General features: G+C 42.9%; 3 protein-coding genes across 5 annotated transcripts; all 3 read right to left on the bottom strand.

Moving 5' to 3' along the window:
* Nucleotides 1–43,370: 43,370 nt before the first annotated feature.
* On the bottom strand, nt 43,371–73,638 carry LOC139413867 (proto-oncogene tyrosine-protein kinase Src-like). Its single transcript, XM_071161695.1, has 12 exons — nt 73,246–73,638; nt 63,689–63,964; nt 55,788–55,887; nt 52,655–52,753; nt 51,788–51,891; nt 51,178–51,327; nt 48,350–48,505; nt 47,938–48,117; nt 47,608–47,684; nt 47,094–47,247; nt 46,142–46,273; nt 43,371–43,579 (listed from the first exon to the last, which is right to left on the bottom strand). The coding sequence occupies exons 2-12, from the start codon at nt 63,954–63,956 to the stop codon at nt 43,371–43,373; spliced, it is 1,629 nt and encodes a 542-aa protein (XP_071017796.1). The 5' UTR covers nt 63,957–63,964; nt 73,246–73,638.
* A 5,485-nt stretch (nt 73,639–79,123) lies between these two features.
* Nucleotides 79,124–86,440, bottom strand: LOC139414463 (mannosidase beta like). The gene is given in 2 exon segments (XM_071162377.1): nt 79,124–79,234; nt 86,279–86,440. Coding segments are annotated over 2 exon segments (273 nt in total).
* Nucleotides 86,441–94,909: 8,469 nt separating this feature from the next.
* On the bottom strand, nt 94,910–131,832 carry LOC139414462 (nuclear factor of activated T-cells, cytoplasmic 2). Of its 3 annotated transcripts, none has more exons than XM_071162376.1 (10): nt 131,565–131,832; nt 123,583–124,558; nt 122,929–123,100; nt 120,658–120,860; nt 120,325–120,497; nt 112,075–112,215; nt 107,582–107,637; nt 105,098–105,230; nt 104,164–104,853; nt 94,910–95,707 (listed from the first exon to the last, which is right to left on the bottom strand). In XM_071162376.1, exons 1-10 carry the CDS (start codon nt 131,701–131,703, stop codon nt 95,676–95,678), a joined length of 2,715 nt encoding a protein of 904 aa, XP_071018477.1. In that variant the 5' UTR covers nt 131,704–131,832; the 3' UTR covers nt 94,910–95,675. The 3 variants fall into 3 exon arrangements, with proteins under 3 accessions (XP_071018477.1, XP_071018476.1, XP_071018475.1); XM_071162375.1 differs by having other exon boundaries at nt 95,047–97,483; nt 131,565–131,788; XM_071162374.1 differs by lacking the exon at nt 94,910–95,707 and having other exon boundaries at nt 104,090–104,853; nt 131,565–131,788.
* Between the last annotated feature and the right edge of the window lie 12,347 nt (nt 131,833–144,179).

Here is a 144,179-nt window from a genome sequence, read left to right as displayed (position 1 = left end):
TTAAACCCAATACTTTTAGTCAAGTTGTATTTTATTGGGTGACTTTCAGTTTTACTTGAGTCATTTTCTATTAAGGTATCTTTACTTTTACTCAAGTATGACAATTGTGTACTTTTTCCACCACTGAGTATATTCACAGTGGCTGTACAGTATTCATAACCGAGTGTGGCTGTACAGTATTCACAACCGGGCGTGGCTGTACAGTATTCACAGCCAGGGGTGGTTTTACAGTATTCTCAGTGGCTTTGTACACGGCAGCTGTGATGTGCTCATCCATCTTAGGGACCATCACATTCAGCTTGACCTCTGCCCCCTGGATCCCACCCATCCCCCTCTGACACACACGCACACGCACACACACACACCCCTCAGCAGTAACATCTAATTTAGTTTAACCAGTACAGGCTTGCCAAGACAGAGTGGAAGATTAAAGAGAGGAAGATTAAAGAGAGGAAGATTAAAGAGAGGGGCGTAAAGAGGGGGTGACGGCATGACGAGAGAGGGAAAGAGGGAGGTCAGAGATTAGGGTGAGGGAGGAGAGGGGAAATATGAGGGGAGGGGAGGGGTAGAATGAAAAGGCCAGACACAATATTAACAACAGAGTAAAGTAAGCCTGGCCGACATATTTAGCCCATTATCAAAAACTCAAGGCAATTGTTCTCGCTCTCTGACAGACCGACAGACTCATTCAGAAACACACGCAATGTCTGACAATGTAATAATACAAAAGTCATATGCTTGTGTTTCTGATGCCAAGTGCCTTGTCCAAGAGTCTCATCAAACTCAATAGATAGTTATGTCAGACATTTATAAGGCTTGGTGCAGACGAGACGACCCGAGCCAAACTTCCTAATCACACTTAATGATTCCCATTCGTTGGCTTCAGACAGAATCACTTTATCTGTAATGCTACAAATCCTGGATGTACATTGTCTATATTAGGACAGCTTCAGTCTATTCTTTCAATTCCTGCTGGGACTAAGGCGATCCTAATATGGACCTCCTAGGGAAGAACACTTGCTTGACAGGAGTCCTCATGACTTCCATCTGTTTTCATCAATAAGGTGACACTGAGTCCAAAGTGTCAGAGATAGGAAATGGTATATCATGCACTGCAGTTGAGGAATCTGCTTTGAAACCCCCTCTTTTTGAGAAAATAGCCCTTGAATGTTTTGGTACACCTACTGGAGAGCTCTTCTTTGTCTCCATCCATTCAGCACCGTTCACACCCTCATAAGCCTTAGCCTCATTCATCTCTTTATGGATTCATATCACACCCTCATAAGCCTTAGCCTCATTCATCTCTTTAAGGATTCATATGTGCGGCCATGTGGTAAACACACGCTATATCAAATCATGTTTATTTGTCACATGCACAGGATACAGAAGGTGTAAACAGTATAGTTATAGTACTTGTGTACTTGCATAGTAAGTAACATTAGGCTATAACTAGCATTTTTTTTATTTCTGATTCAAATAATATTACTTCACAGATCAAAAACGTAACGTTAGCCATCGAGACAGCAAGCTAACGTTTGCTAGCTATCTAACAGTACGCTTTAACTTGCAATAAAAAACAACTTTCTGACAAAATAAGAAACGTATATCTGAAAATGTAGCTAGACTTTTACCCGTATACATCGATTAACGCTTCACGGCAGACTGGAACCATTTGCTCCGTTTTGTTTGTAGCTACATCTTGTTTGGCCAGCATTGTGTCAAGTCACTCCAGTTCACACTGACCAGTAAGTAGCCCATCACTTTTTTCAACTGATCTGTCAATCGCAGATGCTAAACTCAGTAGCAAAACTTTTGTAGTTTCTCGATGGCTAACATTATATCTTTCAAAAACGGCGCAGTAGAAATGACTGTCAACACATACTGAACAGCTCACGTTATAGACGGAAGCATGTTACATGGCAGACTAATCCAGACTCATCTCCCGACATGTCTAGCCCGCCCATTATCTCAGCCAATCATGGCTAGCGGGAAGGTTCCTGCCTTTTTCCGTGGCTAAACCAACTAGGCTCGTAATTTAACATTTTTTTTTTAACAAAAGACCCCTGCTTGTTTTACATTTGTATACACGGGACATGATGATGTCTGCTCTGTAACAATAAAAATGCAATATCTTTAGGCCAAATGATGTAATCTTAATTTGTATGGAGTACAGCATGTTGAGCCATTGGCTCAACTTACCTCTGGCCAAATGACACAATTTACCATACAATACATTCATTTGACTTTCTGAAAATCTGTATTATAGGCCAAACTTGCTTACCACTTTTTCCATGTGGTTAATTCTTTCAACTACTCCATGAAATGATGACCTCTTCCTAAACATCTGGTCACATGATTCATTTTGTATATGGTTTCCTAGAAATGGGGTTGCTCGACTAACCATTTGGCACGACTTACCCCACTCTTCCCTACATCACTCCCCAAAAGATAAGTATCCACCTTATGGCCCCGTGCACACTCAGCTTGTACAACTGATGTACAACCCATTTGACACAACAGTTGTTATACAACAGATATTTTGCGATGTAATGGAGAGTTTGTCTACAAAAGAAGGATTACACAACCACCTGTGGTGTCTCGACAACCGTTGTTTACATTTTTGTGCATACAAATTCTCTGTTGTTTCAAAACAGTTGTGTCAAATGTGTTGTACATCAATCAATCAATCAATCAATCAATCAAATGTATTTATAAATCCCTTCTTACATCAGCTGATGTCACAAAGGGCTGTACAGAAACCCCAGCCTAAAATCCCAAACAGCAAGCAATGCAGGTGTAGAAGCACGTACATCCGTTGTGCAAGTTGAGTGTGTACTGGATTCCCTTGTACTGTCTGCATTGTCAGATAACCGTCGATTTAAAGAGCAATGGGGTTGTGGGAGTTTTTAATTTCCTGCATTGTAGGAACGTTCTCCTGCAACAGGGTGATCAAGATCCTTTATCTGTAGTGCACTACTCTTGACCAGAGCACTATGTGCACAATAAAGGGAATAGGATGGCAGTTGGGACTTAGCCAAAGAGAGGGGACTTAGCCAAAGAGAGGGGACTTGGCCAAAGAGAGGGGACTTGGCCAAAGAGAGGGGAGTATAGAAGTAGGCCTTGTGAAAGATCACTGAGTTGAAAAGCTGATAAGACTCTGGTCAACAAACAATCTTAGGGAGATGATTTAATGCTTTTTTTGGCAAAGGATTGTCTGGCTCAATGTAAATTCTCTCATATGTACGTTAATAATAGGGCTTTCACGTCCAACTAATGTTTTAATGAAATGTTTTCAATGTTGTTGAAAAAAAGAAAGTTTAATCCTAAACTGTATGAGACGGATTCGCAGACACAGGTTAAATCTAGTCTTTTGGACTAAGAACCACTTTCAATGGTGAATTTCCATTGAACATGATTCTTATTTAAATTCCCTGTTTATACATGGTTCTAACATGCATCCTTTGTCCTGATCTTGTCCGTTTACACTTGCAATATCCAATCACTATCAGATCATAATGTATATTTTAATAGTCTACACATGTCTGAAAATGTGGGCATAATCAGAATATGGACAAGATCAGGACAAAGGATACATGCTAGAACCAGGTATAAACAGGGTTTATGACTAGGTTCAGGGCCAGATTCAATAGTTTTTGTGTTGTGAACTGGCCAAGTCCAGTGTGTCTGCCTGCACAGTATTCAAGCCTTTTGTTCTGCTGCAGGGATGGATGATGAGTTCTGCTGCATTGATGGATGATGAGTTCTGCTGCAGGGATGGATGATGAGTTCTGCTGCATTGATGGATGATGAGTTCTGCTGCAGGGATGGATGATGAGTTCTGCTGCAGGGATGGATGATGAGTTCTCCTGCAGGGATGGATGATAAGTTCTGCTGCAGGGATGGATGATGAGTTCTGCTGCAGGGATGGATGATGAGTTCTGCTGCAGGGATGGATGATGAGTTCTCCTGCAGGGATGGATGATGAGTTCTGCTGCATTGATGGATGATGAGTTCTGCTGCAGGGATGGATGATGAATTCTCCTGCATTGATGGATGATGAGTTCTGTTGCATTGATGGATGATGAGTTCTGCTGCATTGATGGATGATGAGTTCTGCTGCATTGATGGATGATGAGTTCTGCTGCAGGGATGGATGATGAGTTCTGCTGCATTGATGGATGATGAGTTCTGCTGCATTGATGGATGATGAGTTCTGCTGCATTGATGGATGATGAGTTCTGCTGCATTGATGGATGATGAGTTCTGCTGCATTGATGGATGATGAATTCTGCTGCATTGATGGATGATGAGTTCTGCTGCAGGGATGGATGATGAGAATACTCCATTATTTATCACCCTCATCCTCACCCTCAGTCTCTGTCTGTGTCCCAAATGGCACCCTATTCTCTATATAGTGCATTACCTTTGACCAGAGCCCAATGTAGAAAGTAGGGTGCCATTTGGCCCTGGTCAAAAGGAGTGCACTATGTAGGGAGTAGGGTGCCATTTGGAATTAGCTATGGAAATTGGCCACTTACCTTCCCTTGCTCAGTGTGTGTCTCACATACTGTACACATACTCTCACACACCCAAGCCTGTACTAATAAACAAACAGAGACAGGCAGACAGGCAGACAGGAAGGCAGACAGGCAGACAGGCAGACAGGAAGGCAGACAGGCAGACAGGCAGGCAGACAGGCAGGCAGACAGATGCAAGCATGCATGCACAGCACACGCACACACACTGCAAAACAACTATCTAGCTAGGTTGAACTACACCTTACACTGTCATTGACTCGTCCTCTGTGGTGGTGTCTTTCACTGTGTATTAGCTGTGGAGATTCCGGCCTGTCTCTAGCACCTTGCTAATCAGGCTTCGCTTGCTCTTTGTCAGTGGCATTTGAGGCCAGGCCAGGTAGCTGAGCGATGTGGAATTTCACATAGCTTCCCTGGCATGTTATGTAACCCCTCTATGGTAAGTGTCACTAGACGGGTATACGGTGCGTGTCAGGGACAGGCTTTCCAAGCCCACAACGCTCCGTGGGATTGATTTTCCACAGCCATGAATATGTTTTTATAAAGGATAATATCGCACCACTGTGGATAGCTTTATGGGTTGTTTGAAAGGTTGCTCAAGGGGCTGAGGGGAGCAAAAAACTGCATGTATCCATAATGCAATATTCACAGATGTCCTTGGTTTTTGACACAACGTTGGGTCTGTCAATGACTTCAAATGAACAAACCTAACATTTTGTTAGAGCAATCCATTGAGGATAATGTATAGTAATAGTAATGAAAACCCTACAGGGCTTACTACCATGTACGATTATCACAAAGTACCACACAGGTGGGAAACCAGAAATCTTACTGATATGGCAAATCTCCTAAGTAAGTCACACGTAAAGAATGCTTTACATCTCACCAGATAACATATGCCCAAATAAACAAATGAAGGGAAAACTGCAATGTTAGACTAACCGTCCATCCATCTGTGTGTGTGTGTGTGTGTGTGTGTGTGTCCACCGTCCCCCTCTAAGGACCCCAGCTGACTGGAAGGAATGTGGGACTGTGATGGGGGGGTTGTGTGATTTATGAGTGTGGTGGAAGGAATGTGGGACTGTGATGGGGGGGTTGTGTGATTTATGAGTGTGGTGGAAGGAATATGGGACTGTGATGGGGGGGTTGTGTGGGGTGGAAGGAATGTGGGACTGTGATGGGGGGGTTGTGTGGGGTGGAAGGAATGTGGGACTGTGATGGGGGGTTGTGTGGGGTGGAAGGAATGTGGGACTGTGATGGGGGGGTTGTGTGATTTATGATTGTGGTGGAAGGAATGTGGGAGCACCACATGTCTGAGGGGTTACTTGTTTACACACACACACACACACACACACACACACACACACACACACACACACACACACACACACACACACACACACACACACACACACACACACACACACACACACACACACAACTGTTGGGGTACTGCGGGTGGTTGGCACCCCCTCATTAGCATGGGCATCACCTTTCAGCTGTGCCACTCTGCCCCCCTCGTACCACCAGTGGAAGTGTGGTCGCGTGTGGTATGGCTGGGCATACAGGAATGGACATTCCATCGCAATCACCCAATCTGAGCTATTGAAGGAGAACAGTGATGCTCGTTATTCTGCAACTGCCCAGTATTGACACGACAGGGTAGCCTAGTGGTTAGAGTGTTGGACTAGTAACCAAAAGGTTGCAAGTTCAAGTCCCTGACCTGACAAGGTGCAAATCTCTTGTTCTGCCTCTGAACAGGCAGTTAACCCACAGTTTCTAGGCCGTCATTGAAAATAAGAATTTGTTCTTAACTGACTTGCATAGTTAAATTTTTAAAAAAAGACAATTTACTGTATATACCTGACTGTATAGTCATTATTGTGTCTGACCTGGAAAAGCCCAATCTAATGTTTGTTTTTTAATCTATGATCAAATGTCAGGTATTTTATGGCTTCTCTGGTTAGACTTTGTTACTCTTTGACAACTTCTATGAGACCAAAACCTCCTACTAATGGAGGTATGTGAGGAAGAAGTTAAAAATATTTGCATTGTCACCAAGAGACGAATATCCATTAGAGAGCTAAAGTACTTTTGTTGTGCTAAACAGTCAATAAGAGACTAGAATAGCAAAATAACATGAATACTAAATTGAATATCCATTAGAGAGCTAAAGTACTTTTGTTGTGCTAAACAGTCAATAAGAGACTAGAATAGCAAAATAACATGAATACTAAATTGCCATCTTATTAGACCAAATTACAATTATACAGTTAGACGATTGCATATTTGAAATATTCGCAAAACTTAAGTGTAGTGTATTCGGACTGAGGTCGGGGATGGCGTGGGGCTTCCATGGTTAGCTTGGGATGTGGGGTGGGAGAGGCCGGGAGAGTAAAGATTAGTGCAATTTCAAATAAAAACATTTGTTCTCAAAAAAGTAAACGTCAATTCAATGCAATAAAATTACACAGGCACTTACAATTAGAATCCACTGAAGTGAGCATTGCATAGCGATGTCAGAGCGGAAAGGACTAAGATACAGTAGAATAGTATAGATAAAACAGTATATACTGTACATATGAGAGGAGTAATGAAAGACATGTAAGCATCATTAAGTGAATGAGATACCGTATAATAGTATAGAATACAGTATATACATGTACACATGAGATGAGTAATGGCAGATATGTAAACATTATGTGACTGTGATACTGTAGAATAGTATAGAATAGAGTATATACACATGAGAGGAGTAATGCCAGATATGTAAACATTAAAGTGACTAGTGTTCCATTCCTTAAAGTGGCCAGTGATTCCTAGTCTATGCCAATAGGCAGCAGCCTCTAATGTGCTATTGATGGCTGTTTAACAGCCTGATGGCCTTGAGATAGAAACTGTTTTTCAGTCTCTCGGTTCTGGCTAGGCCCCTTAGTTCCAGTGAAGGGAAATCTTAACGCTACAGCATACAATGATGATTCTAGACGATTCTGTGCTTCCAACTTTGTGGCAACAGTTTGGTGAAGGTCCTTTCCAGTTTCATCATGACAATGCCCCCGTGCACAAAGCGAGGTCCATACAGAAATGGTTTGTTGATATTGGTGTGGAAGAACTTGACTGGCCTGCACAGAGCCTTGACCTCAACCCCATCGAACACCTTTGGGATGAATCGGAACGCTGACTGCGAGCCAGGCCTAATCGCCTAACATGAGCTCACTAATGCTCGAGGCTGAATGGACACAATTCAATGTTCAAAAATCTAGTGGAAAGCCTTCACCGAAGAGTGGAGGCTGTTACAGCAGCAAAGTGGGGACCAATTCCATATTAAATCCCATGATTTTGGAATTAGATTTTCAACGAGCAGGTGTTCACATGCTTTTGGTCATGTAGTGTAACTTCTTACTTGTAAATAAATCTAAAACTGACAATTCTGGAGATACTTTTTTTGATAGATTCTCAAATGTATTTATCCCCTGGTGATACCTAGTCAGTCCTCTTTCATCCCATAATTGAAATGTATCACCAATCATACTTGGTTTAAAGTCACCATCCATTACAATTGCTTGCAGGTAGATCAGGTTTGTTTGGATGCTTTTTGTTATCTTTGTCCAGACCTTCATGGTGCTATTTATACAAGTATTTTCTATTTTCCTAGAGTGTGTACTGATTGTCTTCATAAATATAGTTGTACCTATTGGTGTTTCCATTTGTTGGATTTACATCTTTCTCCATTTACTTGTTGATACAAAAATGTATTTTATTTGGGTGGCTATATAACAATTCATTATGTTTTTGGTAATGCTAGTCCCCCTGTTGTTTACGTTGTTTGATTGTTTTAAGTTTGACTAGCCTTTTTCCTCCCCAGATAAATGTACTTCGGAGCTTGTCCCACTGTTTAAAAGTATTTGGCGTAATAGTTATTGGTAGATTCTGAAACAGAAATTCAAGTCTTTGGAGGACATTCATTTTTATAGCTTTAAATGTTTCTGTTATTGTTAAAGGAACTCTTGTCCATCTTTGTAGGTCCTGTTTAAGCTGGTTTTCCAGCAATATTGGCATGCCAGGCACATAGCCATTATGCTGTGATCATGTATTAGGCCTACTGCACAAACCTCATTCCTACATAACTGTTTTTATTAGATTAATGTTACATTTTTTCAGTAGATCTCAGCTTGCTTTTGACTGCGAAAGTGATCTTGACTCACTTTTGCGTTGTTTTCTCAGTCTAAATGCAAGTAATTTCTGGGCCAAAGGCCCACTAACGTAATATTGCTGTTTCAACGCTTTTCTATATTTTCCCGAGTTATTTTATTTATTTTGTTTAATATTGGTTTTTATTTAGACTTTGTAACCTGTTCAAGGTATTTTGTAGATCAAATGTTGCTTTCTCTTTAACAAAAAAAAGAAGCATATATATATATTATCTCTCCTCGAAGCACTGCTTTGTCCCATTCCCATACCATTATGGGGGAGACCTCTCCATCATCATTTATTTACAGCTATTATTTCAGTGTTGCCCTGATTCTACTCTTAAATTCATTGTCATGTAGAAGTGAATTATTAAATCTCCAAACTGTCAAGCATTTCTCTAGTCTTATATTTACTTTCATATTAGCAACTATTGACCAATGAACATTCATGTGGGTGTGGCCTCACACATAAATGCCTACAAATCAGACAAGGATCTTGATATTGATATCAAGACTCAAAATATCTAAGTCAATTTAGATTGACCACATGGTGGCGCTATAACAGGCAGGTGTTTTTCTCTTGATCTGTTTGACTCAGATTGATGAAAGTTGTTGCACATGCTCAGGGATAAGAGTCTAGCTAAGTTGTAAAGTATGGTTTAGTTCGGTACATGGTGGTGTTATTTACAGGAAAAGCATTTCACCCAAGCTCATTGGCTTGTAGCGGCCATGTTTGAGATAGAGTCTTGTAAATTCCTGTGTTTAAAGACAACTGTGGATAGATGCTATATACCAAATGGAGTATAGTTCAGTCCAGCGATTCTTGAGAAGACGACTTTTAAAATAATTGAAATCATTGGAAAATGTCCAAAACAGGCATTTGGTATGATCTGTTCGATTTGGCAAACACGGTATAAATTACAAAGTATTTCATCCTGCGGGAATGGGTGCAATTTGTCATGATGGTGGTGCTATGGAACCAACAATGCACCAACAGCTTCACCACACAGTCACAATCATGAAACATGGGACCAACACTTTACATGTTCAGGCTATATTTTTGTTCAGTATAGCTAGCTAAGTAAAGGTTTTGTACAACTATACTCAGCGATGTGAGCAGCACAACAGATATTGCGATAAGAGCGATGCAAGACTTAGCGCTCACACAGTCACACACAGTATCTGCGCATGTGCACACATCCCTTCACACAGTTACAACGTGAGAGATACAGGACCACTACAATGGAGAAGTTGAGCCTGATGCTTCTAAACCAGGCTTGGGCAACTCCAGTCCTCGGGGGCCTGATTGATGTCAGACTTATCCCCCATCCCTAGCAAACACACCTGATTTAAACTAATTGCATTTTCAACTGAAGATCATGATTAGTTGATTCTTGGAGTCAGGTGTGTTAGCTGGGGCTGGGACAAAAGTGTGACACTAATCAGGCCCCCGAGGACTGGAGAAGCCCAGGCCTGCTCTAAACTCTGAGTTGCGGAAATTGACCCATTTGGCAGTTTACATACTGCATCATCGTCACATCACTGAGTCTACAACAAGTTAGCTAAATTGATTGCCGTTTTTGCAAGTGGTTTTATCTAAGTTATTTGTTTGCTACTAGTGTTTGAGACTTTGACAGTGCCACAAGTTGAGCTCAATTGGTTAGGTGGTAGCTAGCTAACTTAATCTTAGCTGGCTAGCTAGCTACGCTTAGACATGTGTAGTAACGTTAGCTGCGTTATGCTATTTCACGTTGCTTAGGCCTAGTCTGTTTTTAAGTGTATTTGCAACAGACCACTAAACTTCATCTAGCCATAGGGCACTAATCTAATTAAAGTTAGGTTTAGAAACTAGTGTACAGTTTCACGCATAACATTTACAGTGGGTTAAAAGAGACTGCTGTCAGCATGCTGTAATACTAAGAACTGACCTATGTAAAGTTAGCCACAATAGTTGATTTTACGGATTACTTTCAAAATAAAAGTCCCTCACAGAAACTGATGCAAACGGACTCGTGCCATATTTCAACCAAATAATCCTAAACAAGATTGGAATTCTGTCAAATAATTGTGTATTTGTGCTTGACTATGTGCATTTACGTATGTGAAATGTTTCACTGTGAAACGCTATCAATACTCCTAACGCACCTCTTCAGGTAGCACGAACACTTTTGTCATCTTATAACAACTGCTCAACTCAATTTAACATTTCCCAACAATGAAAAACAATACCTGCATCCTGGCAACACTGCATGCAGCTACAATTGTACTTTTATTTGTTCCGTTGGTCGTGTTGTTTTTCAACACAGTCTTTATATATTGTTTTGTTCATACTGTACTTTAAAGACATTACCAAGCCCAAGCGAAAGGCTATTCAAAATAAACTAAATTACCTCCCAATGGTGCTACCACTTCCCTTGGGTAGCATTTTTTGATCTTCACATGGATCCTATAAGATATTGGAACCCTTCCCTTGAAAAGAGCTCAAAATGCCACATACAGCACAAACACCGGTTAGCACCGGTAAGCACCGTTTAGGCATTTGTAAAATTATTTTAGAAAATAAATTCCATGAATGCATTAATTCCTTTCAAATGAGATAATACACGTAACAATATAGATCCTTGGATAATTCAGGGTTGTTTTTGGATTTCAATCATGCCCACTAACATGGGATGGTAAGGTCTAGTTAGAATGACCACACTCTGTAACTCTCCGGGACCAGGTTTGATGGCCACACCCTGTAACTCTCCAGGGCCAGGTTTGATGGCCACACCCTGTAACTCTCCAGGACCAGGTTTGATGGCCACACCCTGTAACTCTCCAGGACCAGGTTTGATGGCCACACCCTGTAACTCTCCAGGACCAGGTTTGATGGCCACACCCTGTAACTCTCCGGGACCAGGTTTGATGGTCACCACCCTGTAACTCTCCAGGGCCAGGTTTGATGGCCACACTCTGTAACTCTCCGGGACCAGGTTTGATGGTCACCACCCTGTAACTCTCCAGTACCAGGTTTGATGGCCACACTCTGTAACTCTCCGGGACCAGGTTTGATGGTCACCACCCTGTAACTCTCCAGGACCAGGTTTGATGGTCACCACCCTGTAACTCTCCAGGACCAGGTTTGATGGCCACACCCTGTAACTCTCCAGGACCAGGTTTGATGGCCACACCCTGTAACTCTCAGGGACCATGTTTGATGGCCACACCCTGTAACTCTCCAGGACCAGGTTTGATGGCCACACCCTGTAACTCTCCAGGACCATGTTTGATGGCCACACCCTGTAACTCTCCAGGACCAGGTTTGATGGCCACACCCTGTAACTCTCCAGGACCAGGTTTGATGGCCACACCCTGTAACTCTCCAGGACCAGGTTTGATGGCCACACCCTGTAACTCTCCAGGACCAGGTTTGATGGTCACCACCCTGTAACTCTCCAGGGCCAGGTTTGATGGCCACACCCTGTAACTCTCCGGGACCAGGTTTGATGGTCACCACCCTGTAACTCTCCAGGACCAGGTTTGATGGTCACCACCCTGTAACTCTCCAGGACCAGGTTTGATGGTCACCACCCTGTAACTCTCCAGGACCAGGTTTGATGGTCACCACCCTGTAACTCTCCGGGACCAGGTTTGATGGTCACCACCCTGTAACTCTCCGGGACCAGGTTTGATGGTCACCACCCTGAAAACTCCAGGGCCAGGTTTGATGGTCACCACCCTGTAACTCTCCAGGACCAGGTTTGATGGTCACCACCCTGTAACTCTCCAGGACCAGGTTTGATGGTCACCACCCTGTAACTCTCCAGGACCAGGTTTGATGGTCACCACCCTGTAACTCTCCGGGACCAGGTTTGATGGTCACCACCCTGTAACTCTCCGGGACCAGGTTTGATGGTCACCACCCTGTAACTCTCCGGGACCAGGTTTGATGGTCACCACCCTGTAACTCTCCGGGACCAGGTTGGATGGTCACCACCCTGTAACTCTCAGGGACCAGGTTTGATGGTCACCACCCTGTAACTCTCCGGGACCAGGTTTGATGGCCACACCCTGTAACTCTCCAGGACCAGGTTTGATGGTCACCACCCTGTAACTCTCTGGGACCAGGTTTGATGGCCACACCCTGTAACTCTCCGGGACCAGTTTTGATGGCCACTGTACAGACATAGATATAGAACCATAACACAGCGTTGTACTGCCTCTACACGGGGGCCTGGACTTTTGTTGTACCGTCTGTTAGGCTTTCACCTCTGCACTGTAGGAGCTACTGCTCAAGTCCAGCTTTATTTTCTCTCGAGACACAACCACAACCATGAGAGGAGATTGGTATTCACTAACTACTAGCATGCAGAACAAGTTCTGACTAATCGTTTATATCACACAATCACCCAGTGTGTATGTTTGTAATCATTAACCACTAGCAAATATTTGGGGGGTGTGTCTGTTATCATTTATCTTTTGTCTGCAGTATCTGTCATAGTCAGTCGGCTCCTAAGTCCAAGACTTTTCTCCTTTTCTCCGCCTACAATGTCAGTGGACAGTTATTTTAAAACTCAACCTCTTGTTGACCCCAAATGAAATACATTTTTCTGTGCAAACAAAATATCCCTTCTTCCTCCAATAGAATCGTAACAACATGGTAGGATATCAAAATGCCTGAAGCTGGTCAACATTGAAACCCAATCAAAATCAACTGAAACTTCCATTGCTTGCATTTCTGTTGAGCATGAGGTGGCCATTTTGTAAATGACTCCTTCTCAGTGGAAGAACTATCAGGTTTTCATCACATTGTGCTCCATCATACTTCAGGGCGTCTTCTTCCCCCTTAGAAACATACTGTACACTGCTGCAAAGCATTAGGAATCTGACTCCAACACTAAATTCCTGGGGATGTTTGCTAGCCCCTGTAGCCTTGTCTACAGAGCCCTTTCTTGCTCCATGATTAATGGGCCAATAGAATGCCACGGGTGGGATTTGTGGAAGTGGAGGTCAAGGTGAGGCCCGAAAAGTGAATGTAGCGCAAAGTTGTGAAAAGAGCGCGAGAGAGTGGGAGATGGTGTGTTGAGAGAGAGCAAGTGAAGGGAGGAGAGAGGACAAAGAGCAGGGAGGAGAGAGGACAAAGACCATAGAGGAGGATGGGGTTGAGCAGGGTTGTAATCACAGTAGGGTGTGGAGAGACTTTAGAATCTGTGTGGGTGTGTTGTGTGCATGCATGCATGCATGTGTGTGATGTAAAATGTTTATATTCATATGAATATTTTTCGGAACTGTAAATGCTAGAAATGTACATGTCTTTCCCACTGAGTACAGAGATTCCGCTGAATAGAATGGTATACGGCTGGTCGAGTTCCGGGTATCACAGCCTACGTACAGTAAGGCGACAACAAATGTACAGTTAATCTGAATTACCCTCGAGACATCATGGGATGGTATTACATCTTATCTAAACTTTGTTAGCCAATCAAAGACTTTATTGTCCTCTTGTCCTAGGTGGTCAGACAGACAATAGGAAGTCAATCAGTGGTTCTCAGTTGTATGTAATCCGTTACTGTTACTAGTTACCTGTCCAAAATTAAACAAACCCAGTAACGTAATCTGATTACTTTCCCCTTAAAGGGGAATTTCACTCTGGGGGAATCCGGGCTTGTTTTCATCATGTATTTAGCAGATGCAGAATGCAGTAATAACCAACAAGTAATCTAACCTAACAATTCCACAACTACTACCTTATACACACAAGTGTAAAGGGATAAAGAATATGTACATAAAGATATATGAATGAGTGATGGTACAGAACGGCATAGGCAAGATGCAGTAGATGGTATCGAGTACAGTATATACATATGAGATGAGTAATGTAGGGTATGTAAACATTATATTATATTAAGTAGCATTGTTTAAAGTGGCTAGTGATACATTTTTACATCAATTTCCATTATTAAAGTGGCTAGAGTTGAGTATGTTGGCAGCAGCCACTCAATGTTGGTGGTGGCTGTTTAACAGTCTGATGGCCTTGAGATAGAAGCTGTTTTTCAGTCTCTCGGTCCCTGCTTTGATGCACCTATACTGACCTCGCCTTCTGGATGATAGTGGGGTGAACAGGCAGTGGCTCGGGTGGTTGTTGTCCTTGATGATCTTTATGGCCTTCCTGTGACGTCGGGCGGTGTAGGTGTCTTGGAGGGCAGGTGATGCGTTGTGCAGACCTCACTACCCTCTGGAGAGCCTTACAGTTGTGGGTGGAGCAGTTGCCGTACCAGGCGGTGATACAGCCCGACAGGATGCTCTCGATTGTGCATCTGTAGAAGTTTGTGAGTGCTTTTGGTGACAAGCCAAATTTCTTCAGCCTCCTGAGGTTGAAGAGGCGCTGCTGCGTCTTCTTCACCACGCTGTCCATGTGTGTGTGGACCAATTCAGTTTGTCCATGATGTGTACGCCGAGGAACTTAAAACTTACTACCCTCTCCACTACTGTCCCCTCGATGTGGATAGGGAGGTGCTCCCTCTGCTGTTTCCTGAAGTCCACAATCATCTCCTTTGTTTTGTTGACATTGAGTGTGAGGTTATTTTCCTGACACCACACTCCTCCCTGTCGGCCGTCTCGTCGTTGTTGGTTATCAAGCCTACCACTGTAGTGTCGTCCGCAAACTTGATGATTGAGTTGGATGCGTGCATGGCCACGCAGTCATGGGTGAACAGGGAGCACAGGCGAGGACTGAGAAAGCACCCTTGTGGAGACCCAGTGTTGAGGATCAGCGGGGTGGAGATGTTGTTACCTACCCTCACCACCTGGGGGCGGCCCTTCAGGAATTCCAGTACCCAGTTGCACAGGGCGGGGTCGAGACCCAGGGTCTCGAGATTGATGACGAGTTTGGAGGGCACTATGGTGTTAAATGCTGAGCTGTAGTCGATGAACAGCATTCTTACATAGGTATTCCTCTTGTCCAGATGGGTTAGGGCAGTGTGGTTGCGATTGCGTCGTCTGTGGACCTATTGGGGCGGTAAGCAAATTGGAGTGGGTCTAGGGTGTCAGGTAGGGTGGAGGTGATATGGTCCTTGACTAGTCCCTCAAAGCACATCATGATGACGGTAGTCGTTTAGCTCAGTTATCTTAGCTTTCTTGGGAACAGGAACAATGGTGGCCATCTTGAAGCATGTGGGGACAGCATGTGTATGTACATGGGTAACGGACATCATGGCCGTAATGTGGGTGCTTTAACTTGTAATTATGCAACAGTTTGGACCTACTTGACACCAATTCTGAACACCCCTTACATGTCCACAATACTGAAAAAAGAACAGAAGCATCATAAGACCTAAAGACTGACATTTGGAGCGATTTTTGGGGGGGTTATTAAAACAACCTCTGATAACAGTACTCACGAACACTATATAACATTTGAATTGGTAGACAAAGCAGCACAAATGTAGTAGGCAAATATCATGGACTTGTAAATATACATTTTATTCATGAAATATATATTTTTGTCATTATGAAATGTTTGATTGATTTATGCATGCATCCACTCATATGCACATATGTTGAATTGTTTGTATTTTTGTCAAATAATTTTAAATGTATTGATAAATGGACACCCATAATATAAAGTAACACTGTTCAACTACAAAAATGAACTCCACATCCCATTTCAATAAGTCTGTATGTCACCTTTGCACCATGGAGGCAGACAGTTTTACAACATGAAGGTAGCCATGGGCAAACTGTTAAATTGCATTAAAGCACCAATCTCATAGGAGTAGGTGCATAATCGTTTGATCTTAAATATGTAATGAAAAACAATTTAAATTTAAAAAAAATGTAAATACATGAACTTTTATCATTTTTAACTGTTACCTCAAACAAACAAAAAAAATATTGCTGCACTAAATGCTTCTGCAAAGTGATTGCAGATGATGTTGTGTACAAGCACCAAAGCATTAGTTATCGAGCAAGTTAGCTAGCATATTAGTTAGCTCAAGCGGTGTGCACTCCTCAGAAAACCTTAATTAGTTCTTGGCTTGGTAAATTCTAAGTTCTTGAAAAATAGGTACGTATCATGGTGTTTTGCCAACTAACTTTACCTTGTTGCAAAATGTTAATCTTGACCTAGTCCTGTGTTACTGTTCATAGAAGCTAGCTAGCAACATTGTCTTTTACCTTTAGCTGCCATGCCAATATGTTTCAGACTCAAGAGCACAAAATGAGGATATGGAGCAATCACTAATAACATTACTACTTTTACAAACCTGACTACAACCACACAGACAAACGTTGAATAGAATCCATCACCATGCTTACCTTGACCAAGATTCTAGGTAGTGTCTTCTCTGCTAACATGCCAGCGTTCTTTCTGGAAGATTCTTCTCTTGCGCGGCTTGAATGGTTCCTGATTACTCGTCATGAATTAACTTTATTGGTTCACACTCCCCCTACATGTTCCAAACTAGTAGATCCCATTTTGCTTCGTGTTGCATTAATTGCAAGCAATGAAATCACGTTGAGAAACAAAACATGTTTGAGTAAATCACACATAATATGTTTTCGTAAATCTGACAGTCCACGTTGTCCCGTTTTTTCAGTGTACAGGAGGGTAGCTCTCCAGGAACAGGGTTGGAGACCCCTGTTCTACATGGTCTTATGCTAAGCCACAGTGTCTGTGTTTGCTCAGGCGGCCCAATTCTGATATTTTTTCCACTAATTGGTCTTAATCACATCAGATCTTTTTCAGAACTGATCTGATTGGTCAAAAGACCAATTAGTGAAAAAATATCAGAATTGGGCTACCTCTGTAAATGCAGCCATAGTCCTTTATCCGGGAATGGTACAATGGCAATGGTGTTTGGCATAGTGGGGTGCGGAAGCTGAGACTATTTGTGCTTATAGCGAATGGTCTTGTCCTGTCTGCAGTGAATGGCCAGCTGGATAAGACTCTGCTGATAGTGGTGTAGGGCTTCTTAACCATCAGCTGTTTGGTCCTGTTGCAGAACATTTGCTGGTACTGCACGTCTCTTGGAAAGACATGGTTATAGTGTTAGCATTTGACACTTTTTGTGGAAGGGACGTAGGGCAACACACCTTTGTTGGTAAAGGTTTCAACAGAACTGGACTGGCTATTGTTTAGGGACAATGAGGGGACATTGGGAGCTGCTTTTGAGAGGAATGATCAGTCAACAAAGGGAATGGACCGGGGGGCCAAAGAAGCTGTGAAAAGTCTTAAAATGGCAGTTCTTGCACAGTATGAACTGTTGTGTGTGTGGGAGATTGAAGACAAATGGCACCTCAATCGCTCTCATACAAAACAATACATTTACTGTTTAAGCACAACCCTGCACAACCAAAAACACCTTCCTCATCTCAAAGTACGGTATGTAAACCTACCCCACCCCATTGACTTTGACAGATCATTCTTGTCAATAGTAGCCCTTTTGCAGGGGAATTTTGTAGAGGTGTCTTTGTATTGTGTTTTGAGAATCTGCAGAGAGAATAATGAGGTGGTTGTGTCATTACCGTTGTAGTCTTGATTTATACCTTTCAGAGTCCCTTGCCGGTTTCTATCCCACAATGTTGTTGTGCTCCATAACCACAAGGTGTGGCCGCTCCCTCATGCTTGTGTACCCAGAATGCCCCGCTTTGGGGTATTTTTCAGCAGGGCGCTGTGGAATGACTCCAGATAACCAGAGATTTACAAAAATAAAAGACAAAAAGAGAAATGGAGTAGACTAAATTGATTACATGGTCTGGAAGGTATTCTGTGTTCCTCAGGCTACCACTAACCACCTGTAACCCCATAACACCAAACCATACCAACACTACCCAATTCATGTTTATACCATGCTTACTGTAAATTAAGCTATCTTAGCCATCAGATTTTGGCCAATTTACCTTCACCTTGTGCAGAGCTAGGGGTTGGAAACGCATGTTGGTGGAATCAGATTCTGTACCACCTACAACAAAATATACAAAAATTACACAATTTAACCACCACACTAATTGTATTGATCTCTATTAGACTGGCTAACTAAGCATCGCTTACATGGACATGTTAATATTGTCAGCTTGCTGTTAGCTAACTAGCGTCACTAAATTAGCAGCAAGATTGCTAGCCAGCAGAGACTGGCTGAGAAAGAACCATAGAAAATGTATACACATTCACCATTGCTGCCAACACACAAACAGAGATTTAGGTAGTTATACCGCCAATGATATTTTTAGTAACCTAGTGTTTTCCAGTCAAGGATGGAATAGATGGCTAGCAAATTGAGATACTCTTATTTGGTAACATTAGCTAGCTTACGTTAGACAACGTCAGTCAAAGATAGAGAGAAAGAACAAACAAACAAACAGGTTTACTCTGCTGAAAGTCTAGCATTGAGTACCATGGCATAGACAAAATTGATTGACCAAAAGATAGCTAGCTATATGATTTAGCTGACGGCTTTCAGAGTTCAATAAAGGACTGTAACGTAACTTACCCACTTAGGCAAGCAAGATAGCTAACATTGTTACCTCTAATTGAGACTCTTCAGTTTTGTTGTGAAGGAAAAAGGTTAATGGTATCGCATCACTTCTCAGCTGTCCTTGAAATGGATTCCCCATCAGTTCAGCCTGAAAATCCCTCTGATAATCTTTGGTCACCGCATCCTTCTTGACAGCCGCAAGCCACTGGCAGAATCGGGGTGAATCTCTAGTAAGTAGAACGGTGAAAGATAACACATTTTTGCACTTGTTTGCAATTAGCACAGCCAGGCACAGAACACCACACGGTATGATAATGTCATGACATTGGCCTGGGGGTAGGTTTATGACAGTCATAAATATCTCTTTCCCCCTTTTTCGTCTCTCTACCCTACTGATGTGACCTTTCCAAACCCCTTGGTTAACATAGAGATTCTGGGAACATCAGAAGGTGGGGGGAAATTAACTATATTCTGGTAATCCGAACAATTGAACATATGCGGTGGTACTTAATGAATATGATGTCAGTTCGGTTGTGATCTGAGACATTCTCATCAATGATAAGATGACATAAACTCTACAGTGGAAAGTCTACACATCAGAGTTATCAGATTCCCATGGAATTGTTGTTCAATTTAAATGTTTGAATATGAATTTATTCATGATGGGATGAAATGTGATTTTAGCTTCTAAAATGTGAGATTTGGGTTTTCATAAGGGCTCTGCTCAATCAGTGGCCCGCCCCTGTGAAGGGATATGGGCTATAAAACTTTTCAAACACGCCTCTTCTCCCTTCCTATATAAAGCCTTGACGACAATGTAACCTCCTGTTCCGAGGATGTGAGGACGACGGTCCAATGTCAGAATGGTTTAGATAATAACTACAGAACGAGGCCAACACCAGCGTGAGCTTTGGTTGCGAATGGTATGAACTTTGAACTCTTATTCACTACAGAAGTGATACCTCCTAGCCATTGAGATAGCAACAGCAAATGCAAACGAGGCTTAGGAAGGAACAGACAGAGTATCCCATCTATCACACAACGACGTTACTACAACGTTTCCAATTGACCACCAGATACATTCTTCAAAGGACAAAGGACTCGGTTTGGCAACACAGCCTTCCATCTACCACCAACCTACCGAAGCGCAGCTCAGAGTAAATATTTATTGCATTTTCCTTTTCCAAATGGGCGGTAATTTAGAATGCATAAGATACTGTATTTACGATAGCACAGCTTCGCCCTTTGTTCCTCAGTCTTCCCGCTCTTTCACTCAAACCCAGCCCCTTTTCTTTTGTGTAACCAGCTGTCATGTCTGTTCCGCCCGCTAGGGACGTTTTCCTTTATGACGTAATTTGTAATCAAGTTGATTAATTATGTGTATGTGTAATTCTGTGTGATTAGTTAGGTATTTAGTAAATAAATAATTAAACACAATTTTGTATTGTGATTCAACTTGTTAGCCAGGGTTCGTGCAAATAACCAAGAATTTAGAACTTTCAGATGAGACTGAATTAAGATGACGATTAATATTGACTGCTATTGATGTAAAATATTACTAGGTCTTTAAGAGTTTATTCGGAAGATAACAGCTCTATAAATATTATTTTGTGGTGCCCCGACTCTCTAGTTAATTACATTTACATGATTAGCTCAATCAGGTAATATTAATTACAGAGGAATTATTTTATAGAATAGCATGTCATATCACTTAATCCGGCATAGCCAAAGACACAACAATAACAAACAGTGATAAACAAACGTAAAAAAAAAAAAATTGCATTCGTTATGAATACCAGACTTTGTGGTTCACTATGAGCAGACAAATACATAGGGAGTCCAAACTTCACGATTTCTACCAGTGAAATGAAAATGTGCGAGTTCTAGCTTGTGGAATGGATAATTGTGATGTTTATGATGAAAGCGTAATGTTGTTAATATGACTAAAGGCTGTGGCAGAGCCCGGGTGAAATTCCCCATTAACGCAAATTGTTCATTGGGGTCAATGGGAGAGTTGTGTGTGAATCTCAAGTCAGAGTACTGCCCACACTGAATAAACTGCATTTAAATACAATAGACAAAATTAGACGTATAAGCACTGAGAAAGTTTCAGTAGGCTCCATAGAATTAGGAATTAGAATACTAATTTAATAGGATCTCAATGGTAGGCCTATTCACAATGCATTGCATTCGAACACAGTTTATTGAATAAAATGTAAACCTGTGACATTTCGTATTTGTAGACGAAGACCAGAGACAATATATGAATAGCAGTGGAGGCTGCTGGGGGGGGACAGCTCATAATAATGTCTGGAATGGAGCTAATGGAATGGGATCAACCACATGGAAACCACTTGTTTGGTACCATTCCATTCACTCCATTCCAGCCATTATTATGAGCCGTCCTCCCCTCAGCAGTCTCCACTGATGAATAGGCATACGATTTTTGTATTATTCAAAACCTCCAAGCAAAATGGCCTGCTAAAGTGAGAGAGAGAGAGATCAATCCACAACGTTCCTTGAAAACCTGACCTAGACAAAGGTGAAACACCGTATCCATGCTGGAACAACATCAAAGTTGGGCTGAGAACATGGTACATATTTCCAGGTCTCTTGCATGCTTTTTCATGTGTATCATAATAATCTTGAGACATGCACGCTGACAAGTCAGGACTTCTTCTGGTTTAATACTCTTGCCAGTGTGCTTTGATATACACAATAGCCAGCGGGCACAGAGCAGAGCAATGTCACAATGAGCTCACACGCCACAAGCCAAGCAGGAAACCTTTGAGACAGGCAGGTAAAAACAACGACGGAATCCATCTGTCAACAATCACAGTGCGTGCCTCTCTACAATGAGCATATGATTACAGTTTTAGTTTGTAACACACCTGCTCAATCAAAAGATAAAGGGTGGAAATTCTCCGATCTTCTCATGATGACTTTGAAGTTGAGTTTTAATGTCACATGCAGTACAGTGAAATGCCTTTCTTGCAAACTCAAAAACCAACAATGCAACAATCAATTTGTCACGTTCTGACCTTTATTTCCGTTGTATTGTATTTATTTAGTATGGTCAGGGGGTGAGTTGGGTGGGCAGTCTATGTTTGTTTTTCTATGTTTTGGGGCATTTCTATGTTTTCGGCCTAGTATGGTTCTCAATCAGAGGCAGGTGTCATTAGTTGTCTCTGATTGAGAATCATACTTAGGTAGCCTGGGTTGCACTGTTTGTTTGTGGGTGATTGTCTATGTTAGTGGCTTGTGTCAGCACAGGTCTCATTTTGTAGCTTCACGGTCGAATTTGGTTTATTGTTTTTGTTACTCTTTTGTATAGTGTTCAGTCTTTCTTTATTAAAGATTTTACAATGGACACTTACCACGCCGCATATTGGTCCTCTGATCCTTCTCGCCTCTCCTCTTCAGACGAAGAGGAGGACGACCGTGACAGAATCACCCACCAACCAAGGACCAAGCGGCGTGGTAGAAAACAGCGACGACAGCAGCAGCAGCAGCAGCAACAACAGCGGCCGGTATCACAGGACTCCTGGACATGGGAGGAGATACTGAACGGAGAGGGGCCCTGGGCACAGGCTGGGGAATATCGCCGCCCCAAAGCAGAGCTGGAGGCAGTGAAAGCTGAGCGGCGGCGATATGAGGAGGCAGCACGGCAGTGCGACAGGTACGAGAGACAGCCCAAAATTTTTTGGGGGGGGGCACACGAGGGGTGGAGCTAAGCCAGGTAGCAGACCTGCGCATCGAGCCAGGGCGTATGGTGCCTGCTCAGCGGGTCTGGTCGCCGGTACGCAGTTTTGGCCCAGGGTATCCTGCGCCAGCTCTGCGTGCTGTGTCTCCGGGGCGCTGGGAGGGTGCAGTGCGTCCTCTGCCCGCGCTCCGCTCGTGCCGGGCGAATGTGGGAATGGAGCCGAAGGGAGAGGTGCGTGTAGTAAGCACTAGATCTCCCGTGTTTACCCACAGCCCGGTTCAACCTGTGCCTGCACTCTGGACGGTCTGGGCTAGAGTGGTTATCCAGCCTGGGGAAGTGGTGCCAAGGTTGCGCACCAGAGCTCCAGTGCTCCCCCACAGCCCGGTCTTTCAGGTGCCTCCTCTTAACCCCAAGCCTCCTGAAGGTCTTCCCAGCCTGGTGGTTCCTGTGGCAGCCCCACGCACCAGGCTGTCTCTCTGTCTCCTCCCTGCAGGTGGTCCTGTCTGTCCGGCGCTGCTGTCGGAGTCTTCCGCCTGTCCGGCGCCGCTGTCGGAGTCTCCCGCCTGTCCGGCGCCTCTGCCGGAGTCTCCCGCCTGTCCGGCGCCTCTGCCGGAGTCTCCCGCCTGTCCGGCGCCTCTGCCGGAGTCTCCCGCCTGTCCGGCGCCTCTGCCGGAGTCTCCCGCCTGTCCGGCGCCTCTGCCGGAGTCTCCCGCCTGTCCGGCGCCTCTGCCGGAGTCTCCCGCCTGTCCGGCGCCGCTGCCGGAGCCTCCCGCCTGTCCGGCGCCGCTGCCGGAGCCCCCCGCCTGTCCGGCGCCGCTGCCGGAGCCCCCCGCCTGTCCGGCGCCGCTGCCGGAGCCCCCCGCCTGTCCGGCGCCGCTGCCGGAGCCCCCCGCCTGTCCGGCGCCGCTGCCGGAGCCCCCCGCCTGTCCGGCGCCGCTGCCGGAGCCCCCCGCCTGTCCGGCGCCGCTGCCGGAGCCCCCCGCCTGCTCGGCGCCGCTGCCGGAGCCCCCCGCCTGCTCGGCGCCGCTGCCGGAGCCCCCCGCCTGCCCGGCGCCGCTGCCGGAGCCCCCCGCCTGCCCGCTGCCGGAGCCCCCCGCCTGTCCGGCGCCGCTGTCGGAGTCTCCCGCCTGTCCGGCGCCTCTGCCGGAGTCTCCCGCCTGTCCGGCGCCTCTGCCGGAGTCTCCCGCCTGTCCGGCGCCTCTGCCGGAGTCTCCCGCCTGTCCGGCGCCTCTGCCGGAGTCTCCCGCCTGTCCGGCGCCTCTGCCGGAGTCTCCCGCCTGTCCGGCGCCTCTGCCGGAGTCTCCCGCCTGTCCGGCGCCTCTGCCGGAGTCTCCCGCCTGTCCGGCGCCTCTGCCGGAGTCTCCCGCCTGTCCGGCGCCTCTGCCGGAGTCTCCCGCCTGTCCGGCGCCTCTGCCGGAGTCTCCCGCCTGTCCGGCGCCGCTGCCGGAGCCTCCCGCCTGTCCGGCGCCGCTGCCGGAGCCCCCCGCCTGTCCGGCGCCGCTGCCGGAGCCCCCCGCCTGTCCGGCGCCGCTGCCGGAGCCCCCCGCCTGTCCGGCGCCGCTGCCGGAGCCCCCCGCCTGTCCGGCGCCGCTGCCGGAGCCCCCCGCCTGTCCGGCGCCGCTGCCGGAGCCCCCCGCCTGTCCGGCGCCGCTGCCGGAGCCCCCCGCCTGCTCGGCGCCGCTGCCGGAGCCCCCCGCCTGCTCGGCGCCGCTGCCGGAGCCCCCCGCCTGCCCGGCGCCGCTGCCGGAGCCCCCCGCCTGCCCGCTGCCGGAGCCCCCCGCCTGCCCGGCGCCGCTGCCGGAGCCCCCCGCCTGCCCGGCGCCGCTGCCGGATCCCCCCGCCTGCCCGGCGCCGCTGCCGGAGCCCCCCGCCTGCCCGGCGCCGCTGCCGGAGCCCCCCGCCTGCCCGGCGCCGCTGCCGGAGCCCCTCTGCCCAGAGCTGCTGCCGCCCCTCTGTCCCGAGCAGCTGCCCCTCTGTCCCGAGCAGCTGCCCCTCTGTCCCGAGCAGCTGCCCCTCTGTCCCGAGCATCTGCCCCTCTGTCCCGAGCATCTGCCCCTCTGTCCCGAGCATCTGCCCCTCTGTCCCGAGCATCTGCCCCTCTGTCCCGAGCATCTGCCCCTCTGTCCCGAGCAGCTGCCCCTCTGTCCCGAGCTGCCCCTCTGTCCCGAGCAGCCCCTCTGTCCAGTGGGGTCATTGAGAGGGGTGGTCATGGTGAGAAAGCCACGGAGGCGGACAATAAGGCGGACTAAGACAATGATGAAGTGGAGTCCGCGTCCCGCGCCAGAGCCGCCACCGCGGACAGACGCCCACCCAGACCCTCCCCTATAGGTCAAGGTTTTGCGGTCGGAGTCCGTACTGTCACGTTCTGACCTTTATTTCCGTTGTATTGTATTTATTTAGTATGGTCAGGGCGTGAGTTGGGTGGGCAGTCTGTTTGTTTTTCTATGTTTTGGGGCATTTCTATGTTTTCGGCCTAGTATGGTTCTCAATCAGAGGTAGTTGTCTCTGATTGAGAATCATACTTAGGTAGCCTGGGTTGCACTGTTTGTTTGTGGGTGATTGTCTATGTTAGTGGCTTGTGTCAGCACAGGTCTCATTTTGTAGCTTCACGGTCGAATTTGGTTTGTTTTTGTTACTCTTTTGTATAGTGTTCAGTCTTTCTTTATTAAAGATTTTACCATGGACACTTACCACGCCGCATATTGGTCCTCTGATCCTTCTCGCCTCTCCTCTTCAGACGAAGAGGAGGACGACCGTGACACAATTACTAGAAAAAAACAAGAAATAAGAATAGGAAATCTGAAATGTAAAGTAAGCATAGTATATACGGGGAATATTTAAAAATGCCAGATTTAAATTCAATTCAACCAAATAAACTGAAATGGGTTAAAGGGACAGTTGTTAAAAAGTCTATGGACTTAGTAAGACAGCAAGGTAAAGAACCACAGCATGATTGTCATCTTACCTTGTCTATAGACTGCTTACAGAGTGAGGAAACCAATATGTAATTTGAGTGAACTATCCCTTTGATTAAGATTGAATGTTGAATAGTAATTTATATAGACGAAGTTGAAAAAAAATCTTATTTATTTTATCTTTGAAACTGTAGGGTAAATGTTTTATAGAGTGATTGAGTAACACAGCTTTTTCAGGCCATTAGGTCCGACTGGAAGGATATTGTAATGGTTTTCTTGGTGAGAAGGAGAGTCGGACCAAAATGCAGCGTGTCTATTGCGATCCATGTTTAATGAACAACTTAAACACGAATGAACACAAACACTACAAAACAAAAGAAACGTAATGAACGAAAACCGAAACAGCCTATACTTGTGTAAACAAACACAGAATAAGGACGTCAAGACACTAAGGACAATCACCCACGACAAACTCAAAGAATATGGCTGCCTAAATATGGTTCCCAATCAGAGACAACGATAAACACCTGCCTCTGATTGAGAACCACTTCAGACAGCCATAGACTTAGCTAGAACATCCCACTAGCTACAATCCCCATACACACCACATACAAAAACCCATGCCACACCCTGGCCTGACCCAATACATGAAGAAAAACACAAAATACTTAGACCAGGGCGTGACAGAACCCCCCCCCCCCCCCTAAGGTGCGGACTCCCGAACGCACCTCAAAACAATAGGGAGGGTCCGGGTGGGCGTCTGTCCATGGTGGCGGCTCCGGCACGGGACGTGGACCCCACTCAGTCAATGTCTTAGTCCCCTTTCCTCGCGTCCCTGGATAGTCCACCCTCGCCGCCGACCATGGCCTAGTAGTCCTCACCCAGAACCCCACTGGACTGAGGAGCAGATCGGGACTGAGGCAGCTCGGGACTGAGGGGAAGCTCGGGAGTGAGAGGAAGCTCGGGAGTGAGAGGAAGCTCGGGAGTGAGAGGAAGCTCGGGAGTGAGAGGAAGCTCGGGAGTGAGAGGAAGCTCAGGCAGGTTGATGAATCTACCAGATCCTGGCTGGCTGGCAGATCCTGGCTGACTGGCAGATCCCGGCTGACTGGCGGTTCTGGCAGATCCCGGCTGACTGGCGGATCTGGAAGAGTCTGGTTGACTGGCAGATCTGGAAGAGTCTGGTTGACTGGCAGATCTGGAAGAGTCTGGTTGACTGGCAGATCTGGCAGATCTGGAAGAGTCTGGTTGACTGGCGGATCTGGAAGTGTCTGGCTGACTGGCAGATCTGGAAGAGTCTGGCTGACTGGCAGATCTGGAAGAGTCTGGCTGACTGGCAGTTCTGGCTGCTCCATGCTGACTGGCTGCTCTGGCTGCTCCATGCTGACTGGCTGCTCCATGCTGACTGGCAGCTCTGGCTGCTCCATGCTGACTGGCTGCTCTGGCTGCTCCATGCAGACTGGCTGCTCTGGCTGCTCCATGCAGACTGGCTGCTCTGGCTGCTCCATGCAGACTGGCTGCTCCATGCTGACTGGCTGCTCTGGCTGCTCCATGCTGACTGGCTGCTCTGGCTGCTCCATGCAGACTGGCTGCTCTGGCTGCTCCATGCAGACTGGCTGCTCTGGCTGCTCCATGCAGACTGGCTGCTCTGGCTGCTCCATGCAGACTGGCTGCTCTGGCTGCTCCATGCAGACTGGCTGCTCTGGCTGCTCCATGCAGACTGGCTGCTCTGGCTGCTCCATGCAGACTGGCTGATCTGGCTGCTCCATGCTGACTGGCGGCTCTGGCTGCTCCTTGCAGACTGGCGGCTCTGGCTGCTCCTTGCAGACTGGCAGCTCTGGCGGCTCCTTGCAGACTGGCAGCTCCTTGCAGACTGGCAGCTCCTTCAGACTGGCAGCTCCTTGCAGACTGGCAGCTCCTTGCAGACTGGCAGCTCCTTGCAGACTGGCAGCTCCTTGCAGACTGGCAGCTCCTTGCAGACTGGCAGCTCTATTCAGACTGGCAGCTCTATGCAGATTTGCAGCTCCTTGCAGACTGGTAGTTCTGAACAGGCGGGAGACTCCGGCAGCGCTGTAGAGGCGGAAAGCTCTGACAGCGCTAAACAGGCGGGAGACTCCGACAGCGCTGGAGCGGAGGAAGGCTCCGGCAGCGCTGGACAGGTGAGGCGCACTGTAGGCCTGATGCGTGGTGCTGGCACTGGTGGTACTGGGCCGAGGACACGCTCAGGAAGCCTGGTGCGGGGAGCTGCTACCGGAGGGCTGGGGTGTGGAGGTGGTACTGGAAAGACCGGACCGTGCAGGCGCACTGGAGCTCTTGAGCACCGAGCCTGCCCAACCTTACCTGGTTGAATGCTCACGGTCGCCCTGCCAGTGCGGCGAGGTGGAATAGCCCGCACTGGGCTATGCAGGCGAACCGGAGACACCGAGCGCAAGGCTGGTGCCATGTCAGCCGGCCCAAGGAGACGCACTGGGGACCAGCTGCGTAGAGCCGGCTTCATGGCACTTGGCTCGATGCTCACTCTAGTCCGGCCGATACTCGGAGCTGGAATGTACCGCACAGGGCTATGCACCCGCACTGGAGACACCATGAGCACCACAGCATAACACGGTGCCTGCCCGGTCTCTCTAGCCCCCCGGTAAGCACAGGGAGTTTGCGCAGGTCTCCTACCTGGCGTAGCCATACTCCCTGTTAGCCCCCCCCCCAAGAAATTTTTGGGGCTGCCTCTCGGGCTTCCTTGCCAGCCGTGTTCCCTCATATCGCCGGCTCCTCTCTCCGGCTGCCTCTGCTCTCCTAAGTGCCTCCACCTGTTCCCATGGGAGGCGATCTCTTCCAGCCAGTATCTCCTCCCAAGTGTAACAGCCCTTGCCATCCAAAACGTCCTCCCATGTCCATTCCTCTTTACGCTGCTGTTGCTGCCTGTTGACACGCTGCTTGGTCCATTGGTGGTGGGTGATTCTGTAACGGTTTTCTTGGTGAGAAGGAGAGTCGGACCAAAATGCAGCGAGTCTATTGCGATCCATGTTTAATGAACAACTTAAACACGAATGAACACAAACACTACAAAACAAAAGAACGTAATGAACGAAAACCGAAACAGCCTATACTTGTGTAAACAAACACAGACTAAGGACATCAAGACACTAAGGACAATCACCCACGACAAACTCAAAGAATATGGCTGCCTAAATATGGTTCCCAATCAGAGACAACGATAAACACCTGCCTCTGATTGAGAACCACTTCAGACAGCCATAGACTTAGCTAGAACACCCCACTAGCTACAATCCCCATACATACACACCACATACAAAAACCCATGCCACACCCTGGCCTGACCCAATACATGAAGAAAAACACAAAATACTTAGACCAGGGCGTGACAGATATACTGTTTCTCCGAGACCAGGCCCAAATCCCCATCATTTGCATGAAGAAATGACAGAGGTACAGGGGGCTTAGATCGTGGGTAATCCGCCTCTACAATCTGTTCTATTGGCCAACATGCAATCACTGGAGAATAAACTGGATGAGCTACGGGATATTAAAAACTGTAATATCTTATGTTTCACCGTGTCGTGGCTGAACGATAACACAGATAATATACAGTTGGCTGGGTTTTCCGTGCATCGGCTGGATAGAACAGCTATGTCCTGTAAGACGAGGGGTGGTGGTGTGTGTCTATTTGTCAATAACAGCTGGTGTGCAATGTGTCACGTTCTGACCTTAGTTCCTTTGTTTTGTCTTTGTTTTAGTATGGTCAGGGCGTGAGTTGGGTTGGGCAGTCTGTTTGTTTTTCTATGTTGGTTTTTGAGTTTTGAGTTTGGCCTGGTATGGTTCTCAATCAGAGGCAGGTGTCGTTAGTTGTCTCTGATTGAGAATCATACTTAGGTAGCCTTTTTCCACCTGTGTTTCGTGGGTGTTTATTTTCTGTTATGTGTATGTCACCTTTCAGAACTGTTTCGTTTAGTTTCTCCTTTGTTATTTTCGTTTAGTGTTCTCAGTTTAATAAATACCTGATGAACACAACACGCTGCGCTTTGGTCCTCACCTCATTCCAACAACGATCGTTACACAATGTCTAATATTAAGGAAGTCTCGAGGTATTGCTCACCTGAGGTAGAGTACCTCATGAAAAGTTGTAGACCACACTATCTACCAAGTTTTTATCTATATTTTTCGCAGTCATCTATTTACCACCACAAACCGATGATGGCACTAAGACCGCACTCAACGAGCTGTATAAGGCCATAAGTAAACAAGAAAATGGTTTTCCAGAAGCGCCGCTCCTAGTGGCCGGGGACTTTCATGCAGGCAAACTTAAATCCGTTTTACCTCATTTCTACCAGCATGTCACATTTGCAACCAGAGGAAAAAAACTTTAGACCACCTTTACTCTACACACAGAGACGCATACAGCTCTCCCTCACACTCCATTTGGCAAATCTGACCATTATTCTATCCTCCTGATTCCTGCTTACAAGCAAAAATTAAAGCAGGAAGTACCACTCACTCAATACAGAAGTGGTCAGATGACGCGGATGCTATGGTACAGGACTGTTTTGCACAGACTGGAATATGTTCCAGGATTCATCCAATGGCATTGAGCAGTATACTACCTCAGTTACCGGCTTCATCAATTAGTGCATCGACGACGTCATCCCCACAGTGACCGTACGTACATAGACCAACCAGAAGCCATGGATTACAATGAACATCCGCAACGAGCTAAAGGCTAGAGCAGCCGCTTTCGAGGAGCGGGACACTAATCTGGACGCTATGCCCTCAGACAAACCATCAAACAGGCAAAGCATCAATGAATACAGGACTAAGATTGAATCCTACTACACCGGCTCTGACGCTCGTCGGATGTGGCAGGGCTTGCAAACTCTTAGGAACAACAAAGGGAAACCCAGCCATGAGCTGCCCGGTGCCGCGAGATGGGCTAAATGCCTTTTATGCTCGCTTTGAGGCAAGCAACACTGAAGCATGCATAAGAGCACCAGTTATTCTGGATGACTGTGTGATCACGCTTTCCACAGCCGATATGAGAAAGACCTTTAAATAGGTCAACATTCACAAGGCCTGCAGGGCCAGACAAATTACCAGGACATGTACTCAAAGCATGCACGAACCAAGAAAGCAAAGGTAACCTGCATAAGTGCTTTGAAAGGCTGGTCATGGCTCTCATCAACACCATCATCCCAGAAACCCTAGACCCACTCCAATTCAGATACCACCCCAACAGATCCACAGATTATGCAATCTCAATCACACTCCACACTGCCCTTTCCCACCTGGACAAAAGGAACACTTATGTGAGAATGCTGTTCATTGACTACAGCTCAGCATTCAACACCATAGTGCCCACAAAAATCATCACTAAGCTAAGGACCCTGGGACTAAACACCTCCCTGGACTTCCTGATGAGCCGCCCTCAGGTAGTAAGGGTAGGCAACAACACATCTGCCACGCTGATCCTCAACACAGGGGCTCCTCACGGGTGTGTGCTCAGTCCCCTCCTGTACTCCTTGTTCACCCATGACTGCGTGGCCAAGCACAACTCCAACACCATCATTAAGGTTGGCCTGATCACCGACAAAGATGAGACAGCCTATAAGGTGGTCAGAGACCTGGCAGTGTAGTGCCAGGACAACAACCTCTCCCTCAATGTGAGCAATGTGAGCAAATAAGCTGATCGTGGACTACAGGAAAAGGAGAGCCAAACACCCCCATTCAGATCGACGGGGCTGTTGTGGAGCGGGTCGTAGAGTTAAGTTCCTTGGTTTCCACTTCACAACAAACTATCATGGTCCAAACACACCAAGACAGTCGTGAAGAGGGCACAACAACGCCTTTTCCCCCTCAGGAGACTGAAAAGATTTGTCATGGCTCCCCAGACCCTCAAAAAGTTCTGCAGCTGCACCATCGAGAGCATCCTGACCGGTTGCATCACCGTCTGATATGACAATTGCTCGGCATCCGACCGTAAGGCGCTACAGAGGGTAGTGCGTACGGCCCAGTACATCACTGGGGCCAAGCTTCCTGTCATCCAGGACCTATCCAGGACCTATATACTAGGCGCTATCAGAGGAAGGCCCAAAAATTGTCAAAGACTCCAGTCACCCAAGTCATAGACTATTCTCTCCGCTACCGCACGGCAAGCTGTACTGAAGCGCCAAGTCTAGGTCCAAAAGGCTACTTAATAGCGTCTACCCCCTAAGACTGCTGAATAATTAATCAAATGGCCATCCGGACTATTTACATTGACAACCCTACCTCTGTTTTTACACTGCTGTTACTCTCTGTTTATTATCTATGCATGGTCACTTTACACCCTACCTACATGTACAAATTACCTTGACTAACCTGTACCCCCTCCATGTTTTTAGCCTCATTATTGTTACTTAAAAAAAAAAATTATACTTTAGTTAATTTAGTAAATATTTTCTTAATTCTATTTCTTGAACTGCATTTGATTTGAAATAAATGTGATTTATTTTGTAAGTAAGCATTTCAAGGCGAGGGAAAAAAGAAACCGCACACTGCTCTTGATAATATCACTGATCTTTAATACGTTAACGTATCGGCCTCACGACCTTCGTCAGAGCTTTTCAAGGTAAAATAACATTTGATTTGAAATAAATGTGATTTATTTAACTCAGTGGGCATGATGATGAACAGGCATTGGAAACTGTTGGTGTTTCGAGAAAGACAGAGAAGCTGATTAACATATCCTTAATGGACTTCCAACTTACGATGCGACTGCAATAGGTACTACGGGCCTGGTAAAAACATGCTTAACAAAACAGACATTTTTGTCCATAATACTCTCAATCACACTCGGCTAACTTTTTACGTAGCATCAATTTGAAGATCTTATGATGTCGCTACCCCAGGGTGAGGTAGGGGGAGACGGTGGAGGGAGGAAGAGGTAGGTTTTGGGTAAAGAGAAAGGGTAGGGTTACAGACTCATAAAAACATACCCTGCTAGTTAGTCTTGGTATCCGCTCTCCACTGTTACAGTCCAGATGGGAACGAGTGCCTGCTTCCCTCTGTACTTTTTTGCCCCCATCCTCCATCTTTCTTCTTCCTCCTTGATTCCCAGTCATCCAGTCATTCGTTTTGGCTCTGGCATCCCTCTCCCTCTCCCCTCATTCTTCTCCTTCCCCTCCCCACCATTTATTAGCCATAAATCCCAATTGAGACCAGACTGCATGTATGGAGCGTTTTCATTGCAGAAATTGTATTTGGATATTGAATTTGAATTTAATATTTTTTTATTTGTAATGCACAAATATAATTAATATAAATAGAATCATTGTATTTATTTAATTAATATTTAATTCACTTTTACATTCATTTAATTGAATATTCCAATTGAATATTTATATATTCCGTTTCAATAAAGTAAATATTGCATTCATTGTTGGTATCGAGTTTACAAACTATAATTTCAACTTTATTAAAGTTTATAATATATAACTTCTCAGATGCATTCAGATTCAGTTCTCTAAATTCAAAACCAAAAACAACATCCTGGTACTTTGCAAGCCAGGAAAGGTAGAGGAGAACAGATAGAATCAAATGCTCTTTGTGGTAAACAGAAGCTGCTGGTGGTTTCTGAAGCCAATGTTGAATTTATTTTCTTCCTATGAATTTGACACTAGCATTTGAACCGTTTTGCTATTATGACCCCATTCCTGAAAGCTACGATTCTCTGGAACATGAATGTGCCTTCAGTGTGTGTGCGGCTGGGGTCCAGGTCTTGCACTAAGCTCCCATGCCTGGTATCGATAGCAGTTACTAAGAGTGGTGCAGGGAGTGAGTCAGTGTGTTTACTGTTTTCACAGATGGAGTTCTGACACTGTCAGGGTAACTGAGATAAATGACTAGCACCCGAGAACAGCAGATGGGGGGGAAACAACAGCTGCGCACGCACACGCACACACACACACACACACACACACACACACACACACACACACACACACACACACTCAGCATGAGTACCTACGTGCCACACACGTGCATGCTTAAACATGAGTGCACACATACATTGGAGAACTCCAATAAACAATAGGTCACAGTTCAGGTGCACTCATTACTCACAACAAAAGAATCAGAGAGACACTAGTATTCTGCAACGGATGGCATGAAATAAAAAACGTGTTGCCTACATCTCCTCGGATATATTTTTCCTTCCTAATTACAGAACAACAGTAGACCGCAGAACAACTTAGACACTCGTTAGTCGTGTAGTTTCAGCACTAGATTGATTCAATATGGACCAATTCTTGCGGAGAGAGCCCATCTGTTGTCAATTAACAGTTCAATAAATACATGTTTGTTAGGGTATGAACTTCGCAGTGAAAGACACAGCCAGTATCTATAATCTACTAATGAAATGTAAGCGTTCATGGATAGGTTCGATAAAAGATGAGAGATTATTTCATTTAAAAACTACCAGTGATCAATGCTTTATTAGTAGGCCTACAACATGTCATACGTCCATGCCTTTGAGTTTTGCATTCTTGTTTGTAAATAAGTAAATATAACAAAGAAACATAAGGAAAGTAGATTAGATCTATCTTTACTGGACTGTAATCTGGTTTGATTGGGATCATTTATGCAGGCTAATGAGGGCGTCGCTTTACAGCTAATGGCCATGCTACAGTCAAATGCTGCCTCCTTGTGGTTGACTAAAAATAACATCTTGAGAGTTCTGTGGGGCGTCTCAAATGGCACCCTATTCCCTATATAGTGTGCTGCTTTTACCAGGACCCATAGGGCTCTAGTTAAAAATAATGCACCCTATTCCCTATATTGTGCACCAATTATAGGGAATAGAGTGCATTTGGGACATCACCACTCTGTGTAACTGCTGCGTCAGTAACTTCCTGTAAGTGTTGTATCTGAATAGTCTCCTCCTCCTCCTCCTCACAACAGCAGAGGGAAGCAAGAAGGGCATTGGAGAAAATATTCTACTCAGATCTTGTCATCCAATACCCTCTTCACTTGAATCAAAATACTTCACTCCAGGGCTTTTTCTGAATTCCTCTTTCCTTGATCCCTCACATCCTCACTCCTTTGCTACCTCCTCCAAATCTGTAGGAGAATAAGGTCAGAGAGGAGTGACCTGGACCTTGTCTTCCAAAATGGTTGAGGAGATAGGATGCAAGGACTCGCAGAAAGACAAATTGACATCTGGAGAACAAACGTCTCACTTCTCACTGGGCGATATGCATGGAGGGGAAATTTAAAGTGTCAACAATATAGGATAAATCATCCCATGATATCACTATTTTAGGATAATACAACAATCAGAATAACTTGCATTTTAAATTATAATGTTGGTCATTTATGCAGAGCAATTTAGTCAGTGCACTCAACATACACATACTAAGACTTAGCCAGCTGGCTAAAACTGGCACTTTCACAGAAATGCAATAAAGTCCATTAAAAGGACACACACACTAAGATATGAAAACACTGTAAGAAAACGCTCTTGAAATATAATTTATTGCACATTTAAAGATAACATAAAGTGGCACAATACCCATTTCAATCCAATCCTGATACACACAAAAAAAGAGAAAATAATACTGTTTACAAAATCCTCAATCTTCTGATATTGTCCATTTCAAATGATAAATATTTTAGGAATGGTAAACCAGAAACTGCATAGGTTTATAAAACATGTTGGACAGGGAATCAAGAATCTAGTCCTTGGCTTGAAATTATTTGAAAAATGTGTCCCCTATTTTGTCCAACAGATTTGAAAGAACCGTTGTGGTCCATTTTTCAAAATATATTAGAATACATTCCAATGCTTTACCTGCAGTACAATGGCCTCAAGTTGTCCTTGTCAATGTACCGACAGGTTCAAATATTCAATTCAAAGTACAAAAAAGCCTATGCATAATTTTTCCATGTTTTGACGTTTGTCTACCCCTCACAAAAAGCTACATACAGATTATTCAACCCCCCAAAATAAGTCAATGTGGGAGGAGAGGGGGGTGTAAATGTACCCTATTTACAGTATCAAGGGGCCACAAATCAGCCCAGGCATTTCTACATTTTTTAAATTATTATTATTTTTTAACTTGAGGCCACCATACTGGCACATTTTGTTCCTCAATGCCCCCATTATTGGCCAGATGATCATTTTGCGCAAGAAACCAAAGTTAGATAGGCCCACTGGGCAAAACAATTGACTGGCCCATCTGGCATTTCCCCCGAAAGTTCGTCTGTGTCATTGCATCATGTTGGGTGAAAGAAAATGGCAGATTTAGGGAAAATAAACAATCAAATAACAGGATCGTCAGTCGTTAATTTTAGAAATATTTACACCTACATCACTACCACACATTTCGTACTTCTATTATTAGATACTGGGACTCATTTTTAGGTATACATGTCATCATCATATTGATCAAGATTGTTGAACACTGTTTGTTTCTCAGTGAGGAAGTTCTTGATTTCAAAGCAAACCATGGACAGCACTGCTTTCTTATTGCCAGGTCACAAGTCATCTTGTTTGTGTAAGGTCTTCAATAACTTTAACTGTAATCTAAAGTCTACAGCAGTTCGCCTGAATACTCTATTAACTCTTCTGTACTTTTATTCCTGGTGGGTGAAGGGCATCAACATACCAGTGATGCCCTTCACAACCCCTAGGCACTTAAGCGCCTATCAGAGTCCAAAACGTGTGCTTGTACGCACAGCAGTGTTCTAGAATATTGGACCGTTGGCTTTCATACTTTTTCAAATTCTCAGCGCGGCTCAAGCTATTTCTCCAACTGTCAACACATTCAAATGAATAGAGGACTTGGGGTGGTCCGAGCTGAGCGTCCCCCGCTGACGCACAATGGACGCCGGACTGTCACGTCTCTGTGTCTTTACACTGAATTACGCTTAATGCAGATCTGAAATGATAAGATCCGTATAACTATAAACAATATGGCGAAAATTCAGACCACACGGTGAAGCAATTGCCATATTGTAAAACTTATCTGATTCTTTTAGATCTACATGAGTGCCTATGGAAGAGTGGTGTAAAGTACTGAAGTTGTTGGGGGGGGGGTATCTGTACTTTACTAGTTTATATTTGACAACTTTGACTTCCCTACATTCCTAAAGAAAATAATGTACTCTTTACTCCATACATTTTCCTTTACACCCAAAAGTACTCGTTAGATTTTGAATGATTAGCAGGACAGGAAAATGGTCCAAATCACACACTTATCAAGAGACCATCCCTGGTCATCTCTACTGCCTCTGATCTGGCGGACTCACTAAACACAAGGGCTTTGTTTGTAAATGATGGGTGAGTGTTGGAGTGTGCCCCTGGCTATCTGTAAATAAATACAAAAATGTTGTGCCGTCTGGTTTGCTTAATATAAGGAATTTGGAATGGTTTACACTTTTACTTTTGATACTTAGGTATATTTAAAACCAAATACTTTTAGACGTTCACTTGAGCCATTTTCTATTAAGGTTACTTTTCTATTAATTACTTTTAATTACTTTTACTCTTTACTTTTGGGTACTTTTTCCATCACTGCTATGGAGTAGGGGCTAGGGCCCTGTTCAAATTCTGTAGAAATGCATCCTTGCTTGTTTCCTCCAGTTAAGCACAGGTCAGACAGTCGGACTGGATAGGTGTAAGCAAGATTACCACTTTCAACAATCCCACCCATTCTGATCTGTGATTACTTCAAAAGAAGGTAGGAAGGAGATATTAATTTCTGAAGTATTTAAAAACAAGGGCCAGGGTCTCACCTCAGTGCACTCATATGACCCATCTAGACCAGAGAAATCTAATGCATGATCAAGTAGGCAGTTCATCATAGCTTCAAAATGGTACTACTGCTTCTACCCTGGGACCAAACTACTCCTACACAAACAAACAGCAATGAATACACTATGCAGATTGGCTTCTTGAAAAGGGACGATACAAAATGCCTCCTACTGGGGGTAAATATACAGTATGTGACACCTGCGGTTGAAAAAGACCATCTGACATTGTCGAATCAATACAAAAGAGCAGTATCAGTTGATAGCACAAACATTTGGAAGATTATTCTCCCCCAGAGTCACCTCCCCGTCCCTAATCCAAAAGTAAACACGCATTCTCAAGGTACAGTACAAATACAGACTAGCCAATGATCAAGATCATCCTTATTTGACTAAATACAACAGCATGCTAAATAGAGTTTAAATGATTAAAATCCTCGCTATACAGGTTTCGTCGACTTGGTAGCATACTGTGTCGGGGGTGGAAGATAGTCAGTTGAAAAATCGTAGGCCGAACCGTTAATGCCAATGAACCGTTAACAGTCTGTACCACTGGTAGTTATAGACTAGTACATCAGGTTGATTGGTTGCCCATTCAACTACAGTGAGTTCAGGCGTAACAAAAGAACACTATGTACATGGACAGCAGTACAAATATATATATATGGCTTTCATTGGCACAAAATGCAGTAGGCTTCCAGGGCCAGTGCAATCAGTTGAACTGAACAATGCAAATCAGTAGCCATTTCACATAAGACCAAGTGTGGACCAATTCGGTTTCTTCTTTCGAGGTCTTTTGGTTGTCTTTAGCAGTAGAGGTTTAGGATTGCAAAATTCCAGAAATATTCCCAAAATTCAGAGGGAGTAAGCAGAAAATCAGTAATCCTCCAACTAGGATTTCTGGAAAACCTGGAAATTTAGGGAAAGTTACTGGAGTTGTACAAACCTAGTTTTAAGTTCCCGTGTCTTTCTACTTTGAGACGGAACCCTTTGCAGCGTCTCTCAAGAAATATATTTGTCACGTGTCACTCTCAGATCACGCTACATTCCAGTTATATCAAGGTTGATCAAAATGTACCGGTTGGAAAACACAGAAAGCTACTCTCTGCAGCCCAGATGTTTCACCTCGTGAAAACACAAGGCATCGCAAGGAAGAAATTAACTGGTACTACAGTTTCAAGAGGGAGCAGAAGAACATTTGGAGACACTCACTTAGGGCTGGTTTCCCCAGACACAAATGAAGCCTAGTTTCTCACTAAGAAACACTTTTATTTAACATGCCCTTTGGTCCAGGACTAGGCTTAAAGGTGAAATTTGCTGCAAGGGAAACAGCGCCTTCTGCCTGCCCCTCCAGCCGTTGTTCTGGTTTTTGTTTTGTCGCCGATGCAGAGCTGGGGAGCATCGCTCCGCTTCGACAACAAAACAAAACCAATAACAGTGGCCGTGGTGAAAATAAATATACAAAACGTGCATATTACTGCTGTTCTATCACATGTGCAATGATGTCCAAGGGGGGGGGGGGGGGAATGAGTTCGTTGTTTGCAGTAACTTCTTTGTTGTAATATCACAAACGGCCGTGGCAGTTTCAACTGGATTCCAGCTTTAATCTAGGTCTGGGAAACTAGCCCTTAATGTTGTGTTGCTAGGAGATGTATTAGTTACAATATATCACTAATACATGCATTCTACTGGCTGAGGTTAGATGGCAGAATTGACTGTATATACATCATACTAATGTCCTCCAGATCCATTGAAATAGTCCTAGGCCCTGTTCGGATATCTATAAAATGCATCCTTCCTACCTTCCTCCCTTATTTGAGGTAATCACTGATCTGTAAGTGAGTGGATTGGTGAAGACATGGTTTCCACTCCATTGCTTTCACCAATCTTACCGTGTTAGATCAGTGATATCTGCACTAGAACCTAAAATGACAGCACCGCCCCCTGCAGGTCCCTCTCATTGTCAGTTCAGAACACCAAATCACTGTTGTGATTGTTGTGGTTCATTACATAAGTACTGATCATTGGGGATAAAAAAGCCACCTAAATCCCAATAAGGGATGAAAGGGGTTATTATTTAAAGATGCATAGCTTCTAGTGCCAGATTTGATTAGCAAAGATTTAGGGATTGAATTGACCCACACACAGGAATTCACACAGCATTTAACTCGTTGTGCACGTTTGCAATCCTTCATATTTGACTGGCTCTCAGTACCCTGCTTATTTCACAAACCACGTTAAAATGAATGCATTTAAGAATTAAAGTTTTGGGGTCCTCAATAAGCCTTTCTAATGATTGTACAACTAAGTCACACTAATCTCAGGGTGATTGCACACAACAACAACAAACAGAGCTGTGTTCAATAGGCACCCGATGGAATTCAACGGACGGAAAAAGCATGAACAAAGAGGGCTTATCTAATAACAAACCCTACATTTTCATTTTCTGTTGCAAAATGTTTTTAAATCGCGAACATGACCCAAGTGCAGTTGTACTAGCAGGGAGTCTATTAGCACACAGTACGCTTGACATCACTTCTATGAGTATACAATGCTGTCATCCGATACATTTCATGTGAAACTGTCTGGGAGCTTTACAACGTTTCAGTTTTATTGACAGAGGAGGAAAGAAATAAGCAGCATCTTTAGACAACAAAACAAATAAAAACATTCAAAAAATGCAATGTGAGAGTTGGAGACCTGGAAGAAGCAGCACTAGAGAATACTGGAGAGAGAGGAGGAAATAGAAGAAGAAGGGGAGAGAGAGAGATGGAAATAGACAAAGAAAGGGAGAGAGAGAGGAGGAAATAGACAAAGAAGGGGAGAGAGAGAGAGATGGAAATAGACAAAGAAAGGGAGAGAGAGAGGAGGAAATAGACAAAGAAAGGGAGAGAGAGGAGGAAATAGACAAAGGAAGGGAGAGAGAGAGAGAGGAGGAAATAGACAAAGGAAGGGAGAGAGAGGAGGAAATAGACAAAGAAAGGGAGAGAGAGGAGGAAATAGACAAAGGAAGGGAGAGAGAGAGGAGGAAATAGACAAAGAAAGGGAGAGAGAGAGGAGGAAATAGACAAAGAAAGGGAGAGAGAGAAAGGTGGAAATAGACAAAGAAAGGGAGAGAGAGAGAGAGGAGGAGGAAATAGACAAAGAAATTGAGAGAGATGAGGAAATAGACAAGACCTGGAAGAAGCAGCACTAGAGAATACTGGAGAGAGAGGAGGAAATAGAAGAAGAAGGGGAGAGAGAGAGGAGGAAATAGACAAAGAAGGGGAGAGAGAGAGGAGGAAATAGACAAAGAAAGGGAGAGAGAGAGGAGGAAATAGACAAAGAAAGGGAGAGAGAGAAAGGTGGAAATAGACAAAGAAAGGGAGAGAGAGAGAGAGGAGGAGGAAATAGACAAAGAAATTGAGAGAGATGAGGAAATAGACAAGACCTGGAAGAAGCAGCACTAGAGAATACTGGAGAGAGAGGAGGAAATAGAAGAAGAAGGGGAGAGAGAGAGATGGAAATAGACAAAGAAAGGGAGAGAGAGAGGAGGAAATAGACAAAGAAGGGGAGAGAGAGAGATGGAAATAGACAAAGAAAGGGAGAGAGAGAGGAGGAAATAGACAAAGAAAGGGAGAGAGAGAGGAGGAAATAGACAAAGAAAGGGAGAGAGAGGAGGAAATAGACAAAGGAAGGGAGAGAGAGAGAGAGGAGGAAATAGACAAAGAAAGGGAGAGAGAGGAGGAAATAGACAAAGAAAGGGAGAGAGAGAGGAGGAAATAGACAAAGAAAGGGAGAGAGAGGAGGAAATAGACAAAGAAAGGGAGAGAGAGGAGGAAATAGACAAAGAAAGGGAGAGAGAGAGGAGGAAATAGACAAAGAAAGGGAGAGAGAGAGGAAATAGACAAAGAAAGGGAGAGAGAGAGAGAGAGGAAGAAATAGACAAAGAAAGGGAGAGAGAGAGGAGGAAATAGACAAAGAAAGGGAGAGAGAGAGGAAATAGACAAAGAAAGGGAGAGAGAGAGGAAATAGACAAAGAAAGGGAGAGAGAGAGGAAATAGACAAAGAAAGGGAGAGAGAGAGGAAATAGACAAAGAAAGGGAGAGAGAGAGAGAGAGAGAGGAGGAGGAAATAGACAAAGAAAGGGAGAGAGAGAGGAGGAAATAGACAAAGAAAGGGAGAGAGAGAAAGGTGGAAATAGACAAAGAAAGGGAGAGAGAGAGAGAGGAGGAGGAAATAGACAAAGAAATTGAGAGAGAGAGAGGAGGAGGAAATAGACAAAGAAATTGAGAGAGAGAGAGGAGGAGGAAATAGACAAAGAAAGGGAGAGAGAGAGAGAGGAGGAGGAAATAGACAAAGAAAAGGAGAGAGATGAGGAAATAGACAAAGAAAGGGAGAGAGAGAGAGGAGGAAATAGACAAAGAAAGGGAGAGAGAGAGAGGAGGAAATAGACAAAGAAAGGGAGAGAGAGGAGGAAATAGACAAAGAAAGGGAGAGAGAGGAGGAAATAGACAAAGAAAGGGAGAGAGAGGAGGAAATAGACAAAGAAAGGGAGAGAGAGGAGGAAATAGACAAAGAAAGGGAGAGAGAGAGGAGGAAATAGACAAAGAAAGGGAGAGAGAGGAGGAAATAGACAAAGGAAGGGAGAGAGAGAGAGAGGAGGAAATAGACAAAGAAAGGGAGAGAGAGAGAGGAGGAAATAGACAAAGAAAGGGAGAGAGAGAGGAGGAAATAGACAAAGAAAGGGAGAGAGAGAGGAGGAAATAGACAAAGAAAGGGAGACAGAAAGACAGACCCACAGAAGTTACATCCCTAATGGCTCCCTATTCCCTACATAGTGCACAATTTTTTGACCTGAGCCCTAGGGTCCTATTTCTGACCCTATTCCCATAGGGCTCTGGTCAAAAGTAGTGCACTACATGTATGTAGGGAATAGGGAGCCATTTGGTATGCACGAGAGAGAGGAAAAACAGACGGACGTTCCTTCGGCACCGGTGCCACGTTGGCAGCGCTCTGCAAGAGGAGAGGAGGTGGAGAGGTCAGATGCTATGGCTGCTTCTAATTTCTCCAAACTTGCAAGTGTGCACTTGCACACTCCCCCTTGAGGATTTCAACAATGAGGGCGGATTTCAACAAAGAGGGAGATTTCCTCTAGTATAGCCAATGCTTACACTAATCCAATGCTTGACAGGTAGTGCACAAGTGCACACTTTGGGATAACTTTGAACGGATTCCGGGCAAACCCTTTGATGAGAAAGGGACGAGGACAGAGAGGGAGGGTCAAAACAGTGGCCATGTTCCATCTCACTATCCTCCGTCCTTCCTTAGGATACTTCGGGTTGAAGTTTGTCCTAGCTACAGATCTAGGATCAGCTTCCCTTCCCCTGATCTTAACCATTAGTGGAGAAAATGCTAAACTGACCCAAGATCAGCATCCAGGGGCAACTGCACCCTACTCCACCTTAGGACACTTACCATCTTTCCTCCACAGATCTAGGATCAGCACCTTTCACATCAGTCCAACCCTCAACCACTATGACAGTCCCCACAAAACCTGTCTTTGTAGCTCCAGGTTAGAAGTCACTCATAACAACAGGTCTAGGATCAGCTCCTCTTTTCTTCCCACTCCTAAACCAACCTTAACCATAGTCCATTACAGTGGGGAAATAACACAAACCTGACCCATGATCAGGGTGCAGTGAGGGTGGGCAGCGACATGGGTGGGCATTGGGCAGGGGGGTGGGAAAGTCCATCCATAAGGCCCGGGGGGGGGGGGGGGGTGATGTCCCTGAGCCTTATAGGTTCTCCCCAGGCTGGTACTGGGGCTCAGTGGAGGTGAAGTAGTCCTCCAGGAAGCCCTGCAGGTACTCGAAGGTGGGCCGCTCCTCTGCGTCCTTCCTCCAGCAGGTGAGCATGAGCTCGTGCATGGAGGCTGGGCACTCAGCAGGGCAGGGCATCCGGTAGCCACGCTCCACCTGATCCAACACCTCCCGGTTCACCATGCCTGAAGACAGTGTATGGAAGGGACAGATAAATAAATAAAGAAATAGAGGGAGAGAAGAGAGAGAAACACGTTCGACAGTGTTTTTCTATAAAACCTGTTCAACTTTTGTACTGCACATGATTCCACTAGGAAATCAAATAATAGCTGAAAATAACATAGCATTCAATCCAACAGCCCTCCTCTAATTTATATTAAAAATAAACACACAGAAAAAAGACCAACCCTTCACTTCCTTCTAAGTGCAATTATATGCAACTCCTCATCTTGGACGACTGTTTAGTCAAAGTACACTGTATATGTAAACAAAGTATACTGTATATGTAAACAAAGTATACTGTATATGTAAACAAAGTATACTGTATATGTAATCAAAGTATACCGTATATGTAAACAAAGTACACTGTATATGTAAACAAAGTATACATTACTTATCTCATATGTATATACTGTACTCTACAGTGCCTTGCGAAAGTATTCGGCCCCCTTGAACTTTGCGACCTTTTGCCACATTTCAGGCTTCAAACATAAAGATATAAAACTGTATTTTTTTGTGAAGAATCAACAACAAGTGGGACACAATCATGAAGTGGAACGACATTTATTGAATATTTCAAACTTTTTTAACAAATCAAAAACTGAAAAATTGGGCGTGCAAAATTATTCAGCCCCTTTACTTTCAGTGCAGCAAACTCTCTCCAGAAGTTCAGTGAGGATCTCTGAATGATCCAATGTTGACCTAAATGACTAATGATGATAAATACAATCCACCTGTGTGTAATCAAGTCTCCGTATAAATGCACCTGCACTGTGATAGTCTCAGAGGTCCGTCAAAAGCGCAGAGAGCATCATGAAGAACAAGGAACACACCAGGCAGGTCCGAGATACTGTTGTGAAGAAGTTTAAAGCCGGATTTGGATACAAAAAGATTTCCCAAGCTTTAAACATCCCAAGGAGCACTGTGCAAGCGATAATATTGAAATGGAAGGTGTATCCGACCACTGCAAATCTACTAAGACCTGGCCGTCCCTCTAAACTTTCAGCTCATACAAGGAGAAGACTGATCAGAGATGCAGCCAAGAGGCCCATGATCACTCTGGATGAACTGCAGAGATCTACAGCTGAGGTGGGAGACTCTGTCCATAGGACAGCAATCAGTCGTATATTGCACAAATCTGGCCTTTAGGGAAGAGTGGCAAGAAGAAAGCCATTTCTTAAAGATATCCATAAAAAGTGTCGTTTAAAGTTTGCCACAAGCCACCTGGGAGACACACCAAACATGTGGAAGAAGGTGCTCTGGTCAGATGAAACCAAAATTGAACTTTTTGGCAACAATGCAAAACGTTATGTTTGGCGTAAAAACAACACAGCTGAACACACCATCCCCACTGTCAAACATGGTGGTGGCAGCATCATGGTTTGGGCCTGCTTTTCTTCAGCAGGGACAGGGAAGATGGTTAAAATTGATGGGAAGATGGATGGAGCCAAATACAGGACCATTCTGGAAGAAAACCTGATGGAGTCTGCAAAAGACCTGAGACTGGGACGGAGATTTGTCTTCCAACAAGACAATGATCCAAAACATAAAGCAAAATCTACAATGGAATGGTTCAAAAATAAACATATCCAGGTGTTAGAATGGCCAAGTTAAAGTCCAGACCTGAATCCAATCGAGAATCTGTGGAAAGAACTGAAAACTGCTGTTCACAAATGCTCTCCATCCAATCTCACTGAGCTCGAGCTGTTTTGCAAGGAGGAATGGGAAAAAATTTCAGTCTCTCGATGTGCAAAACTGATAGAGACATACCCCAAGCGACTTACAGCTGTAATCGCAGCAAAAGGTGGCGCTACAAAGTATTAACTTAAGGGGGCTGAATAATTTTGTACGCCCAATTTTTCAGTTTTTGATTTGTTAAAAAAGTTTGAAATATCCAATAAATGTCGTTCCACTTCATGATTGTGTCCCACTTGTTGTTGATTCTTCACAAAAAATACAGTTTTATATCTTTATGTTTGAAGCCTGAAATGTGGCAAAAGGTCGCAAAGTTCAAGGGGGCCGAATACTTTCGCAAGGCACTGTATATAATCTACTGCATCTTGACATCTTTATGTAATACATGTATCATTAGCCACTTTAAACTATGCCACTTTATGTTTACATACCCTACATTACTCATCTCATATGTATATACTGTACTCTATACCATCTACTGCATCTTGCCTATGCCGTTCTGTACCATCACTCATTCATATATCTTTATGTACATATTCTTTATCCCTTTACACTTGTGTGTGTGTGTATAAGGTAGTAGTTGTGAAATTGTTAGGTTAGATTACTCGTGGGTTATTACTGCATTGTCGGAACTAGAAGCACAAGCATTTCGCTACACTCGCATTAACATCTGCTGACCATGTGTATGTGACAAATAAAATTAGATTTGAAGTACACCGTCGATGTAAACCTGAAGAGGCATTGTGTGTCAACACGTTGGTGTTTTATACCTATTGTCAGCAGAGTGTGTAACTACTTGTCTTAATGTTTTCATGAAGAAAAGTCACCGGTACCTGGATATGGGACTCTGCCTTTAGTGGCCAGTTCAGTGAGCAGGACCCCGAATGACCAGACATCTGACTTGATGGTGAAGCGTCCGTAGAGTGCAGCCTCTGGCGCGGTCCACTTAATGGGGAACTTGGCACCTGGGGAAACAAAACCCTGATTGATGACACACTCTGATAAAAGACCATGGTAGCCAAAATGTCACTGTTTTAACTAGAATACATCAATACAAGCCTATTTTCCTAAAAACAAGGCTAGAGTTGAGCCTCTCTAGTCTGCCAAATGGAAAACTTGACCTTTCACAGAGTCAGAATTAGTACATTTTCCTGAAGTTATTTAGCCCCTTTATTACAATCCCTGAAGTCACAAAGTCTGCATCTAACAACTTTAAAAACAATAAACACAAGTAATCAAGAGACCAGGTGAAGCAGGGGTCCTCCAAAAACAGGCTTAGGACATACATTACACAGAGATATTGGACCCAGACCGGAGCAGAACCCTGTCTGGCGATGTACACATGATCTTCTATGAGGAGGGGGCGGCAGGCTAAAGTTGTCCACTTTACACACCGAGACCAGTTGGAAAGAAAAACAGGATAAACAGGGGTCCTCCAAGACCAGGATAAACAGGGGTCCTCCAAGACCAGGATAAACAGGGGTCCTCCAAGACCAGGATAAACAGGGGTCCTCCAAGACCAGGATAATAGGGGTCCTCCAAGACCAGGTTTAGGACACACAACTACAGATTTGGCCTTGACTGAAGCCTTACCCTGTCTGTCAGTGTACTGAAGCCTTACCCTGTCTGCCAGTGTACTGAAGCCTTACCCTGTCTAGCAGTGTACTGAAGCCTTACCCTGTCTAGCAGTGTACTCATTGACTGAAGCCTTACCCTGTCTAGCAGTGTACTCGTTGACTGAAGCCTTACCCTGTCTAGCAGTGTACTCGTTGACTGAAGCCTTACCCTGTCTAGCAGTGTACTCGTTGTCCTCTATGAGGCGGGCCAAGCCGAAGTCGGCCACTTTACATGCCAGGTTGTCCCCGACCAGGATGTTGGCAGCCCGGAGGTCTCTGTGGACGTAGTTCATTCTCTCTACGTATGCCATCCCTGCTGCAATCTATACACACACAGAGACACGGAGAGAGAGAGAGACACGGGGAGAGAGAGAGACACGGGGAGAGAGAGAGAGACGGAGAGAGAGAGACACGGAGAGAGAGAGAGTCACATCGAGAGAGAGAGAGACACAGCAAGAGAGAGAGACACAGCGAGAGAGAGAGAGACACAGCGAGAGAGAGAGAGACACAGCGAGAGAGAGAGAGACACAGCGAGAGAGAGAGACACAGCGAGAGAGAGAGACACAGCGAGAGAGAGAAAGAAAATTCGGAGTAAAAATGAACAAAAGAGGAGAAAAACTTAAAATCAACTGAAATAAGACCATTATGCCAAAAGGTATTGAACATTGTAGCGTTTGTCCCACCTGAGATGCCATATCCACTAACTGGGGTAGACGTAGCAGCTTGCCCGTGTCACCTTTCAGGAAGTCCAACAGGCTACCTATGGGAGCGACAGTGTTATCAGAATACTGAGAGAAAGAGAGAGAAGGCAGGAGAAAGGGAACACAAGAACAACGTGTGTGTGTGTGTGTGTGTGTGTGTGTGTGTGTGTGTGTGTGTGTGTGTGTGTGTGTGTGTGTGTGTGTGTGTGTGTGTGTGTGTGTGTGCGTGCGCATACACACGTGAATACCAGCCTGGACCACAGCCCATGTAGTCAGTGATGATGATGATGATGATGATTGCTCTACTGTTACCTTGGCTCATGTACTCGGTGACGATGTAGATGGGTTCCTCAGACACCACGGCGTAGAGCTGCACCAGTTTCTCGTGTCTCAGCTTCTTCATGACCTGGGCTTCCTGGAGGAAGGCCTCTGGGGACATGGTACCCGTCTTCAGGGTCTTGATGGCCACCCGCGTTGTACCATTCCATGTCCCTTTAGAAACACAGTAGCCATGGGTCAGAGTACCCAGAGTACCTAGCCAACGAAGCTAAAGGAGTACACAGGACAGCCCATGGAACAGACCTACGTTTCTGCCACAACTAACTACACAGTCCTTATATGAAGTTATAGTTGAAATACATGAAGTTGGAATAAAGGTGTCTGTTAAAATACTATTTATTATTCATCTATACTTCAAAAAACAGCGTGTGTGTGTGTGTCTTACCCATCCAGACCTCTCCGAAGCAGCCCTGGCCCAGTTTGAGGTCGAGGTGGAGGGACTCCCGGGATATCTCCCAGGCGTCGCGGGCCAGGCCCTGGGTCTGAGGCTTCAGCATCGGACACACCTCTGTCAGACAGTGGCACAGTCCATCTGCATGCTCTGTGGTTCGGTACGGGAAGACAGAGCGAGGCATACGGTCACCGCCTAGACAACTGGAACTGTTCACCCTTGTTAACACTATCCACCTAGACAGTTGTTTTGGGTTTTCTGAGAGATTGGCACATCTGACAAGTGTCAGAAATGTGTTTGGCCTCCCGAGTGGCGCAGCTGTCTTAAGGCACTGCATCGCAGTGCTAGAGGCGTCACTACAGACCCGGGTTCGATCCCAGGCTGTGTCGCAGCCGGCCGCGATCGGTAGACCCATGAGGCGGCGCACAATTGGCCCAGCGTCATCCGGGTTAGGGGAGGGTTTGGCCGGCCGGGATGTCCCCATCAAGCCCTAGCAACTCGTGGCGGGCCCGGGCGCATGTACGCTGACATCGGTCACCAGGTGTACGGTGTTTCCTCCGACACATTGGTGCGGCTGGCTTCCGGGTTAAGCGAGCAGTGTGTCAAGAAGCAGTGCGGCTTGTCAGTTTCGTGTTTTGGCGCACGCATGACTCTTGACCTTTGTCTCTCCTGAGTCCGTATCGGAGTTGCAGCGATGGGAAAGACTAACTACCAATTGGATACCATGAAGTTGGGGAGAAAAAGGGGTAAAAAGTTTCAAATAAAGACGTGTGTTCAATATTCTTATTGAGTTATTCTGTCTGTGTCGTCTGTATTCGGTTTCACTTTGATGTATTATTGACAAAGACACTGCATACCATGTATCAAAAATGATATATTTAAAATATATAGTTGGGTCGGAAATTATTGACAGCCTTGATAAAAATGAGCAAAAATCACAATACAAAATAAATAATTAAAATACTCAGCTATATTGTTTGCAAAAAACCTTGGGAATTATATTTATTAATACAATTGATCATAGAAAAATATTTTGTTTAACATATAAACTATACCTCCCCTTGCAAGAATTACAAAACTGAGCCTTTTTCTAAAATGTTTAAGGTTGGAGAACACATTCGGAGAGATCTTGGACCATTCCACCATACAGAATCTTTCCAGAACCTTGATATCCTTAGTCTGTACCTCTTCAATCCAAACCACAGGTTTTCAATGGGGTTCAAGTCCGGAGACAGATAGCCATTGCACTTTACACTAATTGGAAACGGTTGTGAAACAGAACGACTGAATTGCTCAAACCATGCCCTTGACTTTACACCATATTACAGTACATGAACAAATAAACACCAAAACATTCACTTCAAGTTTGGTGTTACTGGCTGTATAATAATCATGCTTGTAAGCATCTATTAACATATAAGGTGCTAATGATGTGCTTATAATACGTTACTCACTGCGACAGACAGTAACGGGCCAGCGTGTTACTCACCGTGACAGTAACAGACCAGGGGGTTACTCACCGTGACAGTAACATACCAGGGGGTTACTCACTGCTACAGTAACAGACCAGCTGGTTACTCACCGTGACAGTAACATACCAGGGGGTTACTCACCGTGACAGTAACATACCAGGGGGTTACTCACCGTGACAGTAACAGACCAGCGTGTTACTCACCGTGACAGTAACAGACCAGGGGGTTACTCACCGTGACAGTAACATACCAGGGGGTTACTCACCGTGACAGTAACATACCAGGGGGTTACTCACTGCTACAGTAACAGACCAGCTGGTTACTCATCGTGACAGTAACATACCAGGGGGTTACTCACCGTGACAGTAACAGACCAGAGGGTTACTCACCGTGACAGTAACATACCAGGGGGTTACTCACCGTGACAGTAACAGACCAGCGGGTTCCTCACCGTGACAGTAACAGACCAGCGGGTTCCTCACCGTGACAGTAACAGACCAGCGGGTTACTCACCGTGACAGTAACATACCAGCGGGTTACTCACCGTGACAGTAACAGACCAGAGGGTTACTCACCGTGACAGTAACATACCAGGGGGTTACTCACCGTGACAGTAACAGACCAGCTGGTTACTCACCGTGACAGTAACATACCAGCTGGTTACTCACCGTGACAGTAACAGACCAGGGGGTTACTCACCGTGACAGTAACATACCAGCGGGTTACTCACCGTGACAGTAACAGACCAGCTGGTTACTCACTGCGACAGTAACAGACCAGCTGGTTACTCACCGTGACAGTAACAGACCAGCTGGTTACTCACTGCAACAGTAATAGCCCAGTTGGTTACTCACCGCGACAGTAACAGACCAGTTGGTTACTCACCATGACAGTAACAGACCAGCTGGTTACTCACTGCGACAGTAACAGACCAGCTGGTTACTCACTGCGACAGTAACAGACCAGCGGGTTACTCACCGTGACAGTAACAGACCAGCTGGTTACTCACTGCGACAGTAACAGACCAGCTGGTTACTCACTGCGACAGTAATAGACCAGTTGGTTACTCACTGCGACAGTAACAGACCAGCTGGTTACTCACTGCGACAGTAACAGACCAGCTGGTTACTCACTGCTACAGTAACAGACCAGCTGGTTACTCACTGCGACAGTAATAGACCAGCTGGTTACTCACTGCGACAGTAATAGACCCGTTGGTTACTCACTGCGACAGTAACAGACCAGCTGGTTACTCACTGCGACAGTAATAGACCAGTTGGTTACTCACTGCGACAGTAATAGATCAGCTGGTTACTCTCCGCGACAGTAATAGACGAGCGGTTTACTCACTATGATAGTGGTAGACCAGCTGCTGCAGGCTGCTGAACTGGGTGCGTGAGGTGATGTAGAAACCACCGCTGTCTAGCTTGCGTATCTTGTAATGTTTGACGTTGAGACCTTTGGTGTTGTCGTAGTCCAACACGGACAGGCAGTAGGCTCCTGTGCAGAAAAATAGAATTACAAAATAATTTGATACATTGTCTGCATCATCTCTATGCTTCTGTGTGTGTGGAAGGAGTAATGTGTGGGTCAAAACCAGTTAACTTCAAGTTTGAATGGATCACCTGGACATCTGTAGTAGTCATACTCCAATCAAGCTAGTTACGCATCTAGTGTTCCACACTACACACACTGCATGTTCACAGCATAAACTACACCACATGACCTCATTATCCTCAAACTCAACTCTGGACCTACAAGTCCGTTTCACTGCATTTACGTCATTGTTTGGGGGAGAGGGACAAAGTGCCTCTTCAACCGTTTGGTGGGTTCATTCCGTGTTCAAATTTACTACTTCACAATAAAAAGAGGAAACTTCAACAAGGAATTTGACAATAATCTAACAGTGCTTCTACTCCACGTCTAAAATTTCTGTCGCTCTCTGAGGGGTTCTTCTCACCCTTGGTGGTCTCGCTCTCTCGGACCAGGAAGGTGCCTCGTCGGTTCTGTAAACTCAAAAGGAGCCTCTCTGAGTCGCGCCGAGTTATTTTCCCAAAATACCACCTGTGAAAGTGGGCCAGAGTGAGTGAGAAAGAACAGTGAGAACCTGCCACTGAGCAAAGTGGCATTGCACTCCAAAATCATAGTGGGGTCACGTATTCAGACCCCAAAACAAGTGTCACGTCGACGAGTCCACGCTCCAGTGGTATTGTGTGGATCCAGCTTTATTAGCACATACATTTTGTGGGGAAATTATGCAGTGCTTATCTTGTCCAACATATTTTTGATTGTGGCATATAGGTGGATCTACAAAACAGATGGCCTGGGACATGGAGTTATGCCATCAGAAGGCCACTTTTGAGAAATGAAAATGCCTAACAAACTGTGATTTTGGAGGGAAACTGTCCCTTTAATATCATTATGGAGCACCACTGAAGTACATCTGAAGTACATCTGAGAACAGGGTATTTTACTATCCAGATGGGTTTGTCCATAATCATACATCTTAGAGAGAGTTTGGCCAATGTTATTAAAGCTGGACGCCATGCTGCTTCTTCTAGGGTTGCAACATTCTAGTAACAAAATTCCCAGGTTTTTCCAGAAATCCTGGTTGGAGGATTCCACATTTCTTTCTGATTCCAGGAATCTGCCAACCAAAATTTCTGGAAAAACTGGGAATATAGGCAAAGTTAGCAGCATTTTGCAACCCTAGCTCCATCTCAGCATTCCAAACCCACGGCTGTTTCCAAAAAAAAGTCTACATTTTATAACTCGATAAAAACAGGAAAGATCGAGATGAAAAAAACAAAAAGAAAAGTTGATGTACTCTTCTGCTTGAATGGAGTCAGAGGGGGCCACATAGTTGCTGGGGATGTAACCGCTTTCTCCGGTAGTCAGAGACCGAGCCAGCCACCAGTCCCCTTCCCTGCAGCGAGACAGAGGAGAGAAGGAGGTGATGACAGGGTTATTGACTTGGACAACCAGAAGCCCTCCCTGGGTTCATTCAGAGTACTAACTGGTCACTCACATCAGATAGACACATTTGACTGTGGTTGAAGCCTAAAAACAGCCCTGGGAGTAAACCAGTGGAGGACACTGTGTTCACACCATGACATTCATAGGATCAAAAAAGATCTTAACCTCTCTTGACTAAATAATCATTTAAAAAACAGGGAAACCAAGGGAAAACAATGACAAAACGTACTTCACACACTGTCATTTTGCCTTTGAGTTCATAAGCACAAATGGTTTGGTTTGTTGTAGGTTGAGCTGACACACATCACCTCAGTGCACACTGAGGAAAAACGGGGTTGATCGGGAAGAGGAAAGGTGACGAGAAGTTAAGACAGGGGGGGGATCAGAAAGGATTAGTTCACTGACCTGAAGCTGTACTTTCTCCTAAGAGAAACCATGAAGCATGAGAGAGGGAAATAACAGACAGCAGAGAACATCAAAAACACACAGAAAGAAATGCAGCAAACAGCAGAGCACACAAGACCAGACCATAGAACAGTAGCAACAACTAACGGTGGGTACACTGTGTGTGTGTGTGATTATGTATATACACACTCACAGTTGAAGTAAGAAGTTTACATACACCTGAGCCAAATACATTTAAAATCAGTTTTTCACAATTCCTGACATTTAATCCAAGTAAAAATTCTCTGTCTTGGTTCAGTTAGGATCACCACTTTATTTTAAGAATATGAAATGTCAGAATAATAGTAGAGAGAATGATTTATTTCAGCTTTTCAGCTTTTATTTATTTATTCAGCTTTTATTTCTTTCATCACATTCCCAGTGGGTCAGAAGTTTACATACACTCAATTAGTATTTGGTAGCATTGCCTTTAAAATTGTTTAACTTGGGTCAAACGTTTCGAGTATCCTTCCACAAGCTTCCCACAATAAGTCCGGTGAATTTTGGCCCGTTCCTCCTGACAGAGATGGTGTAACTGAGACAGGTTTGTAGGCCTCCTTGCTCGCACACTTTCAGTTTTGCCCACAAAGTTTCTATAGGATTGGTCAGGACTCCAATACCTTGACCTTGTTGTCCTTAAGCCACTTTGCCACAACTTTGGAAGTATGCTTGGGGTCATTGTCCATTTGGAAGACCCATTTGTGACCAAACTTTAACTTCCTGACTGATGTCTTGAGATGTTGCTTTAATATATCCACATCCTTTTTTCCCCCTCATGATGCCATCTACTTTGTGAAGTGCACCAGTCCCTCCTGCAGCAAAGCACCCCCAGAACATGATGCTGCTACTCCAGTGCTTCACGGTTGGGATGGTGTTCTTCGGCTCCCCCTTTTTCCTCCAAACATAACAATGGTCATTATGGCCAAACAGTTCAATTTTTGTTTCATCAGACCAGAGGACATTTCTCCAAAAAGTACGATCTTTGTCCCCATGTGCAGTTGCAAACCGTAGTCTGGCTTTTTTATGACGGTTTTGGAGCAGTGGCTTCTTCCTTGCTGAGCGGCCTTTCAGGTTATGTCGAAATAGGACTCGTTTTACTCTGGATATTGGTACTTTTGTACCCGTTTCCTCCAGCATCTTCACAAGGTCCTTTGCTGTTGTTCTGGGATTGATTGGCATTTTTCACACCAAAGTACTTTCATCTCTAGGAGACAGAACACGTCTCCTTCCTGAGCGGTGTGATGGCTGCGTGGTCCCATGGTGGTTATACTTGCGTACTATTGTTTGTACAGAGGAACGTGGTACCTTCAGGCATTTGGAAATTGCTCCAAGGATGAACCAGACTTGTGGAGGTCTACAATTTTTTCTGAGGTCTTGGCTGATTTCTTTTGATTTTCGCATGATGTCAAGCAAAGAGTCACTGAGTTTGAAGGTAGGCCTTGAAATACATCCACAGGTACACCTCCAATTGACTCAAATTAGGTCAATTAGCCTATCAGAAGCTTCTAAAGCCATGACATAATTTTCTGGAATTTTCCAAGCTGTTTAAAGGCCCAGTCAACTTAGTGTATGTAAACTTCTGACCCACTGGAATTGTGATACAGTGAATTATAAGTGAAATAATCTGTCTGTAAACAACTGTTGGAAAAATTACTTCCTAACCGACTTGCCAAAACTATAGTTTGTTAACAAGAAATTTGTGGACTGGTTGAAAAACTAGTTTTAATGACTCCAACCTCAGTGTATGTAAACTTCCAACTTCGACTGTATGTGTGTGTTGTGTGTGTGTGTGTGTGTGTGTGTGTGTGTGTGTGTGTGTGTGTGTGTGTGTGTGTGTGTAAAACAGGCAGAGACCATCCTGTACCTAACTCCCACATGGCCTGACCTGAAATATATGTTTTGCAACGGTGCATTTTAAAATGTCTTCCTATAGTGAGCTGTGAACCGTCTTCCTGTAATCCAACTCTGTTGTATCTAAATAGGCTCATTGGGTGACATATCTGGGTATGACGTATTCTCTCCTGTTGCATCCAAAATACCCAGTGATGGAACAAATACTTTTTTGGAAATAAACTGGCTTGTGTCTGTCAGAGTGATGCTTTTGGAAAGGACAAACTTGAACTATTAGACCCAATCAACAGTAGAAGGGCTAGAATCAGGATTGTGTTCATTAGGGCACGCAACAGAAAACATTTTTACAGCAGTAGTGCCTCGCTGTTTCAGTTTGTTTTCTTTCGTTTGGTGCCTAATGAACATGACCTGACAAGGTTGCCCTTGTAAGATCTGAAAACATTAGTAGTAATGTTGTACACAGCAGATGGGGCGACAGAAAGGGGACAGACAGTGTGGTTTGGCTAACGAGGAATTATGAATAAGTCGGCACTCACTGTGACTGTGTGTGTACAGTGTGCATGCTTGTGTGTCCACACGGTGTGTGTCTGGGTTTGTCTTCGTCTGGATGAGTGTGTGTGTCTAGGTGAGAGTACATGGCGGACATGTAGTATCTAAACAGGGAGACGATGGAGTGGGCATCTCCTTACGTGTTGTTGATGATCTGCAGCCGCTCGCCTTTCTTGAAGGTCAGGTCTGAGGCAGTCCGTGATTCATAATCATAGAGTGCCACAAATGTAGTGACACCTCCTACAGGATGGACACACACACACACACACACACACACACACACACACATGCAGCTGAGGATTGGCATCTCTTAAGCCAAAGTACAGTATCCTCTTTTTGTAATACACTATATTCATATAGAACTACGAGTACCTTCAGAGTGTATTCAGACCTCTTGATATTTTACATACTTTGTTACGTTACAGGCTTATTCTAAAATTGATTAAATTATATTTTTTCCTCAATCTACACACAATACCCCATACTGACAAAGTGAAAAACAGAAAGACCTTATTTACATAAGTATTCAGACCCTTTACTATGAGACTCGAAATTGAGCTCAGGTGCATCCTGTTTCCATTGATCATCCTTGAAATGTTTCTACAACTTGACTGGAGTCTACCAGTGATAAATTAAATTGATTGGACATGACTTGGAAAGGAACACACACACACACACACACACACACACACACACACACACACACACACACACACACACACACACACACACACACACACACACACACACACACACACACACCTATATTAGGTCCCACAGTTGACAGTGCATGTCAGAGCAAAAACCAAGTCATGAGGTTGAGGGAATTGCCCGTAGAGCTCAGAGACTGGATTGTGCCGAGGCACAGATCTGGGGAAGGGTACCAAAACATTCTGCAGCATTGAAGGTCCCCAAGAACACAGTGGCCTACATCACTCTTAAATGGAAGAAGTTTGGAACCACTAAGACTCTTCCTAGAGCTGGCCGCCCGACCAAATTGAGCAATCGGGGGAGAAGGGCCTTGGTCAGGGAGGTGACCAAGAACCCGATGGTCACTCTGACAGAGCTCCAGACTTCCTCTGTGGAAATGGGAGAACCTTCCAGAAGGGCAACCATCTCTGTAGCACTCCACCAATCAGGCCTTTCTTTATGGTAGAGTGGTCATGGCGGAAGCCACTCCTCAGTAAAAAGGGACATGACAGCCCACTTGGAGTTTGCCAAAAGGCACCTAAAGGACCCTTAGACCATGAGAAACAAGATGCTCTGTTCTGATGAAACGCTTTGCCTGAATGCCAAGCGTCGCGTCTGGAGGTAACCTGGCACCATCCCTACAATGAAGCATGGCGGTGGCAGCAACATGCTGTGGGGAGGTTTTTCAGCGGCACGGACTGGGAGACTAGTCAGGATCGAGGGAAAGATGAACGGAGCAAAGTACAGAGAGATACTTGATGAAAACCTGCTCCAGAGCGCTCAGGACCTCAGACTGGGATGAAGGTTCACATTCCAATAGGACAACGAGGCTAAGCACACAGCTAAGGAGTGGCTTCGAGACAAGTCTCTGAATGTCCTTGAGTGGCCCAGCCAGATCCCAGACTTGAACCTGATCGTGCATTTCTGGAGAGACCTGAAAATAGTTGTACAGCGACACTCCCCATCTAGCCTGACAGAGCTTGAAAGGATCTGTAGAGAAGAATGTGAGAAACTACTGAAATAGGCAGTAGGATAATCAGCTCTGTTGCCAACACTTAAATATTTGTCTCAATTAAGTTCAATTTAATGTTTTGGCATTCACATCTTAGAATATTACATTGTTGGCTTTTGCACCCTGCCAAAATAAAAACAACTACGGGAAACATTGGGCTGTCTAATCCAATGTACATTTCCTGGAAAGAGATACCGGCATTGACATTAGGGCTGCCTAATGTCCTTGACGGTCACAACATCTATAGTTTCTCAGCTTTCCCAATCTTTGATTGGTAAATTAGATGCCGGGGGGGGGGGGGGACTCAAGCCAGCAGAAAATCCCAGAAATGAAAGTGCAACCAATCACTTTACAGGAGACGCAAAATAATGATTGACCATCTGGTCTAGACACACTATAGTGTCATGTCAGGTCTGTGAGAGTCTTCAAAGTCAAACTGAAGACGGGCTTGGCACTCCTGGAGACGGGCTTGGCACTCCCTGGAGACGTGCTTGGCACTCCCTGGACACGGGCTTGGCACTCCCTGGACACGGGCTTGGCACTCCCTGGAGACGTGCTTGGCACTCCCTGGACACGGGCTTGGCACTCCCTGGAGACGGTTTTGGCACTCCCTGGAGATGGGCTTGGCACTACCTGGAGACGGGCTTGGCACTCCAAGCAGATGTAGCCTTAAAGAAGGTTTTTCCATGATCATACCATTCCCATCTCAACAATACCTGTATGTTTTTCAGTCTTCACAAAAATCTAACTTAGTACATTATATTTATTGTAATTCAATAGTCGCTGTCAACAGATGCTGCAAATACACTAGCGGAGGCTGGTGGGATGAGCTATAGGAGGACGGGCTCATTGGAATGGAATAAATGGAATGGTTTTTGAGGGAAAGGTACCCCCGTTTCCTCTTCCTAACCTGCGCCAAAGGAAGTAGTCTACACAAACCGCCAGTACACTAGAAGGTGCTGAAAGAGAATAAAACCCACGTCGGTCCAGAAAGGACACTATATTGCAACTATAGCATAAAGCTAGGGGAAATAAAATGTGTTCACTGATTACTGACAGCGTACTCGTTTATAGTTACTTCACCTTCTCGTCATAGTGCACCAACTCATAAAAACTGGTATTATAATAATATTACTGTAATTTTGGCAGAGACTTTTTTTTATCCAAAGCAACCTAAAGTCATGTGTTCATACATTTGTTATGTATAGGTGGCCCTGGGAGTCAAAGCCACTATCCAGGCATTGCAAGAGCCATTCTCTACCAACTTAGCTACAGAGGACTAGACATAGTGAATCAGGCAGTTAGCCACAAATCCCGGGTGCTCGGTGATAAACCCCTGAATCCCCTCCTTGTAGTTGTTGCAGACTGCAGAACATTTGCAGCACTTGCTTCCTAGCTCTGCTGCCATCAGAATGCAGATGCCACATGAGAACATGTTTGAATGTGATCACATGGCTGTTTGTGTCAATTACTTACATTTTATGCAAGACAGACAATATACACTTAACGGTAATAGCCAAATGGAAAGCTTTACCATCAAAGGCAATCAGCATTGTGATAGTAGCTAAAACAAACAAACATTCACATATTGGGCATCATAGCTGATATTCAGGTGGTTGGGCACTGCAGTTAACTGCCTGGCTAGCTAACTATATTGGGGAGGCAGGGTAGCCTAGTGGTTAGAGCGTTGGACTAGTAACCGGAAGGTTGCAAGTTCAAAATCCCGAGCTGACAAGGTACAAATCTGTCGTTCTGCCCCTGAACAGGCAGTTAACCCACTGTTCCTAGGCCATCATTGAAAATAAGAAGTTGTTCTTAACTGACTTGCCTAGTTAAATAAAGGTAAAAAAATACCAATCATCAGTAGGACCACTGTGTTGTGTCCTATCGTGACCTTGTTGGGGTTCTCGTCCTAGGCTTGTACCAGTGGGGGCTGCTGAGGGGAGGACGGCTCATAATAAATGGCTGAAACGGGGAAAATGGCAGGGCATCAAACACATGGAAACCATTTATTTGATACCATTCCACCTATTCCGCTCCAGTCATTACCACGAGCCCGTTCTCCCCAATTAAGGTGCCACCAACCTCCTGTGGCTTGTACATATATAGCTGAACAACCTGGCTATTTATAATCGTGGTTAACCCAGAACTAAAATATTGCGTAATTTGGTCAGCTGTGTGATTTACACTGAACAAAAATATAAAATCAACATGAAACAATTTCAAAGATTTTACTGAGTTACAGTTCATAAGGAAATCAGTCAATTGAAATAAATCCATTAGGCCCTAATCTATGGATTTCACATAACTGGGAATACAGATATGCATCTATTGGTCACAGATAACCTTTTTTAAGTTTAGGCGTGGATCAGAAAACCAGTCAGTATCAAGTGTGACCACCTTCAGAAAACCAGTCAGTACCTGGTGTGACCACCTTTTGCCTCATGCAGTGCGACACATCTCCTTCGCAGAGTTGATCAGGCTGTTGATTGTGGCCCCTGGAATGTTGTCCCACTCCTCTTCAACGGAAGTGCAAGGTTGCTGGATGTTGCCGGGAACTGGAACACGCTGTCGAACACGTCAATCCAGAGCATCCCAAACAGGCTCATTGGGTGACATGTCTGGTCCTGCAGGCCCTGGAAGAACTGGGACATTTTTAACTTCCAGGAATTGTGTACAGATCCTTGCCACATGGGGCTGTGTATTATCATGCTGAAACATGAGGTGATGGCGGCAGATGAATGGCACGACAATGGGCCTCAAAATCTCGTCACGGTATTTCTGTGCATTCAAATTGCCATCGATAAAATGCAATTGTGTTCGTTGCTCATAGCTTATGCCTGCCCATACCATAACCCCACCATGGGGCACTCTGTTCACAATGTTGTTATCAGCAAACAGATAGGTTTCTGACCATCTCAGGGAAATTCTTCGGTTGTGCAAACCCACAGTTTTCATCACCTGTACGGGTGGCTGGTCTCAGGTGATCCCGTAGGTGAAGAAGCCAGATGTGGAGAACCTGGGCTGACGTGGTTACACGTGGTCTGCTATTGCGAAGCCGGTTGGACGTACTGCTAAATTCTCTAAAACGACTTTAGAGGAGGCTTATGGTAGAGAAATAAACATTAAACTATCTGGCAACAGCTCTGGTGGACATTCCTGCAAACAGCATGCCAATTGCAAGCTTGCTCAAAACTTCAGACATCTGTGGCATTGTGTTGTGTGACAAAACTGCACATTTTAGATTGGCCTTTTATTGTCCCATGCACAAGGTGCACCTGTGTAATGATCATGCTGTTTAATCAGCTTCTTGATATGACACACCCGTCAGATTATCTTTGCTCACTACCAGGGATGTAAACAAATTTGTGTCAAACATTTGAGAGAAATAAGCTTTATGTGCGTATGGAACATTTCTGGGATCTTTCATTTCAGCTCATGAAACATGGGACCAACACTACATGTGTTTATATTTTTGTTATATATACACACACACTACCATTCAAAAGTTTGGGGTCACTTCGAAATGTCCTTGTTTTTGAAAGAAAAGCTAATTTTTTTGTCCATTAAAATAACATCAAATTGATCAGAAATAGGGTGTAGACATTGTAAATGACTATTGTAGCTGGAAACGGCAGATTTTCTTTATGTAATATCTACATAGGCGTACGGAGGGCCATTATCAGCAACCAGCACTCCTGTGTTCCATTGGCACGTTGTGTTAGCTATTCCAAGTTTATCATTTTAAAAGGCTAATTGATCATTAGAAAACCCTTTTGCAATTATGTTAGCACAGCTGAAAACTGTTGTTCTGATTAAAGAAGCAATAAAACTGGCTTTCTTTAGACTATTTGAGTATCTGGAGCATCAGCATTTGTGGGTTCGATTACAGGCTTAAAATGGCAAGAAACAATGACCTTTCTCCTGAAACACGTCAGTCTATTCTTGTTCTGAGAAATGAAGGCTACTCCATGCGAGAAATTGCCAAGAAACAGAAGATCTCGTACAACGCTGTGTCCTACTCCCTTCACAGAACAGAGCAAATTGTCTCTAACCAGAATAGAAAGAGTGGGAGGCCCCAGTGCACAACTGAGCAAGAGGACAAGTACATTAGAGTGTCTAGTTTGAGAAACAGATGCCTCACAAGTCCTCAGATGGCAGCTTAATTAAATAGTCCCCGCAAAACATCAGTCTCAACGTCAACGGTCAAGAGGCGATTCCGGGATGCAGGCCTTCTAGGCAGAGTTCCTCTGTCCAGTGTCTGTGTTCTTTTGCCCATCTTAATATTTTATTTTTATTGGCCAGTCTGAGATATGGCTTTTTTTTGCAACTCTGCCTAGAAGGCCAGCATCCCGGAGTCGCCTCTTCACTGTTGACGTTGAGACTGGTGTTTTGCTCCAACTACAGTATACATTGCCCACTCCAACCAAAGGCTAAATGACTCCAGTGTGTTCTCCTCACGACATACAGTGGCAAGAAAAAGTATGTGAACCCTTTGGAATTACCTGGATTTCTGCATAAATTGGTCATCAAATTTGATCTGATCTTCATCGAAGTCACAACAATAGACAACCATACGACGAGATTGGGGATGTTGGTTAGGGCTGCCTTGCCCTTTGAAACAAAACTCACAAAATTTGAGTTTGTTATTCACAAGGAGCATTGCCTGATGTGAACCATCCCTCAAACAAAAGAGATCTCAGAAGACCTAAGATTAAGAATTGTTGACTTGCATAAAGCTGTAAAGGGCTACAAAAGTATCTCTAAAAGCCTTGATGTTCATCAGTCCACGGTAAGAAAAATTGTCTATAAATGGATTAAGTATAGCACTGTTGCTACTCTCCCTAGGAGTGCTCAATGGTCAATGGAGGTTAAGAAGAATCCTAGAGTGTCAGCTAAAGACTTAAAATAAATCTCTGGAACATGCTAACATCTCTGACGAGTCAATGATACGTAAAACACTAAACAAGAATGGTGTTCATGGGAGGACACCATGGACGAAGCCACTTCTGTCCAAACAAAACATTGCTGCACGTCTGAAGTTTGCAAAAGTGGACCTGGATGTTCCACAGTGCTACTGGCAAAATATTATGTGGATAGATGAAACTAGAGTTGAGTTGTTTGGAAGGAACACACAACACTATGTGTGGAGGGAAAAAAAGGCACAGCACACCAACATCAAAACCTCATCCCAACTGTAAAATATGGTGGAGGGAGCATCATGGTTTGGGGCTGCTTTTCCTGGGGCTGCTTCAGGGCCTGGACAGCTTGCTATCATCGACAGAAAAGTTTATTCCCAAGTTTATCGAGACATTTTGCAGGAGAATGTAAGGCTATCTGTCCACCAATTGAAGCTCAACAGAAGTTGGGTGATGCAACAGGACAACGACCCAAAACACAGAAGTAAATCAACAACAGAATGGCTTCAACAGAAGAAAATACAACTTCTGGAGTGGCCCAGTCATAGTCCTGATCTCAACCCGATTTGAGATGCTGTGGCATGACCTCAAGAGAGCAGTTCACACCAGACATCCCAAGAATATTGCTGAACTAAAACAGTTTTGTAAAGAGGAATGGTCAAATTCCTCCTGACCGTTGTGCAGGTCTGATCCGCAACTACAGAAAACATTTGGTTGAGATTATTGCTGCCAAAGGAGGCTCAACCAGTTAATAAATCCAAGGGTTCACATACTTTTTGCATCCCGAGTGTGAATGTTTACACAGTGTGTTCAATAAAGACAAACGTATAATTGTTTGTGTGTTATTAGTTTAAGCAGACTGTGTGTCTATTGTTGTGACCTGGATGAAGATCAGATCAAATTTTATGTTATGCAGAAAGGGTTCACAATTTTTTTTGCCACTGCATGAAATCATGTAACCAAAAAAAGTGTTAAAGAAATCCAAATGTATTTTATTTTTAAGATTCTTCAAAGAAGCCACCCTTTGCCTTAATTACAGCTTTGCACACTCTTGGCATTCTCTCAACCAGCTCCATGTGGTAGTCACCTGGAATGCATCCAGGCACTCCGCGTCACGTCGTGCATAAGAACAGCCCTTAGCCGGAATGAATAATGACATTTTGGATCTCCTCAAAGAAAATCAATAGAAAGGTACTGTACTTTGGGGGGGATATATTTGTGGCATACACTTGTAATATGTATCCAAAATTATTATTGAAAAGTAATTCAAAGAAATGTGGAACAATAACATGTTTGTTTTACATAACATATTTCCATCTGAACATTCCACAATGCTTTGCCATGCTAATCGCAGCCCATCTAAATGTTCCACAACGTTTCCCCTGCTGAATGCAGCCTAAGAACTTCCTGCTCCACCTACCTGCCAGTGGTCCTCTGTGAGGGGAGGTGATACTGCCCGTGTGGTCTACTCCACCGAACAGCGCCAGCTCAGGGGTGTTGGTGGGAGCATTCCCGGGGTGGTGGCCATGCCTGGCGCCCCCTACGGCGGGACTCCTGTTGGGGGTCTGAGTCTGCTGGGTCGAGTTGAGGTGGTGGTGGTGCCCACTGTCCGAGCCCGTGCCAATGGTGCCATCGAGACTCAGTGAGCGCTGGCCTGGCTCCTTGGGCTTGCTCTTGCCCGCCCCCATCAGCAGGCCTGAGAAAAATAACCATTGATTAAAATCTCAAATGGATTCATTTCAATCTGGCTCAATGCAGTTCAGTCCTGTTTGATTCAATACAATCACTCAATTCAATTCTATACAAACTCTGAATTGAATTCACTCAAGCTCGAGCTGGTGATTGGATGGAGAGACCCATCTCTTCCTGATGTGTATTTGAGTATCTGGTATTTAAAATAGTTTTTTCTGTGTTTTTTGAGTATTTTCAAATACACAGCCCAAAATAAGTACTTTTATTTTAGTATTTAAATGGTTATTTGTAAAACAAAAAACAAATAGTCTCCCAAATTGTATTTAAAATACTATTTTGAAATACATGGGTTAAATGCATGGGAGTGTATTTGGGTCAGTGAATTTTAAAATACTTTCCAAGTGTATTTCCAAATACATTAAAATATTTATTTTCAACAAAAAAAAATAATGTAAAAGTAATTGTTATTTGAAATAGTATTTGAACCCAGGTCTGGTTCTATATCATCCCTTTCCCTGCAACAGTAGAATCATTCAGCAGGGTGGTGTTCATTAGGAACCAAATGGAAGAAAACTGTCTGAAAGGGACTACCTGGTCCAATATGGCACACATTTTCCATTGCAAAACATTTTTAAAACGTGACCTTATGAACACGACCCTGCTATTGAGTCTCTATTCAGGGTCCATTCATTGAGTTTCCCTGGAGATCTTCCAGTTTCAGTTGCTGGAGCCGCTTACAAGGCAAATACTCTAAAAGGACACCTTGAAAAAGTCAACAGACAGCGGCGGGTGTTTGTAGATTCAAGGTCATATAATATGTTGATTCAACCTGGTATTAAATAAATACAGATCTACAATGTACACAATATAAGACACAGTTTATGACAGCTCTGAGCGGAAACTTTGGCCCTGGCCGACATTGACAACAGTAATTTTATCATCGTCGGTAATTCTACAGTATTTGGTTTATCACCCCTATATTTGAAATTGAATCCTATTCTTACAGACTCTGTTACAATCATGGACACAAACACCAGTTAAATTCTTCCCTCTGTACAACAGAATGAGTCACAATGGAAACCTATTACAAGCTAGATGATACACGCGCACACACACACACGGCTTGTTCCGTTGTGTGTGGCAGTTAGTGTGTGTGTGAGCAGCTGTTCGTCTGTCCCTGGGAACAGAAGCTCTGACACACACACACCCCGTGTCTCTCACATCTCGTTTCCAACACACTCACTGTGACTGTGTGTGTGTGCGGGGGGGGTTGCTTCTTCTATCCTTGCGTGGACCTAAAATCCCCAAATTACCTCACAAGGGTAGTAAAACAAGAAAGATTCTCCATGAGTACAAAGGCTATTTTAAGCTTAGGGGTTAGGTTTAAGGGTTATAATTAGGGTCAGGTTTATAATTAGGGTTAGGGGGTTAGGATTAGGAGTTAGCGTTGGGGTAATTTTGAATGGAAATACATTTCAGGTCCCCACGAGGATAGAAGAACATAATGTTTGTGTGTGTTGACAGACAGACAGGGCTGAGTGTGACTAACAGTGGGTGGGGAAGGAGCAGGGGAACTAGGAATAGCTGAATAAGGACTAGAGATGGTAGGTGCTGTAGCATCTGGGGTTGAGTCTGCTGTGTACAGTATGTGGGAGTGTTGCTGCAGCACCTGGGGGTGAGGTTGTGTCTGGTGTGTACAGTATGTGGGAGTGTTGCTGCAGCACCTGGGGGTGAGGTTGTGTCTGGTGTGTACAGTATGTGGGAGTGTTGCTGCAGCACCTGGGGGTGAGGTTGTGTCTGGTGTGTACAGTATGTGGGAGTGTTGCTGCAGCACCTGGGGGTGAGGTTGTGTCTGGTGTGTACAGTATGTGGGAGTGTTGCTGCAGCACCTGGGGGTGAGGTTGTGTCTGGTGTGTACAGTATGTGGGAGTGTTGCTGCAGCACCTGGGGGTGAGGTTGTGTCTGGTGTGTACAGTATGTGGGAGTGTTGCTGCAGCACCTGGGGGTGAGGTTGTGTCTGGTGTGTACAGTATGTGGGAGTGTTGCTGCAGCACCTGGGGGTGAGGTTGTGTCTGGTGTGTACAGTATGTGGGAGAGTTGCTGCAGCACCTGGGGGTGAGGTTGTGTCTGGTGTGTACAGTATGTGGGAGTGTTGCTGCAGCACCTGGGGGTGAGGTTGTGTCTGGTGTGTACAGTATGTGGGAGTGTTGCTGCAGCACCTGGGGGTGAGGTTGTGTCTGGTGTGTACAGTATGTGGGAGAGTTGCTGCAGCACCTGGGGGTGAGGTTGTGTCTGGTGTGTACAGTATGTGGGAGTGTTGCTGCAGCACCTGGGGGTGAGGTTGTGTCTGGTGTGTACAGTATGTGGGAGTGTTGCTGCAGCACCTGGGGGTGAGGTTGTGTCTGGTGTGTACAGTATGTGGGAGTGTTGCTGCAGCACCTGGGGGTGAGTTTGTGTCTGGTGTGTACAGTATGTGGGAGTGTTGCTGCAGCACCTGGGGGTGAGTTTGTGTCTGGTGTGTACAGTATGTGGGAGTGTTGCTGCAGCACCTGGGGGTGAGGTTGTGTCTGGTGTGTACAGTATGTGGGAGTGTTGCTGCAGCACCTGGGGGTGAGTTTGTGTCTGGTGTGTACAGTATGTGGGAGTGTTGCTGCAGCACCTGGGGGTGAGTTTGTGTCTGCTGTGTACAGTATGTGGGAGTGTTGCTGCAGCACCTGGGGGTGAGTTTGTGTCTGGTGTGTACAGTATGTGGGAGTGTTGCTGCAGCACCTGGGGGTGAGGTTGTGTCTGGTGTGTACAGTATGTGGGAGAGTTGCTGCATTGTCCATGAGTGTGAAAAGACCTCGACACAGTCAGGTGTTGTGCTTTGGGGGTTTAAATACACCACTGAGTGTTCAAAACATTAGGACGTAAACTGACCAGGTCAATCCAGCTCAAAGCTATGATCCCTGATTGATGTCATATGTTAAATCCACTTCAATCAGTGTAGATGAAGGGGAGGATACAGGTTAAAGAAGGATTTTTAAGCCTTGAGACATGGATTGTGTGTGTGTGCCATTCTTAGGGTGAATGGGTAAGACAAAAGATTTAAGTGCTTTTGAATGGGGTATGGTAATAGGTGCCAGGCGTACCGGTTTGAGTGTGTCAAGAACTGCAACGCTGCTGGGTTTTTCATGCTCAACAGTTTCCTGTGTGTATCAAGAATGGTCCACCAACCAAAGGACATCCAGCCACCTTGATACAACAGTGGGAAGCATTGGAGACAACATGCGCCAGCATCCCTGTGGAACGCTTTCAACACCTTGTAGAGTCCATGCCCCGGAGAATGGAGGCTGTTCTGAGGGCAGTGTGTATGTAAATCTGTTGTGTGCATCTGTATATGTGGAAGGGAATGTGTGCAAGTGTGCACTCAATGAAACCACGAAGCAAGCAAAACTCTATGGACCTTTAAAAACCTGTTGTGTGTAAATATTGGGTGCTATAGCTTGGAAAATAAATATATTTAACTCCGGATGACAACATAATGATGCTTGTTCCCAACATTAGAGCTGATTTCCTAAAGAAGTATTTTGTTTCCTTGCCATGATTCTGTCTTAAACTCTGCTGGCCCCTCTGTGGATTTTGTGTTAAACGCTCTACAACAAAGATTTCTCTGCCCTTGACCTTGTTCTGAACATCTCCAAAACAAAGGTCATGTGGTTTGGTAAGAAGAATGCCCCTCTACCCACAGGTGTGATTACTACCTCTGTGGGTTTAAAGATTGAGGTAGTCACCTCATACAAGTACTTGGGAGTATGGCTAGAGAGTACACTGTCCTTCTCTCAGCACATATCAGGATGCAGGCTAAAGTTAAATCTAGATTTGGTTTCCTCTTTCGTAATCGCTCCTCTTTCACCCCAGCTGCCAAACTAACCCTGATTCAGATGACCATTCTACCCATGCTAGATTACGCAGACGTAATTTATAGATCGGCAGGTAAGGGTGCTCTCGAGCGGCTAGATGCTCTTTACAATTCGGCCATCAGATTTGCCACCAGTGCTCCTTATAGGACACATCCCTGCACTCTATGCACCTCTGTAAACTGGTCATCTCTGTATACCCGTCGCAACCGGAAGGTTGCAAGTTCAAACCCCCGAGCTGACAAGGTACAAATCTGTCGTTCTGCCCCTGAACAGGCAGTCTACCCACTGTTCCTAGGCCGTCATTGAAAATAAGAATTTGTTCTTAACTGACTTGCCTAGTTAAATAAAGGTAAAAAAATATATATATTAAAAAAAAGACCCACTGGTTGATGCTTATTTATAAAACCCTTAGGCCTCACTCCCCCCTATCTGAGATATCTACTGCTGCCCTCATCCTCCACATACACCCATTCTGCCAGTCACATTCTGTTAAAGGTCCTCAAAGCACACACATCCCTGGGTCGCTCGTCTTTTCAGTTTGCTGCAGCTAGCGACTGGAACGAGCTGCAACAAACACTCAAACTGGACAGTTTAATCTCAATCTCTTCATTCCAAGACTCAATCATGGACACTCTTACTGACAGTTGTGGCTGCTTCGCGTGATATATTGTTGGCTCTACCTTCTTACCCTTTGTGCTGCTGTCTGTGCCCAATAATGTTTGTACCATGTTTTGTGCTGCTACCATGTTGTGCTGCTGCTATGTTGTGTTGCTACCATGTTGTTGTCATGTTGTGTTGCTGCCATGCTATGTTGTCATTTTAGGTCTCTATGTAGTGGTGTGTGTTTTTGTCCTATATTTTATTTTATTTTTTTAATCCTAGCTCCCGTCCCCACAGGAGGCCTTTTGCCTTCTGGTAAGCCGTCATTGTAAATAAGAATTTGTTCTGACTTGCCTAGTTAAATAAAGGTTCAAAGAAATATAAATAATATGGAGATACTGGTATCGTCCCGGCCCTAGCGTGCATGCCTACTGTATGTGTGTGAGTGAGCGTGGACGTGAGTGTCTTTGATTCATCCGGAGCCAGAATGAAAGCCAGCCCAGTGAAGGGGTTAACGTCTCCCTCAGTTTCATGCTGCTTAGTCACACAGAGAGAGACCTGGGGGGGTAGATGACTGCTCAATGTTAGTGGGCGTTCGATGAGGCTGGCCAGAGCCTGGGCTATATTATATTAGTACTGACTGGTCTTCCTGCTGCAAGTCACTGTTATTATGGGACCAGAGGGACAAAAAGGACAAATACTGTACACATGCCTGGCCCTGGACAAAATACCATCAGCTGGGGTCTAAAGTCTGTACCAATGTAATAGCTTAGCATAGTGGTAGCTAACTAGTTAAGATAGCTTGGCGCATTGCCCGGGCCCTGGACCAAACAGCACCCAGGGCAAAAGCCTGTACCAATGGACTAATTGGTGTAAACTAGCTTAGCTAGCTCGTGTACAGGCCTGGATTTGGACAAAACATTCAGGGCCAAAATCCTGTACCAATGTCCTAGAACGGTGGAAATGTAGCTAGCTCAAACAGTGACATCACCTGACCTGGCTCATTACGTTCAGAACAAAATTGGGAGAAAACGTTTTGAAACAGGGGAATGCTCAATTTCAGTTTTTTTTTACAAAAGTGACAAAAGTCAAGCACAGTATCATACAAATCTATTGAAAAGTAACTAGAAGACGAGAGAGAGACCACGGTGAAGAATCAAGATGGAGTTTCTTCCCTTTTGACTTCAACCTGAAGTGCTGGAGCAGTCTGCGGTACAGAATGTACTCAGCAGCCTCAAACAACCTTTTCCATGACCCCATTGGGGTTGTATTGCGATTCTATACCCTTCTCCCTGGGTGTGTACTTGCACACTCCTTTGTCATGGATTTAAAAACTTTGGGTTGGTGCAATAATTAGTTGGAGGGTTCCCACCATTGTTCCTACACCAGTCCATTCCCTTTAGATTAATGAGAGGGATTGTGCAAGGGCATTGGGTAGAGAAGCAGGACAAAACCATGCTCCTGTTCAGTGCCATCACCTGGGCCGCGTAGGCATAAACAGAGCGTACGTGATTCCTTTGTTTACATGTAAGGGAAGCGTGTTTGTTCTACATAATGTATTTGGGCTCTCAAGTGGCACAGCGGTCTAGGACACCGCATCTCAGTGCTAGAGCCGTCACTACAGACCCTGGTTCGATTTGAGGCTGTATCACAACTGGCCGTGATTGGGAGTCCCATAGGGCGCCGCACAATTGGCCCAGCGTCCTCCGGGTTAGGCCGTCATTGTAAATAAGAATTTGTTCTTAACTGACTTGCCTAGATAAATAAAGGTTAAATAAAATAAAGAAATATTTATATCTGAAAGTTGTACAATATTGTGCTCTGCTGGCACCAATCATTAGCAATGGGGGTTTTGAGGAGAAGAGGGATGGAAGCCATTTAGGAGTTCTGAGAGACTGTTGAAACCTCTTAAGGGACTACGACTGCTCTTTGCCAGGAGGAAACTGTGAACAGCACACCCTTAGCAGCCTGTCACAGTGTGTAAACAACGGAACTAATGCAACCAGTAGCGCCTTCCCCTAATATGGAGCCAGAGTGCTTGAACACCGGGATCTGTGACTATGTGATTTGTTCCTAGTTCCCACATTCAGAGAGATTGAGAGGGCGGGAAGGGGGTAGGAGAGATGGGAGAGGGTGAGGAAGGAGAAAGAAAGAAGAGAGAAACAGGGGGAAAGAGGGGAGAGAAAGGAGAGGGGATTGTAATCCTGAGTCTCAGAACTTTCACCATAAGACTGTAAGAATGTGGGAAAATCAGAATCCTCCAACAGGCACCTGAGGGTGAAGACATTTTAACCCCTGTTTGTGTCATCATTCTGTTTTTGTAAAAATGTCAGTGGAAAAGTGTTAAAGTATTCTTTGTGCATAGCGTTGCATGGTCTGTTTAACTTTGCAATCGATAGTTTTTGCCTGACACACATTTTAAAGTGAAACATCTGAGTCTCAACATTTTTTACCGTGGAATTGCCCTCAAGCTCAGTAAATTTGGTTGGGAATCATTGCTAGACAGCAATATTCACACATTGTCTCTGGTGTCTTTTGCATTCAAAATGTATAACTGTCCCACTGTAGAATATCCCAGGATTTTCAGACGCCTCCACCAAGTATTCACTTTTAATCATTTAGAAATGTTTCAATCATTTTCTTTCACTTTGAAAATGTGTAGATCTGTAGGGAAAAAATATCTAAGTGAATCCCTTTTTAGATTGAATGGAAGGCAGCGAAATCTGACAGTGTAAGGGGTGTGTAGACTTTCACTAGGCATTGTAACGTGCTGCACACGCCCAGGCACATTCTGTAAAAAAATATTTAAAAAAAGCCCCATGTACAATGGTTATGTGGAATTATGGTTACTTTGGTTTCAACATGTCCTGCTGCTCCATTGAGGAAATCAGTTGGGGACTTTCACTTGAGACTGATGGTAAAATCAAAAGAGACTAATCTGAAACAAAGAACGGTGTGTGCACCTCATTCTGACATAGGTCTACCCGGTTCCTTGGAGCGAAAACAAACACTAAATGGGGATATATTTAGACCCCCTCCCCAACTACTCTACGGCGAATAGATCCACAATCCTCAGAACAATCCACAATTCTGCTAAATATAGCCTGGCCACCAAATTGAGGCTTAGTTCATAGAAAATTGCAGTTATATGGCAGTGATAAACAATTGCAATAATGCTTGCATGTGCCAGGGTTTATCTCAAATGGTACCCTATTCCGTATAGGCTAAGGCACAGGGCTCTGGTCAAAATTAGTGCACTATATAGGGAATAGAATGCCATTTAAGATGCAGGCTAAGAATGGACCAAGAATCACCTTGATGTCGTCTCGTGGTCCCCGTTAAAGGATGATAAAAAAAGCTTGACGGGAGATGGTAGTGTCTGTCTCCGCAGTCCCAGAGTCCTCAGCTCTCCAGAAAACAAGGTTTTATCGGCCTGTCCCATCTAATCTTCTCTCCTCCATTGCTGTGCAAAGACAATGGAGGGAGAGGGGGAGCGGGGTGGGGTACAGGAGGAGTGCGGTCAGGGGAAAACCCAGGTGATAAACTCAGCGCTGGATCCACTTCCTTCTCTGTCCGTCACTTAGTACAGTACTGTCCCTAAACCAACAAGCCATGTTCTGCACAGTAAAAACAGGAAGTAGATACACAGTATCAACCATTGACAGACAATGAGCCATAAAAACTGACTGAAATAGGAACTGGGCTTCTGTTCCCTTTTAATAGACACATTCTATAGGTTATATTGAAACCATCTCAGTCCTTGGATAAATCCTTAGGGAACGCACATCAACAAAAGCCGAACAACAAAGAAAGACTCAACAGCACATTAATAGATTGCCATGCAGTACAGGCTGCACCTCTGACATTAGAAATATGCCAACTTGCAAATGTTATTCTTATGTTGGTAAGGGTGTTATGAATCAGTGTATGGGAGCATTTCAATACGGCTATGTTATTCTATTATAATGTAATGGTGTGGTTCAGCCAGACTGGAACAATAGGCTCCATTCAGATACGCTGACACTTGGGAACAGTCCACGCCAAAATTCCCAGGGATGCACACCTGTTTCATTCAAACCAGTAAATATAGGCTGTAGCTAAAATAAGAGGTTGGGGGGGGGGGCATACATTGTATGGGTTGTCTCTGTCCAAATCATAATAATAATAATAAGTGTATAACCAAAAAGCCCGAAAGAAATTATGTTCCTCACAGCCGGTCACTATTTACGCACGTTGTCCTATGCAGTATTGTAACACCATTGGTGAAAGCTGGGTCACGCCTTTGATAGGAAAACCCAACATAATTTCGTGACTGTAAATGGATATTGGCTAGGGTGTATTTTAGTGCAGGTCATTCTTATGCATACTACTATTAATACGTGCTTTGTAGGCTATAATAGGACTGTATGAATCAAATCAGGTGCTGTTACAACTCCATTTTGAATTTCAATGGCCTGTGTGTGTTTATTGATTATTGTTATACCTTCATTTCAATCGAGGGGTCAGACATACATGATACTATAGTAGCCCATGTAGGTTGTGCGGGAGATTAAATCTGTCAACGACAGTCACTATAAATGGAAGGGTACACATTTTATGAAATAGACTAACATTCTACTGTCAACATAAAACATTGTGGGGTGGGAACAATGTGAAACCAGCAATAGAAACCCTGTCGAATTAAGAATCCTTTGTGTAACGTCAAGAAAATGTATTCTACTAAAATGTGTTGACATTCCTTCACCCGGTGAAAGCTAAATATTTGAGGTTAATCAACACTTACCTTTGAAGCAAGCGTCTTGAGGTTTACGCAAGGCACAGAAGAGTGCGTGAAGAACCTAATCAAATCCCCACAGTAGTCTTCATTTGATGAAAAGGATTCGAAAACGAATTATGTCCAACTTCTTTGAGAACACTAGTACCGAAGGAAAATGCCATTTAGCGAATTTGAAAGAATAGACAGGTCATGACGGGAATTGCCTTGAGCAGAGGGCACAACTCAGATTGCGGTGGCGATCCCAATTCGCTAAAATAAACGCAAGTAGGCGGTGGGAATGGACATCCATCCGTTTAGGATATCAGTAAAAATTAAGTAGGTTTAATGAAATGCGAAGTGATAAATTAGGGCTATGAAATTAATCCCGGAGCCATATACGAGGGATATAGTGAAAACATGCCTTGTAGGGAAAAAAGGCAAGATCACTATGCATCACTGACGAAACAAGACAGCACAATATGTATGATAGGGGAGAATGAATTACGTTTTTTGCGCAATTGGATGGAGTCAGGAATACAGCGTAGCTCCGTTGAATAATTTAGTTCACGTAGACAATTCCAATATCAACATATTTTTTAAACACAACCATTTAGGGACAGTTTCCCGGACACAGATTTGGCCTAGTCGTGGACTAAATACAAATGTTATGCTCATTGATCATGCTTTTAGTATAGGACGTTTAATCTGTGTCTGGGAAACCTGTCCTTATATCTTGGAATAGATACTGTATTAGGTTAGGACTCGTTTGTGAAAGACAAGGGAACACGTTCTACCATCCATTTCCCATTTGATATTACTGTACTATCTGTATCTAATTTTACGTTTGATTACTTTTAGTTGGATTAAAATTGGGAAAACTGAAAAGTGAGTCTCTAACCAGGTTTCCATTAAAACTTTTATGCAAGTAAAGTACATGTTGGATAAAACATGTCATGACAGGCCTGATGGAAACAGCACATTTTCTCGGTAAACGTTGCAAATGTCGACAAAACAAAATACACTAGACAACGTGGCATCTTGTTGTGTCGGTAAAAAAATAATTAGGCGAAAAATGCCGGTGGAAACGCTTTAATTCCTAATAATACATGAATAGTAAAGGCCCTGTGCACTACTTTTCTGAAAAAAATGTATATAAATATATTTGAGTGTTTACCTGTATTTGTAACTTGAGTTTGATAATTATCTGTACAAAACAGTTAATCTGATAATACTTGTGGAAAATAAAAATACTTGCTTGATATATGTTTTACAGTTTCTTGACATACTTGGCAAATGCTATTTATTTATATTTGAAAACTGAAATGGTCTATTCATTCCTTTTCCATTTTAGTTGAGTTTTTATCCAGAGCAAATCATACTGGTCCCCTGTGGGAATCAAACCCACAACCCTATCATTGCAAACACCATGATCTAGCAACTGAGCCACATCATCACAAACCACTTGATGTGTCAATGCACTCAAATACTGTATTGTGCATTGTTTATCGTCATGGTGATAGAAGGTCTACAGGTACGAACCTAGGTGACCAGCCTTTGTACAATATAGTAATGTACATTTACATTAAGTGGTTTTTAAGGATGTTAAATTAATACTGCAAAAAATTGTTTTTTTTTCTGCCATGTTATTTGATCAAGAAAATTATTTAATTTGATATGGATGTTTTGTGTCTTTGCCCATAACTTTGCACATTTTGATGTAAATGTTTGAGGACACAGTTTTGTTCTTTCTGGATTCCGTTAGAATGACATCACAGAGAAGGGGACAGGGCAACAACTCTTATATTTACAACTATTGAATCCTGCAAGATACTGTTCTTCATTTTACAACTACCTTTTTTTTTGCCAAAGTAGAGATGCTGAAAATATGTTTTTGACTGAGCTACATATGTCTATATCAGTACGCTAATACTAGTAAAGGCCCAGTTCACGACTTCTGTAGTAATACGCCATTCCATCTGGTTTGCGCTTAGTGGGACTATCATTTGTTTATCAACAGGACAATGACCCAAAACACACCTTCAGGCTGTGTAAGGGCTATTTGACCAAGAAGGAGAGTGATGGAGTGCTGCATCAGATGACCTGGTCTCCACAATAACAAAACCTCAACCCAATTGAGATGGTTTGGGATGAGTTGGTCCGCAGAGTGAAGGAAAAGCAGCCAACAAGTGCTCAGCATATGTGGGAACTCCTTCAAGTATTCCAGGTGACTACCTCATGAAGCCGGTTGAGAGAATGCCAAGAGTGTGCAAAGCTGTCATCAAGGCAAAGGGTGGCTACTTGAAGAATCTCAAAAATAAAATATATTTCAATTTTTTTTAAACACTTGTTCGGTTACTACTTGATTTGATATGTGTTATTTCAGAGTTTTGATGTCTTCACTATTATTCTACAATGTAGAAAATGGTAAAAATAAAGAAAAACCCTGGAATGAGTAGGTGTGTCCAAACTTTTGACTAGTGCTGTATGTATATTGTATAGTTATAATCATGAACTAATACTGTTTACATGTGTGCATATCTTTGTCTTATAGAACCACAACAATAACATTCCAAGTCATTCGGATTACCAGAATCATACTAACATCTTCAAATGGAAACAGCTGTGTCTGTGTGTGTGTGGTGGTGACTATCAAGACAACAGTGATGGGCCTGAACATCATGTTCTAACAGGACAGCACTATAGAGGACAGAACCAAACCAATCAGCTATAAGTATATAGCAGGTGAGGGCATTCACAGCCGGCCGCTCAGATGGGTGAGGGCATACCAGTCAACTGTTTTTACATGGTCCTTATAGCCGGATTTAGTGACCAACAGTTTTTTACATACACTTAGATAAGTATTCACACCCCTGTGTCAATACTTTGTAGAAGCATCTGGGTATTTCTGGGTAAGCCTCTAAGAACTTTGAACACCGGGATTGTGCAACATTTGCCCAAAATTCTTCAAGCTCTGTCAAATTGGTTGTTGATCTTTGCTAGACAACGATTTTCAGATCTTGCCATAGATTTTCAAGTAGATTTAAGTCAAAACTCTAACTCAGCCACTCAGGAACATTCACTGTCTTCTTTGTAAGCAACTCCAGTGTAGCTTTGGCCTTGTGTTTTAGGTTATTGTCCTGCTGAAAGGTGAATTAATCTCCCGGTGTCTAATGGAAAGCAAACAAAACCAGATTTTCCTCTAGGATTTTGCCTGTGCTTAGCTCCATTCCATTTCTTGTTTTATCCTCAAAAACTCTCCAATCCTTAATGATGACAAGCATACCCATAACATATAGACACTATGCTTGAAAATAATGGAGTGATATTCATTGTGTTGTATTGGATTTTTTTAACATAATGCTTTGTATTTAGGACAAAAAGTGAATTGCTTTGCCAATATTTTTTTGCAGTATAACTTAAATCACCTTGTTGCAAACAGGATGCATGTTTGGGAATACTTTTTATTCTGTACAGGCTTCCTTCTTTTCAGGTTAGTATTGTGGAGTAACTACAATGTTGTTGTTCCATCCTAAGTTTTCTCCTGTCATGTAACTGTTTAAAGTCCCCATGGTAACGTCTGTATGTTTGTAGTGACTGGGTGTATTGATACACCCTCCAAAGTGTAATTAATAACTTCACCATGCTGAAAGGGATATTCAACATTTGCTTTTCTCTTCTTCTTCTTCTACCCATCTACCAATTTGTGACCTTCTTTGTGAGGCATTTGAAAACCTCCCTGGTCTTTGTGGTTGAATGAATCTGTGTGTGAAATTCACTGCTTGACTGAGAGACCTTACAGATACAGTGCCTTGCGAAAGTATTCGGCCCCCTTGAACTTTGCGACCTTTTGCCACATTTCAGGCTTCAAACATAAAGATAAAAAACTGTATTTTTTTGTGATGAATCAACAACAAGTGGGACACAATCATGAAGTGGAACGACATTTATTGGATATTTCAAACTTTTTTAACAAATCAAAAACTGAAAAATTGGGCGTGCAAAATTATTCAGCCCCCTTAAGTTAATACTTTGTAGCGCCACCTTTTGCTGCGATTACAGCTGTAAGTCGCTTGGGGTATGTCTCTATCAGTTTTGCACATCGAGAGACTTCCTCCTTGCAAAACCGCTCGAGCTCAGTGAGGTTGGATGGAGAGCATTTGTGAACAGCAGTTTTCAGTTCTTTCCACAGATTCTCGATTGGATTCAGGTCTGGACTTTGACTTGGCCATTCTAACACCTGGATATGTTTATTTTTGAACCATTCCATTGTAGATTTTGCTTTATGTTTTGGATCATTGTCTTGTTGGAAGACAAATCTCCGTCCCAGTCTCAGGTCTTTTGCAAACTTCATCAGGTTTTCTTCCAGAATGGTCCTGTATTTGGCTCCATCTATCTTCCCATCAATTTGAACCATCTTCCCTGTCCCTGCTGAAGAAAAGCAGGCCCAAACCATGATGCTGCCACCACCATGTTTGACAGTGGGGATGGTGTGTTCTGTGTTGCTTTTACGCCAAACATAACATTTTGCATTGTTGCCAAAAAGTTCAATTTTGGTTTCATCTGACCAGAGCACCTTCTTCCACATGTTTGGTGTGTCTCCCAGGTGGCTTGTGGCAAACTTTAAACGACACTTTTTATGGATATCTTTAAGAAATGGCTTTCTTCTTGCCACTCTTCCATAAAGGCCAGATTTGTGCAATATACGACTGATTGTTGTCCTATGGACAGAGTCTCCCACCTCAGCTGTAGATCTCTGCAGTTCATCCAGAGTGATCATGGGCCTCTTGGCTGCATCTCTGATCAGTCTTCTCCTTGTATGAGCTGAAAGTTTAGAGGGACGGCCAGGTCTTGGTAGATTTGCAGTGGTCTGATACTCCTTCCATTTCAATATTATCGCTCAAAAATCATGTTAAACACTATTGCACACAGTCCATGCAACTTATGTAACTTGTTAAGCGAATGTTTAATCCTGAACTTATTTAGGCTTGCCATAACAAAGGGGTTGAATATTTACTGACTCAAGACATTTCAGCATTTAATTTTTTATTAATTAGTAACAATAAAATAAAAAATGTTAATCCATTTTGACATTAGTGCCTATGTTGTTTAAGTCAGTGACAAAATAAAATCTCCATTTAATCTATGTTTAATTCAGGCTGCAACACAACAAAATGTGGGAAAAGTCAAGGGGTGTGAATACTTTCTGAAGGCCTGTATAAGGCGGAATGAGAAATTGAAAGATGAAAAAAGTACAGTTGTATTTATTTTTTGAAACTTCATATTGATATAACAGAGATCTATTTGAGAGCGACACCTATCGCTTCTTCTTGGTCTCTTTCTTTCGTTTCGTCTCACTGTCCCACTGACACTCAAGAGACACATTAGCTCTCAAAAACCCAAAACAGCATTCTCCCTGGAGAGGCAGGTAGCCTAGTGGTTAGAGCGTTGGGCCAGAAACCGAAAGGTTGCTAGATCGACTTCCCGACCTGACAAGGTAAAAGGTCGTTCTACCCACTGTTCCTAGGCTGTCGTTGCAAATAGGAATTTGTTCTTAACTGACTTGTCTAGTTAAACAAAGGTTAAACAAATACAAAATCATGAGGTTCTTATTTGTTTTTTTTACAGAAATGTTGGTTATAAAATGCACACAAAATTAAATAATAAAAAAAAATGATTACATAGGTCCCCAAATGTTTATTGTTGTGTTTAGGCCTTGGAAAATTACAATTGATAGCTGAGTAGTTGAATAAACAGTGTGCTTCTCTTCTTTCATAAATCAAGGTAGAGACACCCATTGATTGCATTTGATGAAACAAAAATGATTCTGTCTACATAATTTGAAATGTTACAATAATCTTGGATGAACTGCACGCACAGCACCCAATCCTACACAAACACACCACACCTATCTCTTCTTCTTGCTCTCATTCTTTCGTTTCTGACAAATCTCGGGCACAGGTCCTTTGGACTTCTTATTCAGGTCAGCAGGCTTCAATTGAAAGTCATTTGGCTCCGTCTCCTCCTGAAGATAAAACAGACTGAGTCTCACTGTCCCAGTGACACTCGAGAGACACAGTAGCTCTCAGAAACTCAAAGCGGCATTCTGCCTTCTCCCCAGGGTTTTCAGCGGTTCGCATCGCTCATGGCTGGCTCCATGTGAACTGCAATCCTGACACTGTGTTTTAACATTTAGAAATGTCAATAATCATCGCTTGCGTTACGGTTTTTGAAATCTTTCATATCAGTGAGAAAGACCCTTTCAAATAAAAAATATACACTTACTGTAGCAGATTTGCACAGATCGATACGCTGCGCGTCTCCAGTTGACAAACTACACTTCCGCTACCTACACTTCCTCCCCAGTTAGCTTACACACAGGTGTTCAGAGCACGCTAGATAGCTAATTAGTCTTCGGTAAACAAGCGCTGTAACATCGAGATATGGCCACGTGGGAACCCTAACTCTATAAAAAGGTGTGTAGTAATTTAACTTTTTGCTTTTGGGAAAATGATTCCTCGCTGATATGAAAGTTACTTTCTTATGTTTCCAAAACCGTACCGCAAGCGATGCGTGTTAACGTTCACACCGAACGTTGGGTTTCTTAACAGAAGTCCCCTGGCAAGAGACGGATGTCAACAAAAAAAAAATCGCCTAGATCGTCATTTCCGGTCACAACTTGCAGACTGGTTTACGTGCTGCTGTGCGTTTTGTTGCTAACCTTACTTTGCTACCTGACAACTTTACGGTTTTTACTGTTACTGTTTATATTTTTAGTAGTTCCCTCGCTCAACATTTTTTCATTCAACTTTTTCACTTCGGACGATTTATCTGGACGTGGTTCGTCAGGACCTCTACCAGCCGAAGCTAAGTAGTAACATTAACATAATGCCTTCTAATTTCAGTCGCTGTACTCATAATATACAGGAGAACGTGCTGCAAGCCCAGCTTCAGACGCAATTGTTAGGCACGGGTAATTTCAGTGTAGGAAAGGATGAAACAGGGTCTGTACCACCAATAAGTACAGATGGTAGTATAAATCCCCTCGCACAGTCCCCACAGCCAGACAACTTTCTCATGGCTTCTGGAGGGAAATGCTGTAGGAATGCTTAACCGGTGTCACTCGCTGTCACGCCCTGGTCGAAGTATTTTGTGTTTATTTTCATGTATTTGGTCAGGCCAGGGTGTGGCATGGGTTTTTGTATGTGGTGTGTTGGGTTTGTAGCTTAGTGGGGTGTTCTAGTGAAGTCTATGGCTGTCTGAAGTGGTTCTCAATCAGAGGCAGGTGTTTATCGTTGTCTCTGATTGGGAACCATATTTAGGCAGCCATATTCTTTGGGTGTTTCGTGGGTGATTGTTCTTAGTGTCCTCTGTGTCAGTTTGCACCAGTTTAGGCTGTTTCGGTTTTCACATTACGTTTATTGTTTTTGTACAGTTCGTGTTTCATCATTGTTAAATAAACATGGATCGCAATAGCCACGCTGCATTTTGGTCCGACTCTACTTCAACCGATCCTTTTGCACCATGGCTGCAAATGTTCTCCTTTTAAACTCGGACAAAACAGAGATTCTAGTTCTAGGTCTCAAGAAACAAAGAGATCTGTTGAATCTGACAATTAATCTTAATGGTTGTACAGTCGTCTCAAATAATACAGTGAAGAACCTCGGCGTTACTCTGGACCCTGATCTCTCTTTTGATGAACATATCAGGACTGTTTCAAGGACAGCTTTTTTCCATCTACGTAACATTGCAAAAATCAGAAACTTTCTGTCCAAAAATGATGCCGAAAAATTAATCCATGCTTTTGTCACTTCTAGGTTAGAGCTCTACTTTCCGGCTACCCGGATAAAGCACTAAATAAACTTCAGTTAGTGCTAAACACGGTTGCTAGAATCTTGACTAGAACCAAAAAAATGTATCATATTACTCCAGTGCTAGCCTCTCTACATTGGCTTCCTGTAAGGCAAGGGCTGATTTCAAGGTTTTACTGCTAATCTACAAAGCATTACATGGGCTTGCTCCTACCTATCTTTCTGATTTGGTCCTGCCGTACATACCTACACGTACACTACGGTAACAAAACGCATGCCTCCTAACTGTCCCTAGAATTTCTAAGCAAACAGCTGGAGGCAGGGCTTTCTCCTACAGTGCTCCATTTTTATGGAATGGTCTGCCTACCCATGTGAGAGACGCAGACTCGGTCTCCACCTTTAAGTCGTTATTGAAGACTCATCTCTTCAATAGGTCCTATGATTGAGTGTAGTCTGGCCCATGAGTGTGAAGATGAACGGAAAGGCACTGGAGCAATGAACCGCCCTTGCTGTCTCTGCCTGGCCGGTTCCCCTCTCTCCACTGGGATTCTCTGCCTCTAACCCTATTACAGGGGCTGAGTGACTGGCTTACTGGTGCTCTTCCATGCCATCCCTCAACCCACTAGTCACTTGAGTGGGTTGAGTCAGTGATCTTTCTGTCTGGGTTGGTGCCCCCCTTGGGTTGTGCCGTGGCGGAGATCTTTGTGGGCTATACTCGGCCTTGTTTCAGGATGGTCTCAGGAAGTTGTCTCAGGAAGTTGGTGGTTGAAGATATCCCTCTAGTGGTGTGGGGGCTGTGCTTTGGCAAAGTGGGTGGGGTTATATCCTGCCTGTTTGGCCCTGTCCGGGGGTGTCGTCGGGTGGGGCCACAATGTCTCCTGACCCCTCCTGTCTCAGCCTCCAGTATTTATGCTGCAGTAGTTTATGTGTCGGGGGGCTAGGGTCAGCCTGTTATATCTGGAGTATTTCTTCTGTCTTATCCGGTGTCCTGTGTGAATTTAAATATGCTCTCTCTAATTCTCTCGGTTTCTTTCTTTCTCTCGGAGAAGGACCTGGGCCCTACGACCATGCCTCATGACTACCTGGCCTGATGACTCCTTGCTGTCCCCAGTCCACCTGGCCGTGCTGCTGCTCCAGTTTCAACTGTTCTGCCTGCGGCTATGGAACCCTGACCTGTTCACCGGACATGCTACCTGTCCCAGACTTGCTGTTTTCAACTCTCTAGAGGCAGCAGGAACAGTAGAGACACTCTGAATGATCGGCTATGAAAAGCCAACTGACATTTACTCCTGAAGTGCTGCCCTGTTGCACCCTCGACAACCACTGTGATTATTATTATTTGACCCTGCTGGTCATCTATGAACATTTGAACATCTTGGCCATGTTCTGTTATAATCTCCACGAGGCACAGCCAGAAGAGGACTGGCCACCCCTCATAGCCTGGTTCCTCTCTAGGTTTCTTCCTAGGTTATGGCCTTTCTAGTGAGTTTTTCCTAGCCACCGTGCTTCTACACCTGCATTGCTTGCTGTTTGGGGTTCTAGGCTGGGTTTCTGTACAGCACTTTGAGATATCAGCTGATGTAAAAAGGGCTTTATAAATAAATTTGATTTGATATCTTCATCAATAGGCACTAAAGGTAGTTAGCATCTATGAATGGTTTAGAGACATGTGAAACAGTAACAGTAGCAAAAGTTCAATAAGCAGACTACAATCGGACTATTCTCACCCACCAGCCGTCTTGGACGTCTGGTTTCACAGCGACTCAGAATGGAATTTGACTGGGAGTCTACAGGCGGATTAAATGAATCTGGCCTGGGGTACATCGGGCGAAAGCGGGGAGGGAGGAGCGCCCTTCTCAAATGGTACGGTAATCTGAACCGCTCGATCATGTTGTCAACAAGGCAACATGGAGCATTTTCCAGAAAATAAATGTTTGAAATTTCAAACTAGTTTTCATTGGGATGAAAAGCAATCACCTTTGCATATGAAAACACAGAATCCTACTCATTACTCCACTTACTTTAATGTGTCACTTTTGTTTAGAGCTGACTTCGCTGTGAAAGGGCTTTGAAAGGGGCACTTGGCTTACCCCTAAAGGCAGCCAGGCTCCAAATCGAATGCAGTCAACTTTCAGCCTGTGCAAAAACACACCTAGCCAGGTGCCCGCGAGAGATTAATCGAATCCTCTATATGACAGGAGCGGCAAAAAAAGCCATCGGTTTTAATTGGATGATCTCTCTGTCATCACCATCTAGGATAACCCTTAGAACCTCCCCACTACAACACATGTGGACTTCCAAGGTTGTGAGCTCATCTTATAAATAGTTTTCACATATAAACGTTATATGACCGAACTCAATTGGGCACCCCAAAAACAATATGGTATTTTGTTTTATTTTTTATTGTAGATTTTTACCAATTGTCCCATCAAATACAGCTGTAGGGTTCGTTCCCTCTCCCGCATGAATTTTAACCACACCCCTATCTAGCCACTTTCAGAAACAGAGAATTAAAGACTTACACTTGTCTCTAACATGTAGACTCAGCATTCCCAAACAGTCCCATTACAAGTCCGAATGTTGAAGAATCTAAATTTCAACGTACTATACCTGTCGGATGTAATCTGATACAAAATATCCACAGGGAAGGGTTATGATCTTCAGTCAGGGATGCAAACTGTTGAGGGCCCAAAAAGGTGACACTGAAACTTGCAACAACAAAAAAATCTGCCAGGGGGAAACGCAAGTTTACATTTTTTTAATTAACCAGATAGGTCCGTTAAGAACAAATGCTTATTTACAATAACAACCTTCTCCAGCCAAACCCAGACGACACTGGGCCAATTGTGCACTGCTCTATGGGACCCAATCACATGCAGCCTGGATTTGAACCAGGGACTATAGTGACAGCTCTTACATTGAAATGCAGTGTCTTAGACAACTGCACCACTTGGGAGCCCAGTGTTTTTAACTAATTAAACAACACAGAATATGATCTACATGATCAGTCTCTGTGTGTAAAATAAAAAGTGGTTCATGTAAACCTAACTCACAGATAAAACAACGTAAAGAAAACAATCCAATGTTATTTGTTGCCTAGACTTTACTGCAAATGACACTCAAGTCTTGAGGAAAAACAATACACTAATATTGCAGTTAGCCATGACAGTCTTTATAATAGAACACTTGTGATCACACACATCTAAATATTGCACTTGGGGGAAAAAAACATTCTTAAAGTAGAAATAGAATGAAACAAACAGGCATTCTATTTTTGCTCTATTATAGTGGCTACCATATTAGACATCGATCAAGTGCACAAGGCTACATGTGTGCAAAAATAACGTTCACTAAGTAAAAATGGAATAATCCCCCCTCACTCACCCAAAAGTGTTACTGTCAAGTTTAACACAACTAAAGCAATATCTTTGGGCTACACTGCACGTTATGACATTGTACACTTTCTGCCTGTGGGCATCTGTTCTACAATGTGCCAGCAGAGCATGATACCCTTTGTTGGCATAATTGATCTCTTTCAGGCAGAGAGTACACCCGGTATACCCCTTTTAAACAGTGTATTGAAAGAGGGAAAGTGTGTGGCATTTCTTTCACCTCTGTTAGCATCCAGCATAAGCTAGGCCCAGCCAGTGTTGCCAATTTAGCGACTTTGTCGCTATATTTAGCGAGTATTCAGACCACTCTAGCGAAACATTTTCAAAAAAGAGACTAGCGACAAATCTAGTGACTTTTTCTGGGGTTTTTTGGAGACTCTGACGTGAAAGCACATATCATTCTTACTGTTCGTGGGCCCCACCCCGTCCCAAAGCCCTCACAGGCAGCCCAGTCCTCGCGCAGCAGTCCCTCCCAGCTGCAGTCAGTGCAGGAGATGTTCACCCCTCCGCATCCAGACTGCAAATGAATCGCGCATGGCTGGCTGATCCCACCCTGGCTTACATTCAAAAAAATAAATTAACCTGAATTAGGGCCAGACTAGTTACCATACTTTTCTCACATTGACAGTTTTTTCTATTGTCTCTTTTTGGTCCATTTAGATTGTTAATGTAGATTGATTACAAAATTGTATGTATTATAAATGTTTGTGTTTTACTGTGACTTGTTGTAGGCTCCTAAGAGGACCATAAGGTTGAAACCAAACCAAATTAAGAAAAATAAAATATATATATATATTTTTAAACGAAGTAACTCCGCCAGAGTGTCTCTTTTTGGGTCACTTTTGCCGGTCCCAAGCCCGGATAAAGGAGGGTTGGAATTGTGACATTAAAAAAAACAAGAATCGACAGAAGAAAATTCATTTGTAGTTCTAAACATATGTAGAGTGTTTTTTACTCACTTTTTATCTCTCCCACAATGTTATTCCTCTCTCCTACAGCTTCCATCACAATTACATGCACATTACCAATTATACAAATTAGGTGATGGCGTCATTTAGCGACTTCTAGCGACTTTTAGGATAGCCAATAGCTGCTTTCCTTACTGAGGAGTTGGCAACACTGGGCCCAGCTCCAGCTACACTTGATCCCTGAATCCACTTGTATTTCCGGTTTTCTATTTTCAATACTGACACAATTCGCACCAGACAAACACTTGCACAATATGGCCTAACCGAACCACAGATTGAATATTCTCCCATCATCAGCTGGCAAATTTCACAAACACTTCCAGCTGATTGCGAGGAAACGTGTTTTGGTCGACTACATTCGGTCACATTCGGCTATTGTTTACATATTGTGCATCACATGCAACGCTTCAAGAGATTGAAATCACAAGCGACAGAACCTCCCGGCGCCTCAAAAAATAGGGTAAACAACACTTTCCCGTGGATCTTCACCTCCTACCATCAAAAGGACCAACAGCACAGACAGCCGGTAAAGTGTGAATATAATTTTATTCAACATTCTGGCTTGTAGAGACTCTTGTCTTTTTTAGTCAGACTTCTTTCAGACTGAATAGCCATGGGGTAACCATGGCAGCAGTCTGCTGTTTAGGCAAACCCCTTTCAAGTCCCACTTTGTGGCACAGTGTTACCAGGCTCTATGCACCAGCAATTCGAGCCTGGGGACGAGGTTACAATAAGACAAAAGGGAAAAATACAAACGATCAGGCCTATAGGTCTACGGCTTTCATACATAATGCCATAAGTAAACCTACATTAAACAATTACAATATTATTATTATTATCGCTATTATTATTATTGTTATTATTACAAAATGTTAACTGCCAACAGAAGAACCGTCTACTGTACCTGTTCATACCAGTTGGAGGTGGGTATTATGACAGCCAAGATGCAGAGGAGTTGGACAATAGCTCCCAGAAAGAGTTCATTGTCCAGGAGGCTCTCGAGCAAGGTGGGGTCAGGTACCTCTGGAGGTGAAAGGTCTAGTTCTGCAGACATAGTAGCCTACGTTCTGTTCCCTGTGTGCAAGAACATGACATTTGTGAAAACAAGGATTAGCCTGCAATGCTTTCGTGATTTTACATTGTTTGGCTACAAAACTCAAAACTATATTTGCAAAATCATCAAAGACCATACTGTAATACACGCAGTACTTTTGCCCACGTTGCTGTTTACAACAGCTGCAATGTAACAGTGGCTACAACCATGTTGACACGCATCTCTCAGTCTCGATACAACACCAAGAACAATTTGCTGTTCGGCTTAGTGATGGGTCGTTCGCGAACGAGTCGGCTCTAAGTGCGAGCTCTTGTAGGTGAACGTTGGGAGCTGGCTCGCATATCAGAAGAGCCTTATCTATTTATAAAAATACTTTTAAAATTAAGATATGAATAATCAAAATATTTAAATGAATAGAATTAACTAATTCAAAGAATGAAAAAATAAATATAATAATATATGCCTAAATGCTCAAGCGCCCACATTCGTTCTAACTGTCTGCTCAGACTAACAGCCTCACCTGTTGTTTCTGTCAATCAGACACGCAGTGCCAACCAATGAACCAAAGATGCGTGAGGGAGGGCCGAGCAAACTCACTCACAGTCACACACTTAGCAGCCGAGGAGAGAGAGGAAGGACAGCTGTGAAAACAAAAGCTGGAAAATGAATCTGAAGCATAGTAGCATTTGGATGCATTTTAATAATGTAGACAATGTTAGAACACAGTGTAGAATTTGCCAAAACAAAATCTCATATAAAGCTGGTTCTACGCACAACCTACACCGGCATATGCAAACTGTGCACCCAACTGTGAAGCTAGCTGTAGCGGAGCTTCGAGAAGCTAGCGGGCCTGCTATTGATAGTGGTGGAGCCAGCACCTCCACACGTGGAGATGTATCCACTCAGTCAAGTAGGCCTACTCCGCGACCCACAGCAACGCAGTCTTCTATGGACCAGTTTATGCTAATGTCTATGTCTGTAGCAAAACAAGGCCAAATTGATATTGCATTGGCTAAAATGATTGCCACTGATTTCCAGCCATTTTAGATGGAGGACAGAGGCAGGAAAAGCCTTTCAAAATCACTTATTCCACAACTGTACGAGAGCACACAAGCTTCAGTGCGGGAAAGAGTCCAAAAAGCTACTGCAGTTTGCCTTACCACTGACTGCTGGACATCAAGGGTAATCACTTCTTACATGTCAGTTACATGTCACTTCATTGAAGATTTTACGATGTCTAGCTGTCTTCTGGACTGCTTTGAGTTCAGTGACAGACACACCGCAGAGAACTTGGCAGAGGAACTGTTGAGAGTGGCCTTCTCTGGCAAGTAGATGGAAAAGTGTTATGTTGTGTTAGCGACAATGCCGCTCACATAACCAAAGCCATGAACATTTTAAAATGGACCCATCATCCATGTCTTTCCTACACAATCAACCTGATTGTAAGAGATGAAGGTGATGAAGCCCACTGTGGACAAAGTGAAAGCAGCTGTGGAATACTTCCACAGAAGCAAATTAAAGTCCACACAACACCAGATGGGAATGCCTGATCTGAGGCCTAAACAAGACTGCACTACAAGGTGGAATTCAAAATGTTATATGTTGAAGTGGTTTCTTGAGTCAAAGGATGCCATCATCTCTACCCTGGCCATTGTCAATGCACCTGTTGATGCTCTGACCCAAGAGGAATGGGAGGTGGTGGAGGAGGGGTCACTGTGGAGATCAGTGGAAAGAGGTACAGTAAGCAGTTATTACTACATATTATTTAATGCAGTATTATATATGTATATGAGCAGTAGATGAGAATGTAGTATCAGTTGAAAAAACATGACCCTGAACTAATAAGTAACTGTTCTCTCTTTCCAGCTATGTGACAGCGTCAAAAATGATACTCCTGTGTAAGGGTCTGCAGCGAATCACAGCCAGCCGCCAGAGAGAAGCAAATGTAACCACAGGACATGTGACAGAGTTGATGGACACCCAATGTTCATCAATGGACAGAAAGTTCCACAAAATGGAATATAATCACGTGCTATCAGAAACTGCTGCACTTGACCCCAGGTTTAAGAAGTTAGCCTTCAGTGATGCCAGAGCGATTGATGAGGCTCTTCAAAGAATAACCTCAGCAGCAGGGAGGGACAGCCCCAGCAATCAGCTGGCTCAGGCACCAGGGCATCAGGAAGAAGAGGGATAAGATGGAGCAGAAGCACCAGCAGTAGTGCCACATCTGCTGTTTGGATGCTGTTTGACGAGAGAGCAACTGGGGATGCAGCACGAGGGAATCCCTCAGCAGATGCCATAATGGAGGTCCGATCCTATTTGGAGGAGCCCCTCCCCCAAAGATCTGCAGATCCTCTGAGCTGGTGAAAGAACAAGGCCTCTGTCTACCCATGGCTTACTAAAGTCAAGACAGGGAGACTGCATAGTGGTCACATCCGTTCCCTCTGAGAGGGTCTTCTCGAAAACGGGACAAATAATTACTGAGAGAAGAAACTGCATCAGCCCCTCGAAAGTGAGGCAGCTTGCATTTCTGAATGCAAATCTCTCATAAAAGCTAAATATGGTCAGCATTGCTGTGTGCTGCTGGTTATAACATGGCATTAAAGAAGAGAGAGAAAAGAGGGACCAGTTTCATGTTTTAACTGGGATGCTGCAGTTTGCACATTGTTATTTATTTTTCTTTGATATGGTGCAATATTAAATTATTATGTTGTTCAGATTGTATTAGTTTTGAATTTTTACATTTATATGTACGTTTATATACATTAAAAAAAGTTATACTTTAATTGCACATGTGTAATAGCATCCTTCTTTTTTTCATTTATTTCAATTTGTTGGATGATGCAGTTTTGCAAAATGTTATTTATTTTTCTTTGACATGGTGCAATATTCTATGATGCTGTTCAGATTGTATTCGTTTTGAATGGTTAGATTTATATGCACTATATAAATATGCACTATGTATATAAAGTTATACTTTAAATGCAAATGTTTAATAGCATTCTTTTTTCATAACAAACCAATGCATTTTTAAATACATTGTGATTAAGGTAGAGTATGATTTCATTTAATAATTTAATTAGAATTGTTTTAACACCAATCATAGTCAAACTATCGCAAACTGTTTGACTTGAAAAAATTACAAATATTTTTTTTTTTTAAAGAGCCGTTTGGGAGCCAAAAGAGCCGACTCTTTTTTTGTAAACTGAGCCGAACGAGCAGGCTCAATGAAAAGAGCCGGAATGCCCATCACTAATTCGGCGAATCTAACCATACAATTTCAAAGAAAAGCTTATTAGGGCACTTACTCAATTCGTCCTTCGTTCTTTTTACAGCACCAAAAACAACATTGAGTATTCGTGAGTTCAATGTAATTTGTATCTGGGCAAAAATTATGATACAGCGCTAACATTTGCATCGGAAGTCAAGTCATTGTGGGTCGAATCCGCTTCCTTTCTTAATTTAATGTGAATTCCCGATAAAGGGTTTCCACTAGTAACCATAACCACAGAGTCAAAATTGGCTGTTGAAACAAAAAGGTTATTTTTTGTCTTGATTTAAGGTTGGTGTTATGTATACGGTTAGCAGCATGGTTACGATTAGGGATAGGTTTGAAATAAGATTTTAGGAAGATAAATTGTAGAAATAGGCGGGGCTTATGACTGTGTGGCTCTAGTAACTACAGTAGGGCCAACCCTGGGAAACGTCGCCCTCTACTGTAATTTATATTTTACATTTTAGTAATTTAACAGACGCTCTTATCCAGAGGTATACACTTAGTGCATTCATTTGAACATAACTAGGTGAGACAACAAAGTATTTATCAACAAAGTCAGTGTTGGTGGAAAATGGAAAAGGGACAAGTACTTTGTTTGTATTCTTTAAAATAAATACATACATTGGGGGGTTGTCAGGGCGCTCAGGGCGCTGAAGATAGGAGAAAGCTTGTTCCACAATTGGGGTCCCAGGAAAGAGAAGAGCTTTGACTCGGCTGGGCAGGAGCTGCCCTCCCACAGGGATGGGTGGGCCAAGAAACCAGAGGAGGCGAAACGGAGTGCTCGAGTTGGGATGTAGGGTTTGAGCATGATCTGACGGTAAAGAGGGGCAGTTTCCCGTTCTGCACCGCAGGCAAGCACCTGAAGATGATGCAAGCTTTGACGGGGTAACATGGGGGGGGGGGGGGGGGGTTAGGAAGGTTGAACATGATGGCTGCGCCATTCTGGATACATTGCAGGGGTTTGATGGCACATGCGGGGAGCCCAGCCAACAGAGATTTGCAGTAGTATATACGGGAGATTACAAATGCCTGGATTAGGACCTGCACCGCTTCCTGTGTGAGGAAAGGTTGTGCTCTAAGGATGTTGTAGAGCATGAAAATGTTTTTACCAAGAGATAATCTAACCAAAATGAGATGAGAGATTACAAAAAATGAGACAATGGAATGAAGTTGGAAATGATATTAAGGCATATAACATGCAAAAATGAGATAAGAGAAGAAGAAAAATTAGAGAGTGGAAAGATTCTGACAAATGAGATAACAGATGAAACAATTGAGACAGTGGAAAGATTCTGCCAAATGAGTTGACAGATGAAAAAATTGAGACAGTGGAAAGAAGTTGTAAATTATATTTATAACATGCAAAAAATCACAATATTAGAAACGAAAGTCACATGAAGACATGTGGTTAAATGAAGGATTATATAAACAGTTACACTGTATAAAACATGTTCGATTATATGTGATACAAAAATATAACGAATAGACCAGTAAATTAAAATGATCAAATGATCCTACAAGAGACATCATTATATTTTTCTTCAACAAACAGAACTTTACAGATCTCCAACACTTGATTGTAATTAGAATTCCATGCCGATTAAACAATACAGGGTCACAATACAAAACAAAGATATTTATAACTACCCCAAGATAGTTCATCTGTGTCGTTTACAGTGGGAACAAATTAAGCATAGTGGGCAGAACAAGCAAGGAGGTGGGCAAAGCCAAGCACGAGCTAGCAAGATCCTATTGGCGCGTTGTAGCGTGTATTTGCAAGTTTCTGTCAGGGGACCTCTCATCTGTAGAGTGCTCGTGTGCACAAACAATTCGCCCTTGCACTCCCTTCTAACCAACGCATTTTTGTAAAACTTTGGTAGATCGTCAATATTATAAATGTTAGTATACTGTGTTCGTAACAGAGTTTAGTTTTGGGAAAATAAAAATGGATTGAGATCAGATGTTTCATCGATGATACAATTAGAAGACTGTCAGCCCAGTTTCACCTAGTTCCATCCTCTCCCATTACCCGCGAATTGACTTCCTCTCACTACCATATTTGATGGTGAGAAAAGGTTCTAAACGGATGCTTCAGCTTCATAGCCCCTGTGACGTGTCTGGGTTTCCCCTTCTGTCTGTGACACCAATGCATCATCATCATTTTCAGAATTCACAGAATCCTCTAGATACAATTATTCATGGTTTAGCAAACAACCAGGACACCACGTTAATCCGTTTCTAAATTGTAATATCAATATTATATTGCATTAAAAAAAGCAAATATGGAGAACGGAGAATGGTGGTGGCAGCATCATACTGTGGGGATGTTTTTCAGCGGCAGGGACTGCGTGACTAGTCAGGATTGAGGCAAAGATGAACGGAGCAAAGTACAGAGAGATCCTTGATGAAAATCTGCTTCACAGCACTCAGGACCTCAGACTGGAGCAAAGTTTCACCTTACAACAGGACAATGACCCTAATCACATAGCCAAGACAACGCAGGAGTGAGTGGCTTCGGGACAAGTCTTTGAATATCCTTGTGTGGCCCAGTCAGAGCCTGGACTTGAGCCCGATCGAACATCTCTGGAGAGACCTGAAAATTGCTGTGCAGCAACTCTCCCCATCCAACCTGACAGAGCTTGCGAGGATCTGCAGAGAAGAATGGGAGAAACTCTCGAAATACAAGTGCGCCAAGCTTGTAGCTGTAATCGCTGCCAAAGTTGCTTCAACAAAGTATTGAGTAAAGGGTCTGAATACTTATGTAAATATGATATTTCAGGTTTTTATTTTTAATAAATTAGCAAAAATTCAAAAAAACTGTTTTTGCTTTGTCATTATGAGGTATTGTGTGTAGATTGATGAGGGAAAATATTTTTTTAAATACATTTTAGAATAAGGCTGTAACCTAACGAATTGTGGGAAAAGTCAAGGGGTCTGAATACTTTCCGAAGGCATTGTAGATAGATAGATAGATAGATAGATAGATAGATAGATAGATAGGTAGATATTCCCAAGCATCTAATAACATCTCTCCATTGGTTGATGAGATGAATGTGTGGGAGCCAATCAACTGTATTGGTTGTCCCTCTGCCATACAGTTCCTCCTGAAGGACCTGAAAGATGAAGCCGTCAAGCCCAGTGCTGAAACAGCTTTCAAGTGGCCTGACTCAGAACCTAAACATGGGCTGTGATGCTTATAATGACTGCTGTTTCCACCCTGCTCTGTGCTGGTAAGGATTGTGCATCAGTTCATTTTGTGTAGAAAGAGATATCAAGGTGCTAAATCAGGCCTATAGACATAGTCACTGTAGGATGTCATTACTTAGCAATTTAACCAAATACAAAATAGCCTACATATTGAATGATTGTTTTATGCTTGAGCTACAGTATATGTGGAATGTGCATCAGTTGAGGCTCCTTCCATCTCCTGTACAGATTGGGAGCCCAGTGCCTCCACCATCTCCTGCCTATGGAAACATCTCTTTGGCATTCCAAAAAAATGGACGTCTCATTTACTAGTGACCTGGTCTCTGAGCTATAATTTGACTTTGATGAGGAATTCAAACCTCGACGGAAGGATAGTTTGTCCATCATTTCTGATTACCACCTCACCAGAACCACACAGGCAGGTAAATGCAACGGACGTCAAGAACAACGGTTCCCCCATTTATGTTCATATCACACGGCAAGAGAGGAAGAGACAGTCTGCTTCCAAGGCCTCTGGAGACTATTTGTATAGGGAAGGGATAGAAAAACACAATAATAGCCTGCTATGCTGTTATTCACTACTATTACTCTAGGTCATTACTCAATTGTTGCTCACGAGATTTGTATTAGCTAGATTTAAGTTTTTGTTTGTTTATAATCTTTTTGAACCTTTTTTAAACAGGAGAAGTACCTTCCAGCACATAAAGCATACAAATCCAAGGATGAGCTGAGCGATGGTGCAGGTACCTGCAAGAAGCAGCCACTAGAAGGCAGAGGGGAACGTAGACGTTCTCAGCCAAGGATGAGCTGAGCGATGGTGCAGGTACCTGCAAGAAGCAGCCACTAGAAGGCAGAGGGGAACGTAGACATTCTCAGCCAATGATGAGCTGAGCGATGGTGCAGGTACCTGCAAGAAGCAACCACTAGAAGGTAGAGGGGAACGTAGACGTTCTCAGCCAAGGATGAGCTGAGCGATGGTGCAGGTACCTGCAAGAAGCAGCCACTAGAAGGCAGAGGGGAACGTAGACGTTCTCAGCCAAGGGGAAAGTACCTTCTTTTCAACCTACTGCATCTGATCACCCCTCGTGGTTCAGCCCTGTTTAGACAGCCTCACCTTGATGTTCATTGGAGAGACCCTCGTGGTTCAGCCCTGTTTAGACAGCCTCACCTTGATTTTCATTGGAAAGCCCCTCGTGGTTCAGCCCTGTTTAGACAGCCTCACCTTGATGTTCATTGGAGAGCCCCTCATTGGTTCAGCCCTGTTTAGACAGCCTCACCTTGATGTTCATTGGACAGACCCTCATGGTTCAGCCCTGTTTAGACAGCCTCACCTTGATGTTCATTGGAGAGCCCCTCATGGTTCAGCCCTGTTTAGACAGCCTCACCTTGATGTTCATTGGACAGACCCTCATGGTTCAGCCCTGTTTAGACAGCCTCACCTTGATGTTCATTGGACAGACCCTTTTTTATTTAAACAAATGTTAGTTATTTGTGTATTTATTTTTCATCAATGAAAAGCGTGCACTATTTCCACATAAATAATGGGTGTAATGTTAAACTACAAACAACAATCATTAGAAGTCTTATAGAAAATACAATGAAATGTACAGCTGTGACGACATTTATCTGACACCTCCCAAGTGGCGCAGTTGTCTAAGGTACTGCATTGCAGTGCTAGCTATGCCACTAGAGATCCTGGTTTGAGTCCAGGCTCTGTCGCAGCCGACTGCGACCTGGAGACCAATGGGGCGGAGCAAAGTTGGATACCATATTTGGTATATTAGATAACATTAAAAAGTCATCATCCAGAAGAGGTATGGTACCTTTGGTAGGGTTGGGTTATGTCCAATTAGATTGACTGTATTGGTATTACAAATCAATGGAAATCTGTGATTGCTACATCAATTTTTTGACTTTTAAACTCATGACATATAGGCATTGATTCATTTCGAGATCCATTTAATCAACAAACAATACGATTTTAAATATATATTTTAATGACAGGCAGACTAAATAAAATAATAAAATAAAAAAATAATGAAATTGCCAACATCATGACAGAAAAAATATGTTCCTCAATCATCAATCAGTTTTTTCATAATTTTCTTAGTAATTACAGACATTTTCATGAAGTTGTTTTTATTTACAATTACAAAAGCTTACATTGAGGCCACATACATGATTACACATGATAAAATAATACAACTGTTTAAAAGGTAGCCCATGGTCAACACACTTATTGAAATCTGGCACTGCATGCCCCTAACTGGGTATCATCTGCATCCACAATACAGTATATACCGTTATGATGTTGGTGAAAATGCACTTTGGCTCTTTGGTGATGAAATGTAACATACCCATAGCATTATATCAAAAAAGTTGGATTTCTACGTAATACATTCGATAATGAGCACCGAGCTATGTTGGCATAGCCGTGCAGGTTTCTTTTAACAACTTTTGAGGATTTTACATTTTGTGGTCGTCATCTTTAAAGTTGTTTCCGCGGGTCACAAAAATCTAAATTAGCATGACACAAACTGAATTAAATGTTAAAAGGCTTTGAAAATAAAATGTTTTTTATACGCTCAGTGGCGTGTATTCATGAATGCCAAGGGAAGCCAGGCTTCCCCAAATATTTGACCAATACATCTTTCTTCTCTCTGTGTTTTCATAATTTTCCTTCAATTCGCAAGTGGCCGAATCTCACCGGAGAAATCTCATCTGAGTGAGGGAAACAGCGCCCCCTCTGTCTCAGTATGTATCGCCCATGTATCTGATGCTGTCTGGAACAAAAGAGTATGACATGTTGACGCTGTAGCAATTGATTAATTGATACCAGCAAGCATTTGGCCTCCCTTGATTAAAAAATAAAATAATTAGCCAATCATCGTTGAGCTAAGCTCAACTGTGGGTTGTCCTGGTGCAGCAAAACACCCCTGCAAGGGAGGCCAGTTTAGATTTGGCTTCACACCAATCAAATGAGATCTTCTGGATTGCTTGTGTTGATGTACTGCATTAACTAGCTTGCTAAATTGGCCCTTTCCTAAGCCATGGATGGAGATGTGGATTTAGACTTGTGGTTTTGACTTAATTCTCTGTACAGGCCAATGACAGCGATTCTGATCTAACCATAAATAAATATGTTGTACCACTGGCCTGAGATGATTGAAGTTCAATATGTAGCCTAGATGTAGTCTAGTAGGCTCACATTAACTAGCGAGCTAACTTAGCTGTTTCATTGTTGCCCATGCGAGGAAGTTAGGCTAGCAAGCATTTTAGCTAGGTAGCCTATGACAACAAAACTAAAAGTGTACTGTATGGCAGAGCCCTAGACCGTTGTGCCAACATGAAAGCGAGGAGGATGGCATTGGCGTTCAACTAGTCTACCAGTAGGGGGAGTCCACATTTTTTGTTTTACTTGCATGCGCACACACACATACATATACACAGACTGACAGAAATCAATACCATGGACATGATATTTAGCAACATTGATTGGACTAAATTGTTTTTGGTATCTTCAAGTTTGTTTTCAGTGTATTAAACTAAGCATACTGTATATAGCCTTGTTGATTTGATGATGTTTAAATGTTTAAGTTGAAATGGTGCTGAAATAGCAGAGGCAGTGCTCTTTTTGTCTTTGTGCTGACTTGTGGTAACTCTGTGGTTCTAAATCAGTAGAAAACATTAACTTGCTTGACTATGCTGCAGGTGATATAACTGTTTGTTGCATGCAATATTTTCTTTGTGGACTTCACTAGACAGATGTTGCTCTCCGGTTTTGTGAAACAAACTTATGTGTAGTTGAATTTATTCCACCACTGTGTGACTGTTGTCTTTTTGTTGTCAAGGCCTTATTGTATATCACGGTGGCGTATGAACGAATGGGTTATAGAGCAAACAACGCAATTATCAAAACGTAGGTTGTAATATGACTTTTTTACTTTCTTGGTTTGCTCAGGGATTTTACACACTCACGGCTCCTGGTACACGCTCAGTGAAATCTTCAAAAAATAACAGTAAATTCAAATGAATCTGAAAAGCATATACTAAAATATGAAAATACAATATGTCTTCTCAAAATCGATATCCATCTTACCTCTAAATTGTTTTTTTTTTGTCCCAATGGGAAAGTGAGCCTGTCAGGTAGCCGGTAGCCCAGAGTCCAACCTAGCTGATCCAATGCAATTTTCCTAATTTTATAACTTTTGAGATTTTTTTCTCTGGCGTCCATTGATTTAGTCACCGTAATTCTGACCATCCTTCAAGGGTAAAAACTCCAATAACTTGTGAACAAATTATGATAAAGACATGAAGTTTGGACCATTTGTTTTCTTAGAGGATTATCTACACAATTAACATAATATTCTACCCATTTGTCAAAAGATGCGATTTCGACTTAAATAACACCCTATATACAGTACATATGAAGGGGGGCAATCAGACAGTAGAATGACGTCATGGCATTTCTGGAGCCTGTGTGATTGTTGGTCACAATATAGATGCTCTTTACTGCTCGTTACTGCGGACAGTCAGATCATTCCTTATGATGTCATTCACTGAAGAACAAGAAAGTGTGAGATAATGGTTAGGACAGTATGTAACACAGGCCTGTTGTGTACTAATGGTGTACTGCCAGTTTACAAATCGCATTGACACTTATGCTCCACAAGGTGTCATATCACTGTTTTTTCCTAGCAACCACAGGCAGAGATCATCTTTGCAACAGGTACTCACTTTATTTGGTAGTGCTTCCTGTTTCTGTACTACATAAGATCAAATGGAAACTTTTCTCTAGAATGTACAGATGTGTTTTCCGACACCTACAGTATAAGCTATCCAAGGGCATTGTTTCCATGGTAAACCACATTCTGTAGCAAACTAACTATTATAATGTATCAGCCCTGGGTTCAAATACACATGTATATGAGCATCTGGTATTCAAAAAAAAAAACATCTGTGTATTTGAGCAGTCCAAAACAAGTACTATTCTTTGAGTATTGGAATGGTAATTTGTAAAAACGAAATAGTCTACCAATTTGTATTTGAGAGTATTTTCAAATGCTTTTTTTCAAATACCTGGGTTAAATGCACGGGAGTGTATTTGGGTCAGTATATTTTAGTATTTTCAAATAAGTGAAAGTGTATTTCCAAAAACATTGACAGAATTTAATTTTTATTGGTTTCTTTTTAATGAATTTTAATGGTTATATATTGTCCTTGATCTGTTAATAAAACAGAATGAATAAATTATACTGTAATGTACTATACTGTAATGTACTATACTGTAATGTACTGTAATGTATTATACTGTAATGTATTATACTGTAATGTACTATACTGTAATGTACTATACTGTAATGTATTATACTGTAATGTATTATACTGTAATGTACTATACTGTAATGTACTATACTGTAATGTATTATACTGTAACGTATTATACTGTAACGTATTATACTGTAATGTATTATACTGTAATGTACTATACTGTAATGTATTATACTGTAATGTATTATACTGTAATGTACTATACTGTAATGTATTATACTGTAATGTACTATACTGTAATGTATTATACTGTAATGTATTATACTGTAATGTATTATACTCTAACATATGGCCTTTTTCTTTTTCCCTAACACAGTCCTCAACATATTTGAACAGTAAAGCAAACATTTTAATACTAACAACTAATACTTTTTTACTCTCCAGCATTTTGGATTTGAGATGAAATGATGAATATGAGGTCACAGTACACGTTTGTACTTGGTATAGTGATTGCGTGCAATGGATATGGGATCAAATATACTTCTGACTACTTCTTTAAGTGAATTTGTCCATGTACTTATGACTTCTCCAAATGGGAGAACTAGATGCATGAAGTGCTTTTACTTCTAAACGGTAAATCAGATATTTATGAAAATTGCCTCAAATAAAAGGCGACACTCTGTACTCTTGATTTCAAATCCAAAATACTGGAGTATGGAGCCAAAATGTAAAATGTTAGCCTCACTGTCCAAATATATATGGTGAGAACTGCATGTCAATTCTGTCCAGATCACATGCTCAACTTCATTTTATTTACCTCTGATAAGCAATGAATCATAAATGAACACACAAGGTAACAAGCCTCTGCAATAATCAACACAATACACAAATAACTAGATGTAATAGCAGACTTCGACACAACATGTAGAGAGAGTTCAGTCATGACGAAGGCTTACTAAATCGTCATTATTTGGATGCCAAAGCACATTTAGCGACTAGGGGAGTCTAATTGTATCCATTCTGAAATGATCGATACCGTGTACTCTCATTGACCTTGCCAGGCTTAGTGTCGGTTCACACATAGATAAACAACTTCAGCTGGCTTTTAGCTGGGGACTATTTAAAGCTTTGACCCACATAGCTGGACAAGCAAGGAAAGGGAGCATCCACAAAAAAAAGTGTTACTCTGAATCCCACATCAACCCCTACACCCTTCCACCCTGCCTCCTGGGTCATATGTGTCAAACTCATTCCACGGCAGGCCGAGTGTCTTCGGGTTTTCGCTCCACCCTTGTACTTGACACGCTAATTGGTGTTACAGGTTTAATTTTTTTCTATTTTCGAGGTAGCACATTAGCACGTAGGGAGCACTGATTTGTGTCACCTTGTTAGTAAGAATGTGTTTCACCTGTGCTGGTTTGTCCATCTCGTTAGCCGGAAGGTGTTTCACCTGTGCTGGTTTGTCCATCTCGTTAGCCGGAAGGTGTTTCACCTGTGCTGGTTTGTCCATCTCGTTAGCCGGAAGGTGTTTCACCTGTGCTGGTTTGTCCATCTCGTTAGTCAGAAGGTGTTTCACCTGTGCTGGTTTGTCCATCTCGTTAGCCGGAAGGTGTTTCACCTGTGCTGGTTTGTCCATCTCGTTAGTCAGAAGGTGTTTCACCTGTGCTGGTTTGTCCATCTCGTTAGTCAGAAGGTGTTTCACCTGTGCTGGTTTGTCCATCTCGTTAGTCAGAAGGTGTTTCACCTGTGCTGGTTTGTCCATCTCGTTAGCCGGAAGGTGTTTCACCTGTGCTGGTTTGTCCATCTCAAACGCTTGTCCATCTCCACTTAAACGCTTGAGAGATGTTGGGAAAGCTACACAAAGGTACACTTCACGGCAGCTGAGGTGCAGTTTCGAGCTCAACCGTTTAAGTTTGAAAGAAGGCAGATTTTTGTTATTATCCCTGTTTGTTTCGCTCCATATTCTTTTTTACTCCCTGTCCTAAGTTGTTGTGGGTTTTTCTCTTAGTTTGTCTTTTCGAGAGTCAAACCTAGTGGCCATGGGTGTCTTTTAGAACCCCTTACTAGTGGCTATGCCAACATTCAGTGGGCACCCACATGGGTGCCTTTTCAGAACCCCTTTTGAACCCCTTTCAGTTTTGTTATGGTTGTCAAAATGTATTTTTCTTTGTTAGTTCCCTTTGTTGTGAGCGACACTGAGTTTGTCTTGTGGGAACGTAACATTAGTAAAGAACTCCTGTCACCTGGTTGTTTAGGTTTTAATTGAAAGGAAAAATCTAAAACCTTCAGACACCCCAGTCTAGGTACTTGTAGATTTGAGAGAACTGAATAGGTGTATGCAACACCCTGTATGCAAAACCCTCTTGCCCTCTACTAAGTGGAATTGATACCATATTACTAGCTAGGTTTCCATCCAATTGGCAACAGATTTTCATGTGAATATCAAAAATCTGCATAAAGAAAATATGCGCATGTTCCCACCAGTGGTTTGTTCCCACCAAGCGGATTTGTTGTGTATAAAAATCAGCGCGTGATGACATAGTACATAGTACATAGTCAAAATTTACTTTTTTCGCTTAAGTCTTCAAGTACCAAATAGAAATCTGAAGTTCAATGTGTTTCCATCACATTCTGTCACAAACTATTGTGTTAAATAGCAAATGTGTCTACTCTGGTTTTGGCACGTGCTCTCTAGCCAACAGCTCACAGATGCAGTGTGGGTAGGCTAGTCTACATGATGAGACTATTATGGATAATTATGGAATATTTTTATTTGTCAAATGGCAGTCAAGCATCGAATATGTCATCAGAATCAAACCCTTGATATTTATTGGAAAGGAGCATCAAGATCACCGTGCACTTTTACCACCCTGTGAAGTTCATCATAACTTAATTAATACAGTGGCTTGCGAAAGTATTCACCCCCCTTGGCATTTTTCCTATTTTGATGTCTTACAACCTGGAATTAAAACAGATTTTTTGGTGGGGCTTCTATCATTTGATTTACACAACATGCTTACCACTTTGAAGATGCAATATATATTTTTACTGTGAAACAAACAAGAAATAAGACAAAAAAACAGAGAACTTGAGCGCGCATAACTATTCACCCTCCCAAAGTCAACACTTTGTAGAGCCACCTTTTGCAGCAATTACAGCTGCAAGTCTCTTGGGGTATGCCTCTATAAGCTTGGCACATCTAGCCACTGGGATTTTTGCCCATTCTTCAAGGCAAAACTGCTCTAGCTCCTTCAAGTTGGATGGGTTCCGCTGGTGTACAGCAATCTTTAAGTCACACCACAGATTCTCAATTGGATTAAGGTCTGGGCTTTGACTAGGCCATTCCAAGACATTTAAATGTTTCCCCTTAAACCACTCGAGTGTTGCTTTAGCAGTATGCTTAGGGCCATTGTCCTGCTGGAAGGTGAACCTCTTTCCCAGTCTCAAATCTCTGGAAGACTGAAACGGGTTTCCATCAAGAATTTCCCTGTATTTTAGTGCCATCCATCATTCCTTCAGTTCTGACCAGTTTCCCAGTAGCACCATTGAAAAACATCCCCACAGCATGATGCTGCCACCATCATGCTTCACTGTGGGGATGGTGTTCTCGGGGTGATGAAGGTGTTGGGTTTGCACCAGACATAGCGTGTTTGCTTATTTTATTCTTTAAGCAATGGCTTTTTTCTGGACACTCTTCTGTAAAGCTCAGCTCTGTGGAGTGTACGGCTTAAACTGGTCCTATGGACAGATACTCCAATCTCCGCTGTGGAGCTTTTCTCTCCTTCAGGGTTATCTTTGGTCTCTTTGTTGCCTCTCTGATTAATGCCCTCCTTGCCTGGTCCGTGAGTTTTGGTGGGTGGCCCTTTCTTGGCAGGTTTGTTGTGGTGACATATTTTTTCCATTTTTTAATAATGGATTTAATGGTGCTTCGTGGGATGTTCAAAGTTTCTGATCTTTTTTATAACCCAACCCTGATCTGTACTTCTCCACAACTTTGTCCCTGACCTGTTTGGAGAGCTCCTTGGTCTTCATGGTGTCGCTTACTTGCTTGGTGGTACCCCTTGCTTAGTGGTGTTGCAGACTCTGGGGCCTTTCAGAACAGGTGTATATATACTGAGATCGTGTGACACTTAGATTGCACACAGGTGGACTTTATTTAACTAATTATGTGACTTCTGAAGGTAATTGGTTGCACCAGATCTTATTTAGGGGCTTCATTGCAAAGGGGTGAATACATATGCAGGCACCACTTTTCAATTTTTAGAATTCTTTGAAACAAGTAATTTTTTTCATTTCACTTCACCAATTTTGACTATTTTGTGTATGTCCATTACATGAAATCCAAATAAAATCAATTTCAATTAAAGGTTGTAATGCAACAAAATAGGAAAAATGCCAAGTGGGATAAATACTTTTGCAAGGCACTGTATGTAGCCTAATAAACTGCATAGTTTCCCGAGTCGTAGTGGGAGGACCCCACACCAAATCATTGCATGACTCCAAGTTTACTTCGATATGATGGTTATTATATCAATATTTAGCATGAAGGCATTTCCACCACCATTTCTTGCATAATACATTTTACCGAAACAAAAAGATCACACCATGTCGAACGAACTAATGATCTCTCTGCATTTCAAAAATTAATGAAATGAAACTTCCTGTTTCCATCACAGCTGTCATGATTTTTTTATACGTTGTGACTTTACTCACATACGAACTGTGGATGGAAATGTGGTTACTCATAGCTATCCAATCTTTCAAAGGGATACTTCGGGATTTTGGCAATAAGGTAATTTATCTACTTCCCCAAAGTCAGATGAACTCATGGATACCATTATGTCTCTGTGTCCAGTATGAAGGAAGTTAGAGATAGTTTTGATAACTACCGTTAACGAAATGACTGGAAGTCTATGGGTATCTATGCTAACACAACTTCAAACTTGTACGCAAAGACATAAAAATGGTATACATAAGTTCATCTGACTCTTAGGAAGTAGATAAAGGGCCTCATTGCCAAAACACCGAATCTAGTGTTGGGTCTAAGAATTGATTTGATGCTGAGGGATTCAGAGTAGAAGAGGCCCAAATGCTAGGGCAGTTTATAATGGGAGGCTACTGCTGGCACACATTCACATACTGACACATGTGCTCTACACACAAAAAAAATGAAGGTTCCTCAAGGGTTCTTTGGGAAGGGTGATGGTTCTATGTGGAACCCTCGTTGCACTTCAATGGTTCTTTAAAGTTCATAAAAGGGTTGTTTGCTCTTTTAGTGATAAGGTGGTATGGGAGGTGGCTTACTTGAATATTTTGTTGCATGGTTTGCTCACAGCTCTTTTTGTGCAACCTCGAATGAGAGTGTCATTCCAGTTTACCTAAAGTGTTGTGTTATGCCATTACATATTATATATGACTGTGGCCAGTGATGGTGTCTTGTGGTTATTTATAGATCCATTCTCCATAAAGGTTCTATAAATAATCATAGAAAAGGGTTGTAACCATTGCAAAACCCTTTTAATGGTTCATTATAGAACCTTAGGAAAAAGTTTTTTTACAGGACCATACAGGTTCCATTTGGAACCTTATGAGCATGGTTCTTTATTGAACCTTAAAAACAGGCTTCCGCTATGGTTACAAGAAAAATAACCCATATCTGGTACTATTTAGAATGTTTGTTTGTGTGTGTATATGTTCTGTTTCTGTTTGTTCATCATCAAATCAAATTTATCTGTATCTCTTTTGTACAAACTGTAGTCAAGCTTAGGGATACGACTAAATGAGTTTCCTCTTTCAAACATATCAGAGTCTCTTTGAAGATGTTGCTGTGCACTGTGTATCAGTATAGTCCATCTCAAGTTCCAGCATCAATAACCATTTAACCATACACGAATTCAAAACAACAAGTTAGAGGAGCCTGGGGTACAGTACATTTCTGCAGTATCCAATATGTTTTGTACTAACTCACCATCATCCAGATAGGCTTGGTTCAGGTTTTCTTGCTTCGCTGTCACTTTCCCAGGGACTGGCCCACTCTGGCTCCCTGTAGCGGCTGGACCTCTCTGGGTCAGGATGTGGCTGTGTCGCGGTGGAGACCTGCTCAAGACAGGCACCACCGTGTGCATGAAGCCCTGGTACTGGCCTTCTGAGGAACAGGCCTCTAGCGAGTCACCAACCTTCCATAATGAAGCTGCAGCCCGGTACCCATCACTCACCATCGTGGCGTGCTGGTGTTGGGCCAATGGGACAGCTACGTTGACAACTCGCTGATTGGTGGCCGAGCGAGAGGGGTGGAAGGGTTGGGACACTTGGCTGGAGTAATGCTGGGTATAGGACATCTGAGATGGGGAACCACTGTGGATCATCACTGGGTGGTGGTTCATATCTTGATACAGGACAGGGGTGCTACCCAGGCTTCGGCTTTTACTGGGGTAACAGACAGATGGGTCCTGTGGTTGATAGGCATTGGGATCGTGATGGCTTGCACGCTGGCAGGTTGCCAAGGATGTCATGCCAGCCACTATGTGGCTATTAGGGTTGAGATGGCTACTGGGGGTGTGGTGGTAGGACTTGGATGACATTCCTAGGATTTGGGAGACAGCGCAGCCCAGCTGGCCAAACTGGAAGTCATCTACGGGTTCCGTTTTAATGGCGGGAACTGAAAAGGACATGAAACCTAAATCAGATTTTGGATTATAATTAACAGTTGGTGCTCAAAACAAGTTAAAGGGATAGTTCACACACGTTTTAAAAAATGACACATTGTCAATATGTAACTTGGCGGAATTATTCCTTCAGCTAGTAATCAATGGGATAGTGTTGAAATGTGCAATGTAAGGTGTGGCCGTATTCAGTTCTAATGATGACTAAAAGATGTAAGGGTAGAGCAAGGATGGTCTCACCGGTTAAAGGAGTGTAGGTGAAGTGCTGCGCCTGACTGCGTTTTCTCCTCCCGTTGATCACATAGAAGTTGACTTTAGCCGCGTGATGAATGGTGGGATCTCGATACGGAGGGATCTCCACAAACAGCATGCTCTAGATATAACATATGGTGCAGATGAACGTCAATCAGTCATTTGTCATAGAGAGTATCACTGGGCGACGGTGTGGACATATCTATACTGAGACTGTATGACATCATGAAGAAGAACATTGACAAGGAAAAGTACACTGTTAAAATGAAGTGCTTTGTGACATCACAACTAGTGGCAACTGAGCTGCCACCAACTTGAAGGAGACGAAACCATATCTTTGCTGGAGTATTGAAACACATCACCCTGAGATGTTTTGAAACATTACATGGTGTGTTGTAACACCACTTAATCAAGTGTTGTGCAACACCTTGCCAGGGACTGGCAGCACTAACAGAAAACATTGAAAACACTATTTTGGTGTTTCGAGTCCTGTTTAGTACAGAATTAGATATATTCTATTTTGGTGTTGTTTCCACTCTCTAAAAGCTTCTAAACACCATTATGATATTTTAAGTCCCATTTAGGGCAGAATTAGATCTTTTTTTATGAAGTGTCTTAAAGCTTACATTTTTGGCCGGCATTGTCAAGTACAGTGTTCAAACAACCAGCACTAGCTGGAGGTTGAACTGCAAGAATATAATGTCAATTTGACTGACGGTTTTGATATGGGTTCATCATGATCCATTACACCTCATGGCACAACAAGCTTCATACTAATATACTTGTTTTTTCTTCAAACATGCATACAACATTGTTTGAAAGAATCAAAAAGTCTACTTTTTTTTTATTCCACACAATCATGTGGCAAGATAGGAAAAGCAAGGTGATTAAAACCAAAGACTTCCAATGAGTTCAATCCCTCAATGTTCTCTCTCTGTCTCTTTGGTTATCCTCATGAAAGAAATTGAGCAACTGTCATGACTTCCGCCGAAGTTGGTCCCTCTCCTTGTTCGGCGGCGTTCGGCGTTCAACGTCACTGGCCTCCTAGCCATCGCCGATCCACTTTTAATTTTCCATTTGTTTTGTCTTTGTTTTACACACCTGGTTTCAATTCCCCAATTACACGTTCATTATTTAACCCTCTGTTTTCCCCATGGTTTTTGTGCGTGTTTGTTTATTGTAAGTTCGGTCCGATGTTTGTGGGCCTGGTGTTACTTAATGTATTTTGATATTTTGAGTAAAGTTCCTTGTGTTACTCATCTCTGCTGTCCTGCGCCTGACTCCTCTTCGCCAGCTACACCCAGATCCTTACAGCAACATATTCATTTAGATATATTCTAACATTATTTTGGTGAAATTAAATTAACAAAATCATTGAAATTAATAAAAAAAGTTAAAACATATCTAACACTTCATTGAGGCAGTTATGAAATGACAGAGGGGATACAGATAGGTGGGAGAAACAGACTGAAGGGTTGTAGCAGGGAATTTAACCCCGGTCTTCAGTGTGGAAACGGGTGATGTGTCTATGCCGGAGGTGTTACCGCTAGACCACAGGCTCTGCACCACTTGCATTCATTTTTATTAAGTAGGCCTATATGTTGGTCCATTTAAATCCACCCCAGAATAATTTCTTACATTGTGGCTGTGGTTGATTGAGTAAATGTACCATCTTACTGCCCCTCCTGTTTCTAATCTGTCTAAATAAAGCGTTGAACAAATAAAGGTGGAATTTCACAAAAAAATATTGATATTTAGGCTATAAACTAGTAGCATTTGTAAACCATTGATCGTATGAGAAAACACAGTTTTTGTGTTTTGATGCTGACTTTTACATGCACTGAAACCCCAAAAAGTGTTTTCACAACACTCTCTTTAAAACACCAATATTCAGGTTGAAGAACCACTTTGAGTGTTTCAGAGTACTTCATTTCTGTTTTAAAGGTGCAATATGCAGAAATGGCTCCGCCATTTCCTGGTTGCTAAAATTTTAATTGTTTTCCTAATTTCAGTTTATGTGACAAAACAAGCAATACATAGTGTAGAGAATCATTGTAACATCTAAACTGCTGTGAAATATATTTTCAATAACCACAAATATTGTATTTACAGCTGTTTGAAGCTGGTGTACAAAAACTTAAGAATGGGAAGAATAGAAATAGCTCACATAGAACAGATCTACCGTTCCTTAGAGTTGCGTTCAATGAGAATGATTGATCTTTAACTCACATTTCTATGTGAATTTGGTCGGGTCACCCCAGAAAGTTACATAGTACAGCGTTAAAACACATTCAGTGTATCATAACTCTTATATTGGGTTTAGATTGAAACACCCTCCAAACACCAGATTTCAGCTTAGGTGCACTACTTCTCATGGTTTCACTACACAGTCATGGTGTTCTGAGACTTTCTATTTTTATAGTGTAGGAGTTAGCTAGTACTGTTGGTAAAGGTGATAGGACGGTAACTCACTTTCTGGCTCTTGTCTCGGTCTACTGTAGCTTCTGCTTCCCAGATTTGCACCCCGTCTGAAAGAAACACAATGCAGTGTACCTTAATCAGGAGGGGAGCAGAGATTGATATGAACAAACCATACAATAAGTAGAGAGGAATATGAAGGCAGTAATGTGAAGGGGGGAGTGTGAAGGCAGGAATGTGAAGGCAGGAGTGTGAAGGCAGGAATGTGAAGGCAGGAGTGTGAAGGCAGGAATGTGAAGGCAGGAGTGTGAAGGCAGGAATGTGAAGGCAGGAATGTGAAGGAAGGAGTGTGAAGGAAGGAGTGTGAAGGCAGGAATGTGAAGGCAGGAGTGTGAAGGCAGGAATGTGAAGGCAGGAGTGTGAAGGCAGGAGTGTGAAGGCAGGAATGTGAAGGCAGGAATGTGAAGGAAGGAGTGTGAAGGCAGGAATGTGAAGGAATGAGTGTGAAGACAGGAATGTGAAGGAAGGAGTGTGAAGGCAGGAATGTGAAGGCAGGAATGTGAAGGAAGGAGTGTGAAGGAGGGAATGTGAAGGCAGGAGAGTGAAGGCAGGAATGTGAAGGCAGGAGTGTGAAGGCAGGAATGTGAAGGCAGGAATGTGAAGGCAGGAATGTGAAGACAGGAGTGTGAAGGAGTGTGAAGGCAGGAATGTGAAGGCAGGAATGTGAAGGTAGGAGTGTGAAGGCAGGAATGTGAAGGCAGGAATGTGAAGGCAGGAATGTGAAGGCAGCTAGAAACTAGAAATACAATTTATTGTTATTATTTAAAATATAAGCATATAAAACAAGTTAGCTGGTGTATTTACAGTCAAATAGAAGCTTTAACATCCCACAAACACTCACCAACAAACACAGGTCTGTGTTGGTAGCATCAAATTTAGCAATTACAAAAACAATTGTCACAATGTTAAGCAAGCATCTGTAAACCTATAATGGTGATGAGGATTTATATGAAAACCCCATATCCACCCCCACGTTCTTCTCAGAAACTGGTACGTAGGTAGTATCAGTAATGATTGCCATTGATCTCTGTTTTAGTATATTCCCATCTCAACGTTTACCTCCTGCTTAGAGACCACGTTTTGAGTAAAGTGAGACAGAAACGTCTGTCTGCTTGGAGATGGTATCGATGTTTGTCTAACCACATCCTCTCGCACTAAACCACATGCTAAACAAGAGAGCAGTTTACAAGCTCATAACAGTGCCTTTATTCTGCACCCAGGCCTTGTTAGCTAACACCTCTATGTTAGAAGACCCAGACCTTGTTACCTAACACCTCTATGTTAGAAGACCCAGACCTTGTTACCTAACACCTCTATGTTAGAAGACCCAGGTGTTGTTACCTAACACCTCTATGTTAGAAGACCCAGGTGTTGTTACCTAACACCTCTATGTTAGAAGACCCAGACCTTGTTACCTAACACCTCTATGTTAGAAGACTCAGACCTTGTTACCTAACACCTCTATGTTAGAAGACCCAGGTGTTGTTACCTAACACCTCTATTTTAGAAGACCCAGGTGTTGTTACCTAACACCTCTATGTTAGAAGACCCAGACCTTGTTACTTAACACCTCTATGTTAGAAGACCCAGACCTTGTTACCTAACACCTCTATGTTAGAAGACCCAGACCTTGTTACTTAACACCTCTATGTTAGAAGACCCAGACCTTGTTACTTAACACCTCTATGTTAGAAGAACCAGACCTTGTTACTTAACACCTCTATGTTAGAAGACCCAGACCTTGTTACTTAACACCTCTATGTTAGAAGACCCAGACCTTGTTACCTAACACCTCTATGTTAGAAGACCCAGACCTTGTTACTTAACACCTCTATGTTAGAAGAACCAGACCTTGTTACTTAACACCTCTATGTTAGAAGACCCAGACCTTGTTACTTAACACCTCTATGTTAGAAGAACCAGACCTTGTTACTTAACACCTCTATGTTAGAAGACCCAGATGTTGTTACCTAACACCTCTATGTTAGAAGACCCAGACCTTGTTACTTAACACCTCTATGTTAGAAGACACCGCACAGAGGCGTCATAATCTTCTAATGACGATGCAATAATGAAAATGAATAATTGAACAAATTACTGTCCTATGTGACTCAGTAAGAGCGCAGCACTGGCCAGGCTAAGATCATGGGTTCCATTCCCAGGCTAAGACCATGGGTTCCATTCCCAGACTAAGATCATGGGTTCCATTCCCAGGCTAAGATCATGGGTTCCATTCCCAGGCTAAGATCATGGGTTCCATTCCCAGACTAAGATCATGGGTTCCATTCCCAGACTAAGATCATGGGTTCCATTCCCAGACTAAGATCATGGGTTCCATTCCCAGGCTAAGATCATGGGTTCCATTCCCAGGCTAAGATCATGGGTTCCATTCCCAGGCTAAGATCATGGGTTCCAATTCCCAGGCTAAGATCATGGGTTCCATTCCCAGGCTAAGATCATGGGTTCCATTCCCAGGCTAAGATCATGGGTTCCATTCCCACAGGAAAAAAATGTCTGCTAACTGGCATATTTGATTGATTTGTGTTCTTTGAGCATGTGCAGTGCATAACTGTTTTGTGACTGTTTCAACTTCAAGCTTTTGGGAGTAGTGCATCACTGTAAAATGATTATCTAGTTTCCCTTCCTGTATTGCAGTCAGGATGTTATTACGACGGAACTAGACATATCACTGCCCTGTACTATGGCTCCAGTGCTAACAGTTGCCTTGGCAATATGCAAACTGGATGGGAATACAAATAAACAAACTAGACGATAATAATCATATCCATGTTGGGCTAGTAGTGGTGGTCTGAAATAAATCTTTGTATTATACAGCCATGGTGATGATTGAGAGCTTGGAGTCCATTGAAACCAGTCCATTGAGAACAGTAATCTATACAAATCTAAGCAGGTCAAAGCGGAGCAGGTTGGTTTCAGAACATGCAGTACATTAATTCTGGATCACAACAGAGTAGAATTGCGAGAGAAAGAGCGAGCCAAAGGTTAAAAAAATTAATTCATAAATAAATAATGTTCTGGCAATTGTCATCTCAATAGGACAACTATTAATAATGATCAATTAGAGCTGTAGGAACTCAGAGGCCTTGTGGTTTGAGTGTCTGCCCTGAGATCGGAAGGGTGGGAGTTTGATAGTCATAAGAATCCGACCCGGTGCATCTCTACTTGGCACTCAGCATTAAGGAGATAGATTTGGAGTAGGGTTGAATATTTTACAAATGTTCCATCCCGAGAATAAATCCCTTTTCTCCCAGGTAACCCAGTATTTCCCGCCAAAATTCATATAGCACAAGAGATAGAGATTATACACTTATGAATAACCCATCCTTCAATAGATAAATGGCTAATACTGGATGAATGTATTGTCTGAAAGGGGTAGGCTAGGACATCTATATGAAACAAATGATCCCCTTACAAAAAAAGATTGCAGTTAGAGTACAGTATAACTGCAGTCGGAGTGCAGTGTAACTGCAATATGCTGCAAATACTAGATCGACAATAACACTGTGTTTTTTTTACCGCAGTAATTTTGTAGTGTAAGTGCAGTTAGAGTGTTGGAATAACACTGCAGTTATTATGCAATTACTGGGTCCAAAATACCACAGTAATTTACTGTACATTTACTGCAGTTTCAAAACTTTTTTTGTAAGGGTCTATTTGTATTGGCTGGAATTTGAATTGAATTGTTGGAGAGAGAGAGACAGTGCTCCCGTATGCACTGATTTAAAACAACTACAATACGGTACACTAAAAAACATATGGTGGCCCCCGAAAGCCAGACGGAGATGTGTAAATTAGATGCACATTCAGCCCTTATGTTACTGCAGCATAGGCAATGCTGGAGCAAATGTAGGGCCTACCTGTCACAAGAAAAAAAGTGACCATGTTAAGATTAAACATGCTCTGTCTGTCCCCACCCTGAGTGTTTATCATTGATCATGCAGATAGCAGAGCGAAGGCCATTGAGAATAACATATTTAGACATTTCATATAATTTAACAGTTCCAATTCACATCATGCTGTTCATATAAATAATTTATTATCATTTACAGTTTGCTTGCAGTTATTTATCCCGGGAATAGGGAGTGGTTTTGGGAGGGAAATCTCGGTATATCTCTACCGGCATTCAACCTACATTTGCGATAGATTATAGATAGACTATAGCATCCTGTTCAGGGAGTGTACTTGTACATCAATCTGCCTCACGCTATGCTCCGGGCTCACACAACCCAAGGCTACTTACTAACTGCTCTATGAAGAAAAGACTTAAAGGCTTAGCCCATTTCTATAATTTACTACCATGATGCTGAACATTACTAAAGGTAGTGTACAGTATGCCATTATTAGATACAATTACTTTTGCCCTTCTGTTTGCTCTTAGGAGTCTAGGCAAGGCTACTGTAAAGTACAACTGTTGATATAAAAGGGCTTCATAAATATATTTGATTGATTGATTGTAAAGTCCTCACCAGGTGTCTTTTCTGTGAACACCACCTTGGAATCAGAGGTGAAGTTCTGTCCTGTCAGTATCACCTGCTGTCCCCCTAGAACCGAGCAGCGCTCCACGTCCTGGCGCTCTACAGTGGGAAGCTCGTGGGCCGACCTCTGGGCTGTGGAACGACAGTAGAACGTCTTTAGGAGAACATTAGAACAACCATAGGAGAACATGAGTCACATTCTGAGGGCAACGTTTTGCACAAGCTGTGAGTAAAATAACTGTAATGGGAAAGGGAAAGGGGGAGACCCAGTCAGTTGTACAACTGAATGCATTTAACTGAAATGTGTTTTCCGCATTTAACCATTTCAACTAAGACATGAAGGCATATTATCCATTCCAATGCAAATGACTCATCATCACGTAGATGACTAAATTCCAGTTATATAATCCCCTCCTTTTAACGCACATCAATGAAAATCGCTCTGCAGATTATTTTTTTTGTGGTTGATAGCGAAGCTTTATTGTTATTCTCTGTATTACTTTGTTTATTTTTTTCTTGACAAATAACTCAAGAATAAACTCTTAGAAAAAAGGTCCTGTCTAGAACCTGAAAGAGTTATTCGGCTGTCCCAATAGGAGAACCCTTTGAATAACCCTTTTTGGTTCCAGGTAGAACCCTTCTGGGTTTCATGTAGAACCCTTTCCACAGAGGGTGGAAAGACATGCTAGCAGATACCCATAGACTTCCAGTCATTGTGCTAATACTAGTTAGCATTGCCTTCCAAATCTACCTCTAACTTCCTTCATACTGGACACAGAAACACGAGTTGATAAAAGGCATTTTTGCCAAAATCTCGAAGTATCCCTTTAACAATTCACTTTTTTGACTATATAATTCTTATGATAAAAATTATTATAAAATATCTTCTTCTCGTGGACTGAAAATCAGATTCGCTCCAAATTGTATTTTTGGAAAAAATAACGTTTTGAGAAAATAACATTGATGCATTCAAAGTTGGCCACACTATAGAAGTAGATGAATATTAGCACATAAAATATGCAAACAAATGAATATTCTTCTCATGAGCCGTATGACCAAATGACACCAAATTTGGAATGTAATTAACAAAGTTAGAGAAAAGCTAATGGATCGGTCAAAAGATGGCTTGAGTTAGTGACAAATCAAACATCAGATTTTACATGTCCATTTGAACCACTGTAAATCCACTCCACAGTGGCCTATCAACTTGAAACCTGTCATCGCTATCAGGGATGTCCCAAAGATTAACCTGACTAAATTTGGTAATCATCTTCATCTTCTCCTCATGAACCATACATCATATTCACTCCAGATCAGTCTTTAATGGTTTTGAGATTTTTGTTGTTGTTGCTGCATTTAAATATGGCTGCACTGTACCTATAGATGCACGTTAGCACATATGCTAATGCTAAAAATACTTAAAAAATCTTCTACTCATGACCCACGAGTTAGATTGACTCCAGATTTAGTATATAAACTCAATGAATTAGCTTCTAATGAACTTAAGAATGATTATTTGCTGCATTCAAAGTCGGCAATGCTAGACCACTAGATGGTACCATATCAAAACCAACACTATAAGAACTGAACCGATGCACATGGGGCCATGAAATTTGGTATGTTAACCTTATGTAGATGTCCTTAGAAGCTGTGTGAATATAAAGCCACTGCAACTTTAGATGGCTGCACCAGAAAAGTTTGTGGCACTATAGATGTCATTGGCACCAGTTGCATCATAGGATACTAGAGCAATAACTATTTCTCAAGTGAACTTTAATGTTAGATTTAATGCAAATTAATGTTAGATTTAAATTGTGCAGACGAAGAATGTAACGTATTGTGATTTGTATACTTACATTCAGAAAGTATTCAGACCCCTAGACTTTTTCCACATTTTGTTATGTTACAGCCTTCATCTAAAATGGATGAAAACAGTTGTTTTCCCTCATCAATCCACACACAATAGCCCACATCTAAAGCAAAAATAAATTTGAGCAAATGTATAAAAAAAACGGAAATATCACATTTATAAAAGTATTCAGACCCTTTACTCAGTACTTTGTTGAAGCACCTTTGGCAGCGTTTACAGCCTTGAGTCTTCTTGGGTATGACGCTACGAGTTTGGCACACCTGTGGGAGACACCTGAGTTTCTCCCATTCTTCTCTGCAGATCCTCTCAAGTTCTGTCAGGTTGGATGGGGAGCGTCGCTGCACAGCTATTTTCAGGTCTTTCCAGAGATGTTTGATCGGGTTCTGGCTGGGCCACTCAAGGACATTCAGAGACTTGTCCCAAAGCCACTCCTGCGTTGTCTTGGCTGTGTGCTTAGGGTCGTTGTCCTGTTGGAAGGTGAACCTTCGTCCCAGTTTGAGGTCCTGAGAACTCTGGAGCAGGTTTTCATCAAGGATCTCTCTGTACTTTGCTCCGTTCATCTTTCCCTTGATCCTGACTAGTCTCCCCGTCCCTGCCACTAACAAAACATCCCCACAGCATGATGCTGCCACCACCATGCTTCACCTTAGGGATGGTCTCAGGTTTCCTACAGATGTGGCACTTGTCATTCAGGCCAAAGAGTTCAATCTTGGTTTCATCAGACCAGAGAATCTTGTCGCTCATGGTCTGAGAGTCCTTTAGGTACCTTTTGGCAAACTGTGGACTGTTGTGCCTTTTACTGAGGAGTGGTATTTGGTATTTTATTAGGATTCCCATTAACTGTTACAAAAGCAGCAGCTACTCTTCCTGGGGTCCACACAAAACATGAAACATTACATAAAACAGAACATTAATAGACAACAGCTCAAGGACAGAACTACATAAATAAATAAAACATGACAAAATGTACACGTAGCCTACATATCAATACATATACACAAACGATCTAGAACAAATAGGGGAGAGGCTTTGTCCCGTGAGGTGTAGCTTCATCTGTTTTTTGAAACCAGGTTTGCTGTTCACTTGAGCAATATGAGATGGAACGGAGTTCCATGCAATAATGGCTGTATATAATACTGTACGCTTTCTTGAATTTGTCCTGGATTTGGGGACAGTGAAAAGACCCCTGGTGGCATGCATGTCTGGTGGGGTAAGTGTGTGTGTCAGAGATGTGTGTAAGTTGACTATGCAAACCACTTTGATTTTCAACACATTAACTTTTCTTATTAAAAGAAGAAGCGATGCATTCAGTCTCTCCTCAACTCTTGACTAAGAGAGACTGGCATGCATAGTATTTATATCAGCCCTCTGATTACAATGAAGAACAAGATGTGCCACTTTGTTCTGGGCCAGCTGCAGCTTAACTAGGCATTTCCTTGCAGCACTCGACCACACAACTGGACAATAATCAAGATAAGACAAAACTTACAGGACTTGCTTTTTTACAATCTAAGGTAACACTAAGTAATTTAGTCTCCTCAGCTTGTTCAACAGCCACACCATTCATTACCAGATTCAGCTGAGGTCTAGAACTTAGGGAATGATTTGTACCAAATACAATGCTATTTTAAAGATGTTCAGGACCAGTTTATTACTGGCTACCCATTCCAAAACAGACTGCAACTCTTTGTTAAGAGTTTCAGTGACTTCATTAGCTGTGGTTACTGATGCGTATATGGTTGAATCATCAACATACATGGACACACATGCTTTGTTTAATGCCTGTGGCACGTCATTGGTAAAAAATAGAAAAGAGTAGAGGGCCTAGAGAGCTGCCCTGTGGTAGACCACACTTTACATGTTTGACATTAGAGAAGCTTAGATTAAGGAAACCCTTTGAGTTCAATTAGATAGATAGCTCTGAATCCACGATATGGCAGAGGTTGAAACGTTTTTCAACAACAGGTTATAATCAATAATATCAAAGGCTGCAGTGAAATCTAACAGTACAGCTCCCGCAATCTTATTATTATCAATTTCCTTCAACCAATCATCAGTAATTTGTGTCAGTGCAGTACATGTTGAGTGCCCATCTCTATAAGCATGAAAATCTATTGTTCATTTGTTTACAGAGAAATAGCATAGTATTTGGTTGAACACAATTTTTTCCAACAGTTTGCTAAGAGCTGGCAGCAAGCTTATGCAGTTAGAACCAGTAAAGGCAGCTTTACCACTCTTGGGTAGCATAGACTTTCCTCTAGGCTCAGATTAAAGATATGACGGATAGGAGTGGCTATAGATTCAGCTGCCATCCTCAGTAGCTTTCCATCTAAGATGTCAACGTCAGGAGGTTTGTCATTATTGATCAATAACAATAATTCTTCCACCTCTCCCACACCAACTTTACAACATTCAAACTTGCAAAGCTTTTCTTGAATTATTATTATTATATCCAGTGTCTGGATGCACCTTATTAATCACATCAGACCAACAAATATTTGTAACATCATCCACATAATAGTCACAGCTAAATATTTTGTATGATCTCCAATACACTATTTTAGGCCCAGCTTTTGGGACTTTGGCTTTCCTGGATATAGCTACTATACTGTGATCACTGCATCCAATGGGTACAGATACAGCTTTAGAACAAAGTTCTACAGTATTAGTAAAAATGTGATTGATACATGTGGATGATCTTGTTCATGTAGTGTTTGTAAACACCCTGGTAGGTTGATGGGGAAGGTGTTGCTTAATTGATTAATGACCTGAACCAGATAACAGGCACTGGTTACAAAAAGAAGCTTCCTCTTGAGCAGACAGCCTGATGAAAACCGGTCAATATTCAGGTCCCCAAGAAAGTAGACCTCTCTGTTTACATCACATACACTATCAAGCATTTCACACATATTAATTAGATACTGACTGTTAGCACTTGGTGGCCTATAGCAACACCCCAAAAGAAAAGGCATTAGATGTGCCAAGTGAACCTGCAGCCACAACACTTCAATAACACTTGACATGAGATTTTCTCTAAGCATTACAGGGATATGTCTCTGAATATATTTACTGTATATATACAGCAACACCTCCCCCATAAGCATTTCTGTGTCTTCTATAGATGGTATATCGTTATATTGCTACTGCTGTATCATCAAAGGAATGATCTAAGCGAGTCTCAGAATTGGCTAATATACAGTGCCTTGCGAAAGTATTCGGCCCCCTTGAACTTTGCGACCTTTTGCCACATTTCAGGCTTCAAACATAAAGATAAAAAACGGTATTTTTTTGTGAAGAATCAACAACAAGTGGGACACAATCATGAAGTGGAACGACATTTATTGGATATTTCAAACTTTTTTAACAAATCAAAAACTGAAAAATTGGGCGTGCAAAATTATTCAGCCCCTTTACTTTCAGTGCAGCAAACTTTCTCCAGAAGTTCAGTGAGGATCTCTGAATGATCCAATGTTGACCTAAATGACTAATGATGATAAATGCAATCCACCTGTGTGTAATCAAGTCTCTGTATAAATGCACCTGCACTGTGATAGTCTCAGAGGTCCGTTAAAAGCGCAGAGAGCATCATGAAGAACAAGGAACACACCGGGCAGGTCCGAGATACTGTTGTGAAGAAGTTTAAAGCCGGATTTGGATACAAAAAGATTTCCCAAGCTTTAAACATCCCAAGGAGCACTGTGCAAGCGATAATATTGAAATGGAAGGAGTATAAGACCACTGCAAATCTACCAAGACCTGGTCGTCCCTCTAAACTTTCAGCTCATACAAGGAGAAGACTGATCAGAGATGCAGCCAAGAGGCCCATGATCACTCTGGATGAACTGCAGAGATCTACAGCTGAGGTGGGAGACTCTGTCCATAGGACAACAATCAGTCGTATATTGCACAAATCTGGCCTTTAGGGAAGAGTGGCAAGAAGAAAGCCATTTCTTAAAGATATCCATAAAAAGTGTTGTTTAAAGTTTGCCACAAGCCACCTGGGAGACACACCAAACATATGGAAGAAGGTGCTCTGGTCAGATGAAACCAAAATTGAACTTTTTGGCAACAATGCAAAACGTTATGTTTGGCGTAAAAGCAACACAGCTGAACACACCATCCCCACTGTCAAACATGGTGGTGGCAGCATCATGGTTTGGGCCTGCTTTTCTTCAGCAGGGACAGGGAAGATGGTTAAAATTGATGGGAAGATGGATGGAGCTAAATAGAGGACCATTCTGGAAGAAAACCTGATGGAGTCTGCAAAAGACCTGAGACTGGGACGGAGATTTGTCTTCCAACAAGACAATGATCCAAAACATAAAGCAAAATCTACAATGGAATGGTTCAAAAATAAACATATCCAGGTGTTAGAATGGCCAAGTCAAAGTCCAGACCTGAATCCAATCGAGAATCTGTGGAAAGAACTGAAAACTGCTGTTCACAAATGCTCTCCATCCAACCTCACTGAGCTCGAGCTGTTTTGCAAGGAGGAATGGGAAAAAATGTCAGTCTCTTGATGTGCAAAACTGATAGAGACATACCCCAAGCGGCTTACAGCTGTAATCGCAGCAAAAGGTGGCGCTACAATGTATTAACTTAAGGGGGCTGAATAATTTTGCACGTCCGATTTTTCAGTTTTTGATTTGTTAAAAAAGTTTGAAATATCCAATAAATGTCGTTCCACTTCATGATTGTGTCCCACTTGTTGTTGATTCTTCACAAAAAATACAGTTTTTTATCTTTATGTTTGAAGCCTGAAATGTGGCAAAGGGTCGCAAAGTTCAAGGGGGCCGAATACTTTCGCAAGGCACTGTAGCAAGTTATTGGTTTCATAAACCTTATTTATAAGGCTACATATATTGATATGGGCTATTTTCAGCCATTTCCTGTGTAGCTTATCAGAGATTTGGAAAATAGCAAACAAAGCAAGAGAAAAAATATATACATTGAGCAGTTCATTAATCAATTGGTATGTGTGTGCTGGCTTCTGTCTGGCCACTCTATCATAAAGGCCTGATTGGTGGAGTGCTGCAGAGATGGTTGTCCTTTTGGAAGGTTCTCCCATCTCCACAGAGGATCTCTGGAGCTTTGTCAGAGTGACCATTGGGTTCTTGGTCAGGGAGCTCTAGGAAGAGTTTCGGTGGTTCCAAACTTCTTCCTTTTAAGAATAATGGAGGCGACTATATTCATGGGGACCTTCAAGAAAGTTTTTGGTAGACTTCCTAAGATCTGTGCATTGACACAACCCTCTCTCTGAGCTTTGCGGATATTTCCTTCGACCTCATGGCTTGGTTTTTGCTCTGACATGCACTGTCAACTGTGGGATCTTATATACTGTAGACAGGTGTGTGCCTTTCCAAATCATGTCCAATCAATTGAATTTACCACAGGTGGACTGCAAGAAAGTTGTGCAAACATCTCAAGGATGATCAAAGGAAACAGGATGCACCTGAGCCCAGTTCCGAGGCTCATAGCAAAGGGTCTGAATACTTGTGTAAATAAGGTATTTCTGTTTTAAATTTTTTATGAATGTGCAAAAAAAAATCTTTAAAACCAGTTTTCACTTTGTGATTATGGTGGATTGTGATGTCACTATGGGGTATTGTGTGTAAATTGATGAGGAAACAATTATTGGATCAATTTTAGAATTAGTTTATAACATAACAAAATGTGGAAAAAGGGAAGGGGTCTGAATACTTTCCCGAAAAAGGGATGGGGTCTGAATACTTTCCGAATGCACTGTATCTGTATAATCACATAGTGTTGCCCTATTATGTGGTCTGAATGTAGTTAAAAGTGGATCTTTTATTTAGGAAAATTAGAAACCAGAAGTTGTGCCGCTTGAGCAGTCAGCGTATATATATTATAAATATTAATATTTATATATAAACTCAATACATTAATGACTTAAATTCAAAGATAACCTACAGCACTAGACTACGCTTCACCTGCGTCCTCCTTGTGGTATTGAGAGATAATCATGGTAATGCCTTCACTGATTGCACAGGGTAGCCTAGTGGTTAGAGCGTTGGACTAGGAACCCGAAGGTTGCGAGTTCAAACCCCTGAGCTGACAAGGTACAAATCTGTCGTTCTGCCCCTGAACAGGCAGTTAACCCACTGTTCCCAGGCCGTCATTGAAAATAAGAATTTGTTCTTAACTGACTTGCCTGGTTAAATAAAGGTAAAATAAAAAAAAATAAAAAAATAAAGGAAGATAGTTCCCACATGCTTGCTTTGATATTCAACTGATCTTGTGTCCTTTCTGTCATCCTGTGAACCCCGTTCATTGCTGCTCGCAGCTATATTTATTATTATTATTTGTAGTAGTAATAGAATTTTGGGTTTCAGCAACAAAAGTTCACTTACAACACTCGATGGGAAGGGAGGCCACTTGAAGAGAGACATACTGTCCTCCTGGTTGAGGAATATGGACACGAAAGACAAGGCGGACACAGGTGTTTTTGCGTCCCATGTCTGTCTCGCCTGTCCTGAGCTCGATGTCAGCATTTCTCAGCTTTAGTATCCCAGCACAGTCAATCCTTTACAAGGGAAGTAAAACAATGTTTTATTAATTATTTTATACCCTAGCTCTGAAAACATATGTGTGTGTGCGCATGTATATGTATGTTTGTTTGTGTGTGTGTGTGTGTGCGTGCGTGCTTGTGTGTGTACTGTCTCTAACTTGACTGCTCTCCTTACACTGCTCTCATGTTGTTCTTGGGCTCCAGAGGGATCTCCAGGACCTTGGTGCCATGGACCTTTCTCTCTTGGCTTGGTGTGGTGACCGTTTTCCCAGTGATGCGGTGCACCTGGTAGAAGGCATGGGGTTTGAGGACCCTCTCGTCAGCCGTTCCGATGAACACCAGCAGACCCAGTGGAGCAGTGCCTCTGTACCCATGAAGCTGTCGAGAGATACAACCAAACAAACCGTTTTACCTTTAAGGGGACGTTACACTCCAAAAACCAACGTTTTCAGACCTCAATAGTGGTCTTGTGTTGAGATATGTCCACATCCCAAGACATCTATTGTGTAGAATCACCTATGTGCCAAAACTCCAAATGAATGGAAAAGATAAACACCATGTAATATACAAATCTTATTGGCTGCTTATCTTTTCCATTCATTTGTGGTTGAGGCAGAGCTGACTCTACGCAATCAATGACATTGGATGTGGGGTCTAAAAACAACTGACACACTTCGATCTTGGAGTGTATCCATTTAACATTTTTGATACTGTTGAATTCCTCTGTACTGCAGAGCTACACTAATCTTACAGCTTTTAAACATGACAGTAAATAATCACATCTCTAACTAAAAGTGTTACTTTTGAACTGTGCACCTCCTTCTAATATGTAATCCACGAGACCATAATTAATTCTACACTCTTAGAACAAAAAGGTGCTATCTAGAACCTTAAAGGGTTCTTCGGCTGTTCCCATAGGAGAACCCTTTTTCTTGGAACCCTTTTTTCTAAATGTACTTATCAAAATATTAACTGATAAAACTGTTGAACGTCCATAATTACTTTGAGAACATCCAGGGTTAACTACCTTCAACAATATCACAGTTGAATTCTGTTACATAATGTAGGAAAATGACTTCATAGATTACGAAAGGCCAACTCCCGACATAATTATTTGCATGGCTAATGGTTAGCAGAAGGATAGCATCACTACTGTTGCCCTGGACCCAGAAATGGCTTTCACATCCTGAGATGAGAAGACAGCTCACTGCGTTAGTAACTATACATTAAAACCAGTATGGCTTAGTCAATATGTCCCTGAACATTATACTTCATATGGGTGGATCTTCCATAATTTAAAATACACTCGAAAGTTAACCTCCATCCCAGGCTTAATTGGTAAAGACCCGGGAGCGTTTGGTACCCTGGTCCGCTCTATGTAGCGTGTGTGAAACACAAAGGAACCCTGGAACCCTGCGTCAGTAGCAATTCCAGGATTCAGGACTGGCGTGTCAGGTATTGGGTTAATCGCGTGGAACTGTTTTCACCCTTGTAAACAAGCTAGCTTGCTAATGTCATGTTGAATTTGCGTCTCGCAAATCATACCCTGAATCGGTTATTATCAGGTCATGTGAAAGCAAAATGTAATTCTCACAAATGCTCCAGGAAACCAAACCAGCGTACCGATTTTCATATGAAAACGTCCTATGGTGGTTTAACTGTGCTGGTTTTGTGGTTGAATGGGTTTAGTCATAATAATGCAGGCTGATACATTTGTTCATTTACATATTGTTGCTGGGCACCTGAGACAGACATGGTGATGTAATGACAAGGAAATACCACCACAGATGCATTCATACACACAGGAGTAAAAGCTGCACTGTACACTGAGTATACCAAATTTGTCGGGGCATGAATCCAACAAGGTGTCGAAAGCATTCCACTTGTCAACACCCATATATACATACATACATACATACATACATACATACATACATCAAATCAAATCCAATTGTATTAGTCACATGCGCCGAATACAACAGGTGTAGTAGATCTTACAGTGAAATGCTTACTTACGAGCCTCTAACCTACAATGCAGTTTAAAAAATATGAATAAGAAATAAAAGGAACAAGTAACTAAAGAGCAACAGTAAAATAACAATAGCGAGACTATATACAGGGGGTACCGGTACAGAGTATAGTTTGCCTTGCGATACTCTGTCTATGACTAGGGTGGCTGGAGTCTTTGACAATTTTTACATACCTACCTACCTACCTACCCACCCACCCACACACCCACCCACCCACACACACACACACACACACACACACACACACACACACACACACACACACACACACACACACACACACACACACACACACACACACACACACACAAACACACACACACACACACACACATACATACATACATACATACATACATACATACATACATACAAAGGTTAAACAAACACACACTCCCCCATCCCACACCCAGTACCTGAACCACAGTGTGACCTCCACTGGCCGCTTTGACTGCTCCCCTGCTGCCCTCTGTCTCGTAGTGGGCCCGGTGGTGCTGTTTAGGCTGCTGCTCCAAACAGAGCTCATACTGGTCGGAGTGACTGGGCAAGTGCCACTCTAGAGGGGGCATAGATGGCACAGGGATGCCACTGATGAGAGAGAGAGAGGGAGAGAGGGAGAGAGATAGAGAGAGATGAGTAAGACATAGAGAGAAAGGGTGTGGGAGAGAAAGAGAGAGGGTTTTCACTCCTAACATTTCCTGCCAAAACACACAAAATACACATCAGTACATTACATCACAATTTCAAATTAAATTCCTCTAAGGTTTTCTAAATACTACTTCTTTACCTGTCATTACAGATTCATGTGACTGTCATTACTTCTTTACCTGTCATTACAGATTCATGTGACTGTCATTACTTCTTTACCTGTCATTACAGATTCATGTGACTGTCATTACTTCTTTACCTGTCATTACAGATTCATGTGACTGTCATTACTTCTTTACCGGTCATTACAGATTCATGTGACTGTCATTACTTCTTTACCTGCCATTACAGATTCATGTGACTGTCATTACTTTTCATTCTTATGAGGGATCATCATTATCATAGCACATTGCACATTATACCTGAAGGCTCCATGGGCTAGTGAAGCCGGCCAGAAAGATGTAGGGAGGATGTAGAAGGTCTCAGCCCCAGCTCTGCCTCTCCGCCCATGCTCCCCCTGGCTCTCTCCATACGTATAGCACTCAACACTGGGCCGCACCATCTTGGAGGGGACCGCCCTGGACATGCTGGAGCTGAGGCTGGAGTTGAGGCTGCTCAACACCTCTTCAACGCTGGGCATCTGCTGAGGGGCATTGCCCTGTGGGTCAGCTTGGGCCAAGGGTCGTCCTTGGGGGTGGTGAGGCGAGGGGCTGGGGCTTGGGCTCCGGGAGCGCTGCTGCTGGCTGGTGGTCCCCAGATTGGGGCCGCTGTACTGGTCGTAGGTGCGTTTTCCCTGAGGAGAGGCGGAGCGAGAGCGGGGGTAATCGTTGGAGTGTGGCGAGGAAGACCGCTGACTCTGCGGTACCAGGAAAGTCTCCTCTGTGATGCTGGTTCGCGGGGAGGTCCCAGGGGAGGAGTGGGCCGAGGACGTATGGATGCCCTGGAGGCCAGGGAGGAGGTCCAAGGCGGTCAAGCCAACCATGCCCCCACCACCACTGGGAGATACACAAGGCGAGACCCAGGGCGAGTAGGCCTCAGACAGCCAACCCGTGGAGGAGTTGCTGCTGGCAGGGCTCTGGGGCTCTCGGTAGGCCGTGTTCTCATAGCCAGGCACAGTCAGGGCCGTGGTTCTGGGGCTGGCGTCCAGGGGATGAGTCTGGTGAGGGTCCCCTGATGGGGTGATCTCAATCCTGGGGCTGGGAGAGGGAGCACCCCTTGGCCTGGAGGGGAGATCCAGTGAGTTAAACCCAGGCCCAGACAGGCTGTCAGGGACAGGCCCATGGTGGTAAGAGGACTGGCTGGAGGTTGTAGGGGCGTTACTGGAGCTTCCGTCACAAGGGTAGTTCACCACAGATGAGGGGTTGTGATCTCCGCGAGGGGGAACCCCTGAGTTGTCTGCTAAGAATATGGCAGGATGAAGGGAGTACTCATTTAGGCATTATGTATTGCAACATTTCAGGATCAGAATGGTGATTTCTTCTAAACTCACACCTGTCATTTCAGTGACTATATTTTTTGTTCTTAGAGATTTTGTTACCAAGTATTTTTTTATGAACATCAGGCAATTACCAGCAATAATAGGAAACTTGTTCTTAAAACAGCAGGCATGTGAAATAGACATAGAGTTACACTGGGTCGAGGATTTTACAACATAAGCGTTTGACAGCTGAGATGGCTGTTCCTCTATTATTGGATAGTCCATAATTCAACAGGGGTTAAAAATGGCTAAGGGACACATCAACATTTACTGGTGGAGGGGCTGGTCCAACTCAAGGTATCATAAACAAAATGCACCCCCCTTCCCAAAGTCCAACATATTTTCACATGACCCTTCCCTTGAACTTTAAAATACATTGAACACCCTCCCTCACCCCTCACAGAATTAACTCAGAGTAATGTTTACGAGCACAAATAACGGTAACTATAGTGACCCTGTGTTTATAAACGTGGATATCGACTTAACTACTTCAGTATGCTTTTGTGGCACAGTCGATGCGACGTAGGCCTACGGGCCAAAGGTTGAGGGTTTGACGACCACCACAGACGAGTTCACTCTCACTGCCTGTTTCATTACACTAAAATCAAAACTGGCTGCAGACAATGATCAGCTAGGGGGAAATCAGACTTTCAACATTTTGATGCCATATTTATAATTGTATTAAATATATGCTACAAATTTTCCACCAACAGGTTTCTGTGCCAATGCACCACACAACCAATAAACAAAACATACCCACTTCAGGCACTTCAATATCATGGTTTTCATTTTCAACACCACAATAATAGACTACTGTATGTCAATCCCTCCCTGCCTTGTAGGCTGACCCAGTAACACAGGCTTAGCTCGTCAATCCCTCCCTGCCTTGTAGGCTGACCCAGTAACACAGGCTTAGCTCGTCAATCTCTCCCTACCTTGTATGCTGATCCAGTAAGACAGGCTTAGCTCGTCAATCTCTCCCTACCTTGTATGCTGATCCAGTAACACAGGCTTAGCTCGTCAATCTCTCCCTACCTTGTATGCTGATCCAGTAACACAGGCTTAGCTCGTCAATCTCTCCCTACCTTGTATGCTGATCCAGTAACACAGGCTTAGCTCGTCAATCTCTCCCTACCTTGTATGCTGACCCAGTAACACAGGCTTAGTTTGACAATCTCCGAATGTTATTAAACTTTTTGGTGTTTTGTAACAGATGTCTATTTCAATTCCTCAATTAGCCGCTGCACAGTTTGGATTGTTCGATTAATTGATTTTATTTGTCAGTTTAAAAAAATATATATATATATGCACAAAGATGTTTTCAAGTGACCGGGATTCCACAATAAAGTCGGGGACTTATTTCCATTGTGGTCCCTATTTTATTTATTTTAACATAAATATATATACAATTACAGAGATACAGACACATTACAGACACATCACAGAGATACAGACACATTACAGAGATACAGATACATTACAGAGATACAGACACATTACAGAGATACAGACACATTACAGAGATACAGACACATTACATAGATACAGACACATTACATAGATACAGATACATTACAGAGATACAGACACATTACAGAGATACAGATACATTACAGAGATACAGACACATTACAGAGATACAGACACATTACAGAGATACAGACACATTACATAGATACAGACACATTACATAGATACAGATACATTACAGAGATACAGACACATTACAGAGATACAGACACATTACAGAGATACAGACACATTACAGAGATACAGACACATTACATAGATACAGACACATTACAGACACATTACAGACACATTACATAGATACAGACACATTACAGAGATACAGACACATTACATAGATACAGACACATTACAGTGATACAGACACATTACAGACACATTACAGACACATTACAGAGATACAGACACATTACAGACACATTACAGACACATTACAGACACATTACATAGATACAGACACATTACAGAGATACAGACACATTACATAGATACAGACACATTACAGAGATACAGACACATTACATAGATACAGACACATTACATATATACAGACACATTACAGAGATACAGACACATTACAGAGATACAGACACATTACAGAGATACAGACACATGACATAGATACAGACACATTACATAGATACAGACACATTACAGAGATACAGACACATTACATAGATACAGACACATTACATAGATACAGACACATTACAGAGGTACAGACACATGACATAGATACAGACACATTTCATAGATACAGACACATTACAGAGATACAGACACATTACATAGATACAGACACATTACAGAGATACAGACACATTACATAGATACAGACACATTACATAGATACAGACACATTACATAGATACAGACACATTACAGAGATACAGACACATTACAGAGATACAGACACATTACAGACACATCACAGAGATACAGACACATTACAGACACATTACAGAGATACAGACACATTACATAGATGCAGACACATTACATAGATACAGACACATTACAGACACATTACAGAGATACAGACACATTACATAGATACAGACACATTACATAGATACAGACACATTACAGAGATACATACACATGACATAGATACATACACATTACAGACAATACAGACACATTACAGACACATTACAGACACATTACATAGATACAGACACATTACATAGATACAGACACATTACAGAAATACAGACACATTGCAGAGATACAGACACATTACAGAGATACAGACATATTACAGACACATTACAGAGATACAGTGGGACAAAAAAGTATTTAGTCAGCCCCCAATTGTGCAAGTTCTCCCACTTCAAAAGATGAGAGAGGCCTGTAGTTTTCATCATAGGTACACTTCAACTATGACAGACAAAATGAGAAGAAAAAAAATCAAGAAAATCACATTGTAGGATTTTTTAATGAATTTATTTGCAAATTATGGTGGAAAATAAGTATTTGGTCACCTACAAACAAGCAAGATTTCTGGCTCTCACAGACCTGAAACTTCTTCTTTAAGAGGCTCCTCTGTCCTCCACTCGTTACCTGTATTAATGGCACCTGTTTGAACTTGTTATCAGTATAAAAGACACCTGTCCACAACCTCAAACAGTCACACTGCAAACTCCACTATGGCCAAGACCAAAGAGCTGTCAAAGGACACCAGAAACAAAATTGTAGACGTGCACCAGGCTGGTAAGACTGAATCTGCAATAGGTAAGCAGCTTGGTTTGAAGAAATCAACTGTGGGAGCAATTATTAGGAAATGGAAGACATACAAGACCACTGATAATCTCCCTCGATCTGTGGCTCCACGCAAGATCTCACCACGTGGGGTCAAAATTATCACAAGAACGGTGAGCAAAAATCCCAGAACCACACGGGGGGACCTAGTGAATGACCTGCAGAGAGCTGGGACCAAAGTAACAAAGCCTACCATCAGTAACACACTACGCCGCCAGGGACTCAAATCCTGCAGTGCCAAACGTGTCCCCCTGCTTAAGCCAGTGCATGTCCAGGCCCGTCTGAAGTTTGCTAGAGAGCATTTGGATGATCCAGAATAAGATTGGGAGAATGTCATATGGTCAGATGAAACCAAAATATAACTTTTTGGTAAAAACTCAACTCGTCGTGTTTGGAGGACAAAGAATGCTGAGTTGCATCCAAAGAACACCATACCTACTGTGAAGCATGGGGGTGGAAACATCATGCTTTGGGGCTGTTTTTCTGCAAAGGGACCAGGACGACTGATCCGTGTAAAGGAAAGAAGGAATGGGGCCATGTATCGTGAGATTTTGAGTGAAAACCTCCTTCCATCTGCAAGGGCATTGAAGATGAAACGTGGCTGGGTCTTTCAGCATGACAATGATCCCAAACACACCGCCCGGGCAACGAAGGAGTGGCTTCGTGAGAAGCATTTCAAGGACCTGGAGTGGCCTAGCCAATCTCCAGATCTCAACCCCATAGAAAATCTTTGGAGGGAGTTGAAAATCCGTGTTGCCCAGCAACAGCCCCAAAACATCACTGCTCTAGAGGAGATCTGCATGGAGGAATGGGCCAAAATACCAGCAACAGTGTGTGAAAACCTTGTGAAGACTTACAGAAAACGTTTGACCTTTGTCATTGCCAACAAAGGGTATATAACAAAGTATTGAGATAAACTTTTGTTATTGACCAAATACTTATTTTCCACCATAATTTGCAAATAAATTCATTAAAAATCCTACAATGTGATTTTCTGGATTTTTTTCCCCTCATTTTGTCTGTCATAGTTGAAGGGTACCTATGATGAAAATTACAGGCCTCTCTCATATTTTTAAGTGGGAGAACTTGCACAATTGGTGGCTGACTAAATACTTTTTTGCCCCACTGTACAGACACATTACAGACACAGTACAGACACATTACATAGATACAGACAGATTACAGAGATACAGACACATTACAGACACATTACATAGATACAGACACATTACAGAGATACAGACACATTACAGAGATACAGACACATTACAGGCACATTACAGAGATACAGAAACATTACAGAGATACAGACACATTACAGAGATACAGACACATTACAGAGATACAGACACATTACAGAGATATAGACACATTACAGAGATACAGACACATTATATAGATACAGACACATTACAGAGATACAGATACTTTACATAGATACAGACACATTACATAGATACAGACACATTACAGACACATTACATAGATAGAGATACACATTACATAGATACAGACACATTACAGAGATACAGACACATTACAGACACATTACAGAGATACAGACACATTACATAGATACAGACACATTACAGAGATACAGACACATTACAGACACATTACATAGATACAGATACATTACATAGATAGAGAGGAAAACATGCTCCAGATGAGTTTGAGGGGGGACTTTAAGTATAGTTCTTACAAGCTGGTTTGGCTGATATTTGGGGCTGCTTGTGAACCATGATGTGCAAGATAATCAAAGAGACACTGGACTAGTGCACTTGCCAGAGTCTTTGGGGGGGGGGTCTATAGGTTTCCATCCAATTGGCGACAGATTTTGACGTGAATATTCTAAAATCTTCCAAAAAGAATATGCCATTTCAGAGTTTCCTTTCGTAAAATTTGGAGGCGGACAACATGACAGCGAAGATTTTAAATGACCGAACATTTGAAAAATGTACATCCATATGCATTCAGATCCACCCTGGGGCAGCCAGCGCCATCAATAAACAAGGGACGTTGCCCAAATGAGCCACATTTACGTGTCCTTAAAAACAGCCTATAACAAATTACAAAACACACTATTATAGCCTATTTTTCTATTTTGTTTTTGGTTACTTTCCTAAAACAATAATTGTCCACCTCACGGTTCAGCTGTCAGGGGCATTGCATGCATAGGCCTATAGGGTTAGGTGTCCACTGTATGATATTCATATTTTAATAAATAAATAAATATATAAAGGAAGAGAAGTTTAGGCCTAACCCCAGACAGAAGGAGAGAGAGAGATGCTGGTAACATGCTACGACACACCACACATTTCTTTATGATAGATTGTCTACTGTGTCTGCAATACAGACATAAATGCACAGAAAGAGGGTAATTGGTTAATTTTCTATCAGAAATATTTTTCTAAAGATAGGCATTATATTGTTAGATTATAGGAGAATCTCTGGTAGACCTGAAACAGTCTTCCTCACCTCAAATTCAACTGTTGGAGTCAGTTGGCGCGCCAGGGCATCACTGCCTTCATATCATAGGCCTGCAGTAGCTAAAGCTTAATAATAGCCACACCCTACCAAACCTTCACAAACTATTCTAAACTTTATTAGGGTAATATCAAAATATTGACATGCCATTAACCTTACAATAACCTGATCCAAGCCATTGTTTTTAGGGAAAATATGAGCAGAAGAGCGAATAAACTAGGGAAAAACACACTAGCCCCCCTGTGGCCCCCCCAAAAAAAATCACACAACCCTCCCCAAAGCGAAAAACATTTTTTGACAGCCCTCCCCCATTTTGGACCACCCCTCACAGTAAATTATGATCTGTCCCTAAATATAAACTAAATCAGAAAGCCATGCATGAATTTGAACAGTGGAGACCACAGACCAGCATGTCAAAGCTATTGAAATGTATTCTATCACATTTCGATGTGTGACTGTAGCCTTTTCTGACTAGGCTAGTGTACACAATATGATTATGTGATATGGTATGCTACCTTTGTTTTTTAAATCACGAATAAACATCGAATTGTTGTAAACTCCAATTTAAACATAAATTATTGATTGCTCTTTACGGCACGTCAGGAAGATGCTCTGCACAGTTAGGATTGATCGATTGATTGATTTTGTCTGTCAGTTAAAAAAATATATATATATATATATATATATATTGGGTCTGGAACTTATTGGGTCTGGGACTTATTTCCATTGTGGTCCCTATTTTTTACATATATACGCGTACAATTACATAGATATAGACACGTTACAGAGATAGAGACGAAGAAAATGCTCAAACTCCAGATAAGTACTTTAACTAGAATTCTTAAAAGCTTTATTGGCTGATAGCTTTCTTTTCTTTTTAGATGTTTGTGGCTCCTGGTAAACCATGATGTGCAGGCATAATCAACGAGACGCTGGACTACCTGAGTCTTTAAGCGACAGATTTTCATGTGAATATTCTAAAATCTTCCATTTTTTATGAGTAGGCTAGTGTACAAAATCTGATTATGTGATTAGGCCACCTTGGTTATTTTTGTTATCCTGAATAAACATCTAATTGTTGTAAACTCCTATTTAAACATACGTTATTGATTGATTGCCTTTGACGGCACTTCAGGAAGATGCTCTTACCTTCAATCACGCGAAAGTCGTCAGATGGGTTGTACAAAAACAGGTAAGAAAAGTCCAACTCCTCTTGACTGTTATCTTGACCAAGATCTTCCACAAGCTCCAAAGAATGTTGGTCATTGTCTTTGTAGATGGAAGTCATCTTAAGCACGTAAATTATTTATCAAAATGAAAAGAGAGACAAAACAACAGCTGATGTTAGGCTATACTTTAGGCTTTTCACGACGATTCTGTATTAACTTCAGGCTATTGCAACAACGGAAGTCTAATGGTTCAAATGAAATATGACAGCCACATACAAATAAATCAGGCTGTCGATATTGCTTCCTGTTTCTATTCTGTTGCATAGCCTAGTTGAGGCGGGTGATTCTGTGGTGATGATGTAACTGTGTCTGTCGGGTAATTTTGTATCAAATGTTTTGAGGCTGCAAATGTAGATGATATATTTGGATTGTTGCTCAATAAAGTAACAGAGACAGGAAACAGAAATGAGAACAAAAACAGAAAAGGCCACTGCATTTTGTATTTAAGGTGCAACAAAGCCATACTTCACTATTAACGAGTGGCGCAGCGGTCTAAGGCACTGCATCTAGGGCGTCACTACAGTTAAATAGTTCGTTAAATAAAGGTTAGTTAAATAAAGGTTACAAAAAAGTAAATACAGACACCCTGGTTCGATTCCAGGATGTATCACAACCGGTCGTGATTGGGAGTCCCATAGGGCTGCGCACAATTTTCCCAGCGTCGTCCGGGTTTGCCATCATTGTAAATAAGAACTTGTTCTTAACGGACTTGCCTAGTTAAATAAAGGTTACATTTATATATATATATATATATTTAAGAAATAATTGTAGAATTGACTGAGCCGGACAAACAATGTATAATTTTGGAAGCATGTTAACATAATATAGTATTAGTGACTTGGCTGATTTCTGTCACAAGTGGAATGAATAGGCCACTAATCCATTGGGTGGTGCTACTGTTACACGTAGCCTACCCAACAGCCAATATGTCTTGAGTGGAATGAATAGGCCACTAATCAATTGGGTGGTGCTACTGTTACACGTAGCCTACCCAACAGCCAATATGTCTTGAGTGGAATGAATAGGCCACTAATCCATTGGGTGGTGCTACTGTTACACGTAGCCTACCCAACAGCCAATATGTCTTGAGTGGAATCTGTAATTTGGGGCAAAGGATACTTTGAATGTTAAATCCAAATTGTATTATTTTGAGCCAGGGCCCGTATTCATGAAGCATCACAGAATAGGGGTGCTGATCTGGGATCAGGTCCCCGTTGCCCATCTAATCTTGTGCTAAAAAGGCAAATCTTTATGACATTTTGTGAATACCGCCCGGCACAGGCTAACAGCCCTGTAACCAGTAGGAGGCATAATGACTCTAGTTTTGTAGATCAGCCCCCAAACTTCACTCTGAGACATTTTATGAATACGGCCCTGCATGTGTAGCAGCCCTTTAACCAGTAGGAGGCATAATGACTCTAGTTTCAGACGACATGAGAAGCTATTATCACATGACAAGATACCCTGACAGGGATCATCAGATGACACACACACACACACGCATGCATGCATGCACACACACACACGCACGCACGCACACACACACACACACACACACACACACACACACACACACACACACACACACACACACACACACACACACACACACTCACACACACACACACACACACACCAGGACCCACCACAGTGTAGATTAATGTCTTCACCAGGACCCAAAACAGTGTAGATTCATGTCTTCACCAGGACCCACAACAGTGTAGATTCATGTCTTCACCAGGTCCCACCACAGTGTAGATTCATGTCTTCACCAGGACCCACAACAGTGTAGATTCATGTCTTCACCAGGTCCCACCACAGTGTAGATTCATGTCTTCACCAGGACCCACAACAGTGTAGATTCATGTCTTCACCAGGTCCCACCACAGTGTAGATTCATGTCTTCACCAGGACCTACCACAGTGTAGATTCATGTCTTCACCAGGACCCACCACAGTGTATACTAGATTAATGTCTTCACCAGGACCCACCACAGTATATATTCATGTCTTCTACTGGGCCCACCACAGTGTAGATTCATGTCTTCACCAGGACCCACCACAGTGTAGATTGCACAAAAACTGACCTATTTGTCATGCCATTAACCTTACAATAACCGGATCCTATCAAGGTGACCAATCAAGATGTCAAAACTCAAATATCCCACCCTGGGTTTGTTTTGCAGGTATGTGTCATCCATGGTCGTTGCGGAATAACAAGTTTATGGCTACAAAGTCTAAATAGTAATACAGTACACAAAATAGGTTCAAGAGCAGTTAACCATCAGCGATGATTACACATCAATGTGTAATACCTATAGGAGGTCAGTCACTCCATGGCCCCACTGCCCCCTGGGAGGGTAGCCAGCTACACGGGCGGCCAGTTGGACATGGGATGGTCATTTGAGCCTCTTCTGTAAACTCAGAGATCAACCCTGCTAGAAATCAAATCATATTGTATTGGTCACATACGCATATTTAGGAGATGTTATTTAGCAGGCTGTGGCGAAATGCTTGTGTTCCTGTCTCCAACAGTTCTGTAGTATCCAACAATTCACAGAAATACACACAAATCTAAAAGTAAAATAATGAAATTAAGAAATATGTAAAGCAATGACAGAAATACAGTAGAATAGAATACAGTATATACAGTTGAAGTCAGAAGTTTACATACACCTTAGCCAAATATAGTTAAACTCAGTTTTTCACCATTTCTGACATTTAATCCCAGTAAAAATTCCCTGTCTTAGGTCAGTTAAGATCACCACCTTACTTTAAGAATGTGAAATGTCAGAATAATAGTAGAGAGAATGATTTATTTCAACTTAAAACTATTTAATCACATTCCCAGTTTGTCAGAAGTTTACATACACTCAATTAGTATTTGGTAGATGCTAGATGAGTAAAGCAGTATGTAAACATTATTAAAGTGGCTAGTGTTCCATTATTAAAGTGGCCAGTGATTCCATGTCTATGTGTATAGGACAGCAGCCTCTAAGGTGCAGGATTGTGTAACCGGGTGTAAGTCGGATTGTGATGGCTATTTAACAGGCTGATGGCCTTGAGATAGAAGCTGTTTTTCAGTCTCTCTGTCCCGGCTTTGATGCACCTGTACTGACCTCGCCTTCTGGATGATAGTGGGGTGAACAGGCAGTGGCTCGGGTGGTTGTTGTACTTGATCTTTTTGGCCTTCCTGTGACATTGGCTGCTGTAGGTGTCATGGAGGGCAGGTAGTTTGTTCCCGGTTATGCATTGGGAAGACCGCACCACTCTCTGGAGAGCCCTGCGATTGCGGGCAGTGCTGTTGCCGTACCAGGCGGTGATACAGCCCAACAGCATGTTCTCAATTGTTAATCTGTAAATGTTTGTGAGGGTTTTAGGGGCCAAGCCAAATTCTTCAGCCTCCTGAGGTTGAAGAGGCACTGTTGCACCTTCTTCACCAGACTGAAGTGGGTGGACCATTTCAGATGGGTCAGTGATGTGTATGTCGAGGAACTTGAAGCTTTCCACCTTCTCCGCTGCGGTCCTGTTGATGTGGATAGGGGCATGCTCCCTCTGCTGTTTCCTGAAGTCCACGATCAGCTCCTTTATTTTGTTGACGTTGAGTAAGAGGTTGTTTTCCTTGCACCACTCTCCCAGGGCACCCTGTAGGCTGTCTCGTCATTGTTGGTAATTAGGCCTACTACTGTTGTGTCGTCTGCAAACTTGATGATTGAGTTGGAGGCGTGCATGGCCACGCAGTCATGAGTGAACAGGGAGCACAGGAGGGGGCTGAGCACGCACCCTTGTGGGGCCTCTGTGTTTAGGATCAGCAAAGCGGAGGTGTTGCTTTCTACCTTCACCACCTGGGGGCGGCCCCTCAGGAAGTTCAGGACCCAGTTGCACAGGTGGAGTTCAGACCCAGGGCCCCAAGCTTAATGATGCGTTTGGAGGGCAGTATGGGGTTGAATGCTGAGCTATAGTCAATGAACAGCATTCTTACATAGGTTCGCCTCTTGTCCAGATGGAACAGGGCAGTGTGCAGTGCGATGGCGATTGCATCGTCTGTGGATCTGTTGGGGTGGTAAGCAAATTGAAGTGGGTCTAGGGTGACAGGTAAGGTAGAGGTGATATGATCCTTGACTAGTCTCTCAAAGCACTTCATGATGACAGAAGTGAGTGCTACGGGGTGATAGTCATTTAGTTCAGTTACCTCTGCTTTCTTGGGTACAGGAACAATGGTGGACATTTTGAAGCAAGTGGGGACAGCAGACTGGGATGGGGAGAGATTGAATATGTCCGTAAACACTCCAGCCAGCTGGTCTGCGCATGCTCTGAGGATGCAGCTGGGGATGCCGTCTGGGCCGGCAGCCTTGCGAGGGTTATACTCATCTATCTTGTTCACGTCCTGCACCCATCCACCTCTTACCGACCAATCAGATTGCTGCTACTTAAATCAACAAGATTACAGTATATAAATGAAAACATTTGTTTATCGGTATAATAACAAACTGAGAATTATCGAATACTGTATTTTTGTTTTATTCCACATGGCAATGAGAAAGATATTACAGACAGAATTAAATTGTGCAATATTAAAGGGATAGTTCACCCAATGGAGCCATTACAATAAAACCAATTAACATAAGCTTTCAGTAAGATTTTATTATTATTATCAGTCATCTTCATGATTTTTCACTTGTCAAAATGTTTAAGCTAGTTTGACCTATATGATCAATATGGGCAGCAGCTAGCCTAGCAGTTAAGTGCATTGGGCCAGTAACCAAAAGAGCATTGGTTCAAATCCCCGAGCCAACTAGGTGAATAATCGGCCAATGTGCCTTTGAGCAAGGCATTTAACCCTAATTGTTTCTAGCCTAGCAGTTAAGTGCATTGGGCCAGTAACCAAAAGAGCATTGGTTCAAATCCCCGAGCCAACTAGGTGAATAATCGGCCAATGTTCCCTTGAGCAAGGCATTTAACACTAATTGTTTCTGTAAGTCGCTCTGGATAAGAGTGTCTGCTAAAATATGGTTTGACAAATTGTCAATGCAAGCACATTAACTTCTTATTAGGTAGCTTAGCTCAAATCACATTTGTTGAAGAGTTGTTCTGAATTCAAAATCACTCAAATACATTTATGTGGTAGTTATGACTTCATCGACTGGTAGAGACGAAATCCCATGAACCATCTGAACACACCATTAGCCTAGTTAACTATCCTTAGCCTAGATCAGAGGGTCTCAAACTACCGGCCTGCGGTCCCAATGCTTGTTTTATTAAATGAGACAGTATTTTCCTAAGTTAACCCTGTTCTGGTTTGATATTTGATAACTAGTGATAGTCTAGCTAGTTAGCAATTGGCACAAATTACGCATAACAACACTTTCCTATCGGGGAACACAGAGGATGACTACGCTCTTAGAAAAAAAGGTGCTATGTAGAACCTGATACCATGGTTCTTCGGCTGTCCCAATAGGGTAACCCTTTGAAGAACCCTTTTCGTTTCCAGGTAGAACCCTTTTGGTTCCAGGTAGAACCTTTTGAGTTCCATGTAGAACCCTTTACACAGAGGGGTCTACATGTAATGCAAAAGTGTTCTACCTGGAAGCAAAAACGGTTATCCTATGACAGGGATCTTCAACTAAACTCAGCAAAAAAAAAACAACACTTTTTCAGGACCCTGTCTTTCAAAGATCATTCGTAAAAATCCAAATAACTTCACAGATCTTCATTGTAAAGGGTTTAAACAATGTTTCCCATGCTTGTTCAATGAACCATGAACAATTAATGAACATGCACCTGTGGAGCGGTCGTTAAGACACTAACAGCTTACAGACGGTAGGCAATTAAGGTCACAGTTATGAAAAGTTAGGACACCAAAGAGACCTTCCTACAGACTCTGAAAAACACCCGGGTCCCTGCTCATTTGCGTGAACGTGCCTTAGGCATGCTGCAAGGAGGCATGAGGACTGCAGATGTGGCCAGGGCAATACATTGCATTGTCCGTACTGTGAGAAGCCTAAGACAGCGCTACAGGGAGACAGGACAGACAGCTGATCATCCTCGCAGTGGCAGACCACATGTAACAACACCTGCACAGTTTCGGTACATCCAAACATCACACCTGCGAGACAGGTACAGGATGGCAACAACAACTGCCTGAGTTACACCAGGAACTTATAATCCGTCCATCAGTGCTCAGACTGTCTCCAATGGGCTGAGAGAGGCTGGACTGAGGGCTTGTACGCCTGTTGTAAGGCAGGTCCTCACCAAATCAAATCAAATTTATTTATATAGCCCTTCGTACATCAGCTGATATCTCAAAGTGCTGTACTGAAACCCAGCCTAAAACCCCAAACAGCAAGCAATGCAGGTGTAGAAGCACGGTGGCTAGGAAAAACTCCTTAGAAAGGCCAAAACCTAGGAAGAAACCTAGAGAGGAACCAGGCTATGTGGGGTGGCCAGTCCTCTTCTGGCTGTGCCGGGTAGAGATTATAACAGAACATGGCCAAGATGTTCAAATGTTCATAAATGACCAGCATGGTCCAATAATAATAAGGCAGAACAGTTGAAATTGGAGCAGCAGCACGGCCAGGTGGACTGGGGACAGCAAGGAGTCATCATGTCAGGTAGTCCTGAGGCATGGTCCTAGGTCCTCCGAGAGAGAGAAAGAAAGAGAGAATTAGAGAGAGCACACTTAAATTCACACAGGACACCGAATAGGACAGGAGAAGTACTACAGATATAACAAACTGACCCTAGCCCCCCGACACATAAACTACTGCAGCATAAATACTGGAGGCTGAGACAGGAGGGGTCAGGAGACACCAGACATCTCCGGCAACAATGGGCACAAACTCACTGTCGCTAGACCAGACAGAACTGGCAAAAAGTGCTCTTCACTGACGAGTCGCGGTTTTGTCTCACCAGGGCTGATGGTCGGATTCGCGTTTATCGTCAAAGGAATGAGCATTACACCGAGGCCTGTACTCTGGAGCGGGATCGATTTGGATGTGGAGAGTCTGTCACGGTCTGGGGCGGTGTGTCACAGCGTCATCGGACTGAGCTTGTTGTCATTGCAGGCAATCGCAACGCTGTGCGTTACAGGGGAGACATCCTCCTCCCTCATGTGCCACCCTTCCTGCAGGCTCATATTGACATGACCCTCAAGCATGACACTGCCTCCAGCCATACTGCTTGTTCTGTGCGTGATTTCCTGCAAGACAGGAATGTCAGTATTCTGCCATGGCCAGCGCAGAGCCCGGATCCCAATCCCACGTCTGGGACCTGTGAGGGTGAGGGCTAGGGCCATTCCCCCCAGAAATGTCCGGAAACTTGCAGGTGCCTTGGTGGAAGAGTAGGGTAACATCTCACAGCAAGAACGGGCAAATCTGGTGCAGTCCATGAGGAGGAGATGCACTGCAGTACTTTATGCAGCTGGTGGCCACACCAGATACTGACTGTTACTTTTGATTTTGACCCCCCCTTTGTTCAGGAACACATTATTCCATTTCTGTTAGTCACATGTCTGTGGAACTTGTTCAGTTTATCCCTCAGTTGTTGAATCTTGTTATGTTCATACAAATATTTACATATGTTTAGTTTGCTGAAAAGAAACGCAGTTGACAGTGAGTGTTTGGATTCAGCCGCAGGACAATTTTGTCTTGAGCGGATGGTCATAATTTGTACACTGCAAATTGACTGCACTAAGCCCAAACATATATAATATTTGACTAAAACATAATCATCAAAACCTTGCTTACATTTATATACGATCACATAAATCTCTTTATTATGCGTGAGAATACTTTGGAACAGATTTTCAGAATTAAAATAATTTGCTATCTTTTTTTTTTTTTTGCTCAGAAAACTTAGTGGGACATATTCGTTGTGTGTGATGCCGATGGGGAACCTTGTCCTATGGGCACAGCCAAATAACCCTTTTGGAACTCTTTTTTCAAAGGGTGTACTCCTGCTCTGGATATAGAATACATCTGGCACCACCTCACCCTCCCTTATCTGATTGCTCCTGAACTAGGGGCACTGTGCTGGCGCCCACCCAGCCACACACTCATCACCGTCACACACAGGACCTAATAACAAAGTAGTGTCTCCATTACCCCCCTCCCCAAACTCAAATGCGTGTGTAGAGTTGAGCAGAGGTGGCCTGTCAGAGGTAGCCTATAAAACAAACAACTAGGTCACGGCTAGCTAGTGTCACTAAAAAAGCATGAAATCGCATTTTGATCTGATCAACAGAATGACCTGAGGGCTTGCTATGTCAACACAGCCTTGGCATCACCTATTCTCTGGCACCAAAGTCAGACAGATGTTGTAACCAACCTGTGCTGTGAGTGGTCACAGAGGAGATTGTAAAAGGAGATTGCAGACACACAGGGAGAATTAAAGAAAAACAGGTGTGTGTTTATGCTAACAAAGTAGCCACCCTTTGTCTTGATGACAGCTTTGCACACTCTTGGCATTCTCTCAACCAGCTTCACCTGGAATGCTTTCCAATAGTCTTGAAGGAGTACCCACATAGTCTGAGCACTTGTTGACTGCTTTTCCTTCACTCTGTGGTGCAACTCACCCCAAACCATCTCAATTGGGTTGAGGTCGGGTGATTGTGGGTCACCAGGTCATCTGATTTAGCACTCTGGGTCTTCCTTTCCTGTGGTGGTCCTCTTACATTTTCCAGATTGACTGACCTTCATGTCTTAAAGTAATGATGGACTGTCATTTCTCTTTGCTTATTCGAGCTGTTCTTGCCATAATATGGACTTGGTCTTTTACCAAATAGGGCTATCTTTTGTTTACCCGCCCTACTTTGTCACAAAACCACGGATTGTCTCCTGCATCCTGAGTATTTACTACCACATTGCCCCCCAAAATGTATCTCCCCCAATTAAACCTGAGATTATTACTGTACACACCAAGGAATGTTGTTCACCGAGTGAGTGACAGAAATTATCTGGTCATATTTGTCCATCACTTTTGGTATTTTTGTGGCTGCTTTATTAAATTTGAACTCTTTATGAATGAGACGCCAAACACATATCATAGAAGAATCTGAACACACAGCTCATTGAGAAGAGTAAGCTAGCAATATGTTACACAGTACACCAGTTGTCATAACACTGGGACTAATACACAGTATACCAGTTGTCATAACACTGGGACTAATACACAGTACACCAGTTGTCATAACAACTAACTTTCTTTGGCCGCCTCTCTTTCCAGTTCTCTGCTGCCAATGACTGGAACGAGCTACAAAAATCTCTGAAACTGGAAACACTTATCTCCCTCACTAGCTTTAAGCACCAACTGTCAGAGCAGCTCACAGATTACTGCACCTGTACATAGCCCACCTATAATTTAGCCCAAACAACTACCTCTTTCGCAACTGTATTTAATTAATTTATTTATTTTGCTCCTTTGCACCCCATTATTTTTATTTCTACTTTGCACATTCTTCCATTGCAAAACTACCATTCCAGTGTTTTACTTGCTATATTGTATTTACCTTGCCACCATGGCCTTTTTTGCCTTTACCTCCCTTCTCACCTCATTTGCTCACATTGTATATAGACTTGTTTATACTGTATTATTGACTGTATGTTTGTTTTACTCCATGTGTAACTCTGTGTTGTTGTGTGTGTTGAACTGCTTTGCTTTATCTTGGCCAGGTCGTAAATGAGAACTTGTTCTCAACTTGCCCACCTGGTTAAATAAAGGTAAATAATAATAATAATAATAATAACACTGGGACTAATACACAGTACACCAGTTGTTCTAACACTGGACTAATACACAGTACACCAGTTGTCATAACACTGGGACTAATACACAGTACACCAGTTGTTCCAACACTGGACTAATACACAGTACACCAGTTGTCATAACACTGGGACTAATACACAGTACACCAGTTGTTCTAACACTGGGACTAATACACAGTACACCAGTTGTCATAACAATGATCACTAGTCTCTACCTGGAGATGATCCCAGGCTATATCATTCATGGTGTATCTCTTTTCCTCTTTGGCATATGTTCAAAGAACCTCTTCAAAGCCAGGAAGAAAGCACACCTTCACCATGGACCATTGACTGTGTGGAACGTGGGAAACTGGGAGTGCTTCCCAAACATCTGAGACAACATGCACTGTAAAAGTATGCCATCCCACAAAAGGTGACGTTATATCCCTTGTGGGAAAACAGGTGGCAGAGATCTATTTGGTTTCATCAGTCAGGCGGCGAAATGCTTATTAATAGTGGGTGATGTATCTTATCTCTATGGAGCTACAACCAATGATATGCAGTTGAAGTCGGAGGTTTATATACACCTTAGCCAAATACATTTAAACTCTGTTTTTCACAATACCTGACATTTAATCCTAGTAACAAATTGCCTGTCTTAGGTCAGTTAAGATCACCACTTTATTTTAAGAATATGAAACGTCAAAATAATAGAGAGTAGAGAGAATTATTTATTTAAGCTTTTATTTCTTTCATCACATTCCCAGTGGGTCAGAAGTTTACATACACTCAATTAGTATTTGTTAGCATTGCCAAACATTTTGGGTAGCCTTCCACAAGCTTCCCAAAATAAGTTGAGTGAATTTTGGCCGATTCCTCCTGACAGAGCTGGTGTAACTGAGACAGGTTTGTAGGCATCCTTGCTAGCACATGCTTTTTCAGTTCTGCCCACAAATTTTCTATAGGATTGAGGTCAAGGCTTTGTGATGGCCATTTTGCCACAACTTTGGAAGTATGCTTGGGGTCATTGTCCATTTGGAAGACCCATTTGCGACCATGCTTTAACCTCCTGACTCTTGAGATGTTGCTTCAATATATCTACATCATTTCCCTCTCTCATGATGTCATCTATTTTGTGAAGTGCACCAGTCCCTCCTCCAGCAAAGCACCCCCACAACATGATGCTGCCACGGTTGGGATGGTGTTCTTTGGCTTGCAAGCCTCCCCGTTTTTCCTCCAAACATAATGATGGTCATTGTGGCCAAACAGTTATATTTTTGTTTCATCAGACCAGAGGACATTTCTCCAAAAAGTATGATCTTTGTCCCCATGTGCAGTTGCAAGCCGTAGTCTGGCTTTTTTATGGCAGTTTTGGAGCAGTGGCTTCTTCCTTGCTGAGTGGCCTTTCAGGTTATGTCGATATAGGACTTGTTTTACTGTGGATATAGATACTTTTGTACCTGTTTTCTCCAGCATCTTCACTTGGCCCTTTGCTGTTGTTCTGGGGTTGATTTGCACTTTTCGCACCAAAGTGCGTTCATCTCTAGGAGACAGAACACGTCTCCTTCCTGAGCGGTATGACGGCTGCGTGGTCCCATGGTGTTTGTACTTGCGTACTATTGTTTGTGCAGATGAGCGTGGTACCGTCAGGCGTTTGGAAATTGCTCCCAAGGATGAACCAGACTTGTGAAGGTCTACAATTTGGTAGGTCTTCAATTCTGAAGTCTTGGCTGATTTCTTTTGATTTTCCCATGATGTCAAGCAAAGAGGCACTGAGTTTGAAGGTAGGCCTTGAAATACATCCACAGGTACACCTCCAATTGACTCAAATGATGTCAATTAGCCTGACATAATTTTCTGGAATTTTCCAAGCTGTTTAAAGGCACAGTCAACCTAGTGTATGTAAACTTCTGACCCATTGGAATTGTGATACAGTGAATTATAAGTGAAATAATCTGTCTGTAAACAATTGTTGGAAGAATTACTTGTGTCATGCACAAAGTAGATATCCTAACCGACTTGCCAAAACTATAGTTTGTTAACAAGACATTTGTGGAGTGGTTGAAAAACGGGTTTTAATGACTCCAACCTAAGTGTATGTAAACTTCCGACTTCAACTGTACCTAAATCAAAATCAAATCAAATCAAATGTATTTGTCACATACACATGGTTAGCAGATGTTAATGCGAGTGTAGCGAAATGCTTGTGCTTCTAGTTCCGACAATGCAGTAATAACCAACGAGTAATCTAACCTAACAATTCCAAAACTACTACCTTATACACCCAAGTGTAAAGGGATAAAGAATATGTACATGAAGATATATGAATGAGTGATGGTACAGAACGGCATAGGCAAGATGCAGTAGATGGTATCGAGTACAGTATATACATATGAGATGAGTAATGTAGGGTATGTAAACAAAGTGGCATAGTTTAAAGTGGCTAGTGATACATGTATTACATAAAGATGCAGTAGATGATATAGAGTACAGTATATACATATACATATGAAATGAGAAATGTAGGGTATGTAAACATTATATTAAGTAGCATTGTTTAAAGTGGCTAGTGATATATTTTTACATCAATTTCCATTATTAAAGTGGCTGGAGTTGAGTCAGTGTGTTGGCAGCAGCCACTCAATGTTAGTGGTGGCTGTTTAACAGTCTGATGGCCTTGAGATAGAAGCTATTTTTCAGTCTCTCGGTCCCTGCTTTGACGCACCTGTACTGACCTCGCCTTCTGGATGATAGCGGGGTGAACAGGCAGTGGCTCGGGTGGTTGTTGTCCTTGAT

This window comes from Oncorhynchus clarkii, chromosome 7 (assembly GCF_045791955.1).
Source record: "Oncorhynchus clarkii lewisi isolate Uvic-CL-2024 chromosome 7, UVic_Ocla_1.0, whole genome shotgun sequence".
NCBI lineage: Eukaryota > Metazoa > Chordata > Actinopteri > Salmoniformes > Salmonidae > Oncorhynchus > Oncorhynchus clarkii.
This window is presented reverse-complemented; position numbering and strand designations above follow the sequence as displayed.

Excerpts from the sequence above, each read along its gene's own strand:
- LOC139414462 (XM_071162374.1), bottom strand. The coding sequence starts at position 131,703 with ATGACTTCCATCTACAAAGACAATGACCAACATTCTTTGGAGCTTGTG. Across the intron at positions 124,559-131,564 it reads CGACTTTCGCGTGATTGAAG|CAGACAACTCAGGGGTTCCC; the intron begins GTAAGAGCATCT and ends CCATATTCTTAG. Across the intron at positions 104,854-105,097 it reads CACCTACACTCCTTTAACCG|TTCCCGCCATTAAAACGGAA; the intron begins GTGAGACCATCC and ends TGTCCTTTTCAG.
- LOC139413867 (XM_071161695.1), bottom strand. The coding sequence starts at position 63,956 with ATGGGGGCGGGCAAGAGCAAGCCCAAGGAGCCAGGCCAGCGCTCACTG. Across the intron at positions 51,328-51,787 it reads AGAGAGCGAGACCACCAAGG|GAGCCTACTGCCTGTCCGTG; the intron begins GTGAGAAGAACC and ends TTTTCTGCACAG. Across the intron at positions 43,580-46,141 it reads AGGCAGAGTCCCATATCCAG|GCATGGTGAACCGGGAGGTG; the intron begins GTACCGGTGACT and ends CACTGTCTTCAG.